The 104,374-nt window shown below is 33.2% G+C and overlaps 4 protein-coding genes across 5 annotated transcripts; 2 read left to right on the top strand and 2 right to left on the bottom strand.

Annotated features, from left to right (window-relative positions):
- Nucleotides 1–24,443: 24,443 nt before the first annotated feature.
- Nucleotides 24,444–57,672, bottom strand: LOC126739665 (85/88 kDa calcium-independent phospholipase A2). Of its 2 annotated transcripts, none has more exons than XM_050445441.1 (14): nt 57,547–57,672; nt 56,414–56,621; nt 51,454–51,544; nt 51,082–51,396; nt 50,831–51,025; nt 46,106–46,272; nt 45,853–46,043; nt 45,323–45,447; nt 35,833–36,079; nt 35,615–35,778; nt 35,378–35,562; nt 28,569–28,720; nt 28,387–28,502; nt 24,444–25,132 (listed from the first exon to the last, which is right to left on the bottom strand). In XM_050445441.1, the coding sequence occupies exons 1-14, from the start codon at nt 57,611–57,613 to the stop codon at nt 24,917–24,919; spliced, it is 2,439 nt and encodes an 812-aa protein (XP_050301398.1). In that variant the 5' UTR covers nt 57,614–57,672; the 3' UTR covers nt 24,444–24,916. The 2 variants fall into 2 exon arrangements, with proteins under 2 accessions (XP_050301398.1, XP_050301399.1); XM_050445442.1 differs by having other exon boundaries at nt 51,082–51,384.
- Nucleotides 57,263–80,073, top strand: LOC126739673 (eukaryotic translation initiation factor 3 subunit L). The gene is made up of 8 exons (XM_050445453.1): nt 57,263–57,430; nt 57,732–57,995; nt 66,169–66,375; nt 66,504–66,744; nt 67,749–68,146; nt 75,460–75,588; nt 75,733–75,972; nt 79,873–80,073. Exons 1-8 carry the CDS (start codon nt 57,407–57,409, stop codon nt 80,011–80,013), a joined length of 1,644 nt encoding a protein of 547 aa, XP_050301410.1. The 5' UTR covers nt 57,263–57,406; the 3' UTR covers nt 80,014–80,073.
- A 2,555-nt stretch (nt 80,074–82,628) lies between these two features.
- On the top strand, nt 82,629–83,361 carry LOC126739687 (nuclear transcription factor Y subunit beta-like). Its single transcript, XM_050445482.1, has one exon. The coding sequence runs from the start codon at nt 82,691–82,693 to the stop codon at nt 83,285–83,287; it is 597 nt and encodes a 198-aa protein (XP_050301439.1). The 5' UTR covers nt 82,629–82,690; the 3' UTR covers nt 83,288–83,361.
- A 2,627-nt stretch (nt 83,362–85,988) lies between these two features.
- On the bottom strand, nt 85,989–93,661 carry LOC126739668 (pentatricopeptide repeat-containing protein 1, mitochondrial). Its single transcript, XM_050445446.1, has 6 exons — nt 92,651–93,661; nt 92,313–92,596; nt 92,017–92,258; nt 91,806–91,966; nt 86,387–86,561; nt 85,989–86,331 (listed from the first exon to the last, which is right to left on the bottom strand). Exons 1-6 carry the CDS (start codon nt 93,610–93,612, stop codon nt 86,101–86,103), a joined length of 2,055 nt encoding a protein of 684 aa, XP_050301403.1. The 5' UTR covers nt 93,613–93,661; the 3' UTR covers nt 85,989–86,100.
- Between the last annotated feature and the right edge of the window lie 10,713 nt (nt 93,662–104,374).

Raw genomic sequence — 104,374 nt, 5'->3', positions numbered from 1 at the left:
ATACTTGGAGTCTGATAATAAAAAAAATGTTTTTATCGAACCCTAAAATTGTTTCACCACAAATTAAAGATATGTGATAGCGGAAGATTTTCCCTTAATTTAAATACCGAAAACAACCCCCCCCCAACCCCTTCAGATATTCGCTAGAGGTGCGCTGAAAAATTGTAATACTTGGAGTCTGATAATAAAAAAACTGTTTTTAAAAAAAATGTCTTATAAGGTTTTTAGATATTTGTGCGATTTAAACACTAAAGTACAAACATTGTTTATACAATGCTCAAATTTTCTTAAAAAAAAGAATTTGTAATAATTTTGATTCAGTTTACAATTCTCCAAAAACACAAATTTTTTCTCGTTTTCATTTATTTCAAAAGAACCTTCCAAGTATATGCATTTTCGACAAGTTAATTTTACAGGATAGGTTTCTAAATTTTTTGAATTTAAAGGCATCACCTGAAGAGAAGATCTTTTCTTTTTTATCATGTTTTCAAGTTCATGTGGAATTTCAAATGATTCTGGAGTAATATTAAATTGTTTGCTGACATTACTACTTAATTTAGATAGTGACATAGGACTTCTTTGTGAACAAAACGGACGGACCGTCGCTGTCAATAACACTTACTTTACAATTTTTAAAATCTTGAGAATCATTAGTATCTGTGAGGTAGTGGACATTGGGTGTATCTGTTGAAATCTGAATCAAATTTTTCGTATTTGGGTTCTGAACGGTCTGCTCTACTTCGGGTCGTATAGGCGTTGATGCATTGAGTGGTATAAGTAATGGTGCACCAGACAGCGTAATTCCATTAGTCTTGTAAATCTAAAATTTATTTTAGATTTATGTGCATATATGTTTAAATATTTATATAAGGCGATGAGAAAAAGACAGAGAGTTGAAAAACCTACATCAAGTTGTGTTATTATTTTGCCATTTTCGAAAATGTCTTTGCAGTTATCTCCATTAATGGCAATATTTTCTGCAGTATGTAACTGCTCTTCAAAAGATGAGATATTATCGCCTTGCGACAAAAAATAAAATATATCATTAAAAGACAATATATTTGATGCAATAACCTTCTATTTCTGTTGTACATAAAAACAGCGTTCCAAAATTTAAAATATCATAATATAGAAGAATTCTATATTTGGGGGGGTTGTTTTTAATATTAAAATTAAGGTAAGATCTTCCGCTATTACATATCTTCAATTTAGGGTGAAAAAATTTTAGGGTTCGATAAAAACATTTTTTTAATTATTAGAGTCCAAATATTACAATTTTTCTGCGCACTTCTAGCGAATATCTGAGGGGGGAGGAGGGCTTGTTTTTGGTATCAAAATTAAGGTAAGATCTTCCGCTATTACATATCTTCAATTTAGGGTGAAACAATTTTAGGGTTCGATAAAAACATTTTTTTAATTATTAGAGTCCAAATATTACAATTTTTCTTCACACCTCTAGCGAATATCTGAAGGGGGTGTGGGGGTTATTTTTGGTATTAAAATTAAGGGAAAATCTTCCGCTATCACATATCTTTAATTTGTGGTGAAATAATTTTAGGGTTCGATAAAAACATTTTTTTTATTATCAGACTCCAAGTATTACAATTTTTCTTCGCACCTCTAGCGAATATCTGAAGGGGTTGGGGGGATTGTTTTTGGTATTAAAATTAAGGGAAAATCTTCCGCTATCACATATCTTTAATTTAGGGTGAAACAATTTTAGGGTTCGATAAAAACTTTTTTTTTATTATTAGAGTCCAAAAATTTTAAATTTTTCAGCTAACTTCGAGCGAATATCTGAAGGGGGTGAAGGGATTGTTTTTGGTATTAAAATTAGGGCAAAATCTTCTGCTATTACATATCTTCAATTTAGGGTGAAAAAATTAAAAATTTAGTAATTTAGAAAAATAAAATTAAAAAAAAACCCTTGCATAGTCATATATTGTATAGTTGCAATTTTATTACTAATATAATATGTATTCCAATTTCTGTGACGTTCTGGTTCCTGTCGTAACTTCAAATGTATATATGTTATTACCACGGTATAAAAAAAACTGCATTATAAGGGACTTTCAAGAAATATTTTTATCTTTTACTACACCATTTCAGATGTGAAATGGTGTAGTAAAAGATAAACAGAATCTATTTGGATTGTTTGCCATTTTGGTAAATAAATTAAACAAATTTTCTTAAAGCTTTTAATCCCAAAGGCAAAACTTAAAGTAAAAACCCATAAAAACAAATTTGTTTGCTTTAATACTGCTGTACCCGACGCCACTGGACGTTCGGGTGACATCGGCTTTTTTCAGCTAACTTTTTGGTAGCTAACTTCACACCGCTTCAATATTGTCAAACTTATTGTTGAAGTTGACAGCCTGCGTTGCCAGCTATTTACTATGTAAAAATGCTCATGCCTCGTTTCAGTTTATTTCTTCGTCTCGTTTTCTTTGAAATAAGGTTAAATTTTAAATTAAACAGATTTTCCTCGCTTCATTCGTATAATTTGAATATAGCTTCAATAATTCGAAATATCGTTTGGTTAGTTGTTATATCAATAGTTCTCTAAGGCCGCTTTTACACGGGTCGGTGTAGCAGCGGTCTGGTAGCGGCGCAGCAATTACCGTAACGATGCTCTGCCGCATTATCTATTTACATGAGGCAACATATTCCACAGCAGTGTAGTAAACATGTCGTCGTCTAGTGATGAAGAGGACATTGTGTTATACAGGGTGTCATTGAAATGGTGTAAAAAAATTCGGGGGGTGATAGTACTCCTAAAAATTTTAAAAAAAGTTCCTATAACTATAGGGCGGAAAATGCATATTAAGGGAGTTAGGGGCACTGAAAGGGTAAATTTAAAAAACGGTTTTTTGAAATTGTAGGCTTAAAAAACGAGATAAAATTTCGAAAAAAAATCCTCTGCCATAAATTTTGACCCAAAATCAAATGGTGATACTGAAAAATAATTTGTCAAATCGGAAAGGGTAGTTTTTGCAAGGGTAGGGGGTTAATTCGTGAATAACTTTTTTTAGGTTATTTTTTTCGCAACGTGGGTTCATTTTTTAAAAACTACATACTTTTTCTTACAAAAAAGGTACTCTTATTGCACATCGCCCAGAACGATGCGATGGTTTTCGAGAAAATTGAAGGCAAAAAGTTTGCTCTGATGGGTTGCTAACTGGTTAAACAACATAAACCTATGAAAGTTATGGGGTTTCAAAAGTAAACACGTAGTTATTAAATAATTAATTGAAAAATCTAAATTTTATGATTTTTAAAACATCTTATTGCTTTAAAAAACGAAATAAACCAATTACCAAAATTTCTTATTAAAATAATGCATTTCTTAATTCATTCATAGTAAATGTTCAAAGTGACCACCATTCATTTCAATGCAGACATCTGCTCTTCTTCTCCATGATCTCCGTACCCTGTGGAATATCCCTGGGGTTGTACGAATTTGATTGGAACAGTCGATAATGCGTTGACGTAGTTGCTCTTCAGTATTAATCGGCACTGAGTAAACCAAAGTTTTCAAGTGGCCCCAGAAGTAGAAATCTAATGGATTAAGATCTGGTGATCTTGCTGGCCAAGCTTGTGGACCACCACGTCCTATCCAACGCCTCTCAAAAACTTGGTTTAAATGATTCCTCACCGCTAGCGGAAAATGAGCTGGTGCACCATCATGCATAAAATACGTGATCTGCCTCTGTGCTATGGGAACTTCCTCCAAAAGTGCTGGTAGATCATGTATTAGAAAATTAAGGTAACTTTGACCATTTAGCCTGAAATGGTTATTATTATAAATAACAAGCGACTTTTCAAAAGGTGTCAAATTAACCTCGGGGGTAGAAAAAATGGTCCAATAAGTCTATCGCCAAGAATTCCCGCCCAAACATTAACTGAGAATCGAATTTGGTGTCGACTTTCCACAACAGCATGAGGGTTCTCATCGGACCAGTGATGTGTATTATGGTAATTGAAAATTCCATTTCTTGTAAACCCAGCTTCATCCGTGCATAAAATATTTGCCAAAAAAAGGGGTTCTTGTACCTGTTTTCTTAATAACCAACGACAGAAGATGACTCGAGCGGGATAGTCTGCCGGAGCAAGAGCTTGTACCCTTTGGATGTGATACGGATGCAGGAGTTGAGTCTTAAGAGTCATCCACACAGAATGGCGACTCACGTTTTCCCGCGCTGCAATTCTCCTTACAGATATCCCCGGATCTTCCTCTACATGTGCTAAAATGCGCTCCTCAACATCAGGTGTACGTACCATCAAGTTACGGCCACGGTCTTGGTTTCTATGTCCAAATGAACCTGTGTCTCTTAGGCGCTGATGAATTCTCGCAAATATCCGGTGAGAAGGTGCCCTGCGATTTGGATATTTTTGGACATACAAGCGCTTAGCCAAAAGACCGTTTCCGTTTGCTCTTCCATAAATAAAATGCATATCTGCCAGTTCACACACAGGGTATTCCATAATTTGTGAAATTTTACGTTTACGCACACTTCAACAACAATCAACTGACAAAAATATTTATGAACCAGAACATTTCTTTTGCGTACATGCAAAATAAATAAAGTGATAAGACCGCATACCTTCAATAGCTACGTTTACCCCGCGAGTACCAAATATTCAGTACGCGGACTAAAACCTCTACATTATTCTCAAACCTATTAAGTCACAATTTGGAATAATTTACGTGTAAACTTGTCAACTCGCGCACGTTGAGTTTGAGAATAGGGGATTGGGTCCGCGTATTGAATATTTGGTACTCGCGGTGTAAACTAGGCTAATGAATCAAATAAGTATGCATTTAATAAGGAATTTTGGTAATTGGTTTATTTCGTTTTTTTAAAGCAATACGATGTTTTAAAAATCATGAAATTTAGATTTTTCAATTAATTATTTAATAACTACTTGTTTACTTTTGAAACCCCATAACTTTCATAGGTTTATGTTATACAGAGAAAAAAAAAAGAAAATATTGGGTGCATCCATACATTGAAAGAAACATTAACTGTAGGTTATTTGTTGCCGCTCAAGAATTACCTTTAAATGATGGAAAATGTCAGTCAATGTACAGAATGAGAAAAGCTTAATTCCAAGAACTTGAACAACTTATTAGTCCAATTATTCGTAGACAAAATACGAACATGAGAGAATGTGTATCCATCTAAACCTGTGTATCGTCGGCATATAGATGGACTTTTGAATATTTGAGACTCTTACACAATTGAGACGTATACAGGGTAAAGAATAGAGGACCAAGAATAGACCCTTGTGGTACTCCGCAAGAGGGATTCATAGCCAAGGATTGCTTCCCATTGAGCTTCACTACCTGAGTTCGACCGGTCAAATATTGCCGAACTAGAGAGCGAGCACCCTCCCCAAAACCCAAGAATTTTAGTATAGCCAGTTATAGTAGGTGATTAACTTATCAAAGGCCTTGGAGTAATCAAGTAGAGTCAAGATTGTTAACTCATTACAATCAGCTGACTGTATAATATCGTCAGTTACTTTTAGAAGAGCAGTAGAGCAGCTGAAGTCTTTTCGAAACCCGGACTGAATAACCGGCAAGATATCAAATCTGTTTACGTATGTTCTGATTTGGCTTTCCAATACCCTCTCTAAAACTTTTGAGATGACAGGGAGAATGCTAATAGGCCTAAGGTCGGATAATTCAGTTGGAGAAAGGACTTTTGGAATAGGGATAAGGTATGAGGAGTTCCAAGAATCGGGAAAAGTTAAAGATTCAATACAACAATTAACAAGATGCACTAGAAATGGAAGAATATATGGGCAGCAGTGGAGCAGCATCGACAAGCCTATACCATCTGTCCCAATGGCCTCAGATTTCATTGAGAATAAAGTAGATTTAACTTCTTCAAGCGTTGCTAGCTGAAACTCGAAGTTTCCTACCCCTTCCTTGACATTTAGTAGATAATAAGACAACGTTTCTGGATTAGGCGCGTTGGAAGATGCAGCATTTATAAAAAAGGTATTTATGATTTCAGGGTAACCCAATTGGTCAGGAATGGTGTTTTGAGGTTTGCAATGTATGTTCAGCTGACGTAGTACCTTCCAGTTATTTTTGGAGTCACCCTTTTGTAAGGTGTTATTGAGATAGCACTTCTTCTCTATTTCAACAGCCGCTGTCACTTGGTTCCAAAGTTGGCGATAGTGTTCCCAATTTAATTAAGTTTTTTGTCTTTTGTACTTGGACAAGGCCCCATTTCTAAGATAAATAAGATGTTTGATATTATCTGTGATCCAAGGACTCCTTCCTTTAGTAATTCTGGCCGTTTTAAATGGCGCATGTATATTAAAAAGATTAAGTATACAATCATTAAACCTATCAACTTTAGCATTAATATCTTCCATATAAAATATGTCATCTAATCGAGAATTTAATAAATCTTGGTAAAAATTATCATGTATTCGGTTGCCATCAACCTATTTATAGTCCGTGCTCGTTATTTAATCAATGGAATGCCCGTATATCTCCTGTTATTCCCAAGTGATTTTAATAATTTTTTGTTCAGATAATAACAATGAATACCTAAATCGAATTATGGTGGTCCCAAACATACCTAAGGTTTCGTTGTGAAAGTTATAATTAAAAAGTCAATTGTTAAAGAAATTAAAAAGCTATAGCTCCCAAAATTGCCACAGGATTTCTATAAAACCATTTTCAATAATAGATAATAAACATCTAAACCGATTTTAGATGGTTGCAAACCTCTATAAAGGAAAGTTTTTGGTAAACAATTATTGAATTGTTAGATGTAAAAAAAAAATTTAATGGCACCTTTGTTGAAATATTTAAGAAACATATCGAATCTGCAACAACAATAAAAAAATATGATAACAAAAAATTAAGTAAAAATCCATGGATCATGGAACACACCTGTCTTAATGAAATTAATAAATAAAAAATATGAATTATTAACCCTGGAATGCTACACTTATTTCCGACTCTGCATCTGCTACACGGGGGTACAACCGTACCCGAAATAAAACACGTAGTATTTTACAAAAAATTTATTCACTTATAGAAAAATATTAACTTAAACCGAGTCTCTAAAAACACGTTTAACGCACATCCATAATAAAATGTTCATGCGGCACACACTGAGCATATTTTTTTTTGATGTTGCAAACACACGAACTTTTTGCATACAGCACAGCTTACTCTCAATTTTCGATCCTCTCTTCTGGAACAAAGCACACACCTACCCACTGTTGTTGTAAGCCTAGTAGGTACTTCTTCTGAAGTGGTTATCTTGAGGACCCTACATATAGTTTCAAGGAGTTCGCGCCTCAAAGTTGGAGCTTCCAAACGATCTGACCAGGTCAAGGGCACAGAATAAATGAGATCGTTTATTCTGTGTCAAGGGCAAGCTTCTTGAGGTATTCTCTCCTGTGCTTTACAATTTTTTTATTAACTTCACCAGAGCCACGCAAAAGAATCATTGAATTATATCCCAGAATATCCAACAAATTATAGAACAGACATAATGGCCAGCGACGTGTTTTTCTACCAGTAGAATAAGTGTGGCACAACTGGTCTATCCACTCCTCCTTTTGTAGAATTATAAAATTGAATAATTTCTGGTAACTTGGTCGTAAATGGTTCATCACCCTTTTCGTGCATTGCCGAAAGCATAATTACTGCTTTTTTAGCACTCTTGGGTGGACAGTTTGATAACAGTGTCAGATGTCCACTGTAGCAAAACATGGCAGAATTTTGATTCCTTTCTTTGAGTTCCAAAAACCACTCAGGAATTTCTTTTTTATTTCTTCTCACAGTACCAACAATGGTAATTTTCCTCTCCAAAAGATGTTTCGCGGTCTCAATAGAAGTAAACCAGTTCAAGTTCTGGTCAAGTTCCTATTTGTTCCTTGGACAGAACTGGTTAGCTTGTTACAGTAATACTGAGCTACAGGAACATCAGTTGGTGTGGAATCTTTTCCTATATAAATTTCAGCATCAAGTGCAAAATATGTTTTGGCATCACAGGACAACACAATTTTGATTCCGTATTTATTGGGCTTTGAAGGGATGTACATTTTAAAAGGACATCGCCCTTTAAAACCAACCAATTGTTCGTCAATTGTAATATATTCTGTAGGAGTATATAGGTTTTTCATTTTAACGATTGACCTCTCAAATAGCTCTCGAAAAGCTGCAAGCTTATCAGTTTCTTTTCTTTCAGCTCTGCACTGCTTATCATCAAAGAGAAGACAGTTTATCAAAAACCTGAAACATGCCTCGGGGCATGGTAGCACGGAATATTGGAATTCCTGTGTCTTTATCAAATAGTTTCATGGTCAAGACTCCGGCCATTTTCATAACACCGGCATAATAAAATAGCCCGAAAAGTGCTTGGAGTTCAATGCTGTTTGTATCCTTAGTCCAAGAGGGTCTCTTACCTACTGGCGTAATAACAGGTGCATCAGTATCTTGGTCATCGTTCTTATTTGAATATTTCAATCGTTGAACTTGGATCTCCTTATTAGTATATTGGGTAATTTTATCGAGATTTTCTTGAGTGAAACATAATTTCCAAGCTTCAGTTCCCGATGTTATATGTTTTGCTTCGTTTTTGTTTCCAGGTAAATGCAAAACCAGATTTCGTTTTGGTGTACAATGAATTGCGCCTTTCTTACTTGACCACATAAACCCATTTTTACCCCTTAATTTGGTAGGCCCTGGTAAAATTTCCACCATATCTCTGTTGATCGCCTGTATTTCTGCCAATAGTATATTGTCATCTTCCGAATCTGTATCAGATGGCAAGAGTCTGTTCTGGTGCAATAAAAGAATTAAGATTGATTTGATTGCCGCGTATTTCATCCTCTTCTGGCTCCGCTCTAAAATCAGGTATAACGGCATCTTCCTCCTCGCTGTCATCCGAAAAACTGTCTGAATCAGATTCATAGAAAATGCGATGAATTTCTCCGACATCTTCAGGCTTTGTTAGGTCGAAGAACTTTTTCTGCCCAGCCATTATTCGTGATGCCTAACAAAGAAAATCAAAAAATCAAAGAAATTTATTATAGACATATTTTAGAAATATTTTTCAAAAGAAAGATACTTACTCATATAATAATAACCACCAAAATCTACTGAGAAGCGAAATAATCACAGAGTATATTTAACCTAAACTGCTACATTGGGGTACGCGCTAACCCCAAATATCACAAATCTCGAAAAGAAAAAACCGTGTGCCAATGTTCTTGTCGCACGCGAACTGACTTGCCGCGTCTTGAAACTAATAAGACAAATGTACCCCAAGTAGCATTCCAGGGTTAAATATCCAACGAATCAAGATTATGCATGACAATATAAAGATTACAGAAACACTTTAAATAATGTGAAAAGAAAATTTTGCGATATTGAAAATTATTTAGAAAATGGTAAAAGCCCTGGAAGCGATGGAATGAGAAGCGAAACATATTTAAAGAATATAAACATTTTAGCTGCCCCTCTTGTACATATAATTTCCTAAAATTTTAAAACAAGCCATCATTAAACCTATTTTTAAATCTGGAAAGAAAACACTACCATCGAACTATAGGCCTATTCCATTATTAAATACAGCCAGCAAAATCATGAAAAAATTATTAAACTTATACTGGTTTCTTTTTAAAAAAAAACATAAGTTCATCTCCAAGAACCAGTTTGGATTTCAGAAAAAGTTGTCACGGAAAATGCCTTAATTGAACCCACGAACAACATAAATATTGCCCTTGATGATGGAGATAGGACCTTGTGGGTCTTTGTGGACTTAGTCAAGGCCTTTGACACCGTTGATCATCCTAAACTGCTGGAAATACTGGAGGAAGCCCGTGGCATTAGAGATACTGCACTCGACCTATTTAAAAGTTATTTATCTGAGCGAATACTATAATAAATATTGATAATAATATCAGTTCAGAAGTTACAAACCATCAGTTTTTCATATAATCTTAAAGAAAAGTCTGACGAAAATATGAAAGGTCTTTATTTTGAAATTCTTGATACAATAGTTGTACAATTAACAGAAAGATTTAAGAACTTTACAGACATACAATTTTTAGCGCTAATTGAATGCAATAACTCTATAAATTTTAGAAAGATATTTCCTAAAGATTTGTTGGCAAACCTAGTTAAAAATTACAAAATTTTTGAAAAGGAAAGACTTGCGTTAAAAACTGAACTGAAAATAATATTTGGCGATGAACAGTTTTCAGGCTGTATAGTACGCAACAAATATTTAATATTCTCACAAACGACCTAAAAGATGTTTTTCCATAGACAACTAAACTTAATATGCTCATATTAACTTTACCTATTGCAAGTGCAAGTGAAGAAAGCAACCTGTATAATCTGTTCTTCGCTGTGTTTCGCATAGTAGTCGCAAGTTGTTATTTTCTTTTTTGGTTGTTTTTGTGGAGTATAGCTTGTGATATTTCAAGGCGTGTGAAAAAGAAAACTGTTGCAAGCGTAAAATCTTAGTTCCAGTACTATGAGTCATTACGAAAAAGAACAGGAGAATCTAGCCACATTATGGGACGAAGTGCTTTCTGCGAGTGAGGATGACTTTTCGCCGGATGTGAGTGACTATAACGGGAGTCTTCAAGTTCTGAAGAAGATCCAAAAACACCGAGAAAAAAGATTAGGATTTGCAATAGCTCTGAGAAGAAACGCGAGTTTTTTTCTCCTCCCTCTGATATGCCCAGCACCATGCTGGATGAATCTCTAGCAGAACATGAAAGTGATTTGTTTTTTTGGTCCGATGTAACTGGCGTGCACATGAAAAATGTTTTATTTACAGTCACCAATCCTGGCATTCGAGCGCATCTTTATAATTTGTATGACCAAAATCCATATGAATTTTATAAATTAATAATTACTGACGACATATTTTATTTATTTGTTCGAGAAACAAATATATACGCTGAACAACAAAAAGCCCAAGTTCAATCACGAAACGCACGTATTCAAAGCTGGAAAAACACAGACCGCTCGGAGATGGACAGTTTATTGGCTGTATCATGTGGATGGGTCTGGTTCAATTACCTCCAATTTCCTCATATTGGTCAACAAGCAAAATATACTTTATAAAACAAATTATGCCTAGAAATCGTTTTCAACTGTTGTTAAAAACTTGGCATTTTGCAAACAACGAAACCGTTCCTGATGGTGACAGATTGTACAAGATAACACCTCTTGTTACAAAACTACTGGAGAATTTTCAGTCTCCAATTGTCTCTGGCGAGTTTATCTGTATAGATGAGACTCTTGTACCTTTTAAAGGCAGACTGAAATTCAAACAATATATTAGCAATAAGCGCCACAAATTTGGCATAAAATTATTTAAACTACTCGTATGTCTCGAAAATGGTTATCTTTACGATCTTTCAATTTACTGTGGGCAAGAAAAAGAACCTAATCAAGGACAGTCAGTACCCTCCAATGTTGTCTTGAAACTCACGGATAATTTGTTAAACCAGAGACGCACAATCGTTGCGGATAACTACTATACATCTGTCGAACTGGCCTCTAAACTTCTAGAAAAACAGTCATATATTCTGGGCACATTACGCAGCAATCGAAAAAACAATTCAAAAGTTGTGGTTCAAAAAAAATTAAAACGTGGGGAGCATATTGCCAATGAGAGTAACAATGGTATATTTATTGAGAAATGGAAAGACAGAAGAGATGTTCTCATGTTGACAACAAAATTTATTCCGGAAATGGTTAGTCAGAAGAAAAAATCAGGAGAAAAAACAAAGCCAAGAAGTATTATTGAATATAATAAACACAAAGCCTATATTGATATATCAGACCAGATGAAAGCCTACAATTCTTCCCTTCGTCGTGGGGTAAAGTGGTATCGTAAACTAGCGATTGAGCTAGTTGTCGGTTCGGGACTTGTAAATGCCTATATCCTCCATCAGCAAATAACGCAGAATAAAATGAACATCACCATATTCCGGGAAGAAGTCATTGATGGCTTACTATAATATGAGGATACCCCATCTGTGGATAATCAGGAAACCGGCCATATACTTGAGGATACTGAAAAAAAGAGATCTTGCAGCCAGTGTTATGCCAATATTTCTAAAAAATCAGGACGTCAAATAGCGAAAAACAAGACCCCTAAGACTAAATTTAGATGTAATTTATGTCAAAAACACTTATGTTTGCAATGCTTTTTCGAATTACATGTTTCAAACTTAAAATAAAATAATTTTCAGAAAATAAAATATTGGACTTTTTTTACCATGTTTATAAGAACTAAAATAATATTTACATGAAAGCCAATAATTGATGTTTTATTTTGTCCAATATCTTTGTATTACACTCCCATTTCTTTTGCATTAAATTAATGCTATGCGACATGGCCCCATGTAATTTCTGGTCTGTCGGACCACATATATCCCCCACGGCCCGTATGGACCAAAACATCTAAGCAGAATGGGGGATCACAGTAATCCCCCATGGCACTATACGTGTTAAGAGAATAAAGACTTACCTTCGTAATACTATGAATCAAGACCGGTTATCTGACCTTGCAGTCTTGTCAATCGAAAAGTCGCTTATTAATGATTTGACTAGTTCCAAAACAGACGAAGAGGACGTTTTTATGAAAAAATTTAGAGGTTAATTTTTTGTTTGTTTTCGCATGTATTAAATACATTACAATAATATATAATTGTTATAAACGTTGTATTATTTGAAACTTTAATTCTTTAAAATGCTTTATTTCAACTTAAATCAAGGTAAGTAGTACAACTTTGTTTTTCCAAAAACTAACAAATATATAATGAAAGTTTTGTTGGAAATAAATTATCTAAAAAATCGCGGTTTCTTATAGCCTTATTCTGCAAAAAGGAGTTAAAAATATTTAAATAATTTAAATGTGGGTGTATTATATTTTTGGTCGTTTTATAATACCTGTTACAGTCCATTGTTTTTAAATTATATAACTTGAAAATATATTATAATTAATTTTTGGGGTTCGCCTCACCTACCAAAATCCTCCAGATCTGCCACTGCTGATCGCATTTACTAGAATTTTTTTTCGTCTGTATTTTGTTTAGTATATAAAAGTCTGGTAATGAGAAATAGTTCAAATTATTCCTAATAAAAAAAATTATTTGGTGGGTAAAGTATTTTCTTTTATGTTTATTTATTAGAAATATTGATCATGTTTACATGTACCTATATGGAATGTTCAAGTGTTCAACATTATTATTATTATTATTATTATAGGCTATCAGGTTATTAATTATTATTATATTTTATATTAATATTATTTATTAATAAATATTTATTACAGAAAAATGTTTTATTCAAATCCTTTTTGGAATCCTTTAATTAATTTTCACAATGAAACCTTAGTTTGGAGAGGTTTGGGACCATCATAATGCGATTTAGGTATTCATTGTTGTTGTCTGGACAAAAAATTATTAAAATCCCTTGGGAATTTCAGGAGATACGGGCAGCATATTTGGAAACACAGGACGTCAGGGGCATACGGTTAAAACAAGTTTTTAACTATTTTTATTTTTTTTAAATTTTACTTAATTACTTAATTTTATTTATTGTTAATAAGAAATTCACATATTTCTCTAATTCTATCAATGGTTTACGTATATTTAAATATATTAGGCATAAATGGTAATAAAAAGCATTAAGTATATTAAGAAACATAAAAAGTCTGAAAAATAAATGGAATGCACATTGATATAGCGTTGCTTTTTTTTAGATTATGTATTCTGAAAGTAATGAAGATCTAAATGAACACATGTTAAAGCTGCAGCAAGAAGCGGAGAATTGTCCAAATTTTTGGGCAAGATTTGAAATTTATTTTTCTAGAGGACAAGAGTGATTGTATCTTCACAGGAAACATTTGGTCATAGGAGGGAATAATACAAACAATTACGCAGAAGTAACCATCAGAATACTTAAGGACATTATTCTTCATTGTACAAAAGGTTACAATTGTGTGGCATTAGTTGATTTCATTGCTTTTGTTTGGGAGGAGTATTTTAAATGCAAGCTATTAGATTTTGCCCATGGAAGACGAAACGAAATAAAAAATAATTACTTAAAGCAATGTTCAAAAGTAAATGATTTTAAACCGGGAGATATTGTAACTTTGGGAGATGGATTGTATCAAATTAGTAGTAGTTCTAATATCTTTTTAAAATACATTATTGACGTGCCAATTGGTGTATGCAGTTGTCTTGCAGGCATAAATGGGTCATTTTGTAAGCACCAAGCTTACCTACATAAACATTTAAATATTCCATTTTTGATTGCCCCTGCTATTAATTTTCAAGAAAGAGCATCACTTGGGTGGCTAGCTCTTGGCGAGCAATGCCCCGAATCCAAATGGTTTTTGGCCCTAAGTGAGTTTTCAGAAAATGCAGATAATATACAAGATTGTGGTTATCAAGAAAACCATCTGAAAACTAGAATCGATGCACCATCTTCATTATTTGACGAGACAATAATGGAGATTGATGACACGTTGGAAGATGACAACAAAAAGCATTAGAAAGACTTGCAAACAAACTAAAAAGAATACGAACTGCGCCGCAGCTATATTCATATCGACAGTAAAGTTTCTAGGGTCAAATGCAACTCAAAAATAAAAGTCCAGCCAACAACTGCTTCTCGAAGACGGCCTGGAGCCACTCGTGGAAGTTCAATAATCCCTTCAGGAAGACCACCTTGTGGCAAACGTAGTAGCCAAAGTGCTGTCAAAGGTAGTGGTAAAAGTAGTGGAAAACGAAAACATAACATAAGTTTAAATATATCTTTAAATCAACGAAACGCAATTATTCATGATCCCGCGCATTAAATACATAATATGTACAAAAGTAATAAAAAATATTGTTTAGATTTTATATTAAATTTTTATTTTTAATCTGTAGTTAGGTAACACCTATATTCGTTAGGTACAAGTGGTTCCAATAAAGTTTATGCAGTTTACTATTTTAATAAGTAAATTATTTTTGCATATCCATAAACAAACACTATGAAAAAAACCATCTGTTTTATTTTATTTGCGAATTAACAAATTTAAGCATGTTTAAAATACATGTAATTGCTCTCCCCTAAATATTTCAGAAAAAATATAAATATTTATCTATAAAATTTAATAATCACAAAAAATCCACGTAAATTAATGAACTATAATTTAAATCGCCCGCCACGTTAATCTAACCAATCACACGGCACTTTTATCCCGTATGCCCCTAGCGTCCTGTGTTTCAAAATATGCATACGGGCATTATATTGACAAACTAACAGGCAAGCGCGGACTATAAGTAAGTTGCTAGCAACCGACATATGCTGCGTTCTTGATTTGCTAGTTTCACGCACATGTTGGCAACCTTGTTTACAACTGTCAGGTGTGTTGACAGATCTCAGGGCGAAGGGGAGACCGGGAGAATGAATGAAAGTCTTAATTTTTTTTGGACCAATAAAAGACATAAAGGATAAAGTTTCTAGAGATTTTTCTGATTTTAAAATAACCCCATTTTGAACTTTTTTACTCAAAATACAAGTTGTGTGGCTTAGGGCATGTTAAATCGATATCATTTTGCATTTTTTTTTAAGTGCATCTGATATTTGATTTAGAATCCCATTTAAGCCAAAGGACAGACAATAGACCATTTAATTGAGGTTTTTTTATACTTTTATGACCGTTTCAGCAGCTAAATTATGGAGGGCAACTACGTCCAAGTGAAAGATCTTCGCCCGGGATTGAAGAACATCAATATAATCTTTATAGTGTTAGAAGTGGGACCCCCAACTTTAACCAAAGAAAACCGAGAAGTGAGAACTTTCAAAGTGGCAGATGGTACTGGCTGTGTTAACGCTAGCGTATGGGACGAGCCGGGCACCCTTCTAGTACCAGGAGACATTGTTCGGCTTACAAAAGGTTATTTAAACATTTGGCGAACTTGCTTAACACTGTACACAGCGAAAGGAGGTGAACTCCAGAAGATTGGTGAGTTTTGTATGGTCTTCAATGAGCAACTGAACATCTCAGAACCAAATTATTTTGCTCAAGTTACCCCTGGAGGTCCATCTCAGAATAATTTACCATTAAATAATGGTACAAATAATGGTGCTGGTAGGGTAGGTCCAGGTTCTGGACCTCCATTGATACCTATTAGCACACCTAGTATACCTATACAGCATAATAATTTATTAGGAAAAAATGTGAATAGTAATAGTTTACCTAGGCCCCCACCCAGTAGTGGTAATCCTAACAGGGAAGCAAGTAGTTCGTCAAATAATACAAATGCTACAAATGATGCCAAAAGGCAAAGGGGGTCTAGAGGAGGACAACATAGAAACAGGCATACAAGAACTTAGTTAAATGTTAAATTATCAGACTGAATTTTGTAATTTTTTGTATTAGTTTGTAGAATAATTAGGATTGTACAGGGAATATTAAATTTGGGACATAACTTTAAAGAATTATTGCTAACTCATAAATTCTCTTAATTTTTTTAAGGTAAATCAGAAATGTATGTGCAAGTAACCATAAATATATACAAAAACACTGTTACATTTCTCATATATATGTGGTGTTTCAGAAATGAGATAGGAATAATTATAGCAGTTTAAATACCTAAGACGCATTTATAGACAAACATTTTACAGGAATTGTGAAAAATGCTCTGTCTGGACAGCATTTTCTGATACTCGATTGTAATCATTTTATTGTTTTTCAAAATATTATTTTAATATTAAAGCATTAGAAATGTTTAAACTAGCATTCAATTGTATTTTATTTTATGAAGATTAAATTCTGTATCTGAATATGAATACTGGATTGGTGGCAAAGAACAAACAGATCCAACTACTCGGGATTATGGTGCAATTAATAGTACAAATGGTTCCAAAAAATAAAACACCAATGCCAAATAGTTAATTAATGTTTTGTATAAATTTATTTTAATTAGATTTTAAATGTAGTGATATTTTTGGTAAGATATATTTCCACTTGAGACTGTATGCACAACTGTAAAGAATCACTATTTACTACACAGAATGAATCTTTTTTTCATCCTTATGTAGTTACATCTTGAAATATAAATGCTAAGAGCATTAATTTGTGACCATACTAAAAATCTGCTTAACTCCTAAATGATGTTTACATCATTAGCAACCGTTAACAATTTACATTCATTTGAATTTGTACAGGTGAAATTTACAAAACAAAATCAAGGGATAAGGATCATAAGAGTCCAGGCTGTCCTAAATCTAAGCCAAAAGTAATCTGCTGTCAATTCTGTCAAAAGTCTTGGTGGAGTCTGTGTATATAAAATCCACCTGAAAACCCTTTTCCAATCCGTTAAACAAATCAGACTGATACACCAAGAAATTTGTAGACTTTCCCGTAAAAGAAACCATTTTATGATTTGCTAACAGAATCAAAAAGTTTTTGAACAGTTGTCTGATTGCAAACATTCCTAGTTAAATATTTCTAAATGGGTAAAAATAGACTTTCTAGAAAGTAGTTGACTATTTATCCTTTAAGTCACATATATTATCTTCAAAAACCTCAGAAGCTTCAGTTTTTTTTAAATAAATATCACCAGTTTTTTGAAGAACATAATGGAGAGCAAGGATAGCATTCTTAGGGGTTGCTTTCAAAAAATCTTTTTTTTTTATTTGTTGCTTTAATGTTTGATTGTACTTAGAGGATTAAAAAAAGAGTATGGAATTATAAGTATAGTGCAGAATGATAGTTAGTACACGATGTAACATTCAGTATTGAAAAACTTGTGCCGAACCAAATTAGCGTTTTTCTTGAAACGCACTTTTTTAAAGGTTCCGGCAGTATCTTCCACCAAAAGGTCTATAATTCGAAAGCAAATTAGTATATCAACAAATGCCTCTTACAGGTTATAGACAATATGCCATAAAATACTCCATATTTTTTTCTGTAGAGGGATAAGAAAGAATTCGAGGAACTATACACCCGGAACCAGTTTCGCAAAAAGTGCTATATAAAAGAGGCTGTAGTGCGTCCATTCCTGCATTTAATCGCAGAGAAAAAATTCAATTTGCACTTGAAAGTATCAACACCAGAATCCAATTTCGTTCAGTGGTTTGTGTTTTCTTAGAAAAAAAATTGTAAATCTCGACATCATTTTACGGTCTCTAAGGTAGCGTAACCTCTTAATATAGTTCTTCGTATAGAATTCTGCAATTAAGTTTGAGTTAACTACTATACGCCTTCCCCTTGCAGATTTCTCACCAAGAATATATTTTATCTGGCAAGGCAATAATTCCAGAAATCTGTAATTTTTTTCACTTCAACTTAATGACATGTCGCTACAAAAGTCAAATCAGAAAATCGATTATATAAATGCATTATTTTAGGAATATTTTTTCCTGAAAAATTGCTTTATTTTTTAAAATTTGTTTATTCCATAGACGTAAAAATACATATATTGGAATTGTCAATATGAGTAAAGTAATTTGAAAGTAATAGTTAGCGAAAAAACAAGTATACTAACATAAAAATATTTAAAAAAAAAACATAAACTACATAATAATACTAATCTAACATAATTATAAAACAGAACAATCAAAAAACTCACCCAGAGAATAAAATGGATTCAGTTTTATCTTAAAAAGTTTGATATTTTGGATATCCTTTAAGTTGGAGGGCAAATTGGTAAAATTTTCTAAAGATATTATACCAGATTCTTTTTGAACTTGTGTGTTAACCTGGCTGCTGGTATGTATGTTGAGTATTATTTATTTATATCACCACACTTTTCAGATAGTGTAATATATAAAGATTTACAAATGGTAGAATTCTCTTAGAGCTAAAAATATTATGGCAAGTTTCCCTAAAAGATAAAGAAAACATTGTCCGGACAATTCTTTTTTGGCATACAAGAACTGCACTGATAATATTGCAGTTCTCCAAGCAATAATCCATATGTTAATATTGATTGAACTGAGCAAAAATTAAGTATTTTTAATGTTTTCTTATTAACATATTGCCTAATTTGTAATACGGCAAAATTTCTACTACTCAATTTAGAGCATACACTTTGAATGTGACTGTTCCATGATAAGTGCTGATCAAATGTAATTCCCAAGAAGTTGTTGGGATCTTTTTGTATAAGGCCTTTTTGTTAATCTTTAAGAAGCTAAAATCTTGCAAAATTCTAATTGGTGTAAAAATCAAAAACACCTCTAGCCCTCACACACTGATGTACCTGTGTACACAGTGATCCATAATCAGGCTCACTTAAATAGCAGAGGTATTATCAGTAAAAAGTGTTATATAATTTCTGTTTGTAGTCAGGGGTAGATCATTTATAAACACTAACAAAAGGAATAGGCCCAAGCACACTACTTTGTGGTACTCTTATCCTTATAGATGTCCACTGTCCAGTCTGAAAAAGTAATACCATTGCTGCTAGTTATTTTTCACTTTCCTAGCTAAATAACTCTTTATCCATTCATAGGCCAAACCACGAATTCTATAGTGGGCAAGTCAAGTCTAGTTTTCTAAAAGAATATTATGATTTATCGTATCGCAAGCCTTTTAAAAGTCAAAAAATATACCCAGTGGTTTCAATTCAATTTCAATTTTGTTAAAACTTTCAAGAATATGTAGATAAAAAGATATCATGGCATCTTCAGTTGATCGATTCATTCTAAATCCAAATTGTCTCAATTAAAAATTGATTCCGTTCTAGAAAAATAATCGGTCAGTCTTTTTCGGGATGACCTCTCAAATATCTTTGAGAAAACCGACAATAAAGTAATTGGCCTATAGTTTTCAATAAGGCTCGAGTGAGCCCGTTTTTGTGTATTAGAACTTTTAAGCCTTGAACTAAACCAGTATGTGGAAATTTCTACATTAAAGGAAAGCTAGATATGCAGATCTAACTCGTCTGGACTATGGATCAGCTGCGACAGAAATGGCTTCAAAAGGGATTAAAAATATTCAAAAAATAGTTGCATGGCATACCGACCCTTCGATGCTATTTTTAGCCTAGATCTTGGCTAGGGGAGATAAGAAACACAGACAGACTTCGCTAGTAATTCGGCCGTTTAACATAAACTCATTTTGAATTTTTATAAGGCTCCTACAATATATTTTGGTTTAAACCACAGATGTAAATAGCTCTGCACGTGCGGAGCTATTTATTTGAGCTTTTGGATAAAAATAAACGACCATCAACACCAATGCCAAGGGCAGATGTTATTCCTGAATTTAATCCGGGAAAACCAGGCATGTCTGCAATAAAGTGGCTACATAAAATTGAGCAGTTAGCCAAGATAAATAAATGGGATCAGGCTACCATGACATTTTTAATGCAGTCCAGGCTTAGAGGCTAGCTTAAACTTGGTATTTTGATCTGAAAAAATATGACTACAGCTGGGATGAATGGAAAACGCATTCCCGGATCATTTTGATTTTCCATCATCACTGAAAGCCCTGGTACGTCGAAATAAACTTAATACTACTTTGATAAAACTCAGCTCTTAAGACAATGTGGCATCACTAATAAAAATGCGGTGCGTCGATGATTATTGATGGCATTGAGAGTACGACTATTCAAGCCGGAGCTAAGGCAGGAAGATACAGCACATCGGAAGATCTCTATAAAGACTATTTATCGACATTGTCCAAAGAAACATCAAAACCAAGAGCACCACTCAAGAACATAATTATGGACAACATACAATTATACAATTGTGGGGATCCTGGTCATTTTCAACCACAGTGCCCAAAACCCAAAAAGGAATGTTCCTTTTGTAGACGCCTAGGTCATACGTTGGCCGAGTATAGAGGAAACAAGCCCAGTGGATCCAAGACTATGATTGGAGAACTACGTAAAGGGGTGAGTCCAGATTGCTTAAACGTTGTATGTTATATTAATGGAAGTCAACTAAAAGGCTTTATTGATACAGGCTGTGAAATAGTAACATTAAGGGAATATAATGCTATACAAATTGGTATCCATCAAATATTATTATTACCGGGTACGGTGGGGCAAAAATTTCTGTAATTGATGAAACTATGGCCGATTTGCAGGTAGACCTATTCAAAGCACAAGTGCAAATTTTTATTGTTCCAAATTCGCTTCAATGTATGGCTGTTTTGATAGGGCAAACATTTTTAAATACTACTAACGCGGTAATTCTAATGAGAGACAATAAACTGCGTATTTTTGATAAGAATATGTCATTGTTACCTCAATTAGATAAACTTCCGGTTAAACTAGAACTTTTATGTAAAATTCCAACAATGGTACTACCAAATCATATTGGGTTCATAGTCTGTAGTACGGCTGACTTATATGAGGGAGATATTTTTATAGATTTAAGACAATCTTATAAACCAAAGGGTGAATATATCATTCCACGTTGTGTTACCTCAACTGATGGCGATATGATCATCCCTCTGCTAAATATGTCCGAGCACCCAATTTGTTTCAACGTGAAACAGTTGGTTGTACGCGGATCTCCTTGCATTGCTGACGTAGCAATGGGGAAGCAGCAGGTATCGGTCAATGTTTTAAATAAAAGCCAATTGTCAGTTTTCACTACAACATATATTGGAAATTAAGTAAATTGTAATATAGGACAAGATAATGTAAATAAGTTATTAGAGACGTTAAATGAATTTAGAGACTGTTTTGCTCAGAATGTTAACAAATTAGGATGTATACGTGGCACTTAAATGAATATTCATTTGATAATTTATCTGTAGTTTATAAGCCCTATCGAGTTGCTTTTAAAGAACGCGAAAAAGTTCAGGAAATGGTGGATGAACTTTTAACAGCAGGCGTTATCCATGAATCACATTCGCCCTATGCAAGCCCTATAGTGTTAATTAAGAAGAAAAATAGTGAAACAAGAATGTGTGTCGATTATAGGGCACTAAATATCAAAACCATCAAAGAGAGTTTTCCGATGATCCAATCAGATCAACATTTGGAAATTCTGGCGAATATGACTTATTTCACAACACTTGATATGGCAAGTTGCTACCACCAAATCCAGGTTGCCGAAGACTCTAGAAACAAAACTGCGCTCGGCACTTCTGATTGGCACTATGAATATTTACGAATGCCATTTGGGTTAGTTAACGCGCCAGCAGTATTCCAGCGTACTGTTAATGGCATTCAAAAAACCATGAAAAATACAACAGCATTAGCCTATCTCGATAACATTTTACTGCCAAATGTTGATTTTAAGTCTGGCTTAGAATCTCTGCAGGAAATTTTAACCACTTTCAGAAATTTTGGAGCTACGTTGTAATTGTCTAAGTGTCACTTTGTCAGGACAAATATAGACTATCTGGGTCATTAATTTAGCGCAGATGGCATCCGTCCTGGAGCAGCAAAAGTAAAAGCAGTCGAACAGTTCCCGACTCCACGAAATGTTCATGAAATTCGGCAGTTTCTCGGACTTGCCAGTTACTTCCGAAAATATGTGAAGAACTTTGCTCACATTGCAAGACCATTATCTGGACTGGCAAGAAAAAATACTACTTTTAGTTGGAATGTCGAACAAGAAGAAGCTTTTCAATGTATTAAAAAGCATCTTAGTAGAAGACCCATTTTAGCTTTTTACGTATCCTGCTACAATGGCAGCCATCAGGTGTTCTAAAGCCTGTTATGTATTATAGTAGGCAGACGACCAAAGAAGAGCAGAAATATTATTCGTATGAGTTAGAAACCCTTGCAGTAGTTTGCTCGCTACAGCGATTTAGAGTTTATATATTAGGAGTTCCGTTTAAGCTCGTAACTGATTGTATTGCCTTACGTACGGCAATGACAAAAAGAGACCTTATTCCACGAATTGCCATCTTGTGAAGCTCCTGTACCCGTTGTCGAAATTTTAGAAATTAATGTGGCAGAAGATGACTGGATATTATCAGTGCAACTGCAAGATAATAAATGCAAAGAAATTATTGAGTTACTACGTGAACCTCATGCAGACATAGTCTGCATGAGTTAGCAGACAGACAAGTCTCTAACAATAAATTATGTTTTGAAAGAAGGGCGGTTATGCCGAAATACCGATTGTGGTCCTAAGTGGTAAGTACCAAAAAAGGCTCAAAGAACGATTGTCAGTTATTACCATGACAAAAGAGGTCATCCAGCGTCATAGTTGCAGTTGATGCATTCGCAAAGTACGTTTGGAGCAAGGCAGTTTCAAGTACAAGGCTGATCCACTGTTGATATTTTGTCAGGCGTTGTTTAGTACTTTTGGTACACCAAGGCGAATTATATGTGATCGAGGAACGTGCTTCACTAGCAAATGTTTCCAGGATTTTACGAAGAAACTTGGTGTTAAGGTGGTGCTAAACGCAACGGCAACCCCAAGAGCCAACGGGCAAGTTGAACGTTACAACAGAACGATCCTGGCTTCTCTGTCGACAATGGTCGATGATGAGAGGAAGTGGGATAATAATAATGATTCCATACGTTTCGGGATTAATGCTTCTGTACATAGTGTTACAGGAAAGAGTCCCCACGAGCTTCTTTTCGGTTATCAACCTCGAGGTATGGATGACGCATTCATAACTCAGGAGGTAAGTCCAAACGAAAGAGACTGTAATAAAGTAAATGATAAACGAGAAGAAGCCAATAAACGAATAGTGGCGGCACAAGCTCAACAAAAACTACGTTATGATGCTAAACGAAAAAGCAAGCATAACTATAGTAAAGGTGACCAAGTAGTTTTACGAAAAACTGTGGCATCTAATGATGGGAAAAGTAAAAAACTTCCTAAATTTAGTGGTCCATTCGTGGTAACTAAGGTGCTTGATTTTGATCGTTGTCATTGAAGATCTTCCTGGCGCACGACGAGCCAATAAAAGATATCATGGCATAGCGTCAGTACGTTGCTACTTATGAAACCAGCTCTTCAAGTTCTGATGACGTTGACGAACTTGATAAGTGAAAACAAAAAAAAAAAAAAGATATGTTTTGTTTATTCAAGGTGCTGGGCAGCATGAAGCGAATGAGCCTTATATACTTTGATTAAACCTTATATGTTGTTTTCATGAAAGATAAATGTGAAACACTAATGTTGTTTTTTTTTTATTCTTAGGAACAGTTTCCGAGGACGGAAATTTTGTAGCATGTAATAAGAACATATGAGATAATATAAGATAAAATAAGAACGAACACCATCGAGAAGCAGGTATGCACCCTCGACCACATACCGACCCTTCGATGCTATTTGTAGCCTAGATCATGGCTCGGGGAGATAAGAAACGGAAAGTTGCAGACAGTCTTCGCTAGTTATTCGGCCGTTTAACATAAACTTATTTTGAATTTTTATAATGCTCCTACAATATATTTTGGTTTAAACTTTTGTGGTTTTAATTAAATCTCATGACTTTACAAAATAAAGAATTTGTACACACATCTGTATATTTTATTCAATAAAATCTTTTTAACATATAATGGAATAATAATCGACTAGTGGTTAAAATTAAGTGTCTAAAAATACTGAAGACCCCTTCGGGTTCTAATATCACAAAACGATTAACGGTCTAAAAAAAAAAAATAAATCCTAGAGAGGTTTTATAATATGCCTTTTGAATGTCATTTAGAGTTTTTTTTGTTCGCCCTTAAGTGCATAGCACATTATACGTATCCCTAGGGACTAAAGTGGCGTTTTTTACTCTGAGGCGAGCAAATTCAATTCAATTCAATATCATGCACCTTAAGGATCAAAATGGCATTTTTTTACTCGAGTTAATAAAATTATTTCAATAATAACATAATAATATTTATATAAAAAAACAGAGAATGTATAACAAAACTATCTACTCCACATGATTATTTCTTTGGTTAATAAAACGAGTACGACGCAATAAAACTGAACTGTTTTCTAACGGTTTAACAAATCTGCGAGTTCTCGCATTAGGTTAATGTTTTCATGCATGTAAGCCTTAGTTTCCCACAGCATGTTGCATAACTTTTCGTCCGATTTTTCGTCCATGGCAATTTCCTCGGACATTTGCGGTGAGAATCGGAAATAGGGGATTCCCAAGGAGGAGCACCATGCACGCGCGCGGTCAACCACTCTTCCGTCGCTCAGAGTAGCCTAAAATAGATATTTATTATTCCACAAATTGCTATACAATATATGATTTTCATATTACATAATATCAGTATAAGTCATAAGCTTCTCAACATTCTCACTTACGAAAAAATTAGGGGAGGCAAATTGTAATAATGAATTAATAATTACGGTATCAATAATAATTAATGTAATCTTGCAAATGATAATGTTATAGAAGTGGATGTAGGCGAAATTTTAATGTCATAGATAAAAATAATAGTATCTTTTTGTTATATCTTAATGCATCTAGCCCATCATTTTGATGAAATTTGTGACTTGACCATTAAAAAAGACCCAGTAGTAGTCGCATTGTCTGAGACATGCTTAACAAATAATATTTTGGACACAGAAACTGACATGCTGGTTATAATATGTATAGAGTGGATAGTGACAGTATAAAGACCGGCAGAGCATTAATCTATCTTAGAAATAGTCTAAAAATTAAACAAAAAATTCAGATGTGTACATAGAACATTGGCTAGTTGCAATAAAAGCATTCTTGATAATCAATTTTCTGTCATTATAATTGGTGACTTTAATATCGATTTTAGAACTCGGGAATCAGAAAATTTTTAAAATATTTTAATTGACGTGAGTTTATTCAATATAGTACATGACACAACCAAGTCAGGTAGAGATGAGGATTCAATTATTGATCTAGTGTTAACAAAGCATCAGAATATGTTTCAAGCCAGAGTATTAAAAAGTCGAAGAATTACTGATCACTACATCCTAATTGAAATTTTGCACAAGAATGTATACAGGGTGTTTTAGGACTATGGGATCAAACTTCTAAGGATTGTTCAGTGCAACACTAGAATTCATTTGAGTATAGGAACCCTTGTCCGGAAACGTGTCACTACGCCACTACAGCCCTAAGACGCGTTTAAATTTAGAAAAAATATTAATTACCTAAATAGGATCTGATGCATTTATTTTTACCTTTTGTATATAATACCATCACAACAATTGTTCAAAATGTCTTCCTCCAACCTCAATACACCGATTTAAACGCCGCACATGATTTCGGAGGACTACAATAAAAATTTGATCCTCATTTTGAATGATTTCAAATGCTGCTGTTATTCGTCCAATTAAGTCTAGCTCTGATTCTACTGGAGTTTCGTAGACTAAAGACTTTACATGTCCCCACAAGAAAAAATCGAGCGACGTTAAATCGGGTGACCTAGGAGGCCAAGAAACTGCTCCACCTCTGGCAATCCAACGGTGCCCAAACCGCTGAGCCAAATACTCGGGTACTTGTACAGCAAAGTGAGCCGGCGCTCCATTATGCTGAAACCACATTTGCTGTCTAACGTTTAGTGGAACATTTTCAAGGAGTTCTGGGAGAACTTCCTCCAAGAAACGCTGATAAATAGGTCCTGTTAACCGTTCCGGTAGAAGGTATGGCCTAATTAAATAATCATCAACAATGCCTGCCCATACGTTGACAGACCAACGATTCTGATGTTTTCTTGGAAAAATTGCATAAGGATTTTTTTCGTCCCAATTATGGCTATTCCTACTATTAAAAATACCGTCTCTTGTGAAAAAGGCTTCATCGATCCACAAAACATATCGTAAAAAATTTGGTTGTGCAATGATGTGATCCAGAAGCCATCGACAAAATTGAACTCGAGGATGATAATCGGCTGCAGTCATACCTTGAACTTTCTGGAAGTGGTAAGGATGGAAATGTTGCTCGTGTAGTTCTCGCCAGACAGAAGGGTTACTCGCATTCATATTCTTAGCGACGTCACGTGTGCTATTTGATGGTTCATCGGCAACTCGCTGAAGCACCTTTTCTTCAAATTCGACCGTTCTTACGGTTCGAGCAACACCAGTATCATGCATCTTGGTCTTAAACATGCCTGTCTCAGCGAACCGTCGATGAACCGCAATAAACTTTTTGTATCCAGGATGCTGTCGTTCGGGATAACGATCATGATACAACCGCGATGCTGCTCGTGCATTGCAGTTTGTTGCTCCGTATGCCAAATGCATATCCGCCAATTCTTGATTGGTAAAGTTTTCCATTAGCAATAAATGTTTAAAAATTGTAAGCTATAAAATTTTTAAACATGACATTGAGAATTGACATTGATAAGCGTTCATTTTAAACAATTGTTGTTAAGGTATCACGTACAAAAGGTAAAAATAAATGCAGCAGATCCTATTTAGTAGTAATTAATGTTTTTTATAAATTTTAACGGGTCTTAGGGCCGTAGTGGCGTAGTGATGCATTTTCGGACGTGGGTTCCTATACTCAAATGGATTCTTCTGTTGCACTGAACAACCCCCAGAAGTTTGATCCCATAGTTCTGAAACACCCTGTATTCAAGAGAGCCAAAAACAAAAGAGAGCAAAATAGAGGAAGATATATTGATTTTATCAGTTTAAATAACCTACTGGTACTGGATCATGCTAATATGAATGAGAAGTATAATGAATTTATTAATATCATAAAAAAAAAATAAAATGCTTAGGTTTAGATATTATTGCGTAAAGAAAAATTGTTATTGAGAATTCCCTCTATTTCTGACAATTTTTCAAAAAAGGAAAGTAAATATTATGTCTGGCAACTTAAGCAGAATATCGGGGATTCTAGGCATATACCGATGAAGCGTATACCCCACGGGCTTTGTACTTATGGGCTTTTTCACGCCATGAAAGGAAATAACCAACGTATGTTTTACATGTCGAATCTCGGATACGTAGACATTTTTACGGCGTTAAAGGCATCACGTCAGTTAATAATTATGATCTAAGGTGTATACGCGGCTTTAATATATCACATGACGGCGTTCAATGTATTGTCAAACTCTCAAGGAAATAATATTTTGGCAGCCACTGATTTTTCAATTTGATTCATATTACGTGGTGACCTTTGAACCCGCACGATAAGAGCGAAGGCGACTATACCTTTCATTCACAAAGCCCGCGTGGTCTCAAAGAAATCTAATCTTTGTATTATGTATATTGGACATTTTCTTCCCAGACATATTCGACAATTCTCGTTAGTGTTGAAAATGTTTATTTCTATTTTAGTCTATTTTTGCCTGAGGACCGATATACAAAACTGATGGGCGCATATAGAATAAAATGTATGATACATTACTCCTGGTCCTCGGCGAATGTGACACGATCAAAGGTATTATTGAGACTTTACAAAAACTTGAAAAGGTATTTTTTAACTTACAACTAACGCATTAAAGGGTAATAATAAAGGGACTTACTTGATCCACCAATAAAGTTCCTAAATTTTGAATACCCATTACTAGTTTGGTCGTGTCCCATATACTTTCGGGTCTAAACACGTCGACAGCTTTCAGTTCTGTTACTGGAATTACTCCTTAAATATAAAATAATAATCCATGAATTATTAAACGAATTATTGTAAATTATAATATTCTTATACCTGTGCCTAAGCTCACTACAACCGAGGCCGGACAAGTTTCGTTCTCTTTTCCCATCGCTTTCAAGGCTAAACAGTGTTCGTGGATCTCGGTTAGGGCATCTAATGTTGGATTATTTGCGATCAGGCCTCCGTCCAAATATCGCTGGAAAATTCTGGAAAAGACCATAAACCAGTCGGATCTTAGCAATTATTAAAGTACAATCTTAAAATGTAAATTATTTAACCTTTCTTTTTAATCAATTTTTGTTTAGTTTTAGTTTAGTTCAACTAAATTAATCTAATTTATCTTGCATATTATTGTACAGATAAAAAGATGATTACACATACTAAAAGAGGAAAATTCAGATGTTTCTTATTGGTATAAAGCATAGACATAAATAGTCAGCAGGACCATTTAAATAATAATAGTATAAATAAAGTAAATCAAAAAGAGGCCCTATAGTAAAAATTGTTTTACATCTTTTAAGTGATTCCAAATTATAAATATTACATAACTCACTAACTCATTGACAAGGCATTTTGTTTTGTATATACTACAAATCATATTTATGGTACTGATAGAATGGATTCCAAATTATGCAGCCATGGTATTCCAATATGGTTCATCTGTAGGCAATTGCCGCAAACATCCAGTATCATTAAAACCTTTAGGATGTCTTATCAATAATCCATACATTTAAGATACCTAGTTTGTCATGTAATCATAATGAAATATAAATTTTAAATTTCAACACACTACTCATGGTGCCATTATCTTTCCTATGATATAAAAAAACACACTTATATTAAGGTATACTTAATTCTCACTTGACCACTATCAGACCCTCTTTGTAAACAGTAAGCAGAGCTTTTTACTGTTTCAAAGATTTTTAATATTACTGTTAATAAATAACTTCTACAATACTTTAAAATAAACATAACAAAAACAGCACTCTGAGGTAAATCAGCTGTTGGAATTAACGGATGCAATGTATATTTATTGGAAATAAATTATTAAAATAAATCATCAATCCTAAAATACAAGTAGATTCTAATTCTAAAATAATCATATAATTAAACCATTAAAATGAAAAGTTAACAAGTATTTTATATGATATTCAAGTCATCTATCTAGCTACCTGTAAATGTTGTACGGTAAAATCAGGTCACAAAATCAAGTAACACCGAATTTTCAGCGATCGTGGATTTTGATCGATCCATATTCCGAATTTGAGTTATTTTTCGGGTCTCGGTACCATAAAATCATATCAGCAAAATATCGCTGTATATAGTAGTGTAATCTCTGTCCTTTAGAACGCAAAGCCGGTCATCGTTTATCTCTTTTCACCAGCCATTCTGAGAGGCGCTTACCTTAGTAGTACGCGTGGTAATCAAAGCAAAATTAATGTATTTTGTCTAAAAACAGGTCTTAATCTTAATAATTAAACCATAGGTTTGAAACCCTCATCCATCAGAGGTAAGACATAAGCTTTCACTTCTAGACCTCATAAAAAGGCTTACTTTTTATTGATTTTCTTTAAAGTTTTTTTCACCTAGTTTTCCATTTTCCACTGTCTTCTGCGGTGTGAAACTTCCCCCAACTTCGTAATCCTACTCCAGGGGTTTAGAACCCGCTCCAGGAATATGTCTAAGTAACTTGAATATTTCCCGAGTCTGATAATAGCGATATAGCCGTATTACTCGACTGTCTATTACCACAAAGGCCAACCTGGGATGCAGTACTTAGTAACTCAGTTCCAGGAACGTGCAAGTACCACATTAATTAACCATTTTTAAACATTATTTAATCTAACTAACTATACAGGGTGATTCATTAAGAATGGGCAATCTCTGAACTGAAGATACTACACACCAAAATATGGCGATTGAGCTTAACATGTCTTATACAAATGTTGCAAGTTTACGAGATACAGGGTATTTAAAGTTGGAATTTTAATTTGAAATTTCTTAAGCAGTATCGTCTTGAAAATTGGCGACTTTATGTATTTTGACATGAAAATTACGAATTTTGTGGTGAATTTAGCATTATTTATACAGGGCGTTAGTTACACCCTGTTACTTAGGTAAATTACAACATATCTTTTTTGCCTAATCAGTTATGGATAAAAAAACAAGAAAATCTAAAAGACAGTTCAATTTTGAATAAAAAAGGTACTCTTGTTTATTTCATGAACTCTATCAGTTTTTAAGTTATTTGCATTTTAAATATTCAGCGTAAAAAATCCTAAGCCACCGTTATTACATTGGCTTAATAAGAATTTATTCTTTTAAAATACTACTACGCTGGGTAACAACAGTAAAGACAACAAATAACAATCACTAACAATATTAAAAGAAAACTTCAAAGTAAATGATCCAAATGCCTACCTTCCACTTCAATACACTTTGTAAGGCGTTTCCTTAAAGGTCTTTGAATATTAAATAACATTTGTCGATTATTTTTGATAATATTAGCAGCTTCTTGAATTTTCTGTCGTAATTCTTGGATGGAATTAATTGTATCTTTGTAAATGTAAACCATGTCCTTCATGTATGACCATATTGAGAAGTCTAGAGGGTTTAAGTCTGGACTTCTAGGAGGCCAAACAAATTCACTGCCACGCCCAATCCACCGGTGAGGAAAATATTCATTCAGGTATCGCCGTACTGGCAGAGAAAAATGTGCGGTGCCCCGTCTCGCATAAACCACATGTTCCGCCTTATGCTGCTATTATGCGCTAGTGGTACATCTTCTAGTGGTGGGTTTAACTGTTGTTCAAGGAAGTTTAAATAGAGGAGCCCGTTCAGATTAGGAGGAAGTTCAATGACCAATAAAAAAATCAGATATCACACCACACCAAATATTTACCTTGAATTCATGCTGAAAATGTCGTTCCTTTTAAACACGTCGCCTCATCGGTGAAAAGAAGGTCATTAAGAAATTCCTGGTTTTCGGATTGTTTATCTAGCATAAATTGAGCAAACTGTAGGCGAATTGTAGCAAATTTTGGACAGAAGAATAGTGAAATGGATGGAGATTCTCTTTCTTTAAAATTCTCCACATAAAAGATTGGCTTATTCCTGTTGCCGTACTTAACCGACGAGTACTGAGATCTGGATTTTCCGAAATACGAGCTAAAACAACACCACCAAAATAAAGAAGGCCGCGGGGCTTCGCTGTGACGTCATCACAAGAAGGCAAATGCTTTGCACACGTTTATACATCTCGGTAGCGATAAGGACGTGTATTTAGGATAATATCGGCCGTTATATTTAAAGTAGAATGTTTTTTAACGAGTATGGGCGTTAAGACTTTTAAAAACTTAATTTAGGCAAATAATTATGTCTCTATCTGTCTCTGGAATAACCTCATAACCTGTGTATTGCCTCGATAACTTTCGAAGAAGTTAAGATATTAATTTGAAATTTGGTACACATGTTGCATTCCTATAAACTATTAGTTAGGATTTCTTTTGAGTAATATTGGTTCTGAAAAAGGGGTAGAAAATAAGGGATGGTTTTTATTCTTTGACAAAAAAATATTTGGCTTTGATAAAATAAAAAAAACAATTCACGAGCAATGTAAACAAACTAATTATTAAAAATAAATTGTCTTAACCTTCATTTCAATAAGGGTAATTGCAAAAATAAGATTTGAAACGAGGGTTATATATAGTATTTGGGGCTCATACTAATATCAAAAATAATACTTAGTATTATTAATTGTAGGTATTACCCTCGGTATTACCTATCTTAACTAGTAGTTCATATTTCATCTTTTTTTTTGTTTTTTTTTTTAATTTTTTGTTTTTTTTTGTATTTTTATTTTTTTTTAAACAGATTTGAAAAAGAAATTAAACTTCAAAAATTCATGTCATAAATTGGCGGGTATATTATTTAAGCAAATTTAAGAAGTTAGTGTATCTAATTTCCTTTTACTGCCTTTCCCAAGTCCATCATTTTTTTTGCCACAGTAATTTTTTAAAAGAGTATTGGTAACAGAATTAATAATAATTTTTACATTAGTTTCACTACTATGAATATGACATTTTGGAAAGCTGTCTAGAAAATTATTGTTCTTAAGATATTCCAATGTGGTCGTTGCTAAAAACTTTTTTTTATTATGAATCGCTAGGAAGTCATCTTCATTATTGTTTTCTATTTGATTTTCTGAATTCAATTTATTAATTTTATTTAACAAATCTGATAAATCATTAATATTACTTATAGTGAATGGAGTTTTAAGTTTATTTATCTGCAATACTATGTCTTGGCCGTATAAATAAGTTTCTAGTTTTAAATGTTGGTTTATAATAAGAGAGTAAGTTATGATTGGTGCGGGTGAGTATTTTAATTTATACAATACAATATCATTTTCGGTATTAACAGATTTTAGCCAATCATTAGGCAGTACCATTGCATTAAAAATAGGTAAAAATTCTTGGAAATTTTTAAAAGTTATAGTTTTTTGATAGGCTGAAAATTCATCAATACTGTTTTGAATTGCTAGAGACAAATTTTGTTGTTCAATTTCAATTTTCTTTTCATCTCTACTTTTCCTAATAACTGGTATAGACTTTGAAATATATGAAGGACAATTAGGGAACTTTACAGGGATTGTACCTTGTTGAAGTTTGGGATATTTCAATGGAACTTGTAAAGTCTTGCCTGTCTTTTTATCAAAATATGTTGTCACCCAAATTATATTTTCCTTGGCAAAATGTGCGTCACAAACCCTACTATACTGGGTAGGTTTAAAATTGTCTCTAGGAATCATTCTTAGCCACTTTTTACACAGTTCATCATCCTTCGGAAATTGAAACATGTGCTGAGTATGTTCGGCATCGTAATTGCCTTTGCAACCCGGTACACAGCACTTATTAGGCATAATTGCGAACGGCAGTCGGATTATACAATATATAGTTTATATAATAACACAATAACACCGAAACCGGCACCGAAACACCTGTTATATTCACCTGTAGAAATACTACAAGTTGTCAACAACAAACAGCCTTCTAACGGGATAATGTGTAAAGTGTAAAAGAGTCAGCGTTGTTGTCACAATGTGGGTATAATAACCACAGATGTCGCGGTCAATAAGTATTACACCGAATATATTTTCAATGATATTGCGGTCGATTTGGCATCGAGGCTCGGACAAAGGAATAAGAAATGGGTCGTTGCATTATAAGATTTGAAGGGGGTAGTCGGTAGCGAATTTCTTCGCCTTCTTTGCGTGACGTATTACTTTAGTGACGTCAGAGCACCTCGGCCTTCTTTATTTCGGTGGTGTTGGCTAAAACCTCTTCTTCATCATCGACGTTGATATTTTTTGGAGCTCCATTTAAGGTTTTAGGAGGAAAACACTCTGTTTCGCCTAGGCGGGTATAAATACGTCTGAACAGTTTGTGATTGAGTTGTCTTCGATTTGGATATAATTCTAAATACCTTCTGGCTGCACCAAGTCCACTATAATGTGAGTGAGCAAAAACGCAAATCATACTACGCATTTCACTGTTGGAATATTCATTATGACGTGGCATTTTCTTATTTTAGAATTTTTACTACAAATAATACACTCTAACTTAGTGATAGTAAAATTGTTATATAATTTCTTTACACGAAAAATGGTATGACACAAGCCTACTTGAAGAAAAGTCAATGTAATAACGGTGGCTTAGGATTCTTTATGCTGAATGTTTAAATTGCAAATAACTTAAAAACTGATAGAGTTACATGAAATAAACAAGAGTACCTTTTTTATTCAAGATTGAACTGCCCTTTAGATTTTCTGCAAGACCCCTGAATTCATAGGTAAAGAGTTGGATTTATTGGTATTGCCAAATTCTGTTTTTAAACAAACACAGTGCGCTCGGTATTGTTTGTATTCAAGATTTGTATATCTTAATAATCCACAAACCTTCTTGTGGATTAGAGAAGCTGTTTCTAAAATAAACAAACATACCAGCTTCAGTTTTACTAATCAAGGGTGCACTTGCATGTGTCTCGAGGAGAAGCCCTACACATATATCTAATTGATGGTTTTTAAAGAACAAACACTAGATTAAATCGCTGGTTTCAGCAATTACCCTAAAAAACAATTCGATATTTTAAGAGAGATCCGAACAAGCCAAAGCAGGCCAGTTTTACAGTTTGCGTTTCCAACTGACTACTCAAAACTTTTAGTGCCAAACAGCCAGATACCAGTTTACGCTGTAATGTTTCTACATGACCATCAAACTTTTATCTGTTGTCAATATGAATACCTAAAAATTTATTTTGATCTAGATTAAGCTGCAATCATCCAGAGTAACATCTATGTTGCATTTAAAATACATTACATATGTCCTAATGATGTTTAATGTCAACAAATTTAAGGTACACCATTTTTTCACCTTAAATTTTTTAGTTCCTTAATTTAGTTTCCTTGATTTAGTAGATCATTAATAACTACTTGATTACTTTTGAAATCAGAGCAAACTCGATGGGCGATGTGCAACAAAAGTACCTTTTTTGCAGAAAAAAGTATGTAATTTTGAAAACTAATGTGAACGCACGTTGCGAAAAAATGTCAAAAAAATTATTCACGAAACAATCTCATACCCTTAAAAAACCTACCCTTTCCGATTTTCCAAATATTTTTTCAGTACTACCATTTGACATAGTCTTCCTTAATATGAATTTTTCGCCCTAAACTTATAGAAACTTTTTTTACTATTTTTAGGAATACTATTACCCTCTTAATTTTTTACGCCATTTTAATGACATCCTGCATATGAAAATGTAACTTTTTTCCACGTTTAATTTTTTTTTAATAGCATAATTACCTGTAATACGTAGGAGCAGCCCCAGTAGCTCTAGCCACCTGCCAAACAAACTGTTGCTCGGGAGGCGGAGGAAGTTCATACGGAGAATCATGTTTTACCCGTAAAATGTTACTCGGGCTGTTGTAGTTTCTAAACAAGTGCAGCTCGGCCGGTTTTCTATCAGCAAGAAGGCTGGTAATCATAACCTAAAAAATAACTTAAGTCTCTAATAAATAGCCAGTGCCAACTATATTAAACCTTCGGATGCTTAATATCAGACATAACAGTTTCAGACCCAAAAGTTTCCTTCATGACATTTTCCAAGTTCTCACTGCAATAAGGACGACTGCCTATGAAAGTTTTTTCTTTCAGCCTAAAGTAGAGACACTGGCACTCTTTCATGGTTTTTCCGGATGCAATGCCTGAAGTTAAACGATTTATTAAGAAATATAAAAACCTTAATAATATTTGTTTACCCAAAGCTAAAATTCCTCCCGTACTAGTACCGGCGATCCAGTCGAAACAGAAATTGACTGGCCGTTGAAAGATCACCTCCAGTTCTAAGAGCATCTGAACTAAAACGAGCCCCCTAATGCCGCCCCCGTCTAGGCAAAGGAGCCGCCCTTTTTTCGGGAATTCCCGTTTGTGTTTTTTCGCGGCCACTTCCATGCCCGCCACCGCTAACATTTGGTTTAAGGTGTCGCGATTGGGCGGACCGATAACCTGTAAGAAAATCAGAAATTTGTATTTCTTTTTTTATACAAACTTATTATCAACGCTATCGGTTTTTGTATTTGCCACATACAATGACTTGGCGCTTAAAAACTGTAATCGTTGTTTAAAAACAAGCGAACCAACTTGAATGATCTAAATCTATAGTTTTTCTCTTTAGTTCTGCTATGGTGTCATAATACCGATAATTCTTATCAATGCTACGTTTTTGAGCACTAGCACTAAGGTGCTGCCTCAAAGTCTGGTTAATATAATCGCAAATAATCAATTATCATTTGGTTTAAGATAATGTGTTCAGGGCTTAAAATGCTTCATTTACAGTATAAGTGTAGGATAGGTAGATGGCGTTACTGTAGGATCAAACTCCCTGTATTTCAATACAGGTGCACAGGGATGTAATAATAAAACACCCGCGTAAGCAAAAGATAATACAGTCTTAAAATCGGTGTTGATTACAAAATAATATTGCTTTGCCGTCTACACACAGGATGTTGTGTTATCAAAGTAATTTAAAGAGCACTAAAATCTGCAACCAACAAGATAACTTTTAATTTTGTAGATTTGCCCGTTTAGAAGTTATTGGCAAAAATCTTAAAAAAATTTGTTTCTTTTGTCGCCCCGTACTTACAGCTATCGCTCAAGGGAAGGAAGTTAGGTAAGGGTAAACTGCCAAGTAAATTTATCATAATAAAATTGTGATTTTAATTAAATTATTATTGAAAATGCGTACAATCGTACACATGCACACAACTTATAATATAAACCATGATATATTTCAAAAAAAACTTTAAGACTTGAAGAAAACCACCTACTTTTAAATTATATGCGTAGTATGTTATATTTGTTTGGATTTGGGATTCAGCATGTCGCGTCATCTGAAAAATCTTTTTACTTTTTTTTATTGCATAACAACAGCCCTATTCATGCGCCGAGGGTTGTTTGTGTTAGCATTTCTGGGCGTTGCTTTCCGGAGATGTTTTCGGTCGCGCGACTAGGGAACGGCAGAAAGTAAAACCCAGCCATCGAGGGTACTACTTTAAAAAAAAAAATTGAATCGTATTTAATTTGTGTCGAAGTGGTTTTCTGAAGATTTTCTACAGGTTAGTAAATTTAAAACTTATTATAATAAAAACTTATTTTATTATAATTAAAACTTATTTATAGTTTGTTTTTTTTATTGGCAATGTGTATATATATATTTTTATTAATGTTTATAAATTTAATATTTTGCGTGAATAGGAGGAAATAACTTATGCATGTATTTATCTAAAATTGTTTCATGCTGAAGAGAAAATTAATATTTAAAGTGATCAACTGAGATAATTTATTTACTGAATTTTAGGTATATTTTCGAAATTAGTTTTTTTTTTAATTATTTGTGTGTTTCAAAAGTAAGCTAGAGCCTTGTTGAATCTAACTAACATTTCGACCCTGACTGGGTGAATATTCGGACGTAAATCATACCACAGATAAATAAAAATATGTTTCGCGAATTTGTCCGTTTATCTGTGATAATACCTAGAATATTGACTCAACTATTCAACTCACAGCTGGGTAGCCTCCCGTATGGGACCTCAGTACCTTCTAGTGATGGCTGGATAACTAACCCAACTCTCTTTAGTTTTAAATGGATAGTATGTATGAGGAATTAGAAAGGAACAGTAAATAAATTATCTTTATTTTTTGTTGCAACCGAAGGAAGAACTTATTACTCAGCATGATTCGATTTTTAGGGAATTGAGATCGAGGGTTTCTCTGCCGTGCTCTTTCCCCTCGTGAATTCCAGGCTGAGTACGGCATTATTTTTTTACGTAAATAAACTAAGTAGGTGTATTATCAAGACTGCATTTTCTTTAATACCATCCTAATAATTCAAATTTCCCTAATTTTGTCTTGTCAAGCGCATCCGAGATAAGTAAAAGAGAGAGTGATTCTGTTACAAAACACAACGTAGGGAGGGTATTGGTTTCTTATTTATTTATTTTTTTCTCGTTCGATCTTTTTCTTATTTATAAAAAAAAAACTTATCTCATCCATTCTTTATGGACGAACCTGGGTTTGTTATACTACAGACTTTACTTTTGTATTAAAAATAATTTATTAAACCTAAAATATTAACTTAAAAAATGTTATAACAAACATAGGCTAAATAGGTGGGAGGCTCATGGTAATTTTCATTTATATTTTAGTTCCATTTAATTAAAATAAATAAAGAAAATAAATACATATATATACCCATATAAAAAAAAACAGATATAAAACAATACAATGTTTAACACTCAAGAACCTATGAGCATACTAAAAAACATACACACTAAAAAATAAATAATGATAAAATCAGCATAAATAGCCACACATGACCACAATTATTAACATTTAGAATTTTAATAATTAACTTACCTAATGTAAAAAAATTAGAGGTTTTCATAAAACTTATCAAGACACGACTCCATTACACATACAGTGCCGGCCAAAAGTAGAGAAACTTTTAATTTATCTTCTAATTTAATAATCTATTTAAAATTTTTGTGACACCATGTATTAAAAATGTTTAACTTAGCCTAGGCAGTAAATTCATACCAAAACAGTTATATGTAAATAGTAAAAAATGTCTTTTTTACTTGAGGACTTAAATAGAGAAACTTTTTGTATTAAATATTTTAAATTAAATAGGTCTCGTTTGAAGCAGTTCGTTTTCGATTGTGAAAAAGCCTATTTAGTATTAAAATGCCTCGAGGTATAAATTTATCTGAACAAATAAAAAAACTTATAATTGAGAAGCACAATGCGGGAGTGAAACAAGTAACAATCGCTAGAGAACTTGATCTTCATAAAAGTGTCATTTGTAAACAAATCAAATTGTGGCAAACTAGAGGCACTACTGCCAGCATGTCTTAGCCAGGTAGACCCAAAAAAACAACATCTGCAACTGACAAGCTAATTAGACGATGTTCTATAAGAAATCCATTTTTCTCCGCCGAAGATATAAAAAAGGCATATCCCAGCATTTCCTTTTCAGTTCGATCTATTCGAATACGTTTATGTGACGCCAACTTGAAAGCCAGGAGACCGGTAAAAAAACCTTTCATTTCAACGAAAAATGGAAAAAACGTTTTATGGTCAGATAAAAGTAAGTTCAATTTATTTGGGTCAGATGGTATGAGATGGGTTAGACGTCCCGAGAATGAAAAATTCAACCCAAAGTACACTATTCCCACAATCAAACATGGAGGCGGTAATGTGTTGGTGTGGGGATGTTTTTCCGGGCATGGCGTTGGTCCACTGGTGAGAATAGATGGGATCATGAATAGCCAATATTATCTAAACGTTAATTTGGAAATTCCAGCATGGTAACGACCCCACGCACACTTCTAAAATTGTTAAAAATTTCCTAACCTCTAAACAAATTGAAGTTCTGAAGTGGCCAGCTCAAAGTCCAGATTTAAATCCCATCGAGAACTTGTGGGAGCACCTAGACAAAAAAGTTCGACAAAAAAATCCTAATAAGTTCCGAAATAAAGACGAATTATTTATTCCAAGTCCTAAAAGAAGCATGGAGTGAAATTTCCGGAGATATTATACACAATCTTCTTGAATCTATGCCAAGACAGTGTAGTGAAGTTGTGAAGAATAACGGTTATGCCACAAAGTATTAGTGTGCTTTTATCCACATTTTGTATTATAACATAATTATGTCATGAAAATAAAAAGTTTCTCCATTTTTGTCCTTAGAGAAAATAAATTTTGTTTGCATATTTTGTAATAAATTATTTTTTTTCTAATTATTTTCGCCACTACTAGATATAACCATAAACATTATTTACAATTACTTCGAATTAGTTTTAATAAGAAAAAAATTAAAATATTAAAAGTTTCTCCACTTTTGGCCGGCACTGTATACAGATAATATAGACCAGGAACATTATAAACACAAGACAAAATGCATGAATAAAAGTGTATATATAGGGCAATATGCGATCTTTTTTCTTTTTTTTTTCAGATATATTTATAAAATACTACACGCAGACAGGAACACACGATGACGACTAAGGTACCATAATATTAAACAATTTGGGTCTTATAAATAAAAAAAAAAACTACTTAAAATTCCAAATTACCTGGTATCATTGTTAAGTACTTTGTCTTTGTATGTATTTAAAATGTAGTTATATTATGCACTCAGTCCTTGTGTATCCTGTCTATGATTAATTGTGTCATTTAATGTTGTCATCTCACTGATATTACGTTTTAAAAAATGTTGTTCATTGTCCAAAATTCTAGCAGCTTGAAAATTAAAACTGTGGCCAGTGGAAAAATGGTGTTTTGCTAATGCCGTTTTTTCCTTCTTGTTAATGTTGATTACCCTACTCATGTTGATTGTCGGGTAAATATTGTAGGATTATTTTTTTTTGAATTTTTATTTTTGCCTTTACTAACTCCATATCTGTTAAATAGTTTATTGGTAATGAAACCAACAAAGTAAACAATTTTTTCTCTCTTGTAGCCTTAATAAAGACGAAAAATAAACAACGTCGAAACGTCGGCCAATTAAAAACTGGAGGTTTGATTTGTTGTCCTTAATCCCGCTATTTATATTTTAACCATATAATTGAGGAACACTATACTCTGTCATCATTTTAAATTATCTCTTAAGAAAGATATTGAATTATTATACAGAAAACTTATTCACCCTAAACAACAGTTATGCATAGCTCATGGTATACAGTTAGCAATAATTGACAAAAAAATTCATAAAAAAAAAAACTTAAAATAACAAGCATTTTGAATATGCTAATGAAAATTCAGAAACTTTAGATGAAGAATTTTATGACAAGCATGAATTAAACAGTCTGAATGGAATTAATTTTAACCATGAAGATGTGCCAATGGAGCTGATAAATATAATTTAGGTGAAATAATCGGCAAAATGAGAAAAACTACAAGATATTTCAGGCAATCTCCTACCAAAAATGATCTTCAAAAATATGTTGTCAAGTTTTTGCTTCAAGAATTACAAAAATATCCTTCCTCCTTATCTGTTGCACTCAGAGAAAACGTTCAGTTGAGAATTACCCAACACCTAACTAATTTCTCAATTATTTTGCGCTCCACAACCCAAATCCTGACCAAGATGTTGCATCATTTAAATCTCTAACAGCGTGGACCATAAGACAAGATTTGTATCCATTACTGCAACGGCTAGAGGTAAATAGTTTAGTTGTCGAGCATACGTTATCGTTATCAGATAGCTCAGATGAAGATGTTCCGGTTGCTACTCTGCATAAACAGAATATCGAAAAAGAGAATCTGACGCAATTTTAAAAGGCAGTATAGTGAAGTCTAGAAACCAACAAATTAACAGTTGCCAGAATTTGTGAGCTCAAATTGACCAAGAGATGGAAGTATTTCAAAATGGTGGTCAAGGTGGTCCAGACTTGGATGCCGCATATAATTTTTTAAGTTCAATAGTTCCCCAACTAGTGTAGAACCGGAAAGGTGTTTTTCGACAGCTGGTCAAATAGTAACCAAGTTTCGGTCTACTATGGCAGATAGCAAGAAAGAAAGAAAATGTGCTATATTACGTAAGACAAAACAAAATCTTTTGTACAAGCATCCTAAAAACTAAAAAATTCCAAATTCACTTTAAAATCAAAATTTCAATTTTTTTGATAAATATGATTAAAAAATAAGTAAAGCTGTTAATAAAACAGAATTTAGAGGAAGTAAATTAAAATATTTAATAGGAAACAAAACTAAAACACTAAAATGATGTCAGAGCACAGGTATCATTAAAAAAATCGTCAAGGCTATAATATGCCCTGGATAATAAAAGTGATTTTAATTTCTTTTTGAATTTCTTAACTTCTAAAATTTGTCTGAAACATAGAGGAACATGGTTGTAAATTTTTTTGCTAAGGTATATAAGTGAGTTCTTGGTGAGGGAGGATGTAGGGATTGGTAAGGGAAAATCGTTAACCTGGCGAGTCATATGACCAGTGTTAGAGGGAGGTTTAGGACATTTATGAATAAGAGTAGCTGTTTCTAAGATAAAAAGAGAAAAAAGAGTTAGGATTTTTTGAGATATAAAGAGAGGCTTACAAGAATCTCTTAACCCAGCGGAACATAGGTATCTAACTGCCTTTTTTTGAAGCTGAAGAAGGGACTCAAAAGTACACTGAACGTGCAACTACCCCTCCCAGCTCATGCCCCGCCATTCTTACTGCACAGCATCCAGAGGATAATTTTGATGCAAGATTTAGGATATGATCTTCGAAGCGAAGGCGACCATCAATGGTAATACCAAGGAACTTACAGCTTTCTTTGTATTGCAAGGGGGAGTTTTCACTAAACATAAGGCCCTGAACGTCACACTTAAATCCCAAAATAAAGGTTTTGCCCACATTAAATACAAGCCTGTTTGCAGCACACCACATCGATAAAATCTTAAGATTCTTAAAAACCTGGGCTCTAACATTATCAAGATCTCTATGATTCCATAAAATGGTGGTATCATCAGCAAACTAAACCACTTTGTCCTGCAATTTTAATGAACCCAAATCATTTACATAGCAAAAATAATAGTAATCCTAACACTGAACCCTGAGGTACTCCAGTTTTAAAGGAATCTGGAATCGGATAAACATCCAGATACTATAACTCTTTGGGTACGATTAGACAGATAGGATTCCAGCCATTGCAATGCCACACCTCTAAAGCCATAATTATTGAGCATTTCAACTATCTTGGAGAGGGTAGATAATATAGAAATTGGACGGAAATTACAAGGCTCACTCAAATCTCCACCCTTATAAAGAGGGATCACCACTGCCTCTTTCAAACATGCTGGAAAGATGCCATTATGAAATGAATTGTTTATGGCAGAAGCTAAGGCACTCAATGCTGAGTCAGGCAAAAGGAGTAGTAATTTTGATATTACCATTATGATGATAAGACCATAAACAATATAAGTTTTTGTTAGATACGTTTCTGAGAGAGATATACTACTATATATACTATATTCATTATATTCATATATATACTATTGACTGTGTAGCCGGCAAAAGAATGTTAAGAATGCAATAGTTAGATTCGCCGTCAATTTTAGCTATGTTATGCATACTTTTGACTTTATTCTATTTGAATTTTAAAAGAAGAAAAACAGGACTGACAACAGTGCAACGGTTAAAAGGAAAAAATTAGTCCCACTGGGAATTACCCATAAATTATGGTATTTGTATTATATTAGTTTAATTATCAATTTATTAGTGTATTATAATAGATGAATTTTCAGGAAAGGGAAATTTAGTACCTATATATTTATAAAATAATTAATAATTTATGACTTGCACCTACCGGTTATCCTTTTTATACCTTTCGAGTTGTCTTTTTATTATCTACCAATCATATCTTAAATCGAACATGTTCTAATCTAATTATTTATGATATATGTATATTCATATTGGTAAATGATTTGGGGACAGGGCTATTAATCGCTTTTTTTAATTAGAACCTGCCAATGTAGCCTTTTAGCTACATAGGTACACACCTACTATTTTAGAACCGCCTATCTTTTTCTGAAAGTGTATAAGGTTGTTGATTATTAAAAAATAATGGATTTTATTAGCGAAGATGTCAAAACCGGAGCAAACTTTTAATGGAATATTAGGAATAGTAGAAAACATTAGTTCGCTACATTTTAGTACATGCCGGAAGTGAAAATGGATTTGTTGAGGGTGCATCTCTAATTTTTAAGGTTGGACAATCTACGGGGGATTATCACGGGCAAATGAATGAAACAAATTTTAAGAAATGGATAGAAAACAATTTGAGCTTCACGATTTATTATGTGCGCATAAGCCTAATACGACCACTAAAAATTATAAAATACATGGACATATTCATGAAAGAACATGGACATATTCCACTGAACACCATCCCACATGTGCGAATTAAACTCTATAGAATTAGTGTGGGCTGAAGTAATCATAAAATCATTTAAGAAATCATAATACTGGTGATTTAACAGCTATAACAAATTCTTAGATTTATTATATGAGGGTATTGAGTCTGTCAGTTCCAATCATTGGAAAAATGACGTCAGACATGTTAAAGATATAGAGAATAGGTATTGGAAAACTGACCAGATAATGGTGAACATCCCTGAAAAATTAATTATAAAAGAGGATGATGAAAGTGATGCTAACTCTGATGAGTTAGACAATTCGGAAGAAGACAACATTGATCCTGATTCTGACTAAGAAACAATGACAATTTTTTTGTTTATTAGTATAAATTTAAATATGATTACTATAAGTATAATTGTACATAATATATTATTTATTATGTATAAAGTTTTTTAAGTTAGATTGTAGTGTTTTTTTAATATTTTACTTGTGTTTTGTTTAATTTTTTGATTTTATGATGAAAATAAAAACATTTAAAAAATGTACTTCAAATCGTGTTAAGAACAAAATTAAATGTGTTAAGAAGATTAAGGGATTTCCCGAGTCTATTAATATAGGTTTACAAAATCAATCACTTTTATTCTTGGTTATAAAAATAAAAAAACTAGGTAAGTAGAAAATAAAAAGGTAAAATATAAAATATTTTTTTTATTGATAGTATGCGCCACTGAAAATGCCTCGAGACCAAGTTCGAAATGGGGTTTTTACAGTATTTATGGCCTTCTTTCCCCTTTCGTCGCGGTTACAGTTACCAAAGATGAATAGTACTTGCTTAGGTAGAAAAAATAGGGTTTTGATTTTTGATTTGCTTGTTTAATTTTAAGTTTATTATACTTAAATTTTTCATTTCTTTTTTCTGTTTTCCCGTTATGTTGGTCAAAAAAATATATATTTGCACTTTTTTTATAGCTTTTTGTTTATGAACTTGTTAAGTTTTCCTCTCAAGTTAGGTTCACTTTTTTTAAGTATATATCTATCATTAAAAAAATTAGTATTAGAATCATGATAAAAAATCGCGGTAAATCCGGGATTTAAACCAGTAATCCCGAAATCCCAGGATCGAAATTTTGGTCCGGGATTGGATTCGTTAATACCAATACATAGAACACCACCCCAATGACAGACTTTTGGATTTAAAGAACATTACGTTGCCTGCAAATAATTTATAATCATAGCAGCTTCTAATCCAACCTTTCTTAACGAAAAATCTTAAAAATAGTATCCGAGAGAACTAGAACTAGAACTGGCTCCTTAATTAATTCAGACATACCTTTGGTGGAGGAATTCCATCATAAGTACCTTGGTGCATGCAACCGTCCGTACAACCCTGCATATCAGCCCTGCACCTTTTTGCACCGACAGCGTGTAAATAATACAAGATTTTGGGCGCCAATTCTAAAATAAAAATTTCAAAAATTATGCATTAGGGAACAAAAACTTACTATTGGTAATAATATTCTAATTATTTCATGCAAATATTCTTAGAAATAGTGAACATTTTCTAAGATTTAACCTATATAATCCAGAACGTTTTACTGAACTACTATGTGTTAATGTAAAAAATTATTAAGTATCTTAATTAGTTCCCAAATTATGTCCGAAAATGTCCTGTGGTAAATAAACAAGTTGATGCTACAATATGTGTTTAAATAATTCTAATTATTTTATGAAAATAGTCTCGAGAGTTGTAAAAATTTGATAAAAAGGATTCATTACCCCAGAATCAAGTTTTTCCCTCCAAAATACACCATAAGTAATCTCTGAAGGAAATAATAAACATAACAATTATCATTTCCCTACCTTTTTTAACTAAATGCCTAGGCGACTGCCCGGCATTATTTAAAATATCAATATCGGCCCCAAACACTATTAAAGCCTGTAAAATGGGTAAAAATCCGAACTTTACTGCCAAATGAATCGGTCTGTTTCCATCTTTATCCGGTAGGTCTGCTTTGGCCTGTCTACTTAATAATGCCACCACACAATCCAACCTGAAATTAAAAAAAAATTACCGAGGAGTTTATTCAAAAAAAATATTAATTAACGTATCTACCTGTTTCTTTCGACCATAACGTGCAAAGCGGTCCGATGCTGGAAATTCTCAGCGTTTATGTTACAATTAACGTCTATTAAAGCTTCGATCACTTGACGGGAATTCGCCCAATGTAAGGGGGTGCCTCCGTGTTTCATATCGTTTTGGTATAAAGTGTTCGGGTTGTCCTATAATACCAATTACCCTCAATAAATATATTTTCAGTGAATTTTTATGTTTTTAAAGCACATACTTTTTGACGTTTTGAGTTTCTTTTATAGCGCGACATTTCTTACAGCAAATAATAATAAGTAGCACACAGAAAATACGATTGAACTGTTAAACCTTCACGTAGTAGAAGTATTTTATGAAGGAATGCCATTTAAATTATTGTATGCTGGTATTTAGTAAATACGCATATTTCTTATGATAACAATTTTTGGGCGCAAAATTCAACTAAAATATCACTGCTTCTATTGTAAATTACGATTAAATCAAGAAGTGTTATTGAATATCTGCTATTTTTGTTTGAGATGAGATGATTAATTAAACTTTAACAGCTCTAGGATTTATGGTTACATGTTTAAATTGTATTTAAAATTTTATATGCAACTCTGATATGGTTTTCTAATCATGACATTCATTTGCTTTTTGGAAAATGGTAATAGTTGTTAAATCCCCGTTAAATGAAATGCTACAATCAATTTAAAAAACTGTGCGCTTTTGAACTTAAATGAAAAGCGCGTAGTTAAGAGGATTTTTAAAATAGAAATCGAAAAGATAGAGAATATGTTATGTTTGCTTACATTTTAAATTTTACGTTAAACTTTTTCAATCAAAAAGTATAATTTGTTGCTCAATTAATTATCAGGATTGAGTGCTGGGAATAAATCTTGGTGGTGTCATTCATGTATGTATTTGATTGATATCCTTTGTCAGTTTTTGTGCTTATGCAAATACTCTTGTGATAGCGGTAAGAGAGAATATAGATATATATATCCATAAGCTTGTGTGCTTAGGTCTAAATTCTTCTGAAATTTGAGAAATTGTACTTAAAGGCAAACGTCTTTTAAAATTTCTTTGTGATAACTTTTAGTCAGATTTACTAGAAATTCCAATCAATACTAAAAGCTATTGACCAACTTAACACAGATGAGCTTAAAATTAAACTATCCTCACAAGCCATAGACAGCAGTGCTAGTGCATTGGTACTGAATAATTATGTTTTTATGGAGATTCAAAAGGGGCCAAAAACGTACGAGTAATATTATAATTTATAATCTACCAGAATGGAACCATGTGGAAATAAAAATCACCCCTAGGCTAGGTAAACTTAACATAAAAAGTCATAAAACGCTAAAATTTATATTCCAGTATCAAGATGAGGCGCTCTGTACTTCTGGATAGGTGTTTTTCCTTTTGTTTTGCAATTTCGTAAAGTAAACAGTAATAAACAGCGTTTTTTAGTGAATACTGAAGTAACCTAGTTTTCTTTAATTTAACAGTTTTGCGAGTGTTACGTAATAGTAGTATTATAAAGTAGTGTTAAGCGGGTAAGTTCGTATTTAGTTATTATAAAAATGAAAAAATTAAAATTTAGTCTTTTTATATAGAGATGTCAGATTCAGACTATTCGGAGGGAGAACCCGCAGGCATAGTCAAAAAGCGAAAGCTCAATACAAAAGGTCACATAAAAGAAGACAAAAAGGAGCAGAGTTTGTAACGCATAAAACTGAACTAGTTAATGCTAAATTAACCGGGCCAGATTGCACTTGTAAAAAATCTATGGCAGATTTTACAGTTGAAGACAAACGTTCAATTATCGAAACAGTTTATAGTGGAACACCAAAAAATGAAAAGGATACGTACCTTATCGGATTAATAGAAAGACATGATGTTGCCAGACATCGTCCTGCGTCAGCAGAAGCTAGACAGTTTTTTTCTTCTGTCAAGTATTTTGCAATAAACGGTTCGTGCAGAGTTGAAATTTGCCACAATGCGTACATAAGTTTACATGATCTCTCCAACAAAGCCGTACAACGCTTAACTAAGATTGTTGAAACCAAAATTTTTCCAGCTGATTTAAGAGGAAGATATGCAAATCGTGCAAATAAACTTGATATCGGGATTATTGCCAAAATTGATGATTATATAAAATCATTTCCGAAAAAGGGTCTCATTATTCTTCTCGGTTTACTACCTACTTAGATGCCAGCTTAAGCGTGACTTAGATGTATGAGCTCTTTATTAATAAAAACCCAGATTTAAAAACTTCGGATATCGGTTTGGTAGACCGCGATGTTTGCTCGACCTGTGAAGATTTAAATGCAATAATAGTCAACAGCTTTTAATGAAACTGCAAAAAGGTGTGCAGTTGCAGAACTTATGGCACATAGAAGAAAAGCGTCTAAATTTTACAAAAAACTCCTGTAAGCAGAGAAATGACATTGGTGCAATAGTTTTTGATTATATGCAAAACCTTCCTCTTCCTTAAATGCCAGTTCAGGAGATGTTCTACCTACGTAAAATTTGGTATTACATTTTTAATGTTCATAGCCTTGGTAATGATATATCAATGTTTTACACATAGACAGAGGGAGATGCTCAGCGAGGCCCCAATGAAGTGTGTACGTCAGTTTTGGACTTCATTGGCAAACATATCCTCGAAGAAGTAAAAATCTTGCATGTGTTTAGTGATGCATGCGCAGAACAAAACCGTAATCATACTTTAACCAGGTTGTTTACTACACTGACTATGAATGGTAGATTTCAAGAAATTCACCAATATTTCCCAATTCTTGGACATAGTTTTTTGCGTTGTGACAGAAACTTTTCAGTTATTAAGCGCTCTTTAAAAAAATATGATAATTAGGATTTATTCTCCTGATCAATACAATGAAATCGTTACTTCTTCCAAGAAAAAAAATAATAATAAGTTTCGGTAATAATATAAAAAATAATAATAAGTGAAACGGCTAACAAATGCCGATATACTGGATTTCAAAGGCTGATGGCCACAATATTTTAAAATACGGCCAAAGATGTTAAAAAAAGACAGTAATTTACCATAAGCAAATACAGGCATTTAACATATAGTCAAACAATAAAAGGCTACATCAAGGCGTCTGAATTCATTAACGCTTTCAGTTATGGTCTTTTTAACATGAAGAAACAAGCCAATGTAAACCTTCCTAAATAAAACATTACGTACCAGAAGACTACTAGGGCTTTCTATGATGATATTCACAGAAATCCCACAACGAATAGAGAAAACAGTGACTCAGAAGAAGAAGAAAAAGAAGACTTATAAACATCAACCATTTTTAGGTTTCTGTCATGCTTATTTCTTAAATAAAAATTAGTTGTTAATAGGGGCCCTTTTTTATTTTGTTTTACTCGCGTTTTCGATTTTGAGTGCAAAAAGGGTTGTACTTTCAAATGTCAGTAACTACTAACCTAATCGGCGTGGACCATTAGTACTTGCATTGTACGTTGTCAAAGTACACAATTGGTCAATCCTAATATTTTAAGTAAAACTAATGGTTTCGGCCTTAGAACATTGAAAGGCTAGAATTAGCATTGCTGAGGGAATATGGGCAGTTTGTTTGCTTGCAACATCTCTGATGCAATGATGCCAAATGCTTATGTAGAAATGGCAAAAAAACACCCTTTATTATATCAAATAAATTTGTCGCTTATTTTGACAGGCGCAAAACAATATTATTCCTCTTTAATAAAGTATGAAGCATTTTTTTTTCATAAAATATGGTAAGATACTCTATTCTATAAAGAAGTCAAGATTTAAAGTTAAATGAATGTAGATTTATGAACTCTTTATGCGTTTTTTTAACATACTTCATTAGAGTTAAGGTACTTATTTAATAAAATTTTTATGGAAATTAAATATTTTATAATTAATTATTATAGATTCCTTAATATAAGTTTTTATTATTCCATTTTTATGACGATGGTTGTCCTTTGATATGATGTTATGACAATATCGATATTTACTTGTGAAAATATCGTCTTAAACCGGCTTGTTTCCATCGTGCGGCACAAGTTTTTACTATCGTAACAGTTCACAAAAACACTTAAATAACTCAAACTTTTTCCTTTTTCAACCAAAAACTAAAAAAAAAAACACAGAATTTCACAAATGCCAAATATAAACTCAAAGCCGTTTGTCAAGATGACATTTTGCAAGATTTCGTCAGCTTTTTCCTGAGGTGTTGAAATTTTAAATTTTGTAGAAGCGGTTTTAGGAATAAGAATGTTAATATTTTTTTTATTTTTAATATTTTTAATTAATTTTAAATAATTTTTATCAATGAGATAAATTATCATTATCATATGTGTTGATATATAGCTGAAAATTTCCTCTTTTGAAAATGTATGTAAACTTGACAACAGAGAATCAATGAATATGTTGCCCCTGTGCACATGTTGAACTCAAACAAAGTTGTTGTTTACTAATTATAGCCTTTCAATATTCTAAGGTTTCGGCGGAAAACAGTATCTTTTGGTTTTCTAAAAACAAGGAGGAACACAGGAATGTTATCCTTTTTCCAATCACTCATTCAATTGGTGTCATGCCAATCTTTCAATGTTGATAGAACTAAATTATTACACTTGAAATGTGTAGGTACAGACCAATTCATGATTTAAGGAAAGCAATAGATCAATATATCTTAATACTGTACTATACATCCTAAAACTAAAATTTTTTTGGTGAATAAACAAATTTACCTGTAAAAAATTCCCAACATAACCAGGTTCAGTACAATCCCCATCCCCGGTCGCGGTTTTATTCACATCTGCCCCTGCCAACAGCAACGCCTTCACGCACTCAGGCTTATCCGCCAAACAGGCCATATGCAGAGGCGTATGCCCATTTTTATTTCGGGAGTTTAAACACTTTGGAGCGTTTCCTTGGCTCAAGGCCTGAAAAGAAACCAATAATCAAGCAATGAAAACTCAAATTGTGAATAATGACTTACAGCAATGATATCTTTAGTAGTAGTGGCCGCGTAATGAAACACCGAATTCCCATCAAAGTCCAAATGCTCCAAAGAGCAATTAGCCGCAACTAAAATCTGTACAGTTTTCAAGTTTTGTGTGGTGATGGCCACTTGTAGCGGGGACATGCCCTTTTCCAGGTCACTACTGTTTAAGTAGGAATTCACTTTTGGATTGTCGAAGGAGTCGTAGACGGCGAAAAACACTGCCAGGTGGGCCAAGGTCCACGAAGGATGCTCGTGTAATACGTCGATGATTTTTTGTAGACCGCTAACGTTACACATCTGAATTGAATACTAAATAAATATCGCCTCGTATTTGAGATTTTGCTGTTAGTATATATTATTACTTACCTCTTTGGCAATTTCAATAAAGTCTGGTAGCTTGTCATGAAGTATTACGAATTTGGTTTCGGCTTCTTCTAGTTTGTCTGCTCTAAGCAAACTTGAAAAAGTAAAATTTAAATTAGGTAATAATTATGATTATGTTTGTGCCTTATTTTTTAATCCCAAGCCTTTAATCAGTCTCTTAATAAAATTGTTTATTTGTTGGATTTTTGGCTAAATAACATATAAGAGCCGTGTTGTTAGATACTAGGTGCATAACAAATGTGTATTTAGCTTTCGATTAATATTTTATTTATTTATCTTTTTTTAAGGTCTACAATTTAATTCTAATATATATACAAAGCTATATATTCAATAAAGTAACACAAAAAAAAACAATTTTGGCTGATTTTTTAAACTTTAGCGAGCAATTGAAACCAGAGAGCATCTGCTCTTGTAAGTAATTGAATGTCATTTTGTATTAAATAGTTGAACTTTAAATATGACTGTCAGTTTCCTAGAATTAATAAAATAATGATTTTCTTCCAGGTAGTTATTAGTATTCTAAAATACACAAGTTACTTGTGACTTAGGGCACAAACACTAACTTTGTAAAAATACTGTACAATTTCAAGTAATATATTTGAATTTGAATTTCAGTTAAGAAATAAAAACTGTTCTTTTAGGTAATCGATAGTCATCTCTTGATATCAGGTAGATGATTATCAAATTTGACGAAGTTGGAATTAATAAAATAATGATTGCAAAAAAAACTGATCAGGAACGCCCTATATTAATAAATAGTGAATGTGAGCTTGATTGACCTAATAGGTAAATTATTTCAGTTTATTGTTAATTGATTTTTGTTATAACATTCGCTATGTTTAATGATCTCTTACATGGCATGTAAAATGATAGAATGCAATAATTTGTCAGGTTTTGAGATATCTGGCAATATATCTCTAATTCATGTAATATAAGGGGAATCTGTATACTAAATTTGTAGCTCTTTCAACTAAAGTCTGAAACTCATAGCATACACAATACATATTTCTGATTTTGGTATAAATGCTTAAAGAATTTCTTAGAATGAAAGCCAACTTAACTCATGGATGGATGTATGATGTATGTAAAAGAGGAAATCCTTCAAAATTTTGTTTTAGTTCAGCTAAATAATGCTAAATGCATAAGGGTAACCATTTGTAAAAACAATGCTATGGCTGATATAATTGAGTTTTACAGATCTCATACTTTGAATGTGGATGAATTTTTAAGTGATTTTCAGCAAATTTTATACCAATGCAATGTTAAACAACAGAAACTCTTATTTTTGCTGGTGACAATGGATCTAAGTTCACTTATTGTAAATAACTACATAATCAAGTTGAATAGTTTTGGTCTCGAGCTTAATTAATAAACTAACAAGGGTCCAGGGTGGCTTGGCTAAGTGCATTGATCATATTTTTATAAAGTGCAATACTCAAAATTATGGTAAAATGACTCCAGTGGTTCTGGCTGATCACCTGACGGATTATTATCCCATTTTCTCAGACATAGAAATGGAATACAGCGACAATATCAATATTATGCAAAATAAAAAGCAAAGTAAATCAATTCAAATCAAATTATATTGCATATGTACCAAATAAAAAAAATTGTAAATAAAAAAGTTACTTAACCGTGGATTCAGTGGTGTCTTGAATTCTATAAGAAAAAGGAACTTGGGTAAAAACAATGAGTAATTAAGCTGGACTGCCTAGCCACTCTGAATACATATAAAGAATGTAGAAAATAACTTACAAAAATAGTAAAAACATGTAAATATAAGTTAAAAACATTAAAAAAACCTGGAAAGTGATTGGAGAACTTACAAATGATGTTTGTGTAAATAATAAAATGAATAATATACTAAACAAGGATAACTTTTCTCTTGACATAGCCAATGAATTTAATTAATATTATGTTGGGGTAGGGAAACATTTAGCACATAAAATAAAATAAAATTTATTGGATAAAAATCGATTTAAAAAAAAAGAATAATATTCATCTTTTTTCTTTAAACCTATATTGAATGAGGAACTTACATTCATATTAAAAATCTTAAAAACAATGTAGAAAGTGGTAAAGATAAAATTACATCAAAAATAATAAAGTCCAATCATAACATACTCCTAAAACCTTCAAAGCATATTATTGATCTTATTTTCTGTACTAGGATATATCCAACAGCTTTAAAAGAAAGCATAATTATCTCTTTATTCCAAGAAGGAAGCAGAGAGCAAATGATAAACTATAGGCCAATATCTCTAACTAGCACCATAAAGAAACTTGTTGAAAAATGTATAGTCTATAAAGTCAATAAATTTCTTGCACAGCATAGTATTGGATCTAAAAGATAATATGCATTTAAAGAGAATACTAGCACGGAGGATGCATTGTGTAGAGTAACTGAAAAGGTTTTAATTAGGGTGGAAAATATAGGGATATTATTGCACCTACAAAAGGCTGTTGATACTGTGTCGCACCAGATTTTACTTGATAGATTAGAGGCAATTGGTATAACGGGATTAGCAACAATTTCCAAATCCTATTTATCCTATCAATACAATTTACAAATCCTATTTAAGTCATAAATGTCAGCAAGTTAAAATAAATGACAAAATAAATGCTTTTCTGCAGGTTAGGTCTGGTGTGCCGCAGGGTAAAATGCGGAGGTCTTTTTTAATTAATATTTATATAGATAACATGTTGAGCATATTTGGTGAAGATATATTTTGGTTTACGGATGATACTGCGATTATTTTGACCGGACAGTCTTGGGACTCAGTGCTAGTAAAGGCGGAGCAAATTGTTATGGAAGTTAAAAACTGGTTAGATCATAGTTTACTTTCATTAAATGTCCAGAAAACCAAGTGTATAACTTTTAATTTAAACAAGAGAAATGTACCTAATTTTGAAAAAATACCAGTACATTCGTTGGGATGTAAAATGGGGCAAGGATGTCAATGTGGGGATAAAATTAAAAGACCTGATTGTATGAAGTATTTGGGGGTGTTAGTATGTAACTAATAAAGTGAGAAAGGTTATTTATAAATTTTCTGAATTAAGAAGTGTATTGCATGGAAAAATTCTTAGAATAGTTTACTAATTGGTACAGTCTGTTTTGAGTTATGGTTTGGTCATATGGGGAAGTGTGTGTAAAAGTGTTCCAAATTGTATTGCCAAAAAATATATCATTAAAATAATATATTTCAAAGCAAGAAGAGATTCTAGTAATATTTTTTTCTTAATAATGAATCTGAATTTCTTACTGTAGAACAGTTTCTTTTTGAAATCTATTATAAAATATATGCTTAAATCTAAGCATTTCAGATTTAATATCCAACACAAGTTTAGCACTAGAAATGTTACTAATTAAAATATAATCTTACCACAGGTGAAACATAGCTGTACAAACATCACAGCATAGTGTTAGGGTCTAATGATGAGTGAACTCATCTAAATGCATAACTCTTGAAAAAAGATTGTCATTTTTTCATTTGTAGAGATAAGTCTTTCCACCCTACCCAACCCACTATATTATAGCCACTTCACTTCAACAATGAACTTCTACTTACAAAAAATTTAAATTAATACCCTACATAATAATAAAAAGACTAATAAAGAAATGGATTGTAGATAACAACATAAATCTGAAAAATTTTATAAAATTATGAGTGAATGGTGAATGCCTGAGTTGAATTTATAATTGTGTTATAAAACATAAAACAAATATTATATTATTATAGAGGCCTTATTATTTAGTTTTAGGTTTAACTGTATTTATTTTCTGGTTTGCACTCACAGATTTTTAAAATCAATAGTGCAGCCGATTTATTGTAAAACTATTGTTATTGAGAATATTATTATTTTTATTATTAAGTTTAGTTCTTTTTTTGCTCTGTAATTGGATTTTTTTGTTGGGCAATAAATAAATAAATTAGAAAGATTTATTGGCTTTTAAGAGGCTTTGGGGTAAGCATAATAAAATATCTTATTTATTTAGATTTTCTTGCAGGCAGTTGAGAAATTAAAATTGTCCCTATTTGCAGTAACAATTAGAGCAATCCTTCAGGAAACTGCCTGGAATTCAAAACATAATGTTTCTCCGCCAATTCTTTTAGATAACTGACAGTCATTCTGAATTTCTTTTACACACTTAAAAAAACTCTAGATATCAAATAGACAAAACTAATTAATAAAATAATGATTTTCTTCCAGGCAGTTGAGAAACCAAAATTGTCCCTATTTGAGGTTACAATGGAAGCAGCCTTTCAAGAAATTTGACACCATTTGATCATCCACTGCCTGGAATTAAAAACACAAAATTTTCCCACAGCACTCTTTAAGGCAAGTGACAGTCATTTAGAATTTCTATCAGAGGGTTAAAGAAATCTCTAAATATCAAGTAGTTAAACAGCCAATTTCACTGTGTAGCTGAAATTAATAAAATAGCATTTTTCTTTCAGGCAGTTTAGAAATAAAAGCTGTCCTTTAGGTAACAGTTGGATCAGTCCTTCAGGAAATTTGACTACATTTAATTAATAGCTGCCTGGAATTGAAAACATAATGGTTTTCTAGTTCTTTTGGGTATTTTCTTTTAGAAGGTTAAAAAAACCTCTAGATATCAGGTAGGTAGTTAAACCAGAAATTTGTCTTTCAGTTACTTGGAATTAATAAAATAATAAATAAATTTTTTTTCAGGCAGTTGAGAAATAAAAAATGTCTTTATTTGAGGTAACAATTGCAACAGTCTTCCAGAAAATTTGACATCATTTGAGCATCAACTGCCTGGAATTCAAAACATAATGGTTTTTCCACACACCTCTTTTTGGTAATGGACATTCATAGTGTCTACTTTTGATAATGCTTTTCAATTGTAGTTGTACATTGTAAATTTAGAACTTCAGAAAAGTATTTCAGATAAATATAAGTAAGGCAAAAGTACCTGTAGGTTTGCACAAGTGTTTCAGTTGTAGGTCTGTGCAATACAATTTCGTATGTAGGCTTTTCATTTCTGTTCTTATTATTTTTCTGTGGTAAGTACAGTACCAGCCCATCCTCTCTCAGATGTATCTCTCTGGAAGCAAATGTGTCTGGTCGAACTTCAATTACTTTCGATGAGGGTACTTCAGAATTTAGAAAACTTCGAAGTACTAAAAAAACAAATTATTACTAAAATATTTTTTGTTTTATAAAGGAATTATTACAACTATTTTATATAATAAATAAATAAATAAAGGACAAGTTTATTTAAAAAACAATCATGTAACCATTTAATGTAGTTATAATTATTACACATTTACTATTAATAGTATTTTGTGTGGGAGTTATCTCTTTGGAAATTAATGTCTTAATAATAAGAAATTATAACTGTTCAGCAATTAGTCCGTATATGATGATCATTGTTTCATAAAACCACACAATTTTATTTTAATAAATTATAAAATAATGTCCTTACCATCAAATCCAGCCTGTAGCATACTGGAAAAGTGGCTCGGACGATTATATAACACAAACTCTCAATAATAACGTAATGTTTTAACCTCTAATAACTCATTAGCAGGGATGAAAATAATAAATTTATTCAAATCAACGAGAAAATCGGACTTTTCCGGAATTCGCAAACCAAGAAAATGGAATCAATGAAAAACGTAGTGAACATCAACAAAAAGCATGACGTAACGCGCAAGCTCACTATCGGCCAATAAAAAAGTCTGTTTTGTAAAAAATTAGGCACTCTATACATTCCCAATCAGCTGGTTTACGTCAAATGTGTCAATGTCAAAAGCTGTCATTCGTTTGACAGGAATGGCATTCTTCGTTCGCCGACCATCACCAAACCGAGCAGCTTGTCCGCGATTTTCCTTTATAATTTTCTTATTTAATAAACAAAACGTTTAATTTTACTTCCTTTTACATAGGAAACTAAAATTTTAAAATGTATAAAGACGATTACGATCAGGTAATTGAAAAACACATTACTTTCAACATGTCTGTTTGGGCCCACTTATAGGTTATATTTCCCCAACCTTTTCTGGTTTTATTAGTAAAAAAAGCACTGCACAATCAGTTACATACCTGCATGCTTGGCAGGAACTAAACCCATAGTAAAATTATAGCATAATTTATAAAAAAATAAATTCATTTTTGTTATTGTGTCATTACTACATGACAGAAGGTACTAACAACTCATTTTTATACAATTCTGCTCAGCCCACTAGAATTATTTAAGTTTCATTTTATCAGTTTACAATTAATTTCAGAGTTATGATTACAACAGTTATGATGAGGATGGTGGCCACACAGGGGATCCGAAACTGGATGCTGAACACAACAGAGAACAATATGAAATCCCAGAGACTGTAAAGAATTTCCTGGTTTACTTCCGAAATAATGTGAGCGAAGGGCTAGTTTATGAGCTGCAGTCCCTTTATGAAATCTCCTGGCCCAAGTTGACCGAAGACTTTTTTGAAAAAAGGCCGTGGCCTGAGGAGAAGGAAGTTGCTGAGATGGTTGATGCAGATCCTGTAAGTTTTACCTTAATCCTTTTTTTTCAATTAAGTTTATCAATAAATACAAAGGTTATAAATGATCATTTACCTACGGTAGTATGAAAGTTCACTTTTTTTTTTAATTACTTACCTGAAACACCACTTTCAAAGTTATTCTTTAATTTAGCCCTAGTTTCTTTAAACATAATGACTATGAATTTCAACTAGATAAATAATAATAGCAGGTTATGAATGATGCAGAAACAGTTGTTATATGACTAAATAAAAAACCAGATATTCAAGTGAATATAATTTGTTTAACATTATTGACTGTTATGGTAAATGGAAGTGAATCATGTATTGCCAGTCAAGCCTGCAAAAACCCATTAAGATAACACAATGATAGTTGTCACAGATATTTAAGCGGATCTTATAGAAATATTTAAGGTCAAAGTTGTGTAATTTTGTTTGCCTTTATGTAGATATGTTTTAATTTATTTCAGGTTTTTTATTTTTATGGTTAACTGAATTTGCCAGCCATAGAGAAAGTTTTGATTATGCAATTCTCATACCTTCATTTTTTATATCGCTAACATTCCTTGTAACTGTATTTAATTTTTCCCTGACCTGATCCCCTCTTTCCTTCACTTTATATGTCAATTGGTCCTTAAATTTTTCAGATTTATTTAAAATTTGCTGCTTATATTGATCCATGTTCACGGTTCACATTTAATAGGGTTGCCTTTGCTATTGAAACTGTAAAGCTTCATAAATAATCCATTACTGAGGTAGTATTGATTGGTATAATGGAGTTAGGTAATAAAGGAATTGGGGACACATGAAAAAATTTAGGGAGAGAATTAGGAAAGCAATGTTTTTAAGTTTAGGCTAATGCTTTTATTGATTGTTTTAGGCAAAAAAAAAAACAAAAAAAATTCAGGCCTTTTTGAGGGTAGAGTATTAATTTTTTTTTAATTGAATAGAAAAAATGGTTCTTCAAGTGACTTAAAACCTGTGTGTTCCTTGAATTACAAAACAAAACTATTGTACATTGTGATTTTAATAATTTTCTGTATGGATCCTTGTTAGATTTTTTTCATTTCATCTCTTTCTTATGACCATTATCAACACATTTGAAATCCAACCCTTGATTCTTCTTAATTGTTTTATTGTTATAGTTTTCAAACTTCCAAGAATTAAAAGTAGTCTGTATGTTACTAATAATGATTTTACTTATATATTATTGTTCTTCTGATCAACTTTACAAACAAAAGTGGTTGATGCATGTTTTGGTTTGGTCTTGAACTCTTGATGGGATATCAACAAATTATTGGTTGCAGCCTATCTGAGTTTAATAAAGACAAATATCTATCGATATTTACTTTTTTTCTTACAGAATTCTTTTCTACAAAAAAGTTTTCCAAATCATCTAAAAATTAAGAAACAGGGATAGAGGGTGGTTTATATATTGCATTGGGTCCAACCCAATACATAATCAGTTCTATTGTAGTTGCCTTTATAATAAAAAATATTGTACACAGGAATATTATAATAATCCTAGAATGGCTCCTAGAAAACTGATTTATTGTTTATTCATTTATTAACAGGCCAAACCCAGTACTAATCTGTACAAGGAAGCATAAGTATCACAATATTAGAGAGATTCATCATAGATAAAGTTTGGTAAAGTAGTTCAGGTAATGAAATAATTTAAACCTTTTTGCAAGGTCTGCACATGCTCCAAAGCTGTCTATTCCATCAGAATTCCATTTGATCAAACTAAGAATTGTTGCTAAAAAATAATTGTGACTATAATATGTGCAGTGTGTAGATTATTTTAAATTTAGTGATGACTCTATTTCTTGGTATTTAATATCATATCATAATTAATCATAAGTAATAGGCAGTCTATTCAGTTTAAAAGCCAAATGTCTTAGAAATTTGTGTGGCACATTTTCAATTTTATGAATATGTTCATTATGCAGTAAACGGTATAGCTAATGGAGGGAAGCAATATTATGAAAATCGTGAGAACAAATTTTACTAGAACCAAGCATTTAGAAACACCTGCAATGTGTGGAATGAAGCTTAGATTGCTATCAAGTAAAACCCATAGATCCCCAATTTGATTAACAGATTGATTCAAAGGCAGTTGATGTCTACAGTTATTAAAGCATTTTGAACAACATATCCCATCATTTAAGTTGAGGTTATTCTCAGAGCACCAATCATTCAATCCTGAAGTCTTACTAAATTTGAAACTACTGAGACTTTAATCAGTTATCTGTGTGTGAGACTCTGTGAAAAATTCTACATTATCTTTAAAGAGAAGAAAAGAGCTATTTGTAGTTAAGAGATCCTAGGTAAGACCAGACAATACTTGAATATCATGCAAGCAGTAGAGATGTGCGGATAGTATCTACTCGATACTTTAATATCTGATACATGCGAATTGTAGCTGCTTATGCGTACTAAATATATTTTATAAGTAAAATATGGCAATATCGTTAATAAAATTAAATAAACCGCCGCCGATCGGCCCAACAATAATTAATCAATAATACCTATTTATATTCACCCGGCGTTATCGCCAGTCGCCACGCAATTGCTTGATACTTCGATACTCGATACCTTGTTCTAAAAGTATTTAAATTCGTCCGTCGTGCCCGATTACTTGATTACTTTTTTTTAGCATAAGTATTAAAGTATCATTTTGTAATATCTTACTAAAACTTGATAACCCTCTATTATACTCAAAAAATATAACAAACGCCAACGCAAGCCCTAAATTTAATATAGGTATTCATATCAAATCGTAATATTCGGCTGTATATTCACTAACAACTAACAAGTAGACACATAATGATTACTTTGTAACGAATACAAAGTATCTGATACTTTAATATAAAGTATCAGTATCTACTCGATACTTATAAAAGTAATCGGTGCGCATCATTAGCAAGCAGGTCAGTTAGAACAATTGATCATTTACCTTATCAAAGGCCTTGTCAGTGTACAAAGTACTTGACATCTCCCCTGCAAAGACTTAGACAGAAGAAAGGACATTCAATTAAGCAGAATGCCCTGCAAGGAAACCAAATTACTAATCCTATAATTGACCCTAAAAAGCAAGTGTAGGAAGCTTAGAAACAAATCCTTCAAACATTTTTGGAATGGCAATAAGACTACTTATTGGTTTATAGTTATTAACTTGTAAGTTGCTACTACTCTTTGAAATTGGTGTTGTAAACTTGCCAGGAAATTCACCAGAGTTCAAGGATAAGTTCAAAACAATAAAAAGAGGTCTGACTATTAAGAAATAGCACTTTTTAAGGCACTTGTAGTGCTTTTGTAGGATATCTCATTTGGTATATGGAAATTGGCTCTTCTGCAGTAAACAACTTCCAAAACTTTTTCAAGTTAGTATCTATCAGTTGTATATATACACATTATTACATTGTCCTTTAAACTATTTACATTGAACATTAATATTACAAAATCTTCTATAATCACAATATGATTTGATGTACTGTTTTAGGGTAAAGAAATGAAAATACTCAAAAAAGTTTGGAGTATTTATTGAACTGAAATATATTACAAATATAGTCTGTTTTCAGCTGGGGTTTTTTAATTGAATATTTTTAATAAAGTAGAGAAAAGTAGGTCTTGAAAAACTAACTTCTGAAGCAAAGAGGTAAAAAAACAGAATTTCCAAGAAAATGTGCAGCTTGTTACAGGATTATATTATTAAAACTTTCCAACCTAATCCAATAATTAAATAAATATATTAACAATAAAAAATACAAGGTACTACATACATACTTAGGTAAACAGCATATAAAACTTAAGAGTCAACAAAAATAGATTTGATTCAAAAACAGCCGAAATTTGAAGCTCACAACTTCAGGGTATACTATAGGCAAGGGAGAATTAAATGGAGAGTTTATACATATATATGGAAATATTTAATGGTTATAAGGTCATAATCATTGGAGCAATTTTGCGTTTGAATGTAGCTACAGTGCCATTAAACAGGTCAATATCATTATTGCTATGTAAAATATTAAACCATGAGCACCCTCAATATAAAGATGCATTTTTTGCATACAAGTAGGTCTATTTTCTAAATAAAAGCGAAGGTATTTTCTAGTGTGTATAGGAGGAACAAAAAAGTTTAAGTTTCTTAAAACATGAGGTGAAAATTAAATATTTGTAGAAGTAGTTTGTGGTCATACTCCCTTGGAGGGTATATTCCATCAATTTTGAAGCATAGATACTTCAAAAACCTGCGCTGCACATATTCTAGTCTGTCTATGGACATTAGAGTTGTACCACACCATTGCTGCATAAAATAATTGAGACTTAATTAGGCCATTATACAAATTAACAAGACTGTCTGATTATGAAATCAATAGTTTTCAAGAAAGATTTCACAACTTCATCAATAGTTTGTTAAATGTCGGTTTGTTATCAACTATGACTCCTAGATCCTCCATAAAGACGACATTTTCTAGGGGAGTATTACCTAACCTATAACTGGGCTTAATTTCATTGCGAATATTTGAGATTGACATACATTTGCGCTTTTGAATATTCAGAGGTAGTTTATTGTACACCAGTGTGCTAAAGCATCGATGTCTCTATAGATCACAACCCTCTTTAGGCGCAATTCACACAGAACGGGCGTATGGGGGTGGCGTGGGACTGGCGTGGTAGACGCATGTGCCACTTGCATGTTCGCTTATGGGGCAATACAGACAGAAATGGCGTGGCACAAGCGTGATGAGTCACGCCACCGCCACGTCACTTCGATGCCACAAGTGGCCTACACTAGCGGTAAATGCCATATACCAAACAGCGGTTTATATTGCTTCTTTTTATCTATTTTGTAAAATAAAATTTATTTAATACGAGTTCTGTGAAGACGTGCTACAGTATGCAGTTCTATACGACCATTAAAGATCGGATTACTGCAATAGAAGTGCACAAGATCAAGCATGGGAAAAAATATCAAATAAATTCAGTGAAAATGGTAAGTATGTATGTGTTTATTAACAAAAGATGTTTAAACGTGTATTTACATTAGAAATTATACTTTTGTTTCAGTAATTGAGTGTAAAGACTGCTGGAAAAACATACGAGGAAGCTACTCAAAATATAAAGCCAAATTAAAAATAAAATCAGGACAAGGAACAAAACGAGTCAAAGAATATTATTTGGCCCCACATCTCTCCTTTTTGGATCCTTTCTTGAAGTCTTGTAAGAGCAACGTGGATCAAGAGTCTGCCGACGCATCATCGAGCCACCACGCAGCTGAAACGGGGTCATAATCTAATGAGTCTAAAGACAACTCCAATGCTGATGTACTCTCACCTTATAACATTCTATCCAGTCGTTCCTCTCGGTCACCTGTACCATCTTCCAGTACGTCTATCGATGATCAACCGATAGCAATGAGAGCACCTAAAACACTACTACAGAAAGAAAATGATTTTAGAAAAAAAAAGAAGTTAGCAGCCTCAACCGCTATTAATGAGCCCAACCAGCAAGCTTACCAGTACTTTGAAAAAAAGCAACAATTGCTGGAGATCCAAAACGGCACGAAAACGAATGCCACAATTGATCCTCCTGACCCAGACTTGGCGTTTTTAAGTCCATGAATTCTGTTCAGAAGCGGCGTTTCAAAATTGGAATTTTGAATTTAGCCGTGGAAATACTATTCTCAACCATTCCTGAAGCCTCTACAATCCCAATGGATAGTTCTCAATCTTGGATTGAAGATTCGGTAAATAGAAATCTAGATTCAGTACCGCACAGGAACACGGATGAATTTCATTTGAGTAAATTTATTCAATACAATAATTAATATTAGGGTAACATTGTCGTTATTTTTGTTGTTTTAGATTAAACAAATTCACTTAAATATATTTTCTTCAACTTACCTCAGCGTTATTAACAAGCTTTCCTCTGAATTGACAAGTTCTCTTCAATTTGTAGGTTTCTTCTCAATATTAACCCTTACTAGTATTTTATAAAAACATTGAACAGACATTCGATAGAAACTTTGAAAACATTCAGGGTACATATTGAGCTCCCGCATAGTATTAAACGAACCACCAGTTTTTTCTTTATCTAACCACAAGGGATATATTCAGTAACTCCTTTGTCTTTGAATGTTAGCTAAATTTACAAGGTTCAACATATCTTGACATCTTCGTCATCCGAAAGCATTGTAACTTTACTACACAGTTGTGTACGTAACAAAGAAATGACAATAATCACATTGAATCCCTTTCTATGTGAATTGTGCGCGCCACGTCCACTCCATTCCAGTCCCACGCCACCGCCATACGCCCGTTCTGTGTGAATTGCGCCTTAGATTCTATTATGCGAAATATTGTTAAGTCATCTGCAAATAAAAGACACTCAGGCATCATAATGGTACCAGTGTTATCATTGACAAATACAGAAAAAATTAATGGGGCCAAGATTGGTTCCTTGAGGGGCAGGCACCACTCAGGTGGGATAACAATTGAATTCAACAAACTAGAAATGATCTTTCAAATAGGAGACAAAGAGTTTTACAAGGCCATGATGGAAACCCATAAATATAATTTTTTCAATGATAAGATCATGATCCAACCTATCAGAGGCCTTTAAAAAATCTGAATACACAACATCCAATTGTCTCGTATGTCCCACAGCTTTGTATGCTTTTTGTAGAAAACATGTGAGATTCGCGACGACCTTCTTTCTACTGAAGAAACCATGTTGTTTTATAGAAACCGGCCTTCGAGAAGTTGGACAGTATGGAGGCAGGTCTATAATTTCCAATATTGTTTTTTTTTCACCGCCCTTATAGATTGGCGTAATTTTAGAAATCTGCCAAACATCTAGAAAAGTGGAAGTTCTTATAGCAAAATTGAATATGAGGACCAGAAGAGCTGTGAACCATTGTGCACAATCTTGAATAATAAAAGAAGGGATCATATCATGCCTAGCTGTGTGTTTGTTTTTCATTTTTTGCAGTGTAGTCTTCACCTCATTTTCAGTTAAAGGGTTTATTAATATCTTATGGAAGCAGGAATTCGGGAAATGTTTTCCCTTTAATTAATGTATTTCCAAAATTGTTTGGGATCATTGTTTACAGATTTAGACTCACTTCTTTTAATATAGGATTTATAGGCATTATCAATTTTAATTTTTGATAGTCTTTTAATATAAGAGAATGCAATATAGTTAGAATGAAGTTTCTTTTTCCTGTATATTTTATGAAGCTTTTCCTTCTTTTGCAAATTTCATTTGTATACCATACAGGGTATTTTATTTTATATTTGTAGTATTTAAAGAGAGAAAAGTGGTACTGCCAGATTGACATATACGCAGTAGTTGCCAATTGGTCTCTGAGAGGAGTCATTAGCCTTTTTAAAGTTGTAGCATTTGCTATTAAGATTAGTTTAAAAGCAGCCACATGATAATTTATTTTCCAAGACCAGCAAGACATTGATGCTGGGATGTGATTTATCTCCAGGAACAAGTGTTCATCTTTCTTTAGCAACCTCACACTTAAAATTACTTATCACAAGATCCAATATTTTATTGTAGGGATTTTTAAATTTATTAAATTATTTGAAACTGCTTAATGCCATAAAATCATTTAACTTTGTAATTTGGGGAATAGATGTAACATTAAAGTCTCCAATGAAGATGATTTTAGTATTTTGTATGGGCTCATACACAGAAAAATAATCAAAAAAACGTTGATATAGAGACAGTGGCGTTTGTGGTTGAATATAAATGACAATACATTAATCCAAAGACATACAACAAAACAAATTAAATTAAAGTGCGTAGTATTTTGTTTATAACCTTATAAGTCTTGCAAAAATATCAAAATTGTTTGTAATAAAGATTCTTTTACCACTTTTTTATCTATTGCCATTAGGTATTTCATTTTAAAATTTTGGAGTTAAATAATCTACAAATTTTAAATACATGGTTTTTTCTTGGTGCTAGGTATAACGAAATTTCTTGTTTTCGAAAATCATTTGCTCTACGAAAATCATGATGGTTTAAAATTCTTAAACTTTTTATTTTTGTGAAAGTATGAACTGACATAAGATATAATCCAAGACCTAATAATATAAAGCTCACTGTAGAAGCCAGTATACTGACTACTAAGTCTACTAATACTAATCTTTTTTTTAAGGTTTTTATGATCCTATACAAAGAACTGTACTTCCGCCACATTTACGCCCGAATCCAAGGCGGTCCAACCCTGAAACAACGATTCAATTCGTTCTACAATTACTGCAACCTGTTCAACTACATTTTAAGTGCAGAAGAGCCGGTACCATTGGAACTACCCGACTTGTGGCTCTGGGAGCTTATCGACGAGTTCGTCTATCAGTTTCAGGTAATTAAAGTGTGGTTTTTGCCCCAATGGAGGAATTTTTGTTTTATTTTTAATACAAAATGGTTTTTTGTGTAATTTTATGCATTTCCTTAAAAAAAAAAATCTAGTTAAGGTATTTTTTGTTGCAGTCGTTTGCTCAATATAGAGCGCGTCTGCAAAAGAAAACCAAACCAGAACTGAAAGCGCTAAACTCGAACAATGAAGTGTGGAACGTTTTATGCGTTTTGAACGTTCTACACTCATTGGTGGATAAAAGTAACATTAAGCAGCAGTTGGAGGTTTACGCTAGTGGTGGAGATCCTGATTCGGTAGCTGGAGAGTTCGGGAGTCATTCACTCTACAAAATGCTGGGCTATTTCAGTCTCGTTGGTATGATATTTTATTCCTCTTTATTTACGGAACAGGGAATTTCTGTTACAGTAAATTTATTAAATTACATGTTTAATAAAGATGAGAAAGTTTATCTACCCCTATCGAAAACGAATAAATGCTCAGAAATCATTGGAGAATAACATTAGAAGTTGTATTTTATAGTCTAGATCTAGTTCTGCTATACCTCGATTTTCATTATTATAGTCATGTCGCCGAACAGGTAGATTGCTTTATGCGCTAGAGGCAATACATTTTGACCTGAGATCCTTATAAATTTAGTCGAGCAGAATGGGTTTATTTTAGTTCATAATTTTACACTTATTTGTAAGTCATTTGGGATGAATTATTTTGAAATAGAGTAGAGCTGATGTTCCTCGCAATATAGTCAAAAAAGTGTGGAAAGATACCACTATAACTATTTAGATAAGACTATTAATTTATAAGAACTATTAATTTATAAGAAAAGCCTTTGTTAAAGGATTATTTGCCTCATACTACTGCAGGAATGTTGAAAAGTCGATATTCAAAGATTGCAAAGACTTTTGGTATGAACAGGACATGATAAAAGCCGAACTTTTAAAGTTGGTTAAGAAGAATCGTGCTTAAGGAAGTCTATAAATTTAGCTGTAACATTTTATTTTTTATAATAAGGTCTTTAAATAAATATATATAAGAAATTGTATAAGTTAAGCATTTAAAATAATATGTTCCAAAAGTAATTCTTATAAAAGTAAGTCTTGTTAGGGATTACATGGAAGTTAGGTTTTACTTTAAAACTGTTCGCTGCGACGACTATAGTGTAACTATGAAGCATCATTGTATAAAATATGTCATTTGAATTAGACAATCTTCATAAATTAAACAAACATCCAAAATGAAAATACAGAGATACATTTCTTGAAGCTTTAATTTTTTTAAATCTTTCATTCTGATTTTACTCAACCTACAGAAACTTACATATTCATGAGCATATATCTCAAATATTTGATTGTTAATGACAGGCTTATTGAGACTCCACTCCCTCCTCGGCGACTACTACCAAGCGATCAAAGTATTGGAAAACATCGAGGTACACAAGAAGTCCCAATACGCTCATATCCCCGCCTGTCAGATCTCCACGTCATATTACGTCGGATTCGCTTATATGATGATGAGGCGTTATTCGGACGCGATCAGGACATTCTCCGGTATTTTGTTGTACATTCAACGGACCAAACAGCTGTTTGCCTCCAAGACGTACCAACACGATCAGATTAATAAGCAAACGGATCAGATGTACCATTTGCTCGCCATTTGTTTGGTGCTGCATCCGCAGTGTATTGACGAAAGTATCCAGCAGACTTTGAGGGAGAAATCTTACCACGAGAAAATGTATAAGATGCAGTATGGAGATTTACAGGTAAGGCTGGAATTAAGTATAAATTAATTTTTATTTATTATTAGAATGCTATTTTATTTATAGTTAAAAAAGTAAATAATGAACATGAATAAAACAATCTCAACTATCCCTGTTCGAGTTAGAAGATAATAAAAGGCACAAATGAATATATTGTATAATGATTTATTAACCGAATATTATAAGAACTGTTACAAAGAAATTAAAATGTTATTTCAACCTTATAAACTTACAGACTAAATACGAACGAAAAACCACATAATCCATATAGTGTTATACAATTATAAAAGAAGTGCTTATGCTGCGGTATCTCGATAAAAGTCCCCGAACCCATAAATTTGTTCTTAATGGTTATATTTTGATATCCCGATACCGCCATGAATACGTGTTTATTTAAGCTAGATAAAAATAATTATTGTTGAATATTAGATTCGAACATCCCCTTGCAACTAAAATTATTTTTCAATTAGTCAAACAGACCCTCTCTATTACTTAAGTATTCTAACTTAACCCTATTCAGAGGCTTAGTCAACATGTAAGCTATCATGTTTTCAGTTGGACAATACCTGAAAGTAACAACGTTATTCTCATATAATTTCTTGACAAAATGGTACTTTGTATCAATGTGTTTCGTCCAATTGCTAAATTTGTGATTTGCTAAAAGTTTTAAACAGGTCTGACTATCTTCATATATAACAACTTTTCGCTCTAAATTCACAAATATCTTTATTACTCCTTTCAACCAAATTGCTTCCTGACATCCTTCAGCCAATGCTATGTACTCTGCTTCGGTTGATGATAGAGATACGCAATACTGTTTTCTGCATCCCCAATTAATAGGTGAACCACGTATCATAAATATATACCGGCTATTTGATTTTCTATCTTTTTTTTGTCTTCTGCCCAGTCAGCGCCTGCGTAGTCATATAATGTACTATCTGTTCCTTGTTGTCCTAGAACAAGCTTTTTATATTTACTTTTCTTTAAATATCTTAATACTCTTTTTGCTTTATTCCAGTCTACTTCTTTTGGCTTCGTAGGCGATTTTGCAAATAGTTGGCTGTCACTATTGCTTCCCCCCAATATTTCTTTGGTAAATCCGCATCGATTAGCATGCACCTAGCCATCTCGACTAGCGACCTATTTTTTCTCTCTGCAACCCCATTTTGTTCTGGAGAGTACCCCACTGTATATTGAATTTTTATACCTTTACCATTTAAAAATTCCCTTAAATTATTATTGACGTACTCGCCACCCCTGTCTGACCTAATTACTTTCGAAACCCTGCCTAACTGATTACTCGTAAATTCTATAAACTCTTTTATACATTTTACAGTTTCATTTTTATGATTTAATAAATATATAGTTGTATACCTTGAAAAATCATTAATTAGTGTTACAATGTATCGTTTACCCCCTGGAGTAACAGTCTTCATGGGACCGCAAACATCTGTATGTATTAAGTCAAGAATATTAAATGTATTGGTTTAAGAAAATTTCGGGAAACTCTTACGAATAATTTTACCTTTTACACAGCAGTTTCTCTAATCCTACAATCCTTAATATTAATCCCGATTGCCATTTTCCTTTCCATTGTTTAACTGCATCCATGTCCCTGTGCCCAAACCGTCGATGCCATGTATGCTGACAATCACTGGAATGCTCAAAAACACTCAGTGCATGGTCCACAGTCGAAAGCTTGTATAAGTCGGGTGAGGGCATCGCACTCGCGATCACTTTTCCGCGTAAAGCGATTTTGCATTCATTTTTATCGAACTGCACATCATATCCCGCACTTGTTAGCTTTTTCACAGATAGTAAATTTGAATCTAATCGCGGCACATACAAAACATTATCGATTATTAAAATTTTCCACTCCCGCACCAGTCACACACTTAATGAGTCCTGTTCCTATACCCTGAACCTCGGAGTGCTGCCCTTTCTCCGCTAACCTCACAACGCCCTTTCTGTTACCGTCAAATTGGGTATAAAATCCTTTGTAGTTAACCATGTGGCTCGAAGCTCCCGAGTCCACATACCACGAAGCAGAATTCCTTTTTTCGTCATTTGAGCTATAATTAACCATAAAACATGCATCATCAGTATTACTTTCATTGACCTTATCGGCCTTTTCCTTTTTAAACGCTTTGTACTTAAAACAATTTCGTTTAAAATGGCCTTTCCTGTTACAAAACTAACACTGCTTTACTTCTGTGCTTGCAGTACCATTATTTCTGTTACCCCTATACACTGATTTCATAACTGACTCATCCTGGTTTCCTCCTGAAGCTCCCTGACGCCTCCTGTACTCATCGATTAATTTACTCTTTACGAATTCCAGTGTAAACTCATTCGACGACTTACTTTCCAGCGCTGTAATTAAAAAACTGTTCGAGTCTGGAAGACTTCCCAGCAAAATTCCTGCTGCGAACCTGTTCTTAATTTCTTCCCCTAAGGCGGCCAATTTATTCAATAGGTATAAAATATGAAAACTAAACTTATCTTAACTAATAAGTGTAAAATAAAACAATACTAAAGTTGTGGAAAAAAAATTTTTAAAATCAAATATAAAAAAAAAATTCACTATTTTATGATTAAAATAAACTTTATCAAGAGCCTTTTGACTTGATTTAAATTATCACAGCCGGAAGATTACATTTAATAAACAGTCTATTAATCTATCAATTCTATATTCTGGCAGGTTAAATATAATGGCAGAACAATACTGTAAATGGTGAAGAGCAATCGCGCATTGCAAATCATTAAATTAGTTAACATTAACAGTGATTTTTCCACTCTTGGTAAAAAACCAACTTTCTTAGAAAGTTTCCTTATCACATAATCAGTGTGAAAATGAAAATTTAAATTGGCATCCAAAATTGGGCTCAAGTTTTTTATTTCGGTTAGTGGCGGCTTGCTAATAGGGGCGCAAGGACGCGCGCCCCCCCAGTAATTTCTCACTCTCTAAGATCTGTCGATATTTGAATCAAGCATTGCCAAAATAAGAAACGACACCGATAATATTAAGGCTAATGTAGAATTAAACTTTGAAAGTGTCAAAAGAAGAAGAACTGACGATAACTTGAGAAGTATTATTGCAAAAGAGGTATGTGATACAGTTGTTACCCAAGCGAAGGACAGATTTTCCTATCGAGGTCATCTTCAAGCGGCTAACTTGTTCGATAAAAAAGCGTATCCAAAATATAACAAGACCTTTCCAGTGGATATTTTAGATAATGTAGTTACTTTTTATCCAATGTTATGTAAAATTAGATTAAGAACTGAACTAGAAGTCATTTACTCAAGACTAGATTTCTCACAAAATATTGAAGCTATGAACTTGCTTTTATTTATTTTAGAAAATAATCTTGGCGAAACATTTGCCGAAACAATAAAATTATTAAATATCATTGTGACGACCCCAATGACAACTGCAGAGGCCGAGCGCAATTTTTCCACCCTTAAGCAAATAAAAACCTTCCTGTGAAGTACTATGCTTAATGAAAGACTTAATGCTTCAGCCATGATGTCCATCAATAGAAATTTAGTGATGGAAATAAACAATTTTGATGAAAAAGTAATGGAAAGATTTATAAATATGAAAGACCGTCGAGCAGATTTTACTTTTAAGAAGTAGCTTAAGTACCTATTGAACATTTATTAATAAGTATAATTTTTCTTCACGTTTTAAAGTTACTTGTTATTGTTTTTAAAACCGCAGAGAGGTGGCAAAAATATTTTCGTGCGAGGTTCCGTGATGTGTAAATGCGATTGTTTTGTAACAATGTTCTTTATTTTTGATTGCCAAATTAAAACCTTTTTTGTGCAAACTTTTTGTGATTGTACCATGATGACTGCAAACCGTCATGTCTCAGATATTATAACATATACTTAGGTACGTCCAGTTATATTTTTTTATTTATTAGTAAGTATATATTTATTTGGATTTGCGCGCCCCTCCATAGTCAAATGTCACGAGCCGCCACTAAATTTTCGGTTTCATAAGCGCAATTCGCTGCTCATTCACAGCAATCCTCACACTATCGACATTTTTACCATATACACATTTTTGTCCTACTAGTATGTCAGCATAATTTTTTCCCACAGAGCCAGTTGAACAAGTTGTATAGCTCATTATTTAAATCCATCTGCACCTGTTGTATCTCTTTGCCTACTACATAAAGATTAGATTTCTGGTTTATTCGTACCATATCATTGATATACACTTTTGGCGAGTTGAATCTTACGGATTGAGTTTTAATGTATTAGACCTAATAGATAGAGAGTAGACAGAGAACGACTGCATCGGTAACCTCCCACCGATAGCGACGCCGATTCTCCATAACGCTCGCAATGTGAATGTAACTTCGGCTTGCTCGCAGTGATGTTTAGCAAGCGCTTGGAGATGGGTAGGTTAGCCTCGAATCAAGTATTGGAATTTTACGCGCACACAAAAGTTAAAAATTTCTGTTGTTTTTTAACGTGCTCATAATCGCAAGTCAAAAAAACAACTTTAATATGCTCAAATCTTAAAAACCTTTGGTGAAACTAAATACAATATTCTAAAATAAAATGAAAAATATCTCTTAAACAAAATAATAATTCTAATTAAATGGATTATTTAATAAGGTGTTCGAATACACCTCCTTGTTGGGCTTCACAGTATCCCAACCTGTCGTAAAATTCTCTACGTACATTGGCTAACATTTCAGGTGTAATGGACCTAGAAATATTAATAATTCTAAGTCGCAATTCGTCCAAATTAACGGCTCTTTCATGTCGGTGTTGGTAAAGAATTTCCGTCAAATAGCCCCATAAGAAGTAGTCTCAAGGCGTCAGATCTGGAGATCGCGGAGGTCATGGTATGGTACCTCTTGTGGAAATAAGCCGTTCAGGAAAAGTGTTTGTTAAATTAATAGTTCTGCACTTGTCTAGCGTGTCTAGCGCTCAAAATTAACATCCCAAGTTTCGTACAGAGGGTATAATATTTTGTTGCAATAAAAGTAAATATCTCTCAGAGTTTAAGGTACCATCAACAAAAAAAGGCCCTACAACTGTGATTGGCTAAAATACCAGCCCAAACATTTACCTTTTGCGGGTATTGAGTTTGTAATGGTACACTCAAATGTAGATTTTCTCGAGACCAATATCTCACGACTGCGAGATGTCGACCAAGAATTATGTCGACCTAGAAGAGAAAAAGATGACTCGTCTGTAAATAAAATATTACTTGTGAAGTCGTCATTTTGATCAATTTTTTCTCTTAAGGTTTCACAAAACTCCAAGCGTTTTATTTGATCTTCTGGAAAAATTTCTTGAGTGTTTTTAATTTTATAGGCTTTGTACTTATTTCTTTTCAAAATATCACGCACTGTACGACTTGGAATATCAAGTTCTTCAGAAATTTGGGAGCTAGAACAAGGTTCGCTTACTTCCACAAAAGCACACACCTTGACCTCCTTTTCAATCCTAGCGTCAGGTGTTCGACGAGGTTCCTGATCGCCACTAGAACCTTTTGCACACCGATTTACACATCCCGACTGCCCAAACTTATGCCAGATATTATAAATTGTTTTAGCAGTAGGGACTTGCTGATCAGGATATGCAAATATAAAACGGCCGACAACTTCTTCTGCACTATCCGCATGACAATACCATTTAATGATATTAATCTTTTGATCAACAGTGAAAACCATTTTTATTTTATTACTGTATCCGTCTTCGTACCAAAGGTTGAAATAAATTGTAAACATGATTGGCTAACACGTACATAGGTATGCGAGTAATTGCAACCGAACTTTAACCGGACTGATAAGCGCAACGACGAGACGACGCGATAGCCGCCCAGGGTGGAGCCAAGTTTGTTCTCGCTCTACTCCGTCTCCTTCTTACACATTACGCAAAAAATCATATTCGAAATTTTTCAACCGCCGAACGTGTATAATAGAGCCTCATTACCTAAGTAAAACTTCAAATCATCATTCAAGAACCGCATGTCTTGCAAGACCCAATTGCTATAATTTCTTAAGAAAGGCGAGTATCACCAAAACGCCGATGCTTTATCAAAAACCCTGCATTAAAACATCATCAACATTGTCTGAAAAAGGAATTAAAACATCATCCAGAGATATTTGCTTGTAATGGCATTGGCCGTAACAATCCTGAAGAGTGGGACGTAGCTAGTTTAGTCCAGGATCAGTGTGATGACCCAGTATTTGGTCTTATTTACGAACTGAAGTCTCGAGAAGATGCTACACCAGAATGGAAAGATATTTCTGACAAATCTCCAGAACTAAAAACTTATTGGTTTCAATGGAATTCGTTATACAAGATCGATTGTTAAAAAGAGTCTGCGTAGATGGGAAAAGGAAAGACATATATGACCGTCCTTGGCGTCCAGAAATTCTTGAAGCTGTCCATGGCGCGATTGGCGGGGGACATTTTGCAGTTAGTAAGACCTTGGCAAAAGTGAGAGTACGTTTTTACTGGTCTAACAGTCATGAAGATAGTAGTAGTTGAAGATAGTAAATCTCTGTATTTTAAATTTTCTAGAATTTGTATACTTGCTTCATTTGACTGGCAATATTCTCTTGAAATTATTGGTCAAAACAATGAAAAAAATTTTAAATATTTCTAAATTATTCCATGGGGCTTTAAAAGGGACGCGTTTCGTGACATTTTATTAAGTTTTTACCTTGGAAACCATTAAAGGACAGTCAACGCGAGTTAGGTTAGAGTTTTAGACGTTGCCAATAAAAATATGAAAACATCTTGTCGGACTTGCATTGTCTTATTTATTTAATGTAACACGACGTTTCGGTTGGTAAGTATCTCCAACCGTTATCAAGTGTAAACTGGCGACAAGATGTTTTCACTGTACCATTGTCTACCACCTTCAAAAACAATAAAAGTGTGTTCCTGAATTTCGTTACAATATTATAAATAAATCCAAAGATTGGTAATATGGGATTAAAATCTGTTTATCATTATTGGATAGCTTACCAGTAGAAATAAGAAATATTCACCGACAGAGTTTATTTAAGAAAACAAATTAAATACATTTTTAATTGCCTCAGTAAGGTAATAAAATTGTTCCGCTATGTCATGGAATTTACTTGGGTTAGGCACTTTTTTCATGTCAAATAAATAGAAATATAATTTTGGTTTTCTGTATTTAGAGTAAACTGATTCCTAGAAGAGCACCATTACATGTATTTTTTTGGAATTAATACATCTACTTTTAAAAAAATACTTATATTTGTTGTACCTGTAAAAAAAACGCAGCAACAGTCCAGAACATTCTTTTTATTTTTTAGGAGTTCGAAAACAGTTTTGTATATGCGTGTCCCAAGTTCTTGTCACCATATGCACCGCCAGTCAACTCCATTCCGGACGATTATTCCAAGGAAGCCATTCAACATCAGACCCAAGTTTTTATGGATGAGGTAAATACAATTGGTGGGAGGAATACGGCACAACTGTTTACTGTTTTTTCCGACAAATCTACCTAGGGAGGAAATGATGTATATTCTTTTCTCCTTAGAATAGAAACCAACTGATGGTTATTAAACAAAATTTTTCCTTGGCAGGTCCAACAACAAAAAATGTTACCAACCATTCGCAGTTATTTGAAACTGTACACGACGTTGCCGCTCTCAAAATTGGCCACTTTTATGGCCCAAAATAACCGAAACGACGGCCAATGGGATCTGGACAAGGAAACGCAGTCGTTGCTGATTCACTTGTTGTGTTTTAAGCATAAAATGAAGAACGTCGTGTGGTCCAAGGGGGCTTCCGGATTGGAGGGAAAATTCCAAAGTGGTTCCGAGGTAAATTTATTAGTAAATCGGTGGTTTCAAATGTTTTTCTCGTAGACTATGCGCTTGTAAAAAAAAATGACAAAAGTCGATCTCGTTATTCTTTGTCAGTCATTAACAGTCTATGAGAAAAGCTAAAACACAAAAATGTGTATATTCTAGAGATGTTGATTTTCGTTACCTGTCGTTACTCGACTAGTAAGTAATCATTTGAAATATTCGTTAAATATAATTACTGTTTGACAAAATCTTTTTCATTGATATTTGCGTATAAAATACTGTTGTTTTTGCCGTTGTTTGATCGAAAATGAATAGTAAGAAAAGCTACATGGTTTTACTGTTTTAAAAACATTTATTGCGTATAATACTGAGAAAATGAAAACATAAATTTTGAAATTGAAAAAATTGATTGAAACAAAGTCAAAGTCAAAACATCATTTGGTAAAAATATTGTGTATATATTATAAGTAGAGTCTTTGAAGAGAGTGTCGCAGAAGCAGAAGAGTCATTTACACTTACTCAGCTAAACAAACTCAATGGATACAAGATCTTGAAAATAAAAATAAATAACTGGAGCTGTGCAACGAGAAACTTTTAAAGGAAAGTCAAGTTGCAAAAAAGGTTAAAGAGACATTTTCAAATGACTTACCTGAACTTACGCCATTCAACAAAAACATGGTAGTTTCAATTTTAACATTGGAGAGAGAAAATAACAAATATGAGTCTAAATGTGAAACATTAATCACCGTACTAAAAAAATTAATGAGCTGCAAGCTGCTTGTAAAGAACATTGCAATTTAATACCATCACAATCTAACATCAATATATCCAATGACCGGAGGTCACTTCACCACTCATTGAAAGAACTGTGGAAAAAATGGTTAGATTACACATATCCTAAATAAATAAGAGCTTCGAAAGTCTATGGAATAAAAAAAATCCCATTGGCCAAGGAATAAATGTAGCTGAAAACCCATTTAACTCGACGGTTTCCCAAAGCTCTAGTTCCAATAACACAAAAGCGCACCACCAAAATACAAAGTGTTATCTCTAAACACGTTGGCTAAAAGCACTGAGATGAAAGACAATGATCGATTTCAGCAGAGAACTACAGACAACTGCCATGGTGTTGCCCAGAAGACCAACAGGAACCAATTTATGTAACACAATTAAACAAGGAGAATTGTAAGGAAAGCAGAAATAGCAAATCCACGTCGCCGAAACGCGAAACTTTGATATTTGTCGATATGGTGGAAAAGAAAAACAATCAGGGTGGGTAATAATTCACCAAAACTTGTAAATAACCAGAGGTCAAGTTCATAAAGTAATTCAGTCGGCCATGGAAGGTATCAGTGAACCTATAAAACCTCTAGCATCTGTAGAAAACTACAACATTAAACGTAAAAATACAACAGGTACAAAGAAACAAATATCGGGTATTGGAGCTGCACAAAAACTGAATGCAGAATGGTTTTTTGTTGGTAACCTTAAGCCAGAACAACAGTTCAGCAGTTAGAGTCACCTGAAAGGCATTGCAGTAAATGTCTTGGTATGTGGAAAACTGGATAACAAATTAAAAAATTATTCAGCAAGCTTTAAGATTGCAGTGAAACGGGGCCGGGAATGGATGAGAAGTAGATACTAGTATAAGAAAACCACTAGAGTGTTCTATCTCTCATGCATTTAAATATATAGTCCCTGTCAAATAAATATTTCGAGATTGAATACTGCCTCATCCAATACCCATATGTGAAGATAATCTGCTTCAACATTGGCTCAGGAAGGAACAGCTTTATTACATGGGACTAGCAAATTTTTGCTTGGCTAGCTATTTCTGCAGGACTGAGGCCAAGAATGGTGAATGTTGTATCTGTTCATTCTAAGTTAGAAGTAAAAAACTTACAAGCTCTTGAAAAAATTTCAGTTGAAAACATATGTCAAATTTCTGCCTGTTATTGTAAAGCACTAAATTTAGCCATTGTTAGTATCCATGGATCTAATGAATTTAGGAACATAGAAAGTTTTTTAAATATTATGAACAATGTTCTAGATTTTGTACTAAAAATTAATGAAGAAATTAATATTATGGTAGCTGGTGAGTATATTGTGCATTTTAATAATAAGTTGGATGATAATATGCTCCAAGTAGTACAGCTTTTTATGTCCTTTGGGCTATATAAGCAAGTTGATAAATTCACACATATTTGAGGTAATTGGTTAGATAATATATTTACTAATCTTAATTATATTGAAACAGAGGTAGAATGTTTGGGTTATTCGGGTCATTATGCTTTGGAAGCCCACTTCCAAATCCAGCCTTTTCAACAAGAAAAAATCTTAAAAGACTTTATTTTCCATGCTTTCAAAGAATCATGGATATATATATATATATATATATATATTTCATCAATATTTTTTTTACATTACACTGTTTTCCCAAATGTGCCCAAAAAAATAGGCCAGAGGCAAAAAGCTGGATTACTCCACAGGTAGTAGAAGTAAACGACAGGCTTAAATTCTACTATGAAATAAAACAAAATATATCCAATAGATGAAAATAAATATATATATAGAGAGTATAAAAAAATATATAACAACATCTTAGCAAATGCAAAAAAATATTTTATAACAGTACATTAGGGCAGACTGACACAGCAAGATTACAGCAAGACATGAAAAAAGATTACAGCAAGACTGTTTGGGATATCATAAACACGGAAACTGGAAGAAAAAATAAATTAAAAATAACGCCTGACAACATCTCTCCAAGCGAACTCAATAGTTTTTATGTTTCCCATGCAGGCACCCTTACAAATAATCTTCCAAACGAAAAAAAACAAATATTAATTTAAGTATTTATCTAGATAAGCAAGCTGGCTCTATATTTTTCGATCCAGTTGACTATTACGATATAAGATTAATTTTAAAAATAAAAATAACAATGATGTCAGTGAGCCATTGCTTGCCGAGACTGGTGTGCTGAGACCCAGGGATCTGTGCTGGGTCCCCTCTTCTTCCTTGTGTACATAAAAGATATTCCACAACCTTTTACAAATTTAGAACATAGTGTGTTCTTTATGCAGATGATGCTACATTTGGAGTATCGTTTAGGGGAACGCAGGACCCAGCTGGATTGCTTGGGACAATATTGGATCGGGCTAAATTGTGATTTGCTTCAAATCAGCTTAGTCTTAATGAGTTGAAATCTGAATTTGTGGTATTCTAAACAAAAACTTCTAGTAACACGGAGGAAAAACAAAGGTTTAAATTCTTAGGTGTTACTCTGGATACTAATCTTTCTCCATGATACTAGAAATCAAAATAACTTGATCTTGCCATTTACTTGACTGGCGAGAAGCATTGGTTTTCTCAGTGTTCAAAACAAAATTATTTTTTATAAACCAATGCTGGGCAGTTTTCAGTCGATCAGAAGAGACATGAAGGAGCTCTAAAAGTGTTAAAGTCACCACAAGCAGATTGCGAGTTTATTAGATTATTTGTTTATAGATATTATTATCATAAGTATTTCGTTGGCTAAGTTATTAACATCAAGAATAAATAAAAAGGGACTCGGTACACTTCTTTGAGAATACCAAGAAAAAGGTAATACTAATACTAAAAAAATCCTTTTCCTTTCTTATAATAAGCACTTTTTGTCGCCTTTTTAATTCGTAAGATCTTAGCCACCATAAAGGAGCTCCAAATATTGTATACCTCTCCAACTTTTCAAGAAAAATTGCATGATTGCCGAGTAATAAGTTCTCGAATAATGAATAGTTACTTTTTCAACATCTCTAGTATATTCATTCACCTCTTGCCGGTTTTTTAAGAGAATATGGTTTTCTAACCAATAGCATAGATTTTATGAGTCTTAAAAATGCATTCAACTAAAATTTATTATTTTTTTTTTAGTTGGACTTTTACATTGATAACGATATGATCCATATCGCTGACACGAAAGTAGCTCACCGCTATGGAGATTTCTTTATAAGAAAGATATTGAAGTTTGAGGACCTTAATAGGAAGCTGCATAAGATCACTTTTACAAAATAAATGCATTATTCATATTTATTTGTAAGGAATAAATTTAAAAAAAAACTGTTTTATAAGTAATTTTTTGTTTGTTTTTATGACACCTACATATATTTGGCCATTCGTGCGTAATCGCAAAGGCTAACAAAAGGCTAAAAATACATTTTCGATCAGTTTTTCTTATATTTGCTACTGGATTAGTTTTCGAAAACTGGAATTTTTTTATTAAAAATTTTCAGATTGTTCCACTACTTTTTCCTTCTTTATTGTTTCAATTTTATGTGTTGACAAAACAGTACTACCACTAACCAAAACTCTTTATTTTACTCTCGGCAGATGTTTTGCTAATGATGTTAGCATCTTCGGGAAAATATTAAAACGAAACCAAAACTACTTACGGCTAGTGGGTGTGTTATTACTAAATGGCCTTATACACGTCTTATTTTTGGCATTTGCCAACGAAATCATGTTTCTTTTAAATTTAAGGAGTCGGCATGGTTAAATATGCCAAATCGAAAAATTCTAAGTTTTTCCCTTCTTTTTCTTTTTCTTATTTTTAAAACATCGTTGTCCGCCATATTTATATTAAAAAAATCACATTTCGCACTGACGTACATCACCTTATTTTACGAAGAAGAAGTGATCAAATTTCCAGATCATTTTTTCATAACATTGTAAATGGACTCTTTTAACATGAATCTATATCAATTGGTACTCTCCGTTTCAATTTTTGAAAGAAAATAATAAAAACGTTAATGAATGACCAATGATGGAAATTACATCACTTAAAGGGAAGATTGACATTTATGAATCCATAATTGAGTTTTTCAATGGTATATTTTAAATTTTTTCGGTGTTATCCTTATGTACAGGGTGGCCAACTAAGAAAGCCCTTCTTGGCTCTTTTTGAAGAACACATTGATGTTAAGTCGACTAAGCCATTTCTAAGATACAGGGTATTTTTTAAGGAAACCCATTAATACCTCCCTCCCCCTTTACTTTATTTTCAGAGATACAAAAACTGTCGAACAAAAAAGTTTTAGATTGTCCTCTACTTTAACGAATAAATTTTTTTCGTTAGGTTAATATATCAAAATTCACAAAAACTTTACTTTTACTAGATTCAGGATCGCAGTTACCCCCCCTAGTGGGAAAACTTTAAACATATTTTCCAGGTTTTTCTTTTGGCAGTTTTAGTAATAATATTTTTTACCGCAAGCCTCTGCGATGAGTAGGTACTTTCCGAGATCCAGTACTTCTCATTCTTCGTTGGCCACCCTGTATATCTATTGGATCTGCTGCTTTTGTTTTGGTGGTGAAGTGCATACTATAACAATTTATTGGACATATCTCTACTTTTTTATTCATAAAAGTAACTTTAATTTATCAAAAATAGATAAAAATAAATACATATGCAAACAAATCTATTGTACTTATTCAGAGAGTCTGATAAAAAGATTCCATTTCACAATTCTCTCTCGCAATAAAATTTCGGATATTTGAAATGAATAAACATATACAAATTAATTAGCTCGATGATTATACTTATTTACACTGGTAAGTTCAGTTCGAGAATATTATTATATAAATAAATAAACAAGTAATGGCTTTATTTGTACTTTTCAATAATGTACATAGGGAAAGTCTAGTCAAAGGCTATAACCTACTTTAACAAATATAAGCAAAATAATTTTAGATAGCACTACAAAAAGAAAAATTAAAATTTAAAAATCATAACACTAATAGTAATAAAAATAACAAACATATACCCTTGGTATTTATTATATACTATTGGTTTTTAATAATCAAAAATTATAAAATAAGAAAAACTTTCAATTTAGTTGTCCTGTTTTGTTAAAAAACGCAGCTTTAGCTTTTTTTGAAACCCGCTACTGACATCTCTTTTTATAAGATTCGGGACAAGGTCATTGTAAATTGCCACAGCATTATACAGAAAACTACGACGGAAGAAGGCTGTTTGATATCTAGGAATTGATAGCTTATTTTTAAATCTTAGATTCGCTTCATGTAAATTCTTCCTAAAGGTAAGTTTTTCGCTGAGGTAGGAAGAAGTATACAAAGTTAGCAGTTGTACAAAAACCGCCAATAGCAAAGAGAATAGATTTTCTACAAGCAGTTAAGTAAGCTCACATATCCTTACTTTATCATACTTTTTCAGGCTATAAATAAATCTGCAGCGTTAATTTTGCAGCTTTTGCAAACGGTACGCCGTGATTTTATCAAAACATTGAAAATAAACAATATTGCAGTAATTCATAATAGGTATTATTAAAACTCCTTTTTCCTTTAAAATTAATTATATTTCTGTTTGCATGCAATGGGTGGAATGCATAAAAAGTAGTAGATGCTAATGCTTCGCTAAAAAGTATTTACTTTGTAGCATTTCCTTTTACATAAAAGTATCTACTTCGCCTATGAAGTAAATACTACACTTCGAATTTGTGCTTGATTACCCTCTGGCATTAGTTCATTGGGATGCTGAACTTCCATCTCAATTCAATCAAAATCATGGTATGGATCTTGTAGATATTTACATGTCAGATTGTTTATTGTTCTTAAAATTATTTACTATCTAAGTCAATTTTGTAAATTAAATGCATGTTAATAAATAATAATAATACTTATGTTATATGTTTCTGAAAGAAGATAACTGAATGTCAATATCTTAATATAAATAATGGATAAAATTGAAGATATGTCACACTCTTATACTTTAAGTGATCCTTATATTGTGTCTGTAGAGGAAATGGAAGATGAGGCAGAGCAATTAGCTGCAGAAAATACTGATGATTCAAATCATGGAGATAAATCAGGAGTACCTCTAAGGGAACAGGATCGTTTTTTACCCATTGCAAATATAGCAAAAATAATGAAGAGAGCTATTCCACAGATTGGAAAAGTTAATAATAAGATTGCAAAGGATGCTCGCGAATGCGTACAAGAATGTGTTTCAGAATTTATCAGCTTTATCACCAGTGAGGCTAGTGATAGATGTCATTTGGAAAAGCGGAAAACAATTAATGGAGAGGATATCCTATTTGCCATGAGTGCTTTAGGTTTTGACAACTATGTAGAGCCTTTAAAATTATACTTGCACAAATATAGAGAGGCTGTCAAAGTAGATAAAAACCTGCATCAAGGCTATGAAGAGATTGAAGTAGAACCATTGACTACAACTTCAGCTATAGCAACAACGGGCAGTGAGGGAGCAGTCATTTATACCGTTCAAAGCAGTTCTTTGCAAGAATTTCCATTGGGCTCTAAAATAGTTTAATTTTCTTTTCAGTTTTAAGTTATTTAATTTTGGCATTTAATATTAATAGTGTGAAAGTAGGTATGTTAGTCAGTTACTTGAGAATATACGATGTATATAACAATTGTATTGTGAAGTACAAATGCACTCACAATATGTTCCGAAATGTTTTCAGTTTTTAGGCGAAAAGTATACTGGAGCATTGGAAACGTCGTTTTAACTGACCAAAGCAGCGCTCTATGACACATCGTTCCTTTGCATGGATTAAATTATAATTTTCTTGCATTGGTGTAGTTGGATTTTTATATGGTGTCAATAACCACGGGGCAACACCATATCCTTCATCACCTAATAAAGCTGCTTCGTGCACATTATTATACATAATTCCATGCACTATGGAGTTTCGCCAAATTCGACTATCGTGTACGGAGCCTGGCCAAGATGCATCCACACTTGTAAACATTTCTCGGGCATTACAAGTAGCTTGAACATTTATTGAGCATACCCTTTTCTGTTCACGTATTCATGACCGTGAATAGATGGTTTTGTTATTTTCACATGGGTACAGTCAATAACACCTATAACCCTGGGCATTCGCTCACCACGTGCTCCCTCATTAATAGCAACTCTAAGCAATTCGTTAGTTTTGGGGTGTAGTGTTAACTTTGTCCAATTGTTTCTTTTTGAATAAATTGCTTTAGATACCGCGGCTAAGGTTCTGGAAACAGTGCTTTGATTGACGTCTAGAGCAACACCAACTCCTTGCTGAAATCCAGGATCTCCTGTAAGAAAAGTTATTTACATTTTTCAAATTACAAAGTTAATTTACTAGAAACACCTAAACTTCTCAAAAAAACCTCAATTTTCCGAGTCGGTGACAGGGCTCCACCCTTGTTTCCACCGGTTCATTATCATCTTGGAGAAAATAATGTCCAAGCCATTCTACATTTTCTCTGTTAAATCTAAAATACCAAAGCGTGATTAGATGATTGGGATAGAAAAATCTATTAAATTTATGGTAAATACCATAGAATTTTCGATATAAATCGTCATTATTGTATTCTCTTTTTTGTTTGCATACTTTTTGACGATGCACATCCATAAAAACTGCCGTTTTTTATTATAACACTTTGATTGCTGGGGCCGAAGTTTGTCAAACACCAACTTCATTTAAACTGTAGTAAATACTACTATAACTAGTAGATACTTCCAAAGCATAACAGCTTCTTCTATGTATCGCGTACATAGTAGTATATGCTACAGAGAGTAGTAAATGCTTCATTAGTGTAGTATAAACTTTAGAAATGTAGTATATACTTGAAGCATTAGCACATACTACTTTTTATGCATTCCACCCAATGGCTTTAAAGTATAGAATGACTTTTTTATGACATTAGAAACATGTAACTTAAAGCGCAATTCATCGTCCAAAAACAATCCGAGATTTTCCGCACATTTAACCATGCCTAGCTGATTACCTCCCACAAAAAGCTTTAAACTGTCCAACGCAAATCTTTTTTTGTTCTTTCCTGGGGTACTCCAGACGTTGGTATTTGAAAAAGTCTGATCTTCCACCATTTGCCTTCTGTTGAATAAATAGGTTCTAAAAATTATTTGAGAAATATAATAATATGATGCCAATTTTGCTAAAAGCAAATGATCCAGGCTGTCAAACGCTTTGAAAAGTCGATGATTATAAGTGCCGTGGAGTCACCTTTATCTATTGCAGAAATTATCTCTTGGTAATGTTTAGTAAGACAGGTGCCGTGCTATGTTGTTTTCTACACCCCACATTGCTTATATCACAATAGCTTTTTATTTGTTGAATGGTTTTTCCTTTTTTTGTGATCCATGGGACTAAAACATACGTTCTTAACCTTTAAAAAACATTTTACGACCAGATATAAACATCTTATGTATCAATATAAATAATGACTTCTCAGGAAAATTTATCCACTGGGCTCAAGTAAACTAACCATATAAAATTCTACTTTTCAAAGCACCTTTTATAAGGCCAATGAATTTCCATTGAATAAAGTTACTTTAAAGTCAATTGGATTGCCTAAAAATATTATTTATAGGATGTTCATTATTGGTCTATGGATTTTGGAAAATACTGAATATCCATTAGAAGATGTCTAATTACATATGATTATAATATTGATGAAGAGTTATTAAGATGGATAAAAGTGGTAAAGAATATTGAAGTAGCTACTGTTAGACTCGTAAGTTATCTTTTGTTGACCATAGAAGTAATAGTCTGCAATTCATTCAATTAAATTAAAAACATTCAGAAATTTGTTAATTTAAATTTAAGGCTCTTCTTTAATGTCGTACAAATTATAACTATGTTATGGTTCTCCTTAATATTGATATCGTTGAGAATCGTAACCTTCAAAATTTTTAAATGGTTAAATTGGCTGCAGCTAACTTATGAGAACATCTTAAAAAACTCGTTCAAAATATTTTTATTTAACCTGCAGTTTTATTGTACTAGCTACAGAATGAATATTCCAATTCATATAATGGAAAGAAACTTTAAAAAGTATAATCTTCCAATCCTCAAGGATATTTATGGATGATTGTTTGCAATTATTACATAACATCAATTAGTAAAAATTAGATTTTTATTTGAGCTCCAACTAAAACCAGTCAATGTCAGTTCTTAAGAAAAGTAACTACTTAGTTGATAGGTTTTTGTAGTATATAAATAATTTGGCAGTGTTTTTGAACTTTTATTCCATTGAAATAAAATATCACAGATGACCAACAAAATAGTCTCAAACAATTTAATATTTATCATACTCTAATATGGCTCCTGTAAACATTCTTATTCATTTTCGATTTTTGTGCTTCCTAGACGTTTTAACTCTAAACAGTGACTGGCGTCTAGGCTTAAATCTTGCGGTATCTTTGGGTTTGATATGCACGTCTCCCGGATACGTTTGCCTGTATTGCTGCCAAGGATGGGCCTCCTCTGTTTCGTCAATTTGGACCTCTGTAAGCCATGTCTTGTGACGCGCTTTAAATATCCCAAACAGTTTCACTTCTTTCTTGTTAAGACTCTACAAGCAAAAAGTATTGTTTTGCAAACAGCAGTAAAATTTGACAGAGATTTACCTTTGCATCTAACTTAGCTCTGCACTGTTCTTTGAAACCATCTAAATGTTCTAGGAACTTTTTGGTAACTGGTACAGATTCCCTTAAGCACATCTCCATTATTTCGAAAATATAATCGAAAGCCATATGGTAGCAAGCTTGGTGAAGCATGGTACCTAGAATGGCTGCATTTAAGCTAAAATATGATAAAAATAAGATTAGATATATATAAAAAATCATTTGATTGTGTTCGAGGTGTGTAATGACACCAAACTTTTTGCAACCTATCTACAACATGACTGCGATATTAAAATTTTTATTCAATAGCAGATATTTTTTTGGCATAACTTTCGGATTAAAACTTGTATTTATACCACCAAAGGAGGGAAAAAGTAAACTCAAAGTCCAAGTCTCATAAATCAGCGTCTATTAAAGGTTACGCGTTTCGCCGCATTAGGGACGAAACAGAACGCTAATTAGCAGAAAAGACATACCTATTGAAATACAAAAACCACACACTGACTCACACTAACATAAATAAAAAAAAATAAAATAATTTTACACCATCGTGTATCGTTGTTGACTAAAATATGGGCTTTTTATTTTATGTTTTATTTTATTTTATTTTATTTTATATTTTTTTATTTATGTTAGTGTGAGTCAGTGTGTGGTTTTTGTATTTCGATAGAAAGTTTAGAGTTAGTTTCGGATCTCTCCACGCAAGCATTTCTTGCTGCCCTTCGGCGATTTATGGCACGTCGTGGCAGAGTGAGATATTTACATTCAGACTGTGGCACAAATTTTGTTGGTGCCTCAAAATACCTTTTGGAAATTTGTGAAAAGGCTAGTGCTGAAGAAAAAATAGCTTGGCGCTTTAACCCCCCGTCTTCTTCCCATTTTGGTGGATTACATGAAGCAGGTGTAAAAGCAGCCAAATCGCATTTAGTTCGTATTGTAGGCGAGCAAATACTTTCCTATGAGGAGTTCTACACGTTTTTAGTACAAATTGAAGCTGTGCTGAATTCTAGGCCTCTAGGACCATTAAGTTCCGATCCCAATGATTTTTTGCCGTTTACTCCCGGACATTTTCTCACTTTATCTCCCTTATCAACTATTCCAGACCCAGACTTAAGTACCCAAAATATTAAAACACTTAATCGCTGGCAACTTTTAATCCACTTTCATCAGGTTTTCTGGAAACTTTAGCATTTGGAGTATCTTAATACTCTCCAGCAACGCCAAAAATGGCAAAAAACTGTCCGTGATATAACCTCAGGTACGATGGTGGTAATTAAGGATGAATTAAGTCCTCCCTTAAAATGGAAGCTCGGACGAATAGAAAGTACTTTTCCTGGAAAAGATGGCGTAGTGCGTGTCGCGTCAGTAAAGACTAATAAGGGTATCTTTACTAGGCCAGTGGTAAAGTTATGTCCCCTTCCTATTTATGAAGATTAATTTTTTTTTCACTTTTCTTAATTAAAAATTATTATAGTTTAAAGTGGTAGTATAATTTGGTGGTATTGGTTTACATTGGGTATTTTTTTTGGAATGCGATGCAAAATATTATGATCTGACTTGCTTATGTGATAAATGATTTTGTTTTATTTTATTTATATGGTTATATATATTTTTTTTTCATTCAATATTTTCAAAAAAAAATACTAAGCATTTTGGTGGGCGGTTTATGTTGCGTTTTCATACATTTATTTTTGCCATTATCTAAAATTACAAGAATTTTAAACTCGTGCGCATTTAAAAAAAAATCCCTACGGCATCGAGGCTGAAGAGTGAGTGCGCGGAGTATGGTATTCGTACTGAATCAATCGCCCGATCAAGTCAATTGTGACCGCAACAAAGTTTTCACTTTGATTGACACGTACTTTGGCGTGTCGCCGCAGAACCCTTTTCGGCATTTATGTTACCGGACAAACGGTGCAAGGCCTTGCAGGACATCCATTCGAACCAGTCAGGTAAGCCCTTTGTTCTGGGATTTTTTCCGCAAAATTTATTTTTTTTACCCGCAAAATTTAAGTAAAAAATTTATATTCGAACTTTTGAATCAGCTTAAAGCTACAAATCAGTATGTCTTTTCTGTTAATAAGCATTCTGTTCCGTATCATTTAATTTTGATAATTTTATTTAGGTCTGATGATGCCCTAATGCGGCGAAACGCGTAACCTTTAATAGACGCTGATTTATGAGACTTGGACTTTGAGTTTACTTTTTCCCTCCTTTGGTCATATACTCAAGTCTCTTTGAGAGCAATGGATGATTATTTTGAATTGTATTTATACCAATATCATCTACACCATCTAAGAGATAAAATTATAATTATTGTTCATAATTGCTCATTCTGATCAACAAGCCATAATATTAAATGAACATTTAGGTGAAGGTATGCGGGGGCTAATAGAACTGGAACAACTGCATGAAACGGTAAGCAGGGCACATAGGTTATTAAATGTTTAACAAATTGTTTAAATTAAATTCTTACAATCTTAACACGATCCCCGGTTACGATACATTTTATAATCAAGGTGATTTTAAACGAAATGATGGGGTTCTTATATTGATTAGGTCAACACTGAACCCTGAAACAGTTGATCATTCTAAATTAGAGAGAACAAAAATAATGGTTAGTAGGATCACCCTTGACATATGTGGTGTTTTTCGGAATTACATCTATTTAAAAGTCTCCTTAAGCTTGTGGTAATCTTTTTATTGCTGATTTGTTTGAATATTTTTAAGCCTTCAAAAGCAAGTTTTTTGAAAATTTCACAAGTTACCTTAACATTAATCTAAAAGATACAAATAATCCAATTATACATAAGTATCTCTGCCTCCTGGGAACATTTGGCTACATACCATTTATCAAGAATAGTAAAAGATATGATACAGAAACATGCACTGACCATTTTTTTATTAATAACAAAACTCAACATTTTTTCCCAGAGTCATTCATTTTAGATACCTATATTACAGACCATTATCCTATAATGATTAACGTAACAAATCATATGCTAGACAAACCAGAACAAACAGAGTAGCCAAATAGCCAGGTAAATGTTGGCATTCAATATGAAGTAGATTATGAAACTCTGAAAGAAAAACTGTCAAGCGAAGGGATCACCTAAAAAGACAATTAACTCGAAAAATGTATCCATTATCCGAAAGATGCTGGTCATACACTTTTATAAAAGGTAAAAACACGAAATCTACAGCATCACAAATACATTTAATAAAATTACGAAGGTTACATGTTTCGCTCGACTAGAGCATCATCAGACCTAAACAATAATTAAAATTATGTAACCCGAAAAAAGGAAAATTCAACAAAAACTTACCATAACATACACAAAACACGTGACATATAAGTAAACAAAGCTTACAATAAAATGGCACTATCTAGGTACAAAGAACTCAACTAAACAATCAAATCACTTTATACATTTTAGAAATCTAACCATCATTTAAGAGTCTAGAACTACTTAAGGTTATTAAAAACTAGGTGGCCATCAAAATCAAACCTTTCATTAACACAGGACAGATCTGGGCTTTTAAAAGCTTTACTAATTTCCATTGTCTCCAACAAGTCTAGTTTTTTACTTTTGTTGCATTGATGAAGTATTTTTATATTTTGGCTGCCAGGAAAATTATGTTTGGAGTCGAGGAGGTGATTAGCAAAAGCCGATCTGGTCACTGTGATTTCGGTATTTTTAAATTTATTATATTGGGCCTTGTGTTCACTTATCCTAGTAGAAATCTTCCTACCAGACTGGCTGACGTACACTGCTGCTGCAGGGCACTCTTTACACCTAATCTCATAAACTCCCGGAGAAGATAGCGGGGGTAGTTTATCTTTAGTTTTAATTACATGTCTTTTTAATGTATTATTGGTTTTAAAAGCTGAGGTTATGCCAAAGGGAGAAAAAAAGCGGGATAGTTGTAACGAAATTGCTCCAAAATAAGTAAACGACCTAAAAGTTTTGATATAGTTTGTATGTTGTCTGATAAAATTAAATGATTTTTTATACTTGTTCACATACTGAAAATACATTTTATATATAGGTTTAAGAGGGAAAAAGTTACTGGCTGCTAGTTGTTTAATGGTAAGGAATTCTTTTTTAAAAGCTTCACGAGAAAGTGGGATGTTAAAAAGTCTGTAAAATAAAGAATGGAAAGCAGCAAATTTATGTGAGAACGGTGATGTTGAATTATATTGTATAATATTATCTGTTGTTGCTTGTTTACGAAATATTTCAAAGGATATCTTATTTCTTTCCCTCTTAAGTAATAAATCTAAGAATGGTAAGGTGTTGTTCTGTTCCCGTTCGATTGTGAACTCAATTTTAGAGTGAAGAGAGAATTTTCTAAACACAGAAAACTTTGAAAAGTTCGACAGAGATCCGACAGGTCCATTCTTTAAAAAATTAAAAAAAGTCTTAGACATGACCACAAAACAAAAACTGAAAAAATTAAAAATTACAAACATGAATGACAAAGAATTTGAAACAGAAATTGAAATGGCAAATTTCTACATACGTAACGATTACTACATAAATGTGGGAACAGAGTTAGAAAAACTAACTGTAGCGCCAGAAAAACCTTTTCGATTGATGGATGGTTTGAGCCTCTCTGCCTCTGTGACAGAGGCAGAGGTTATTACCCTGATATCTACATTAAAAGCAAACAGTGCCCCAGGGAAAAAATGGAATATCTGTAAAATTAATAAAATCGTTTCATTTACACCTGGTTGTTCCTATTATTATATCATAAATTTTATAATATTTAAAACTGGAATAGTGCCACCTGATTTTAAAGAAAGCATAATTATGCCAATTTATAAATCAGGACCAACAATGAACTCATAATAATCTACTACTATTATGTCAATAATAGGCTGCAGAAAACTCATAAAAGTCCTGGACAAAGAAAGGGTATTTCTTCCCAAATCATTTCATACAAACTCCTCAGTAATTACTGACATCATTAGTATCACCAGACTTAAATATCGGCGTAATATACGAATTCTTCTAATAAGAAAGATATACTCAACTCCCGACTTTAAAGAGAGATTAGTAGTGACAAAATAGAATAGAGTGCAAAAAGGCTTTGACAGAGTACATACACATTCACAAAGTAGCTGGGTATGCCATCTGGTCCCACAGAAGTCTTGCACTGTAAGCCAAAAATCTCTTCAAAAACCTCTACTAAAGATAACTCTACAAATTTGACATCAAATTGAGCTACAAGCCCTGTCATGTAATATTCAGGTATTTAAAATGCTTTATCAGTTTCACAAATATTTGGCAAATAAATAAACTGTATCCTAAAAACGCTAAAAATATTTGCCCTTTTTATCATTCTCCTCCCTCCTCCCCCCAATACTTAACCCACAAATTTTCAATAAAAACCTTAAAAACAACTAATTTTTACATACGTGTATCCACAACTCTTCATCTCATTGAGCAATTCATTAGCCTCATCTCTAGTTTTACACCCCAAGGCCAATACACCGAAAGTGACTAAATTTGGTCTCATCTTCTGCTGCTTTAGTGATATTAACACCTTTTTGGCTTCATCATATTCAAATCTCATACTCTACAAATTAGGTAATAAGGTATTTATTAACATTTTATGAAAAATTTTACCATTTTTTTGATAAGCATATTGTAAAAATCAACGTCCGGATTCACTTTCAACCTTCTTATTGCAGAAATTAGTTCTTTTTCTGCTGCTTGAGTGCTGGGTATACAATCCAAAAGTTGTGTAAAGGTTTTGATATCTGGGATGCATTGGTACTCTTCCATTGTTGCTAAGAAACCCTTGCAACCACCAATTAAAAGTAATCTGTCTTCCGGTTTATTTATTTCAGAAATGATTAAAGTACTACCTGAAATACAAGCCAATGTTATAAAAATGAAATTATTAAATGTTTACAAGTTACCTAAATGTGGTTTTTGTGATAACAGATTTGGTCTAACATCTCTTAATAAAGGATTACATTGCAGAACATTTTTTACTTCTGGTCCCTTATAGTCGCTTTTTTCCAAGCTGTCCTCTTTATCAATAATAGAACTGCTGCTATCAAAATTATTTCCAGTTGATCCAGTATTATTATCCTTTGCCTGAATTTGTAAGGGTTTAGACTGTTCATCATTTTTGTCAACTAATCTTTTAATTACATCATTTGTTGTTTCTAAATCTCCCAAGCCACAGTCCCTTACACACCTGCAAAAATGCCTTATCCCCACACAAATACACATTTTCAAATTAGTTACTTACCTTAAAAGCAAATTGAAAGTGTAAATACTTGGCTTAATATTCTTCTCAACAAGTTTCCTCCAAACTAACAAAGAATGCCTAAAGCCACTCTCAGTATCACTTATACAGGCTTGCAATAAGAAGTTAATTGTATCATCTTTAATTGGAAAACCTTTGTGTGCCTTTGCGTCCACAAGAGAAAATGCCATTGGTAGATCTCCACATCTTCCAAAAGCTTTGATCATTGCATTGTAAGTGGTATCATTAGGTTCATCTCCCTTCTCGATCATAATATTGTATAAGTGTTTTGCTCTTGAGAGACCATCTGTTGTAGGCCAAGGGCTGTTGGCACAAGCATTGAATAATGCAGTGTAGGTACCTCCCATTACTTTTAACCCCCTCTTTTTCATGTCATTATATAGCATAAAGGCTTTTTTGGTATATCCAACTCTGCCACATGCCCCCAAAAGTAAATTATAAATGTAATTTTCTGGTTTCACTCTGTCTTCCTTTAGCATTCTTTCTTCAAGTATATCTATTGCTTCCTTTATCTTGCGCTGTTTAATTAGGCCTTTTATGATGTCAGCATATTGTTTAGTCGTGAGGCGTTTATGACCCGGAGGTTTTTCAGATATATGTTTTTCCTCAAGTATGTCTCCTTCATCTATAAAAGTGTCTATTTCTTTCATCTCTGGAGGTCCAAAATGATCGGGGTCAAGTTTAGCTTGCACCAAAAATTCTTTCTCAGATTCGATCGGTTCTGGATCTGAAAATGCCGCACTCGGAGTGGCATTTGAAAATTTTGAGGCTTTCCAGTGTAATTTATCTTTAGGGGTTCCTTTAAACATTACTTTACCACCGTAATCGTTTGAAAAACTTTGACTTGAAAATAGAATACTGTCAGCGGGTTTATTGTTTAAGGGACGTAGAGGGCCAAATAAGTACTTTCGTGAGATATTACGGCATATTCGTAATTGGAACATTTTGGTAAAATAAAAGTTTTAAAAAGTTTCTACAAAAATAAATATTGGACATAACCTCACTTTGTTGAACGTGTCTGTCATCAATAAATTAGAGATGTGTATAAGTTCATAGTTATAGTTTAGTTCATAGTTATAGTTCACGAACGAACTAGATCGAATGAACCCGTGTTGCCAGGTCAAAAAAATAAAATTCACCAGAAAAATTATGAAAAATCACCAGATTTAAAAAAAAATCACCAGAAATTTTAAAACTTTATTTTTTAAGTTGTATTACTATATTTAAACAAAGAAAATGCATGCTTTAATGTCTGTGTACAACTTAATAATAAACTCTAAACACTTTAATCTGAAAGATTTTTTTTGTTGCTCCGTTAATATATTTTGCTCAAATGCTACAGCTATTTTGGGTCCCATATATACTTTTTCGAGAGGGAGATAGTATGCAGGATGCCGATATTGGATTTGTATTATATCAGTGTTTTTTAAATATTCGGGTCTTATATAATAGCTCAGTAACATTTTATAGGCAGCACTAATTTTTGAGTATAAAAAATAAATTTTAGGGTTTTCTTATTGAAACTCTAAGTTTAAATAATTAAAAATTGGCAAACTGTAAGTATAATTTAGTGGTGGGATCGTTTAGCATATCATTAATTTTTGTAGCACCAAGGGATGATGCCTCAAATACCTCACTTCTAAAGTAAAGTTTAATGCTTCATAACAAACTTTTCTAATGCATTGGATAACTTCTCACACGCATAAGAAGCACATAGTGCTAATAAATGGCAAATACATTTCATAATGAATAAATGTCTTTTGATAAATGGGTTTTCAGAGAATTTTTTCGCCCCATCATGGTATAAGCACCGTCTGCAGCAAAACCAACCATATTTGTTTTGTACGGTATTTCGTAATTATTAAAAAAATATATAATAGTATTATATAAACCTTCGGCACTTGCATCGGTCACGGGAATTAACGCAAAAAATTCATCTTTATTGTCAAATCTTTACTATTAAAGCGTACCACCATTGCTAAATTTTTTACCGCGGGATTATCAGTAGATTCATCAACAAGCAACGAGAATTTTTCTTTTTTCAGTGTGTCCACCAAAGTTTCAAAGCTTACTTTACCTATTACATTATTAATTATTACAGTACACTTGGTTCTGCTACATGATAGTCTTGATACTTGGGAAGAGTTCATTCCAGAATTACATATAATTTTAACCAACTCAGGCAAATGATCCGCTACATTGATAGGAATATTGTGTTCTGTAATAAGGCCCACTATTCTTATTTCATTTTGTTTAACAGTTTTTTCATTAGTTTGAAAAAACAAGTTCTTATGCAAATCGGACTGGTTTTTTAAACTAAGAAGGTTTGTTTCATGTTTTTTTGCGGCGTTGTGTTTTTTGCTGCCCCAATGCCACCAATAAAATCCTTGTTACAAACTTTACATTTAAAATAAGTGTTACCTAGAGTACTTTTCTAAATCCAATGCTTAAAATTATTATGTTGCTCCCAAGTTGAATTTTTTTTTTGTTTTTTTTTTATGGTAAACACAAGCACAAGAGGAAAGTCCTATGTCACTCTTGGAGTGGTGCTTGCGCGAAGATATTTGTGGGCATTTATCTTGAATCGCTGCAGGTTGTATGCGTCGGGAAATATGTGAGGTGGAAGACAAAGACTCCAGATGAATGAGTCCCGATACAGCGACGTCCTTGGAGTAGGCAGGTGGGCTCGATGTTGATGAGCCGCAACTGCTAGACGCGTCCTTCTTGCCGGAACAGCCCTGGGTGGGATCAGGCCTGCCAGCTCAGAGGAGCACTTGCCGTGATAATAGCGGTAGAATAAACAGAGATCAGCCACCTTTCTCCTGTGCTCCAGACTATTTGTCAATTCTGGTTTGTCGATAAGACAAATAGCTCTCTTCTGTATAGAATCTAGCAGCTTTAAACTATGCTTGGGTGCAGAGCTCCAGACACGCGAGCAATACTCGAGGGAAGGGCGTATTTGAGCCTTATAAAGAGTCAGCAGCTGTTCTGGTGTATACAGTTTTTTCGTTTTGAAAAGCACTCCGAGTTTTTTGGAAGCTGCCCTGGCGATCTCTGCAACGTGGTCATGCCAGGACACACTGTTGGTGACTTCGACTCCTAGAAGATGTAAAGATGATTTCATTGGCAATGTTTTCCCTGCCATAACCAGCTCCGGGCCACCAAGGTTAGTCTTCATCGTAAATACTGCAGCCTGCGTTTTTTTAGCGTTAAAATTGACCAGATTGTTACCGCCCCACTCCAAGATTGCTCTAATATCGTTGTTGGTTGAAGCTACTTGTTGCTGCCTAAGATTCTGAGAAGTTGCGGCTGTCTTTGGTTTGGCGGACTTGAATGTGGAAATAAGTGTGCTATCGTCCGCAAAGCTGTAGATTGGATTGACAGTGGTTCCTAGCAAATCGTTGATAAATATCAAGAAAAGGGTGGGGGATAGAATGCATCCTTGAGGGACTCCAGCGTTAATGTTAAATTTGTCGGAGAGGTGTCCATCGACGGCTACTTGGATTGTTCGTTGTTCAAGAAAACTTTTGATCCAATTCAATAATGAGTTTTGTATGCCGATTGAGGAGAGCTTGGTTAGTAGTCCCTCATGCCACACTCTGTCAAATGCCTTGGAAATGTCAAGAGCGACTGAGCGGGACTCGCCGTGCTTCTCCATGGCCTCCGTCTACAAGTGTGTGACGTGAGCCAGAAGATCGCCGGTGGATCTAAGCTTTCGGAAGCCGTATTGATGATCGCTGATTAGTCCAGATGATTCCAGATATCTTAACAGTTGTTGGTTGACTGCTTTCTCCATAATCTTCGATATTACTGGAACTAGTGCAATCGGGCGGTAATTGGACGGCATCGTCTTCTTTCCCTTTTTGGGTACAGCTTGCACTTGAGCAGTTTTCCAACTTGTTGGAAATGAGCCCTGCTTATACGATGCCGTGAATAGTCTACATAAGGGAGGAGTCAATTCGTCTGCACAACGTTTTAGTACTAGGGCTGGAATTCCATCGGGTCCAGAAGCTTTGTTGGTGTCTACGCTTTTAAGAATTTTATTTATAATTCGTTGGGGAAACGAAATTTCTCCCATCGATGAATTCACTCTTGGCAAATATGACGGTGTTTTGCCTTGCGAGTGCAGAGTAGAATTAGACGCGAAGAGTTTACCCAGTAAGTTGGCTTTTTCCGTTGCTGTTACCGCGATAGACCCATCATGTGCTGTTAGGGGTGGCAAGGCCGACTTAGCAAATCCTTGACTAACGGCTTTCGATACCGACCAGAAAGATCTTGTTCCATTTGGGCAGTTTGTTTTTGATCCTGTTGTTGTGACTCTCTTTGCATTCATCAATAATTCGCTTGCAGCTATTTTTGGAGGTTAAAAAGTTCCTCCAATTTTCGGTGGAAGGATGTTGACGCCATTTGCGATATGCTGCGTTTTTAGCCTTTACTGCCTTTTTGCAATTCAGGTTAAACCATTGCTTGTTGTTGTTGAAGTTGAATTATATCCGTGAGCATAGCATTTTTTTTTCTGTATAGTCTCTTCTGCATCATTGGTGTCTAATAAATTAGAATCAGATGAGTCCAAAGCGGAAGTAGATGGAACCGGCGGAGACGCACATGCTGACATAGTATTTGATGAGGAACTAGTGCCAGGCTTTTCTGTGTTTGAATCTATTTGCTTTTCGACAGGTTTCAAAAACTGTTGAAAATATTCAAAGTTGATGAAATTTTTTAAATCACCAGAAATTGCCATTTTACAAAAAGTTTTTCACCAATCACCAGATTCATTATAAAATCACCAGACCTGGCAACGCTGGAATGAACTACTCTCCGTAGTGAACGAGAACTAGTTCGCAACAACCTTAAAGGCTCGATCACTGCGAACTAGATAGGCGATCGCGATCGATATTCGATGTGACAAGGATATAGGAGCAGAACCAAGACCGACTGAACGTAAAATCAAATGACTCATTTTGCATTTGCGCCGATCTTTCGTATTCGGTTTATTTCAGCTATTAGCTTGGTTTGTTTTGGTGGTTCCCCGATATTTAAAGGTTATGTCCTTTTTGTCCAGTTTATACATTTCAGTTTAATCGTTGATTGAATATTTGGGAAGATACGCAACCTTATGGGCTAAAGCGTGACCGCAAATATGCGTGAAAAATAGATGGCGATTCTCTCCAGTATGCGCGAAAATAATTTCGTCCGTCGCTTCTCATTAGTAATTGGCCGATCATCCGAGTCGTGTGGGAGAGTTTTTGCACAGGTTCGTGTTTGCCGTATTGCAATTTGGTAGTTGTTAAAAAATATTCTTGGATATCATAATCACAAATAGATAGATATATGTAAATGTGTTTAGTTTGTGAGACGATGGCTCCTTTAGGCAAAATTAATCAGTGTGCGTATATTAATTAAGACTTTGATTTATAACAACCTAATATGGGAATCTTAAAATCTTATTAGAAAATCTTTAAAAAAATCTAATTATAAACCTCACAGAAAATTATCTATTTTATCTACAAAAATCAATCCGAACTCTTAAAAATACTGTCTCTTTATGTCTATGAGAGCCATTTTCTCTTTTTCTTTTTTTTACTTTAAGAAAATTTTAAATCAATATATTATGTTTATGGTCTTTAGTGTTTTAAGTATTTTCAATAATTGTTTTCATGATGAAATTCATTCATGAAAAAAATAAAAATAAAGCCTAAAAAGCCTTTAAAGTTATTGAGAAACTGGTTATAGTACGAATGGTAGCTTTCCTAATTAAAAAAAATAACATATTAAATGAATGTCGAGTAATGTTTTCATTCCTGGAGAGATTATATTTGAGCTTGAAGAAGGTCACTTTGCTGCAGCGGTATTCTGCGACTTCTCTAAAGACTTTGACTGTGTCAACCATGGAATATTGCTCGGTAAGCTTTCTAGATATGGGTTTAGGGGAGTTGCTCTAGAATGGTTAAAATTTTGTTTTGTTAGACAGAAAAAAGTTTGTTTGGCCAAATGGCAGTTTGTCTGAACTTTGTGTAGTAAGCAGGGTTCGTTTCTCGGTCCTATTTTATTTCTATTGTAAATAAATGACCTGGTGTGTCTCCAGATACCACTATCTTATGGACAGACAATAATAAAAGCACATTAACAAGAACAATTTTTTTAAAGATTTATTAATGATTAAACAGTGGTTTGATGCTAATTTGTTGTCTTTAAACATATATAAGACTAAATTGTTAAGTTTTTATGTTCAGAGCAGTTCATGATTCACAACAAAGAATTGGAAGTGAATAATTTTAACAGATTTCTTGGAATTGTTATCGATCATAAACCTAAGTTTTATGGAGATATGTCAGGAGGCAAAAACTGGCTAGACGATGTTATGCTGTTAGAGTGGTTTTAAATGAACTGAGATTGATATCTGCAAAAACGGTCTATTTTTTTTTGTTGAAAGTTGGAACTTACTTTAATACAAAAATACCTACAGTATGGAATAACATTTTGGAGTTGCATTAGTAAACGGCTTTTTGACTCGATGTTTGTTTTTAAAAAACGAGCCATTAAATATATGTGTCATAAATCTCCACAGGACATGCAGACCCCTATTTAAAGATACTTTCCTTGTGTTGCTTGTTTATTGTTGAGTCTGTTTGCCTAATATACAAAAAATATAAATTGTATCTTCAAAATAATGGCTCCTTAAAGCATTATAATATCAGAAAAAAATACAATATTCCAATGCCCATCCCGAAACGCGAACTAAGAATTCTCTTATTTACTTGAGCATAAAAATTTTTAATCATTTTCCAAATGTCATAAAAGTCTCTAGAAGTTCTCCTTGCTTTAAAAAGTCCTTAACGAAACTTCTTAAAAGCAAGTATTTTTATAGCATTAGAATTTTTTTAAGATAGTTAGGAACAGGCTAATAGTATATAATTAGTTTTTAGTAAAGATGTAAAGGTTAGAATTTGTGATGTTACTCTAAAAAATGTTTAAGTCGTCTTGCTTTGAAATTGAAAATACATACTAGTATGTTGAACCCACTATTGTGTATTGTTTTTAAATTATGTGTTAGTAATATGTCGATTAATGTGCCTATTTTATATCATAGAAGTACCATGTCAACAAGTAGGTACCATGTATTTATGAATAAAGTATGTTTTGAATTTTTTGAAATTCGAAATTGTATTAAAAAGAGAGAGAGGTATATAATATTTAATAGGGATGATTCCAACTACTCACTAGAAATTACCTCGTTGAAAAAGTAATTCTTGTTGTAAAAGGGTTATTCAAAACTGCAAGTGGCCAACATGGAGTCGACAAGAAGAAAAAAAGTTGATTATGACTCTCTAAAGAAGGATTTAAGAGTTATTAAACGTCGTATTTAAAAGTTAAAGATGTTAACTTGTAAATGAGAGAAAGCGTTTACAACAATGTATAAATGATTTTATTTTATATTTTCAAATAACGCCAGAAAAAAATAAAAAAACCATTTTGCCAAATTTCACCTTTTTCCTGAATATTAGGAAGTATTTGGCATTTTTCCAATTTTTAGATTGCATTTATTTAATCATTGCATTTATATTGCGCAACTTTCGCCTAATTAAACCATTTACTGCTCATCCTTATTTTGGACATCCTGTATAATCGCGATGAGACCCTTCATACTGTTAAACAAAATATTTGTTTTTTTTTCTTATTAACTTTTTCTAGTTTTAAGAATTAGTAATTAAGTGTTTCCCTGTATTGCAAATTAAAGTGTGGCCTATTTTCGATATTTTATAGTGTTGTTACACCCTTATTCAAAACATTTCAACCCTTATTCAAACATTCATACATTACTTAACCACCACATTTATCTAGTTATTTATGCGAGATCACAGCGCATTTAAATATCGGCAATAACAAAATAAATAAAAGCGCTGTTATCATCATCGCCCTTGTCTTAAAAAAATAACAAAACGGCCGGGCGCCCAAAGATTCCCGCGTCGTTAAACTGCAAATGGTCAATATAGCGCCGACAAAGAAAAACAAAGTTGATGATGGCTCTTTAAAGACAGAACGTCGTATTTTAAATTTTAAAGGTGTCATCGTATAGGCGAGAAAAAGTGGTCACAATAATTTATTCATTTAATAAATACTTTTGTCATATATTTTGAAATAACGCCAGAAAAAAATAAAATGATTTTGCCAAATTTCAGTTTTTTGCAAAATTTAGGAAGTATTTAGATTTTATTATAAAAGGACACTATATTGCTCAACTTTCCTCTAATTATACCACCTCTATTGACGTCCTGTATAACCGTGATGCGGGGTCTTTAAACAAAATGTTTTTTTTTGTTACTAGGTATCTATTTATAGTTTTAAGTATAGTTGTAACAACTGGTAATTGAGAATTTTCCTGTGTCGCTTAAAACTTAAAATGTGGCCTATTTTCAATTTCTATTAACATCCTCACTCACAACCCCTTACTTTACAGATGTCACTACGCTGCACAATTTTTCAGATATTGAATCACATGACAAAATGGGTTACTTTTTACAAAAAATTATTGATCAAGAAGTTATATTATGATCGGTATTAAGTCTTATGAATTATTTCAATTATTCTTTATAATATTTACGTGAAACCTACTTATATCTTAAAATTTGTTCCACATATTTTTTGTATATTAGTTTTTAGTTAATTAAGTGCAACGGGCTTTTTATTTAAAAACTTGACCCTCTTGAACACAAAATGAAGGAAACAATGTTTGTTGGAATTATAACTTGTATTAAACTTTGTTGGTAATTTTGTAAAAATAGCTTTTTATATATATTTTTGTATTAATTTTTGTCTCAAAAACATATTTTGGTAAGTAATTATTTGTTTATAAGATTTAACTTTTAAGAAATTTCAATATGCCTCTACCCTTAAGTATATCACTTATCACTTGACCACCACATAAATGACACCGTGTTGTATGTTCAAAAAAAATAATAAAAACATAATTGGCAGCATCATCCCATATCTTAAAAAAATATCCAACACGGCCGCGTAACCGGAGATTCCAGCGTCGTTGAAAACCTGACTCAAAGAAGCCAAAAGCCAAGTCCACGCAGCTAAAGAAAATTGTTCCTAGATTTGACGCTTCGCGGCAGCACCACACGGTGCACGAAACTGAACGGCAATCCGATGGTCGACCGGGTACACTTTTTAACACAGGATTGCGTATCTTCCCAAATATTCAATCAACGGTTTAATATTTAATTATTATCAGTGACTAGTAATAGTATATTTGACTTTTTTTTCTTTTGTTAAGACCGTGGAAGTGTACAGTGAACTGAAAAGTTTATAATTGTATATAATAACGTTGATTGAAAAGGGTCAAACATTTTCACAAAATGTTTGACCATAACTTCACTTTAATAGCCATGTCTCAAATGTCTAATGAATTAACATCAACACTGTTGCATAAGTAGGTTGGAAGCTAGTCTTTCAAATGATCTCAGCTCTCAGCTGGTAATTTTTTTTTTTAGGTTAATAGCAAAAATTGTCAGGGTCAGTTGACTATGTTCACCAATTTTTTTTTAACTGTAGAAAGGCTTGCATTTTATGTTAGTGAAAGTCTACAGTTGGTAGCATTGGCATGAGTGTTTAAATTTACGATAGAGAAGGTCAGATGGATTGGTGATGGTCAGGTTTTTAGTCACTTGACTAATTTATCGATCAATCGAACTTACCTGTGAGGTTTCATCGTAATTATATGAGGCGCTTCGTCCGAAGAGATCATATTAACTAGGTAGTACCGCTTTAGGTGCTAGGTGTCGCCACAAGTGTTTAAAGAAGAATATAAAGTAAAATATCACTCTCTTCTCTACTCCTTACCTCAAATGTCGTATGTCAGATGTCATACTTGTCATTCCGTTTAAAGATTTTTGACGAGTTGTAAACCCGGGAAATTTAATTCTTGGGGTGGGTTGGGAGTGATCTCTTCGGACGAAGCGCCTCATATAATTACGATCAAACCTCACAGGTAAGTTCGATTGATCGATAAATTATATTTCGGCGCTTCGTCCTCGAGATCATATTAACTAGGTAGAGGTTTAAAGAAACTCGTCAAAAGGTATCAATAGAAAATTTAAATTAAAGTCATAAACTTTATTTTAAAATTTTCTAGGCTTGGAAAAAGTGTTCCAACTGGATTATGTATATTACGTGTGAGTACATCGTGATTATATTATGCTATAGAAATACCAAATTCATAATGCTTCATGACATAAATGATCTAATTATAACACCCAATGGTATTAACATACATATTATTGTCAAATGAGAAAAATGTTATATGTACATGTTTCTATGCCTAATATGAAATATTAATATACATGATACAACGCATATTGTGAGTTACACATATTATGCAATGTATATACGTAGCCGATCGATAGTTCTAGCCTGGACACTTATCCCCGCTTCCATCAATACCTCACAACAGAAGCCGAAATCATGCGAGGCGACGACCGCATCGCGATGGCAAAAATTCCGCGCTGGGGCACATATTTTGCGTTGATTCGAAATAATATTTTACTGCAGTTATTATTGTAGTTTATAGTAAGATTACGCATTTAAAATTTTAAACTACCAAACTATTTTGATACTCGCTCTGAGTTTTAAAAAGAATAAAAATTCAATAATAAAAATGTAAAATATTAGGTCCCGCGGTATTTCCACTTATTCGTCCCACTGTACGGCGTGCGCCACCAAATCTCGGCTTCAATTTTGACGCCACGAAACCAGTGTCACGGCTAGTACTATCGATCGGCTACGGCATATATCAAAAACAAATTTATGATTCTATGCTTAATGTAAAATAAGTAAATAAAAGTGGTTATAACCTTTACAAATGGGCCGACAAAATGGTATTACCAAAATTGTACTTCTCGCCAAAAGCAAGATTATAAAATTTGGCAAATGTCTGCGACTTTTCAGTCCATCCTGCCGTCTTCCTAATTGCATCAATTGACAAACCTCGAGTGAATGCTTTTGTTGTTGAAGCATGCCGAGTTGAGTGTGCTCCAAATCTTTTGGTATCTATACCTGCCCTCTGTAGAGATAATTTTACCCAATTCGCTAAGGTTTGGTTGTTAAGGCTTCTATAAGGCTCCTTACTTGTAATAAAGAGGTTCTGGACGTTGGATCGCTTAGTTGAAGTCCTCTCTATATATTCTAGAAGTAAGGAAGCAGCGCATAGCTTCTTGTTGTCAAAAAATGGAATAGAGAGGATTGGATTGGATTTTTGCGGATTTGAGGTCTTAATCCGATCTTTAATAGCAATTTGGGTTCCATCCTGAGAAAAATATATGTTTTGGACCTTTATGAGAGATAAGGTCTGGATTCCGTGACCTGTAATTAAGGCTAGCAATGTAACCAATTTTATTCCCATTTCCCTGTTGGACAAAAGTTCATGAGGGAATTTATGTTCCAGAAATTTAAGGACAGTATCTGGGTCCCAAATAAAATCATATTTTTGCCTAATTGGTTTGGTTCTTGCAACCCCCTTCATAAATCTTCGAATATTTAAATCTTTGCCCACATCCGGCATTATTAAGGACAAACTTGAACGGCAAGAATTAAACATGCCATAAGACCATGATTTTGAATCAAGCATCTTTTGTTAAAAATTTAAAATATCAGGGATACTTGCTTTAAATGTATCTAGCCTGGACTCTTTACAAAACAACCACC

The sequence above is a fragment of the Anthonomus grandis genome, chromosome 8, assembly GCF_022605725.1.
Source record: "Anthonomus grandis grandis chromosome 8, icAntGran1.3, whole genome shotgun sequence".
NCBI lineage: Eukaryota > Metazoa > Arthropoda > Insecta > Coleoptera > Curculionidae > Anthonomus > Anthonomus grandis.
This window is presented reverse-complemented; position numbering and strand designations above follow the sequence as displayed.

What these genes read in the sequence shown, in the direction of transcription:
- LOC126739687 (XM_050445482.1), top strand. Translation starts at nt 82,691, where the DNA reads ATGGATAAAATTGAAGATATGTCACACTCTTATACTTTAAGTGATCCT.
- LOC126739668 (XM_050445446.1), bottom strand. Translation starts at nt 93,612, where the DNA reads ATGTTCCAATTACGAATATGCCGTAATATCTCACGAAAGTACTTATTT. An exon ending in ACTTTCAATTTGCTTTTAAG is followed by an intron (nt 92,597 to 92,650) that starts GTAAGTAACTAA and finishes GCATTTTTGCAG; the next exon opens with GTGTGTAAGGGACTGTGGCT. An exon ending in ATGAAGAGTTGTGGATACAC is followed by an intron (nt 86,562 to 91,805) that starts GTATGTAAAAAT and finishes ATCATATTTTAG; the next exon opens with CTTAAATGCAGCCATTCTAG.
- LOC126739673 (XM_050445453.1), top strand. Translation starts at nt 57,407, where the DNA reads ATGTATAAAGACGATTACGATCAG. An exon ending in AGATGGTTGATGCAGATCCT is followed by an intron (nt 57,996 to 66,168) that starts GTAAGTTTTACC and finishes CTTTTTTTTAAG; the next exon opens with GTTTTTATGATCCTATACAA. An exon ending in AGTTCGTCTATCAGTTTCAG is followed by an intron (nt 66,376 to 66,503) that starts GTAATTAAAGTG and finishes TTTTTGTTGCAG; the next exon opens with TCGTTTGCTCAATATAGAGC.
- LOC126739665 (XM_050445441.1), bottom strand. Translation starts at nt 57,613, where the DNA reads ATGAATTTATTTTTTTATAAATTATGCTATAATTTTACTATGGGTTTA. An exon ending in GTTATGGTCGAAAGAAACAG is followed by an intron (nt 46,044 to 46,105) that starts GTAGATACGTTA and finishes TTTTAATTTCAG; the next exon opens with GTTGGATTGTGTGGTGGCAT. An exon ending in GAACTTTATTGGTGGATCAA is followed by an intron (nt 25,133 to 28,386) that starts GTAAGTCCCTTT and finishes TATCTATTTTAG; the next exon opens with GCTACTCTGAGCGACGGAAG.